Here is a 144179-nt window from a genome sequence, read left to right as displayed (position 1 = left end):
AATATAGCTTTAATTTTTACTAATAATTTATTAGTTTAAGAGGTGTAGAGTAATAATAATAGTTGCAGAAATATTAGGCTGAACAATCTAAGCATATATAGAACGGATTGCACTTACAAAATAATACCCGTAGTCAAGGGGAGTGAACATTCACCGGGATTAATGGTGCAAGATATAGTGGTGGTTCAAATAAGCAGATATCCAGTATAGCGGTTAGAGGCTAAAAGACCCATTATCAGCAAACAAACTGACAACAAAGATTCAATACTGTTGGAAACCAATTATAGTATAATTTACACATGAACGCTCCCCATTTCCATAGTTACAGGTTCTCAATTTGTAGATCCAATAGGTTTCCCTCTGTCTCAACCTATTGAATCTATTGTACAGGTGAGAATGATGAATCATCTCAAGTGGACAAATATTAAATGTATTGGTGATCCTATTGTGTGTATTATTACAATGTCTAGGGACACTATGGTTTTGAAATTTGTTTTTCATGTTTCTTAGATGTTCATTCCATCTATTCCTTACCAGCCTGCAAGTACGACCCACATATTGGATCCCACAAAGATTGCAGGTTAATAAATAAATTACATATGTAGAAGTGCATGTCAAAAATTGATGGATGTTATATGATTTTTTGGTAACGCTAGATGAAAATGTTTTACTCCCAGATAGGCTGTATTTACACATATTGCATTTTTTAAGGGAACACTTCCCTATTCCATTCTTTTTGGTTTGCATATGCGGATTCACTACTCTATTAAGTTTGTGAACTACAACCTTACTAGGTGCTAAAACACTTTTAAGAGTAGGAGCTCGTCTAAAGACACACTTAGGTTCAGGGTCTACTAGCTTTCCTAGAATTGGGTCTTTTTTCACCAAGTCCCAATGTTTCTTGATGATACGTTTTATCTTAGTGTGGTTAACATTAAATTGGGTAATGAATAGTGGGTTGGAATGATTAGCTATTGTAGTGTTACTGTTATTGTTTTTCTTATTACTCTTTGGTTTATATGTGAAATAAGAATCTCTGTTGTCAAGTTTTGCTCTTTCATACCCGATGTCTATTATTTTTTGGGGGTAACCTTTTTCTCTAAATCTGGCTTTTAAAATAATGCCTTGTTGTTCAAAATCCTCGATATGGCTGCAATTTCTGCGTAACCTCTTAAACTGCCCATATGGGATATTATTAAGCCATGTATTATGGTGGTTGCTTCTATAGTGGAGATAACTATAGCAATCCACAGTTTTGAAATGTGTAGTCGTGATAATTTTATTGTCATTTGAAAAGGATAAACATAGGTCCAGGAATACTGCTGATTGATGTTCAATATTACTAGAAAAGGTGAGGCCTATCCTGTTGGAATTTATATGGGTGACAAATGATTAAGCAGACAAGACATTGCCCCTCCATATAAACAGCAGATTGTCTATGTATCTGCCATAGAAGACCAGGTTCGCTTCGTAGGCCGATCTATATATATACCTCTTTTCAAACAACAACCCTATAAAGAGGTTGGCAAAACTCGGAGCGAACCTGGTCCCCATGGCAGTACCTAGTATCTGCAAATAATATTCATCTTGATAAACAAAATAATTGTGTTCCAGAATGAAAGAAATCAGTTGTACAATAAACTCTTTCTGTAATGTGGGAATATAAATATCTTCTGCCAAAAACTCAGAAACAGCTTGGATCCCCAATTTATGTTGTATATTGGTGTATAAGGCATGGACATCACATGAGATCCATATCAATTTCTCATCATATCTGATCTGTTCTAACTTCTTAATTAGATCAGGAGAATCTTTGATATAGGAATCTAATGTGATGACATAGCGTTGGAGATACCAATCAACATATGCAGATACATTATCTGTTAAGTTCCCAATCCCGGCAATGATGGGTCTTCCGGGCGGGCATTGGGTGTCTTTATGTACCTTAGGCAAGTGATAATAAAAAGCACAGTTAGGTTTTATAGGAATTAAAAAATTCCTTTCAGCCATATTTATGATTCCTTCCTGATTCCTTCCTGATATCCAAAGTTAATAATACCTGTTAGAGTTTTAAGATATTTCTCAGTAGGGTCAGTATGTAACTTTCTGTAGTATTTATTATCACTTAGTATCTTATTGGCCTCAAGTAAATAATGTGAAAGGTCCTGTAAATCAATGCCTCCACCCTTATCTGCCTGGCGTATCACGAGACTAGAATTATTTTTAAGGGCTTTCAATCAATGCTTTCATCTGATTAAAACTAAAATTATTATTTTTAAAGTGTAATGTTATAGGAAGTCTCTCTAGGTCTTCCAGTATGTATTCTTTAAACAATTCTAGATGGGTATTAATTTTAAGAATAGGACTGAAGTTAGATTTCCTTTTCAAGTCAGTATGAACATAATCATTAAGAAGATGGTTGGTCAGATTTTCTGGTTCATGATAGATTGTATTATGGGATATTCTGGTCTCCATATTATCTGTTAGTATTGGGCATGTGTTTAATTTAAGTTTTTTCTCAGCAAAATATTTTTGAAGTGACTGACAACTTCCGGATGAACCTGTTTATATCCACATATAGTTTGAACATATTATATTATGTTCGAACTATATGTGGATGTAAACAGGTTCATCCGGAAGTTGTCAGTCACTTCAAAAATATTTTGCTGAGAAAAAACTTAAATGAAACACATGCCCAATACTAACAGATAATATGGAGACCAGAATATCCCATAATATAATCTATCATGAACCAGAAAATCTGACCAACCATCTTCTTAATGATTATGTTCATACTGACTTGAAAAGGAAATCTATCTAACTTCAGTTCTATTCTTAAAAATAATACCCATCTAGAATTGTTTAAAGAATACATACTGGAAGACCTAGAGAGACTTCCTATAACATTACATTTTAAAAATAATAATCTTAATTTTAATGAGATGAAAGCATTGAAAGCCCTCAAAAATAATTCTAGTCTCGTGATACGCCAGGCAGATAAGGGTGGAGGCATTGTTTTACAGGACCTTTCAGATTATTTACTTGAGGCCAATAAGATACTAAGTGATAATAAATACTACAGAAAGTTACATACTGACCCTACTGAGAAATATCTTAAAACTCTAACAGGTATTATTAACTTTGGATATCAGGAAGGAATCATAAATACGGCTGAAAGGAATTTTTTAATTCCTATAAAACCTAACTGTGCTTTTTATTATCACTTGTCAAAGGTACATAAAGACGCCCAATGCCCGCCCGGAAGACCCATCATTGCCGGGATTGGGAGCTTAACAGATAATGTATCTGCATATGTTGATTGGTATCTCCAACGCTATGTCATCACATTAGATTCCTATATCAAAGATTCTCCTGATTTGATTAAGAAGTTAGAACAGATCAGATATGATGAGAAATTGATATGGATCTCATGTGATGTCCATGCCTTATACTTAAATATACAACATAAATTGGGGATCCAAGCTGTTTCTGAGTTTTTGGCAGAAGATATTTATATTCCCACATTACAGAAGGAGTTTATTGTACAACTGATTTCTTTCATTCTGGAACACAATTATTTTGTTTATCAAGATGAATATTATTTGCAGATACTAGGTACTGCCATGGGGACCAGATTCGCTCCGAGTTTTGCCAACCTCTTTATGGGGTTGTTTGAAGAGAGGTATATATATAGATCTGCCTACGGAGTGAACCTGGTCTTCTATGGCAGATACATAGACGATCTGCTGTTTATATGGAGGGGCAATGTCTCGTCTGCTGAATCATTTGTCACCCATATAAATTCCAACAGGATGGGCCTCACCTTTTCTAGTAATATAGAACATCAATCAGTAGTATTCCTGGACCTATGTTTATCCTTTTCCAATGACAATAAAATTATCACGACTACACATTTCAAAACTGTGGATTGCAATAGTTATCTCCACTATAGAAGCAACCACTATAATCCATGGCTTAATAATATCCCATATGGGCAGTTTAAGAGGTTATGCAGAAATTGCAGCCATATCGAGGATTTTGAACAACAAAGCATTATTTTAAAAGCCAGATTTAGAGAAAAAGGTTACCCCCAAAAAATAATAGACATTGGGTATGAAAGAGCAAAACTTGACAACAGTGATTCTTATTTCACATATAAACCAAAGAGTAATAAGAAAAACAATAACAGTAACACTACAATAGCTAATCATTCCAACCGACTATTCATTACCCAATTTAATGTTAACCACACTAAGATAAAACGTATCATCAAGAAACATTGGGACTTGGTGAAAAAAGACCCAATTCTAGGAAAGCTAGTAGACCCTGAACCTAAGTGTGTCTTTAGACGAGCTCCTATTCTTAAAAGTGTTTTAGCACCTAGTAAGGTTGTAGTTCACAAACTTAATAGAGGAGTGAATCCGCATATGCAAACCAAAAAGAATGGAATAGGGAAGTGTTCCCTTAAAAAATGCAATATGTGTAAAAACAGCCTATCTGGGAGTAAAACATTTTCATCTAGCGTTACCAAAAAATCATATAACATCCATCAATTTTTGACATGCACTTCTACATATGTAATTTATTTATTAACCTGCAATCTTTGTGGGATCCAATATGTGGGTCGTACTTGCAGGCTGGTAAGGAATAGATGGAATGAACATCTAAGAAACATTAAAAACAAATTTCAAAACCATAGTGTCCCTAGACTTTGTAATAATACACACAATAGGATCACCAATACATTTAATATTTGTCCACTTGAGATGATTCATCATTCTCACCTGTACAATAGATTCAATAGGTTGAGACAGAGGGAAACCTATTGGATTTACAAATTGAGAACCTTATTTCCCTCTGGTCTCAACCTTAACATGGATCTAGCAGCCTTTTGAACATCCTATATGGGATTTTATACCCCTATGTATATGGTTAGGTGCTCTTACCTGCCTGTTGTGAACAGATTAATTATAGGTATCTTATCACTAGCACTGATGTCACATCAGTTTTTTATATATATATATGTATATATTTCTATATGTATATATCTCTGCCTGGTCCCCTTCTCTCTATATCAATCTATACCCCCCACCTTACATATATGCACTTATCATTGATAGTTGTGTCCGTATATCATAATTCATATTTGCATTTATTTTATCAACCCACTTATCCATCTGCACTAATCCTGCCATTAAGTCATAATTAGATTACTGATTCAGCGGTCACTCGAGCTATATCCGCTATTTCTTATATTATTTCCATATTGGTTTGTATACCAGTCAGTTGCTACTGGTCGGCAATTATGTTTTATCACTTTTTACATTTCTCATATTCCATATATTAACCGCTTATGTGGTAGTTTTTGTTTTCGAGTTACAAACTCCCTTTATTATCTTGTTCCTTTTTTGTATACACTCTACATGCACATAGAGATACCATATATGCAAATGATGGCATGTACTATTAATTTAATACTGCCCGGTGATATCCGGTCCTGTGTAATTACACTGTCACTTTTCACTTAAGATTATAGTTTGTATTGCCATTAACTTATATATTCACATCACTTTAATGTGTATACGTCTCATTAATAATACTATTTCTCCTCTTTCCCCCATGCCTTTTGTTCCCTCCCATCCCCTGGATTGGCTATCGATCTAGTTCCTAGTAGACAAGCATCATCTATTGGCCGACATTCACACTCCCCCTGTTTAGGATTCACGCCCCTTGTTTACACTACACACGCTATATTTATTTTCTAAGGATAATCGGGACCTTCGAATTGACGATATCCGGTCCTGTGTAATTACACCGTCACTTTTCACTTAAGATTATAGTTCCTATTGCCATTAAATTATATATTCACAGGGGGCGGAGCCAACTGCCTAAACGATCGGACGCACTCTATCAGAGCTCCTGCTCTTAAGCCTAATAAATGGGGTAAAACGATGGTTTTGCAAACGAATTTAAAGTATCTTTGAGGACCCTGGTGCATAGTCTCCTATCAACCTAGTCTGGGCACCTGCTCTTTTTATTCCATTTTGTTTTGAACCCTATTTCGCAACTTTGAAGCCGCAAGCTGCAGGTGTGGAGGATCAGAACTAATAGCAACAAGATTAGCAGCTCACGCTACCTGCACAGCGTCTCATTATTTAATCCCAGCTTACTGACCTCTAATACCGGAGTGGCCTTAGCCGATATACTTCCTGTGCAATGGATCTCTCTGAAGGAAAATGGCGGCCGCTGTAGATTGGGAATTGAGAGCGTGGGGCTGCATTGAGGCCTCCTTCCGGCTCCTTGAGACACACCTGCCTAAACTTCTCACTGCAGCTGCCCCTGACTATACCCCACTCGCCCGAGAGGTACAGAGATCTGGAACACACGAGGTGGGAGAGGACCGACCGACCACATCAGCCGATGTATTCAATGCTCAGCCGATTCAGCAGATACAGACCCCACCTGGGGAGGCGGCAGACCAGCGGGAACCCTGTCTTTTACATACCCCTGAGACTCCCTGATTGACTAGTTTATGCTGTGGCCCCGTGTTGCTGGCAGAACTTGGCCTATGGAGCGGCCCCCAGTTGCGGTGTGCTCGCACTTCAAAAATGTTTTCATGCGAGCCCCAGGACACTCGCAGTGATGAAACGGCCTTTCTCCTGATCGCGCACTTAGACTTGTTCAGATGGCTAGTGCAGCGCACCGGACAAGAACGCATGGGCTTATTGATCTGCTGGAAGGCACAGAAACACCTAAAGAAGCCAGCCAAGGCAGGCCAGTTGAAACTATTCCGATTGACCGGACAATTAGGGGATTTCTGTCTGCTTCCTAGATTTGGCATTGGGTAGCTAGTTGCCTATCTACCGAGTTTTTAGTCTTAATGCCAACCCACACTTGGACATGGACACACTAATCTTGTTATAGTTAAATGGTTATACCTAGCATAATAAATTGGGTTTATCAACTTTTCCTTCTGCACAGTTACTTAATGGTTTATGCTTGTTCGACAGGGCTGTCAGAGTAACTCGTGATTTATTCAACTGCTATCTATATCTTTTTTATGCCTTCAATGTACCCCCTACACTTTATGAACCACTTGCTGCTGACTACTCTTGTTCCCCCATGAAGCAGGCTAGAACTACACATGTCTGAGTAACTATGTCAGAACTCCCTTTCATTAAAAATTTTGTATGGCTGTTAGGATGCTTTTTCGTTAGAATGCTAATGGTTATTACCTTATTCTTACTATTTTCCGTTTGTATATATGTAAATGTGTGCATGCTGAAGTGATTTTGACTTTTAAGGTTAATATATGAGTCATAATCCCTTAGAAAAGACTGCATTGAGGTCCTATTTATAGCCTAAAATAAAACTAGTAGGGATCTCGTTTGCGACCATACTCTTTATACAATTGAACAGTCAAAAATCCTCAGGCTATTACTTTAAGCCATTCAATTTGAAGTTTGGATTTGCCCTATGGTTCTGCTGAATAGGGGTTCCTGTCACAGTTTCCTATTCTACTACTCTTGCTGTGCCATCAGCGGCCGAGATGGTGCAGTATGGTTTCTACTGGGGAGCCCCTGGGTGGTAGTAATTATTACGGTAGTGAGATACAGCCAGATTAACCCCCCGACCACCATATGACAGGGAGTTCTTAAATGTGAGCCTAGATATTGTAGACGCAGACCAAGGTGGAAATGTTGGGATATTGGGTTACTAGTAGATACAGTTGAAGCTGAGTTTCAGCTCTTTTATAATTACCCTGACTGCGTTTTCTATTTGTTCTTGAAGCCAATGTATATGGTAATTTCTATGTTTTCACTGCAAGATATAGTGTGCCATCCTATTAACATGATGATGTGGTTACTACTGATATAGGGTGGCATGTAATACTGCAGCATAATATTTGCTATGTTACTAAGGTGGGCTGGACCCACACTGTTCTCTTTTTTTGGTTTCCCTAACATTTCCATTTGCTGTTTATTTTGTTATTATGTTTCCCTAAGTTACTCTTAAACAAATAGCTAAACCCAATAGGTATTAAATATTCACATAGGCCTAGATTTGGAGTTTGGTGGTAGCCGTGAAAACCAGCATTAGAGGCTCCTAACGCTGGTTTTAGGCTACCGCCGGTATTTGGAGTCAGTCAGGAAAGGGTCTAACGCTCACTTTTCAGCCGCGACTTTTCCATACCGCAGATCCCCTTACGTCAATTGCGTATCCTATCTTTTCAATGGGATCTTTCTAACTCCGGTATTTAGAGTCGTGGCTGAAGTGAGCGTTAGAAATCTAACAACAAAACTCCAGCCGCAGAAAAAAGTCAGTAGTTAAGAGCTTTCTGGGCTAACGCCGGTTCATAAAGCTCTTAACTACTGTGCCCTAAAGTACACTAACACCCATAAACTACCTATGTACCCCTAAACCGAGGTCCCCCCACACCACCGCCACTCGATTACATTTTTTTAACCCCTAATCTGCCGACAGCCACCTACGTTATCCTTATGTACCCCTAATCTGCTGCCCCTAACACGGCCGACCCCTATATAATATTTATTAACCCCTAACCTGCCCCCACAACGTCGCCGCCAGCTACCTACACTTATTAACCCCTAATCTGCCGTCCGCACGCCGCCGCCAGCTACATTATAGCTATTTACCCCTAATCTGCTGCCCCTAACACCGCCGACCCCTATATTATATTTATTAACCCCTAATCTGACCCCCTCAACATCGCCTCCACCTGCCTACACTTATTAACCCCTAATCTGCCGACCGGACAGCACCGCTATTATAATAAAGTTATTAACCCCTAATCCGCCTCACTAACCCTATAATAAATAGTATTAACCCCTAATCTGCCCTCCCTAACATCGCTGACACCTAACTTCAAACATTAACCCCTAATCTGCCGACTTGAGCTCACCGCTATTCTAATAAATGTATTAACCCCTAAAGCTAAGTCTAACCCTAACACTAACACCCCCCTAAGTTAAATATAATTTAAATCTAACGAAATAAATTAACTCTTATTAAATAAATTATTCCTATTTAAAGCTAAATACTTACCTGTAAAATAAACCCTAATATAGCTACAATATAAATTATAATTATATTATAGCTATTTTAGGATTAATATTTATTTTACAGGTAACTTTGTATTTATTTTAACCAGGTACAATAGCTATTAAATAGTTAAGAACTATTTAATAGCTAAAATAGTTAAAATAATTACAAAATTACCTGTAAAATAAATCCTAACCTAAGTTACAATTAAACCTAACACTACACTATCAATAAATTAATTAAATAAAATACCTACAATTACCTACAATTAAACCTAACACTACACTATCAATAAATTAATTAAATACAATATCTACAAATAACTACAATGAAATAAACTAACTAAAGTACAAAAAATAAAAAAGAACTAAGTTACAAAAAATAAAAAAATATTTACAAACATAAGAAAAATATTACAACAATTTTAAACTAATTACACCTACTCTAAGCCCCCTAATAAAATAACAAAGCCCCCCAAAATAAAAAAATGCCTTACCCTATTCTAAATTACAAAAGTTCAAAGCTCTTTTACCTTACCAGCCCTGAACAGGGCCCTTTGCGGGGCATGCCCCAAGAAATTCAGCTCTTTTGCCTGTAAAAAAAAACATACAATACCCCCCCCAACATTACAACCCACCACCCACATACCCCTAATCTAACCCAAACCCCCTTTAAATAAACCTAACACTAAGCCCCTGAAGATCTTCCTACCTTGTCTTCACCTCACCGGGTATCACACCGATCCGTCCTGGCTCCGATATCTTCATCCAACCCAAGAGGGGGCTAGACATCCATCATCCGATGGCTGAAGAAGTCCAGAAGAGGGTCCAAAGTCTTCATCCTATCCGGGAAGAAGAATATATCCGGACGGGCAACCATCTTCTTCCAAGCGGCATCTTCTATCTTCATCCGATGAGGACCGGCTCCATCTTGAAGACCTCCACCACGGACCCATCTTCTTCCGATGACGACTTCCCGACGAATGACGGTTCCTTTAAGGGACGTCATCCAAGATGGCGTCCCTCAAATTCCGATTGGCTGATAGGATTCTATCAGCCAATCGGAATTAAGGTAGGGAAATTCTGATTGGCTGATGGAATCAGCCAATCAGAATCAAGTTCAATCCGATTGGCTGATTCAATCAGCCAATCAGACTGAGCTCGCATTCTATTGGCTGATCGGAACAGCCAATAGAATGCGAGCTCAATCTGATTGGCTGATTGAATCAGCCACAGATTGAACTTGATTCTGATTGGCTGATGGAATCAGCCAATCAGAATATTCCTACCTTAATTCTGATTGGCTGATAGAATCCTATCAGCCAATCGGAATTCGAGGGACCCCATCTTGGATGACGTCATTTAAAGGAACTGTCATTCGTCGTCTAGTCGTCGGTTGAAGAGGATGTTCCGCGTCGGCTTGGAAGAAGATGGTTCCGCTCCGCTCCAGAAGAAAGAAGATTGAAGATGCGGCTTGATAGAAGACTTCATCCAGATGATGGACTTCCGACTTCAGCCCGAGGATGGATTTCTTCAGTCGCCGCTTGGATCCAGACTTCAGCCCGAGGATGGACGTCACTCTTCAGCCCCCCGCTTGGGCTTGGATCAACACTTCCGAGGCTTGGATCAAGACTTCCGAGGACGGATCGGTGAACCTGGCAGGGTGAAGATAAGGTAGGAAGATCTTCAGGGGCTGAGTGTTAGGTTTATTTAAGGGGGGTTTGGGTTAGATTAGGGGTATGTGGGTGGTGGGTTGTAATGTTGGGGGGGGTATTGTATATGTTTTTTTACATGCAAAAGAGCTGAATTTCTTGGGGCATGCCCCACAAAGGGCCCTGTTCAGGGCTGGTTAGGTAAAAGAGCTTTGAACTTTTGTAATTTAGAATAGGGTAGGGCATTTTTTTATTTTGGGGGGCTTTGTTATTTTATTAGGGGGCTTAGAGTAGGTGTAATTAGTTTAAAATTGTTGTAATATTTTTCTAATGTTTGTAAATAATTTTTTATTTTTTGTAACTTAGTTCTTTTTTATTTTTTGTACTTTAGTTAGTTTATTTAATTGTATTTATTTGTAGATATTGTATTTAATTAATTTATTGATAGTGTAGTGTTAGGTTTCATTGTAGGTAATTGTAGGTATTTTATTTAATTATTTATTGATAGTGTAATGTTAGGTTTAATTGTAACTTAGGTTAGGATTTATTTTACAGGTAAATTTGTAATTATTTTAACTATTTTAGCTATTAAATAGTTCTTAACTATTTAATAGCTATTGTACCTGGTTAAAATAAATACAAAGTTGCCTGTAAAATACATATAAATCCTAAAATAGCTATAATATAATTATAATTTATATTGTAGCTATATTAGGATTTATTTTACAGGTAAGTATTTAGCTTTAAATAGGAATAATTTATTTAATAAGAGTTAATTAATTTCGTTAGATTTAAATTATATTTAAGTTACGGGGGTGTTAGGGTTAGACTTAGCTTTAGGGGTTAATACATTTATTAGAATAGCGGTGAGCTCCAGTCGGCAGATTAGGGGTTAATGTTTGAAGTTAGGTGTCGGCGATGTTAGGGAGGGCAGATTAGGGGTTAATACTATTTATTATAGGGTAAGTGAGGCGGATTAGGGGTTAATAACTTTATTATAATAGCGGTGCGGTCCGGTCGGCAGATTAGGGGTTAATAAGTGTAGGCAGGTGGAGGCGACGTTTTGGTGGGCAGATTAGGGGTTAATAAATATAATATAGGGGTTGGCGGTGTTAGGGGCAGCAGATTAGGGGGTACATAGGGATAATGTAAGTAGCGGCGGTTTTACGGAGCGGCAGATTAGGGGTTAATAATAATATGCAGGGGTCAGCGATAGCAGGGGCGGCAGATTAGGGGTTAATAAGTGTAAGGTTAGGGGTGTTTAGACTCGGGGTACATGTTAGGGTGTTAGGTGCAGACGTAGGAAGTGTTTCCCCATAGACAACAATGGGGCTGCGTTAGGAGCTGAACGCGGCTTTTTTGCAGGTGTTAGTTTTTTTTTCAGCTCAAACAGCCCCATTGTTTTCTATGGGGGAATCGTGCACGAGCACGTTTTTGAGGCTGGCCGCGTCGGTAAGCAACTCTGGTATCGAGAGTTGAAGTTGCGTTAAATATGCTATACGCTCCTTTTTTGGAGCCTAACGCAGCCATTCTGTGGACTCTCAATACCAGAGTTATTTTAAAGGTGCGGCCAGAAAAAAGCCAGCGTTAGCTACGCGGGTCGTTACCGACAAAACTCTAAATCTAGCCGTTAGGGAATAGTTGATATGACACACATAATATACCAACTGTATTGTGGGAACCTCTATACCAGACCAATTTTTGTCAGCCTTGATATCTATCTAAAGTGTTTAATGAGCCTTTGTATTTATGTAAACCTTGATAAGTTTAAAATATGTTGTTAATATGCCATCTCTTGTCACCTTATACAGCTCCATTAGGTCAGTTGCTGTGTGTGCTAATCCTCTACACTATTTATCTTATTCAGAGTTTTTGAGAGGGTTTACTATGCATGCATCATCCTAAGCATTTAATTGATGTTCCCATAGTAATCATTAATTTTTTAGCTGCCAACACATAGTATATTCCTGATATCTCTTACTTTGCATATATTCACTCTACACAAATAGTTCTTTAACTAATATACTATACTTATATTCTTGAGGCTTGCCTTATCTACCTATGGTTGATACCCTACATTTGAAAATTCAACTTACCCCCCCCCCCCCCCATAATGTGCCTCCTAATTTAGGAGGGCTAACTACACGGCTTATCTTGCCTATGCAGCAACCTAATTATTGTTTTTTTTTTATCAATAACCCTTGGGGTGCTGTATGATCTTGACCTTGTTTATCATACCTAGTGTAGCAGGATTGCTCGGGTTTCTAGTATAATCTACCTATATACTTTACTATATTATTTACATAGCAGAAAGATATTTTTACTATAGTTGTCACTTCAAATACCAACTGCTAAACTACTCTAAGCTTACAAACCCAAATGTGACCATTCAAACTGCTAATCCTAGTTTATGTAAAATAGAGAAAAAGAGGTTCCAGGTTTTTTTTTTTTTAAAAGATTCATTCATACTGAGAATTTTATTCTTCTATATATATGGAAGTCGTCAACCTGAAATGTACTATTTATGTTTGTTTTCATGATATGTTGTTTCATATGAGTTGTATCGCTTTCGCACAACCTCAATAAAAATGTATTTAAAAAAAAAAAAAATTATATATTCACATCACTTTAATGTGTACACGTCTCATTAATAATACTTTTTCTACTCTTTCCCCCACGCCTTTTGTTCCCTCCCATCCCCTGGATTGGCTATCGATCTAGTTCCTAGTAGACAAGCATCATCTATTGGCCGACATTCACACTCCCCCAGTCTAGGATTCACGCCCCTTTGTTTACACTACACACGCTATCTTTATTTTCTAAGGATAATCAGGACCGTGGAATTGACGATCTACACTAGGCACCTCTTCACAGTAACAACCTTTGTAATCACAGACACTTGATTATCAAATTTTACAGCTTTTCATCACATTATGTTAGCCCTTATTTTCTGTGATGGGTCACTCTCACACACAGTGGATTTAGCCATGCCCTTTACACTGACATCATCTAACTCCCTTGAAATCTATATACCACTGTAACTATGGAAATGGGGAGCGTTCATGTGTAAATTATACTATAATTGGTTTCCAACAGTATTGAATCTTTGTTGTCAGTTTGTTTGCTGATAATGGGTCTTTTAGCCTCTAACCGCTATACTGGATATCTGCTTATTTGAACCACCACTATATCTTGCACCATTAATCCCGGTGAATGTTCACTCCCCTTGACTACGGGTATTATTTTGTAAGTGCAATCCGTTCTATATATGCTTAGATTGTTCAGCCTAATATTTCTGCAACTATTATTATTACTCTACACCTCTTAAACTAATAAATTATTAGTAAAAATTAAAGCTATATTATTGAATATAAACGGATTTTGGGCAAAGAAAAGCCTAATCCATTTCTAGTTTGCCTCAGGGTTTTCTGATTACCATATATTAAAACAAAATTAATTAATGCTTCATATTATTTAAATGTGAATGATTTGTTGTTTTTGGAAAATGATTATCTGTACGATCTACATTAATAGGTTTTATAATATTGCACCTTTATTTATGTAAACACACTTTTTAACTTATTGCTTACCCCTACTATATGTATATTGGTATACCCCATTAGGGGTGTGAATTTTTTCTGATCATTGATTGGCTTCTATTTGTTTTAAATATGGCAGCTGAGAGTATGTTTGTATAGCCTGATGAAACAGTGTGGTACACTGAGATACGCGTTGCTGTTGTTTTTACTGTTAATACATTTTTATCCTTTTTAAACTCTCCACACGCTGCCTATCATCATTTTGGCTCTGGCCAAAACATCTATCTTGACACTTTATATAGTGTCCCTGGACCTGCGGTTGGATCTATGTTACACTAATCCGCGTCCTCTACATCATCTATGGTATCCCTGGACTCTCCCTGGTGAGACGAGGACCCCCACTGGCGACATCTTCACACTGTGGTCTACCGGACGACATGTGGTTCCGGACTGCGAGTACTGCCCTTTTGTGCTCTACATTGTGTGAGTAGGATTCTTATGTTCCTATTGCTGCCTTTATCAATTTGTATATGATCTGCACTATGTGGCGCCCTCTATCTATTCCTTCTTAGATCACTATGACATCATCGCATTATACACATTCCACAAATTCATATGGGCATTTACAAACTCCATATGAGCATGCGCAAATTAAAACAACTAATACACATTACACACATACAAATCAAAAAGAAACCACACCTGGACATTGTTTATATTGCAAACTGGTACATCATTAAACATTTACATAGGGTATATAAGCGCCAGTGACATGCACTCATAGGAGGCAGGTGAGGCAGCGCCTCACCTGTCCTATGAGTGTAAATACACGTTTCTAAATAATCTAAAAAAAAATAAAAACATTTTTTTATTTTTTTTTAAATATTTTTATGTATTTATCTCAAGTGACTCCCTCTACCCCCACACCCCCTACCGCTGCCACCGCCAACATGCAATTAATGAATTCCACTTTTTCAATGAAGTCTTCATGCACAACTGCACATCCTTATTGCGCAAGGAAGGAGAGGCTGGGAGTAGTTCAGCTCCCCTCCGTTTGCGTAATATGGATGCTTGTCTTTTAATCAAATTTAATATGGGCCACAGAGACTGTGACCCAGTGGCGCTTACTTAGTCTCTACGCGGCCCATACGGCTCCCAAAGAGGCTGCTCTCTAGCAGCCTCGGGACTCGGATCCCAGCCAATCAGCTAGATGCACATGACGTCATCAAGGTCTGGGCGTCGGACAGGAAGGAGACTGCAGTGCACTGAGGCGTGGATTGAGACACAAGTACTGTAGTTGTACACGTGCAATGAGAGCCAGTGTGAGCTGTGAGGAGGACATCACCACCAGTGGCTGCCAAGGGCTGGATCGGATCCTAATCATTGAGCCGCATTATTCAAGCAGCAGCTGCCTGAGCTGACTGAGGACAGTGACTGAGCTTCTTGGTTAGGTAGGTGAACTTTTACTACTACACAGTCACACTCACACTCAAAGATTTACAGTTCAGCTCTTGTCTACTGACTCATATACGTAATAGGGAAGTGGAACACAACCATTATTCCTAGCTAAGCTTATTTTACAGTTAAACAGCAAAACACTTTTTGTGGGACAACGCCAGTCCACGGCACTAATATTATGACTTTTGTAAATTTAGCAATCTGCACTGCAGCAGTATGTTAGTTTGACTGCCCTAGGCACTGCAAAATCACCTGCCCCTAAACCCCCAGCCCAAACAGCCCATATTTGCTTTATATATTACACCTGAGAGACCAGGGATGCATAAGGGACCATGCACCACCAGCAATAACCAACCAGGGTCATTTAAAAGTTAAATACAGTTTAACTTTCCCTCAAATGTGCAAAGAGGTCTTTAGGAAGAAAAGCCATTTATTAGGGGATTATTTTATCTTTTTGTTATAGTTTAAAAAATATCTCAATTGTTGCACATAAATTTGCTGTTATACTGCTGAAAGGTTAACAAATATAGTCTAAACACCCCTAATCCGCCGTTCCCGCTGACACTAAGTAAAATTATTAACCCCTAAACCGCAGCCCCCGACATCGCTGACACTAAATAAAATGATTAACCCCTAAATCCCACATCGGTACTAATAAACTAAACCTATTAACCCCTAAATCGCCACCCCCCCCCACATCGGTACTAATAAACTAAACCTTTTATCCCCTAAACCGCCACTCCCCGAATGGAGCTTGATGCCCCGATAACGCTCACTTTTTTGCGTTCTTTACGCACCCAGTTTAGCACACAACTTGTAATTTAGATGTTAGTACTGTCTGGAAATCTTAAACAAAATGGGCTAGATTACAAGTGTATCGCTATTTAATGCTACCTCTCGAGTGTTAATTGCACTATAAGTAAGCTTTTTGTGCACAACGAAAAACAGCAGTTATGAAGCAGCGGTCACAAAGACCGCTGCTCCATAACCCTGTCCGCCTGCTCTGAGCAGGCTGACAGACTTTGCCACAATTGAACCCGATCGAGTATGATCGGGTTGATTGACACCCCCCTGCTGGCGGCCGATTGGCCGCGAGTCTGCAGGGGGCGGCGTTGCACCAGCAGCTCTTGTGAGCTGCTGGTGCAATGCTGAATACAGAGAGATTATTGCTCTCCGCATTTAGTGAGGTCTGTCGGACCTGATCCGCACTGTCGGATCATATCCGACAGACTTTGTTAAATAGAGGCCCTAGTCTAAACACCCCTAATCCGCCGTTCCCGCTGACACTAAGTAAAATGATTAACCCCTAAACCGCAGCCCCCGACATCGCTGACACTAAATAAAATGATTAACCCCTAAATCCCACATCGGTACTAATAAACTAAACCTATTAACCCCTAAACCGCCCCCCCCCCAAATCGGTACTAATAAACTAAACCTTTTAACCTCTAAACCGCCACTCCCCCACATCGGTACTAATAAACTAAACCTTTTAACCGCTAAACCACCGGCCCCCCACTTTGCTACTAATAAACTAAACCTATTAACCCCTAAACCACTGGCCACCCACATCAGTACTAAAAAACTAATCCCATTAACCCCTAAACCGCCGGCCCCCTACATTGATACTAAATAAACTAAACCTATTAACCGCTAAACTGCCGCCCCCCCCACTTCGCTACTAATAAACTAAACCTATTAACCCCTAAACCGCCGGACCCTCACATTGCAACACACTAAATTAAACTATTAACCCCTAAACCTAACACCCCTAACTTTAAATTAAACTTACAATGTAACTATCTTTAAATAAATACATAAAAACTTACCTTTGAAATGAAAAAAAAAACTAAGTTTAAACTATAAATTAAACTAACATTACTATTTTAAATAAATGAAAGAAACAAAAAAATAAAAAAACCTAACATTACAAAATTATAAATTCCTAACACTACGATTAAAAATAAAAATCCTAACATTACAATATTATAAAATCCTAACACTACAAATAAAAATAAAAAACCTTAACATTACAAAAAATTATAAACACTAACATTACGAAAAATAAAAAAATTCTAAAATTACAAAAAATAATAAAAATTACACCTAATCTAATAGCCCTATAAAAACAAAAAAAAGTTCCCCCAAAATAAAAACACCCCCTAACCTAACAACAAACTACCAGTAACACTTAAACGGACCATTTGTAGGGCATTGACCTAAGTTAAACAGCTATTTTACCTACAAAATTACTAGGTCCCTCAAAAGTAAAACCCCCCACCCAACCAACCCCCAAAATAAAAAAAACTAATAAAAAAGGGGCATTTGTATGGGCATCACCCTTAAAAGGGCATTCAGCTCTTTTACTGCCCATCCCTAATCTGAAAAAAACTCACCCCAAAAAAACAAACAAAAAAAAACTAACACTAACCCAGGAAATCTACTCATGGTTCCTGAAGCCTGAACATCCATCTTCATCCAGGCGGCAAGAAGTCTTTATCCAGGAGGCGATATCTTGATCCATCTTCTATCTTCATCCCGGTGGCACTGAGCTTTGGAGGCGTGGAGCATCTTTGCATGGAGGTTCCTCTTCATATGATCACCGCTGTACACTGAAGCTTGAATGCAAGGTACCCGTTTAAAAATGGAGTCCCTTGCATTCCTACTGGCTAACATTTTCAAATCAGCCAATAGGATGAGAGCTACTGCATTACAGGCTACAGGATGAGAGCTACAGGTTACAGACTAAAACGCTTGCGGTATAGCTATACCGCCGCGACTTGTAATATGGGAGACCTACCTTTCCACGCGCAATGGCCAATTTTTCAGCAGTATAGCAGTACCGCACCATACCGCAAAACTTGTAATCAAGCTGTATGTGTTCCTACCTACCAAACGAGTTTTAAAAGATCATTAATAAAAGTTATGTTTTTTTTATGATCCACAATAGTGCAATTGTGCACAACAAAAAGTTATTCTTTAATGCAATTATTAAAAGGGAATAATACCCATAGACAATTGCCTTGATAATTTATTTTAATAACTTGTCCTTGAATCTCAGTACATGATAGATAAACAGATGCTGTCATTTTCTGTTCTGTTAATAATGGCACAGAACAAGTTTTATTTCGGAATGTCAGATGTCCGTACAGAATTAATTATTCCCTGACACTAATGGTGTTTATTATGCCCTTGTCTGCGGGAAAATTATTTTTATACGTATCTGGAAAGTACAAACCATTTATGATGACCAAGAAGGCTGTGATTCTAATTTGGCAGTATCCACTGTTTTAGCAGAGCACTGCTATTAATAAAATAGTTGATAGTATTAGAATATGTAATGCGTACAGTTATCAATGTGGCTATATTTAAGTAGTGCAACGTAATAATAATCTACTTGATACAGACACTTATAAAATTCTTTTACTATGAACCTATGTGACAGACCACAAATATGTAACATTTTTTTATGCACTTTACATTGTGTGGTATCTGAAGTAAAAAAGAGAAAAATAAAAAATTCAGGGCCAGATTACGAGTGAAGCACAAACATTTGCGCCCGATCAATAAGGGGTTTATGGCGAGGGTTTGTGCTCATTGGGCTTACCGCTCATATTATGAGATTAAAATAAACATGATTGCTTAAATGCATTTGCGATTTACGCTATAATGATTGCCACTGCTTCAGAGCTCGGATTTACTGTTTCGCAAAATGTGTCACAAAACACATCACAATACAAAGTACAGTTACACTTATAATAACACCAGCTAATAAAAAATATTCAAAAAAAATATTACACACAAAAGTTATAAAGGCTCAAAGATATGAAGTCTCAAGTGTTAGAAACAAAAAAGCAGGCAAGGCGTTTTAACATAAAGATAAATACATATCATGTTCTGGATAGTGTAGAGTTTGCAAATCCAAGTTACACACAGCAACTAATTTACTCACTTTGGGCTAGATGACAGGTGGAGCCCTAAATTATCGTGCACCTGAAAAAATGGGCAAATTTGCCCGTTTGCGGGCCCGCAATAAATAACCAGCCATTACAAGTGGTTAGTGATTAGATCTCTGGTAAATATTCTATAAGTGTCCCAAATGCCCTCAAAATAGAGGGAATTATAGTTTTTTTATAGAAAAAAAACAGCTGCACTAGGCAGTTTTGTGGATTTAGAGTTGGCGGGAGTGATAGAAAAAAAAAACGGCACTGAAAAGTGCCTTTACATTACAGTGTATGGGAACTTTGTGTACTCAGTAAATATATATGTATGTGCTTATATACAGGGAGTGCAGAATTATTAGGCAAGTTGTATTTTTGAGGATTAATTTTATTATTGAACAACAACCATGTTCTCAATGAACCCAAAAAACTCATTAATATCAAAGCTGAATATTTTTTGAAGTAGTTTTTAGTTTGTTTTTAATTTTAGCTATTTTAGGGGGATATCTGTGTGTGCAGGTGACTATTACTGTGCATAATTATTAGGCAACTTAACAAAAAACAAATATATACCCATTTCAATTATTTATTTTTACCAGTGAAACCAATATAACATCTCAACATTCACAAATATACATTTCTGACATTCAAAAACAAAACAAAAACAAATCAGTGACCAATATAGCCACCTTTCTTTGCAAGGACACTCAAAAGCCTGCCATCCATGGATTCTGTCAGTGTTTTGATCTGTTCACCATCAACATTGCGTGCAGCAGCAACCACAGCCTCCCAGACACTGTTCAGAGAGGTGTACTGTTTTCCCTCCTTGTAAATCTCACATTTGATGATGGACCACAGGTTCTCAATGGGGTTCAGATCAGGTGAACAAGGAGGCCATGTCATTAGATTTTCTTCTTTTATACCCTTTCTTGCCAGCCACGCTGTGGAGTACTTGGACGCGTGTGATGGAGCATTGTCCTGCATGAAAATCATGTTTTTCTTGAAGGATGCAGACTTCTTCCTGTACCACCGCTTGAAGAAGGTGTCTTCCAGAAACTGGCAGTAGGACTGGGAGTTGAGCTTGACTCCATCCTCAACCCGAAAAGGCCCCACAAGCTCATCTTTGATGATACCAACCCAAAGCAGTACTCCACCTCCACCTTGCTGGCGTCTGAGTCGGACTGGAGCTCTCTGCCCTTTACCAATCCAGCCACGGGCCCATCCATCTGGCCCATCAAGACTCACTCTCATTTCATCAGTCCATAAAACCTTAGAAAAATCAGTCTTGAGATATTTCTTGGCCCAGTCTTGACGTTTCAGCTTGTGTGTCTTGTTCAGTGGTGGTCGTCTTTCAGCCTTTCTTACCTTGGTCATGTCTCTGAGTATTGCACACCTTGTGCTTTTGGGCACTCCAGTGATGTTGCAGCTCTGAAATATGGCCAAACTGGTAGCAAGTGGCATCTTGGCAGCTGCACGCTTGACTTTTCTCAGTTCATGGGCAGTTATTTTGCGCCTTGGTTTTTGACTATTTGACTATTGACTATTTTGAATGAAACGCTTGACTGTTCGATGATCACGCTTCAGAAGCTTTGCAATTTTAAGAGTGCTGCATCCCTCTGCAAGATATCTCACTATTTTTGACTTTTCTGAGCCTGTCAAGTCCATCTTTTGACCCATTTTGCCAAAGGAAAGGAAGTTGCCTAATAATTATGCACACCTGATATAGGGTGTTGATGTCATTAGACCACACCCCTTTTCATTACAGAGATGCACATCACCTAATATGCTTAATTGGTAGTAGGCTTTCGAGCCTATACAGCTTGGAGTAAGACAACATACATAAAGAGGATGATGTGGTCAAAATACTCATTTGCCTGATAATTCTGCACTCCCTGTACATATATATTTATGTGTTAATATGTGTAATATACACATATTAACACATAAATATATATGTATATAAGAATATATTTTAAAATACTGCAATTGTTGCGCTACTTACCTCCTTCGCTGCGCTTAGGTTCAGATGTGGCATCAAAACGAAGCTCCCATTGCAGCCTTTTGAAGTGCAGTCGTGTTTGCATTGCTGACAACTTGTAATACCAGCACATGTTAGGGTGCGCTGGTATTACTCAGTGGAGCGCTAATATCGCTTTTCCGAAAGCGATATTTAGCGCTCCACTTGTAATCTGGCCCTTTATGTCCTAGTTCTCAACTCTGACAAAACTGTTCCTATCCTTGCCTCTTTGCCACAATTATGTACATTTTCAAATAAGAGCACATACTAGAAAGTGAGCACTTTATTTTATAATATAACCTGCAAACACCATAGATAGCAGGGAATTGTTTCAAGAGAAGACTGGAGAATTAATATTAAGACAAGCAAAGGGACAGTCTTCTTGAACATTTTCATTGTTTAAAAAGAGAGATAATCCCTCTTTTACCCATTCCCCAGTTTTGTATATCCAACACAGTTATATAAATATTATTTTTACCTCTGTTATTACCTTGTATATAAGCTTCTGCAGACTGCTCCTTATCTCAAAGCTTTTTTACAAACTAGAATTTTAGTCAGTTAGTGATGGTTCCTGCATAACTCCAAGGGAGTGAGCACAATGTTATCTATGTGGCACACATGCAATAGCACTGTCTGACTATGAAAAGTTATTAACCCCTTAGTGACCAGACCATTTTTCAATTTTCTTAACATTAGGGACAAGCGATATTTTTAAATTTCTGCTGTGTTTGTGTTTAGCTGTAATTTTCCTCTTACTCATTTACTGTACCCACACATATTACATACCGTTTTTCTCACCATTAAATGGATTTTCTAAAGATACCATTTATTTCCATCATATCATATAATTTACTATAAAAAAATTATAAAATATGATGAAAAAATGGAAAAAACACACTTTTTTTACTTTGATCCCCCAAATCTCTTACGCATCTACAACCCCAAAAAACTCGAATGCTAAATAGTTTCTAAATTTGTCCTGACTTTAGAAATACCCAATGTTTACATTTTATTTGCTTTTTTTGCAAGTTATAGGGCAATAAGTACAAGTAGCACTTTGCTATTTCCATTTTTTTTTTAAATTAGCGATAGTTACATTGTAACACTGATATCTGTCAGGAATCCCGGAATAACCCTTCACATGTATATATATCTTTTTAGGAGACAACCCAAAGTATTGATCTAGGCCAATTTGGTATATTTCATGCCATCATTTCACTGCCAAATGCGATCAAATAAAAAAAATTGTTAACTTTTTCACAAACTTTAGGTTTCTCATTGAAATTATTTACAAACAGCTTGTGCAATTATGACACAAATGGTTGTAAATGCTTCTCTGGAATCCCCTTTGTTCAGAAATAGCAGACATTTATATCTTTGGCATTACTTTTTGGTAATTAGAAGGCCGCTAAATACCGCTGCACACAACACTTGTATTATGCTCAGCAGTAAAGGGGTTAATAAGGTAGCTTGTAGAGAGCTTTTAGTGTTCATTTTAGCTTTAGTGTAGAGATCAGCCACATTCCACCCCCTGATCCCTCCCTGACCCCTCTCAAACAGCTCTCTTCCCTTCCCCACCTTACAATTGTCACCGCCATCTTAAGTACTGGCAGAAAGTCTGCCAGTACTAAAATAAAAGGCATTTTTTTTTATTTATTCTGCAATGTTGGATCCCCCCTTAGCTGCTAACCTCCCCCCCCCCCCAATCAGCTCTCTAACTCTCCCCCTCTACCTATATGCCGCCATCTTGGATACTGGCAGTTGTCTGCCAGTACCCAGTTTGCTTTAAAAAAAGTATTTTTTATTATCTTTTTATCTCAAAAATCATTTTTCTGTAGTGTAGCTGCCCCCCTCAATTCCCTACCCCCTCCCCGATCCCTTTCCCTTTCAACATTTATTCCTCCCTCCCTCTCCCTCCTTCCCATACATTTCAATATAAATGTAGGGTTGTGTGTGCACGCCCCCGTCCCCTTTGGCGCTCCTGCACAATTGCGTGCACTTGAGGGACACAGGAACCAGAACCGACCAGCGATGGGCCGCCCACCCGCCTCCCTGCTATGGCTCCCACCCACCAACAATCGGCACCATCGCTGGGCGATACAGAGAGGGCCACAGAGTGTCTCTCTCTGCATCAGTGGGTAAAAAAGGGTATTGCAGTGATGCCTCAATATCGAGGCATCACTGCAATACCTTGAAATGGAAGCAATCACAATCACTTCCACCACTTGGAATCCCTTGTTCCTTAACTGACACTTTTTGTAGGACGTGCTTGACACATCCTTGGTCGTTAAGGGTTTAAAATGCACTGAGATAAGATGCGGCCTGAAGGGGCTTTGAAACAGACAGAGATTTAGTGGTTATAAAGTATATTAATATAACAATGCTAGTTGTACGAAGCTGAGGCAGTGAAGGTGTTATATATCTTTTTAAACATAAAAAATCAAATAGACTGTCCCTTTAAATACAATTAAAATGTAACTTCACATCATTTTAAAAATGGAATATAATATTCTGTGTAGTGTAACCTTTTAAATGCTTAATTTCTTCTTTAAAGGGACAGTCTAGTCAAAACTAAACTTTCATGATTCAGATAGGGCATGCAATTTTAAAAAACTTAACAATTTACTTTTATCATCAAATTTTCTTTGTTCTCTTGGTATTCTTTGTTGAAAGCTAAACCTAGGTAGGCTCATATGCTAATTTCTAAGCCCTAGAAGGCCGCCTCTTATCTCAGGGCATTTTGACAGTTTTCATAGCTGAAGGGCGTTAGTTCATGTGTGTCTTATAGATAACATTGTGCTCATGAATGTAGAGTTACCTAGGAGTCAGCACTGATTGGCTAAAATGCAAGTCTGTCAAAATAACTAAAATAAAGGGGCAGTTTGCAGTGGCTCTTAGATACAAGGTAATCACAGAGGTAAAAAGTATATTACTATAACCATGTTGGTTATGCAAAACTGGGGAATGGGTAATAAAGGGATTGTCTATCTTTTGAAACAATAAAAATTCTGGAGTAGACTGTCCCTTTAAGGCTGTGATATTTGGACAATAAAGTTACATATTAAAGTACAATGGTTCCTACCTCAAAGAAGAAGCGGGGGGGGGGGCAGCTCATGACTCATGTTCCATATTCTGACGTCAGTAATAGTAGGAAAAGCATTGTGCAAAGTCACTTTAAAAGGGTATCCTATGGCCTTGTTTCTCAACATGTCATACATATACCTCTGGGGGTATCTACTGTTATAGTGAGGGGTACTCCAACACTTGCACTTTCATTATTTTTTGCCCTGAAGTAGCTTAGGTAAACATACAAAGTATCTCAGAAATCAGTGTTTATCAATTCTAACCTAAAACACCTCTAACTGGCCGGATACTAACTCTCTGTTTACAAATTACAAAAAGTAAACAGCTCTATTAACAGCCCTTAAAAGGGCCTTTTGTGGGGCATTGCCCCAAAGTAATCAGCTCTTTTACCTGTGGAAAAAAAAGAACAGCCCCCCATTACAACCCACACACACCTACTCTAAAACCTACCCTATCCCCCCTTAAAAAAAACCTAAGTCTAACCCCCAAGTGGTCCTTACCTGTCCTGAAGACCGGTGGAGAAGGTCCTGTTCCAGGTGGAGAAGTCTTCTTCCAGGAACCATCCGGCGTGAAGCGGAGGAGTTGAAGACCGATGACCGCAGAGCTGAAGACCGTCCTCTCTGGAACTGAAGACCGGCGATGCAGGAACTGAAGATCTGCTGAGCAATGGAGCATGGAGGATCCTCTTCATACGATCGCCGCCGTACACTGAATAGGAATTCAAGGTACGCGATTAAAAATGGCGTCCCTTGAATTCCTATTGGCTGATTTGAGCTTTCAAGTTCAAATCAGCCAATCGGATGAAAGCTACTTTAATTCTATTGGCTGATTTGAATAGCCAATAGAATAAGAGCCCCCACTTGGGGGTTAGACTTAGGTTTTTTTAAGGGGGGATATGGTGGGTTTTAGAGTAGGGGTGTGTGGGTGGTGGGTTGTAATGGGGGGGGGTTGTTCTTTTTTCACAGGTAAAACAGCTGATTACTTTGGGACAATGCCCCACAAAAGTCCCTTTTAAGGGCTGGTAATAGAGCTGATTACTTTTTGTAATTTAGTTTAGGGTAGGGACATTTTTTTATTTTGGGGGGCTTTGTTATTTTATTAGGGGGCTTAGATTAGGTGTAATTATCTTAAAATTCTTGTAATCTTTTTTTATTTTTTGTAATTTAGTGTTTGTTTTTTTTGTAATTTAGTTTAGTGTATTTAATTAAATTTTAGTTTAGATAATTGTAGTTTATTTAATTAATTTATTGATAGTGTAGGTGTAGTTGTAACTTAGGTTAGGATTTATTTTACAGGTAAATTGGTAATTATTTTAACTAGGTAGCTATTAAATAGTTATTAACTATTTAATAGCTATTGTACCTAGTTAAAATAAATACCAAGTTACCTGTAAAATAAATATAAACCCTAAAATAGCTACAATGTAATTATTAATTATATTGTAGCTATCTTAGGGTTTATTTTATAGGTAAGTATTTAGTTTTAAATAGGAATATTTTAGTTAATAATATTATTTAGATTTATTGCAATAATAATTAAGTTAGGGGTGTTAGGGTTAGATAGGGTTAATATAGTTAATATATATAATATAATAACTATATTAACCCTAATATAATTAGGGTTAATATAGTTAATATAGGTGGCGGCGGTGTAGGGGGGTCAGATTTGGGGTTAATATATTTAATATAGGTGGCGGCAGTGTAGGGGGATTAGATTAGGGGTTAATATATTTAATAAAGGTGGCGGCGGTGTAGGGGGGTCAGATTACAGGTAAAAGAGCTGATTACTTTGGGGCAATGCCCTGCAAAAGGCCCTTTTAAGGGCTGGTAATAAAGCTGATTACTTTGGGGCATTGCAGTGTAGGGACACTTTAGTATTTTAGGGGGTAATACATTTATTATAGGTGGTGGCAGTGTAGGGGGATTAGATTAGGGGTTAATACATTTAATATAGGTGGTGTCGGTATAGGGGGATTAGATTAGGGGTTAATGTAGTTAAAATAGGTGGCGGCGGGGTAGGGGGCTCACATTAGGGGGTAATAATTTTAATAGAGGTGGCGGCAGTGTAGAGGGCTCACATTAGGGGGTTAGATATATAATATAGGTGGCGGCGGTGTAGAGGGCTAACATTAGGGGGTAATATAGTTAAAATAGGTGGTGGCGGTGTAGGGGGATCATATTAGGGTGTACTATAGTTAATGTAGCTGGCAGCAGGGTCCGGGAGCGGCAGTTTAGGGGTTAATATATTTATTGTTAGGAGTGAGAGGGGGGATTGCAGATAGAGGGGTATACGTGTCGGGCTATGTTTGGGAGGTGTGTTAGACAGTTACGGGAGATTTTATAATTTAGTCAGTTTTTTTATGCGTCGGCAGTTTCTAAAGTGCCGTAAGTCACTGGCGACTCCATAAATTTGTACTTACGCAGATTTCTGGACATCGCTAGTTTGTCAGACTTACGGCACTTTAGCAACTGCCGGCGCTGTATATAAGATAGCTCGATGTGCGAGCTGAAACTACGGGTGGCGCAGGTTTCCACGCTTGCGCCGAAACCTGCGCCGTATATCAGATCGCGCCCCAGATGTTTTTTTTTTTAATATAAAGTAACATAATTAAAAAAAAAAAACTCTGCATGTTTTGTGTGTGTTTTCTCTATAAGTTGCTTTATGTAATATTGGTTGTGCTAATATTTCCAATGATTAGCTGTATTTTAATTCAGGATAACAGAATATTAAAATAAATTCATGTAAACTGAAAAACATATCTGATACCAGTATGTCACATTGTAGTAATATTTACAGGTTAGGGGCCTTTATGGCAAAAATGTAAGCTTGTAGGGGTACTTGATACAAGAGGTTGAGAAACACTGCTATAGAAATAAGAATGCTACCCCATGAAGTGGACATTGATTATTGCTTGGTATGTAGACAGGATAGGTTTAAAGGCCCAGTAAATATAGTATATTTGCATAATCAACAAATGCATGATTAAAGACAATGCAATAGCATTTAGTATGAACTTCAAATTAGTTTTTTCTTACAAATTTCTGTCTATTTCCTCTTTTCCTGTATCATGTGACAACCCTCAGTCAATCACAAATGCATATACTGTACGTATAGTCTGTGAATTCTTGCACATGCTCAGTAGAAGTTGGTGACTCAAAAAGTTTACACATTTTGTTAATGTAAGTAAATTGGTAAGTTGTTTAAAATAGGATGCTCTATGTGAATCATGAAAGTTTAATTTTGACTTGATGTCCATTTCAGCATTTAGTAAATTCTCATATGTGTATTCCAATGAAGGGTGGTTACAGTACTTATCTGATTTTGTAATACGTGTTTTGAGCATTACACAACGCAATCACTGTCTGAATTAGCGTCTAGTCTAGTGAATAATGTCAGATTCAGACAACAACCGGTTACATCAGACTCCCTGTGCAATTAAGAATTTAAGTTGTTATTATATACTTTTGTGAATCCAATTTAAATTCGATGCTTATTTAACAGTTTGTTCCATTGTTCTTATTGCAGGCAAGCTAAATAATTTTTAGTAATTGTAAGTTCTGGTAAAAGCTACTGGGGTATATTTACCAATGTGCGAGCGGACATTATACAAAGTAGCGTATCATGTCCACTGCACATTGCGGCACATCGATAGATGCCGACAGCATACGTTATCGGCATTTATCATTGCACCAGCAGTTCTTGTGAATGCCGCCCCTTGCAGATTTGCGGCCGCTAGCAGGGGGTGTCAATCAACCTAATCGTATTCGATTTGGTTGATATCTGACCGCCGCCTCATAGCAGGCGGACAAGTTATGGAGCAGCGGTCTTTAGACTGCTGCTTCATAACTTCTGTATCCGGCGAGCCTTCAGGAGCCATATGGAGCTTGATAAATATGCCCCATAAACTGCATTTTGTAGATATACTGTATCTTGATCATTAACCTGACGCACCTCATGTAGATTCTAATTCCTGGATAACGGTTTTGACATTCCATTACAAGAGTGGTTATAACTTGCTTAAATTGTTCTAGTGGGGTTTAGACTTGAAGTACTAATGTGGTTGTTATGGGATACACCATTGAATTTAAAAGACTTCTATGGATTAAGGCTAAATAATTTGTGTACAGGAATTTAACTTGCAAAGCACACGTCTCATGCAAGAGAAGAACTAGCGTGGCCTTTTACCATATCAGTTTAGGAAACTTACATCCTCACAAATAAGCTATTTTATCCTTGTGCAGTGACTTCTGTTTTTATTTGTTAATTCAACAGTACCTAAGCTTTTTTTAGACTCAATACTAATCAATGTCAGTATAAAACTATTAAATGTTATAAGAATAAGTGAAAATCCTTCTAATCCAATTCCTCAGTCTCCCATCAGGTTCTTCACAACTGTTTAAACTTGTTTAGTTTTCCAACCAGAGCCCCAGAATGTTGTTTCCAAAAGTTTAAAAGGTACTTTTGGTGATTTGGGGTTGACCAACAATAAATTCATGTGTGTACTTTAATACATCATATCTGTTTTATTCAGCTGCTACCGGAAGGTCATTTATAAATATTTTTTCAGGACTGTGATCTGAGGGGTGAAGTATCAAGTTCTGATTGGAGCCTATGTTGTCCTGGGGCACATTTTGGATTGCCCAGGCCATGATCTGAGCTGCCTATAGCATATTCCTATCTCTCATATAAGACCATCTAAAGGACACCCCACCTGGCATTCGCCAAATAGGTCTCACCCACATAACATTGTCCAATTAAATTGAGATTACTATTTTATGTAATTTGTATTTAAAATAAATATACAGCAAAGTATATTCAATCATATAAGTGAGAGATCATAAAATAAAGAAATGAAAGACGAGGTTGGAAGGGGAAGAAAAGGAAAAAGGGTCAAATTAAGTGTGACTGTAAAAAATATATACTATATTTAGGACATTAAACTAATATTACTATATTAATATAATGCTGTAATTGTGCAAAATCCTCACTATTTCACCAAATTCAAATTTGTGAAAAGAGAGAAAGAATAAAGGAAAGCCCGTAATACAACCCTTTTCTCCCTCTTCCTCTTCTCCACACAGTGAAACCCACTTTTATATCTATTATCATAACAACATAAAAAAATAGAAACTTTATTAACATCTTTTTTACTCTTGTAGACTACTTTTCATTTCATTGGACTTAGCAAGCCTTCATGCAGGCACAACTGTGCTTTCAAAATGCGTGCACCTGCATTATTATTAAACTTGTTAACTGGAAAGTGCCTTTGTGATCGTGAGTTCAATAATATAAACACAATGTTCCTGTGATGACAGTATTTGGACTGACTGTGTTTTGAATGAAGGATCACCTCATATAAAACCCAGTCATGAAGACTCAATCTTATTTGAATGTCTCCTAGGCAGATACAGTGTTGCAAGGAGAAGGTTCCCATTACAGTTTTATTAATGTTGAAATCCAAAGTAAGAATATAAGCCTTTCAACAGACACCCGTAGTCTTCGTCTGTTAAAAACAATTCTTGAAAATATAGTGATGGAAAAATGGTGCTCAGTCCATCCATCATGTCAATATACAATGGGCATTCAGATGGTATTGCATTGGTGCAGATGGAAACAAATTGCAATAGATTCTTATGGAAGTCACAATTGCATGTTTCTGTTTTTAAACCTGGTTATGAAGACACCTCTACTGTTAGTGACAAACACAACAGTGTGAATGTGGCTTAGAATCAAATACTAACATCAAAAAATAAAAACATGCCATTTTTAGATGTTGGGGTCCTGGTGTGACTATTGAAGAATGCTCATCATGCAAAGATACATATGACATACATATGGTTAATTAGTGCTGTAGATGGATTCTGATTACAATAGGTTAATGTCAGACATGTAAATGAATATTTCCCTTGCGAACAAAGGGGTTACTTGAATAAATCTTTATTTAAACCCTAAGAGGTATGAATAGGTTATTGTATCAGTAAGTTTTGGGTCACTGTCCAGTTCCTATCTGAAAAACAGGTAAAATAAGCCTTTTTGTGAACTTTTCTGTATATGTAAATAAATATGAAAACTTATTAAGTGGGTATCAATCATCCCAATCGGACAAAAGGTGCTTCTTAACTTAGGTTTCTGGTGAGCCAGAAACCTCAGGCGTAGAAAGCAGCATCTGCTGCTTGACAAATCTACCCCAATATGTTATTATTTTACATTATTGCAAAAATCAAATTCTAAAGCAAACCTTTTATTATCTGAGCTTAGGCTATTGCTTGGACGAAAACATAATTTGTATTTTAACATATTTATAACCTATTAACATAGATTTACACTTGTTATATTTTAATTACAGAAATACATTGCTGAATTAACTTTAAATTATTTTCATGATTTGCATCAGGAAGATTCTTTAAACTTGCCAGTTCTAAAACAATATAATAATCACTATGGGCTAGATATTTTTTTAGCATTTTTTTTTTTCGTGATCACGAAAACTCCACTGGAGTTAATCTTTTTGCGCTAGTCAGGTTGTATTTATTTTGTGCAAGCGGTAATCCGAATAGCGCAAAAATCCTAACTTAAATTTGTGCATGCATGTGCATGTATTCCCCCATAGAAATCATTAGAGAAAAAAAAAAGTAGAAAAAAAGCTAACACCCGAATATCACGCATAAACGATCAAATTTTTGCTTTTCCCATAGAAGTCAATGAGGAATAAAAAACTCTATCACTCATCGCGCAAACAACATAGCATATTCGCATTAGCAAATGTGAAATATATACAGTAAATGCATAGTTAAAATCTTTATTAAATATGGGGGGGCGGAGCCAACTGCCGAGACAGCTAGACATGTGTGTGTGTAGCTCCTGGTTCACAGATATTAATAATTGATTTATTTCACATGCACAGAGCCCAAACTTTCCTTAAATGACTCTAGAAGACTAATGCTACCTATAATACCCTGCTAGATGCCCAAGGTAATTCAACCAAGGAGTACAACACTAAAACCCACTCTCACGCTACCCCACGCGGGTATACCAGGCAGAGCCTATAGCTCAAAAACACGGAAGATATGGAAGCCCTTGCAGCATGGGAACAACGTACCCAACAACGCTTAGAGCAACACTTTAGAAGCCTGAAAGATGACCTAATGTCTTTGCTGCTGGACCTTGCACCGCAGATGACCCTTGCGGAGGAGCCTGCAGATCCGGGGCGGCGTGCTGAGGGGTGCATGACAACAGCTGAACATAGCTGGGAAAACCCCTTTGGTAACGACTTACCGCGCTATGAGCTCTGCGAGATGAGACAACCATCAGCTCTTTCCTCACCCCTGCCTATTCAGGAGAAGTCGGAACACGGGGAGACTATGAGCCTGACTGCTGTAAGCACGCTTGCTGTGCCGCCATCTTGGGCCTCACTTACTTACCATCCTCCTCTTGCTCGTACTTGGATCGCAGCCTCTGACCTGAGACATCATTCAAATGGGGCTATGATGATATCGTCTTCTCCGGAGCAGCAGAGTTTGACCAAAACAACGCAGTTAGTGGACACATACTCAGACACCAGCTGCTGCTCCTACCCGAGATGCCTCCAGACTTGCAAAGCAGGAATCGCTCTGTCCCTGAAGCTCACTCTGCGACTCACAGTCAGATCTGGAGTCGGGTAAGATAACAGCTAGCACCGCTGTGGATAGGCCATTTTAAAGGACTTCTTTCATGTGAATGTTCACAGCTGGACTCTGTTTATTTATTGCCAGCCAGCCCACATGGTTACCTACTTGTTACACGGTTACATTGCTATTACAGTTATGGGCACCGGCTGCAGGAAAACTATTGCAGAAGTTCATAATAATTATGCCACATTTAGCCTTTGGACACTTTAATCATTAAGCACAGCATCAGCTTACGCCCACCAACTGAACAGTATCACCACTTATTCCTTTGTCATTCTCTCTAGCTGAAGCCTCTGCAGAGGGATATTTAGTCTGGAGGACACCTATGATGGCTGCAATGCCGGATACACTGTTCCTCCCAGTCTATCTGAGGCTCTCTACAAACGGAGGGACATGTCACAGTGCAAGAGAGACTTTAGCTCCCAATATTTTGAAGTCCCTAACCCTTTACATATAACGTTATGTTTATGCTGTTATGTTTTCCTACCATAAGTTCCTTGTTATATCTTTGGTCTGATGTTTATTATTCTACTTTACATTTAGGCTTTCTTAGCTTCATGATATACCCTATATCTTCATATTTACCTGCTGGAAGCTTAGAAGCGCATTGCTGCCTATACAATCTTACACTAGATTTATGGTCTGGTGACATATCCCCATGTCTCCCATTTTCTTTAATAAGTTAAATCCCTGAGCATCTTGTATTCTTTTATGAAACTACTACTGTATAGATTCATTTTCCCCTAAGACAGTTGAAAAATGCTACATATCTTCTGCAGAGCTTTTAAATATTTCCCAGCTTTACAGACCAACATTAATGTTGATATGACTTACATGTCTGGTGTGATGTTTGTTATGTATACATTATGTTTACCTAAATACTGCCCTCTACTTGTTGCTAGATATTTACTGGGCAAAGGTTGTACTTAAATGCCCGCACTAATCTGATAACTTTATCCTTAATATCTATACCCCTGTCCTCCTGCAGGGAATGCGCATTTAAAAAATAGAAATGTGTCTATATTAGTTGCTTTAGACCTTATTGATACCACTTATGCAACTAAAAACGTGAAATTGGCTATATGTTATCAGTATTACCTTGTGTGGCACATACAAGCTTACTTTATTTAAAAGGAATTGCTAACTGAGAGAACTTATTGAACATGCCATTTAGCAGAAACTAGAAAGTTAACAGGTTTCAGGTATTATATTCCCTAGATACGTGTCTGTTATAATGGTTTTCTAGGACATATTTGCCTATAGCTTTGTTTGTCGTCAATGTTTTTACAATGTATGTATCCCCAGGTTATATTTTTATATCTGTCTGTGGCAGGCTTAGATGTCTACCTTTTTTTTTTTTTTGTTAAAGATCTTTATTTCAAAGAGAACACAAATTACGTTACAATTGTTTAGGAGACGCAGCTCCTGTAATTCACATAATCAAAATAAAGGCATTTTCCAATATTTAACATAATACAGCCAGTTACATTCACTGATATTTCTTATTTAAGAGAAAAAAAAAGAAAGCAAAATACGAGATAACTTCTTATATATTTACTTGTTTTAACTGCCAAGCCATCAGTCACACATTCTATCCATATTAATAACTCAGCTCTTGGTAGAACGCAAATATCTAATCTAAGAGGGTCAATGTGAGACTGATAAAAAGGCAGACAAGTTCCATTACTAAAAAAGGTACACCCAATAACCTTCAAGGCTTCTATCTAACCAGAAGAACCACATATGTGTTTACATAGTTTAACTATAGAGATATCAGTTGTACATCCTGTCCATATGATGACTCAAATCTTAGTATAAACACAACTGTCTGATCTGTAAGCATTCTTGAGAGTCTATACCCTCTTATCTATTCCACGTGTGGCCTCTGTAAGTATGGAAAATATCGATAGATTGCTATTTCCAACAACTAAGATCTATTAGATATTACGAAAGATATATTGGATACTAATCTTATTACCATAGCCTAAACTCCTAAGATTTGGTCTATTTAACCTTGATCTAAGGAGGAAGAGAAGAGAGGGAGGGGGAGGGGCGGTAGGAGGAAAAAAATAAAAATAAAAAAATTATATAATAAACTATATGAGCATTAGATGGGTACTATGAACCTGAGAAAAATTTATATCAAGCTCTTTCAAAAATTAATGATTGAACCATACTCTAGGTAAAAGATCCAGTTCTATTTGGCGCTGGACCCAGACTGAAGGCTTGAATTGATTCACCGCTTGTCTCTGCATCTCTAACGGAAGTGAAGAGATATATCTCTTCCATTTGCTGAAAAATCTGGTGATCATTTTTGGGTTATTAACTTTTACCTGACACTGTTCCATCACCATTTGATGTTGTACTTCTTTTAAAAAGTCTGTAAACTTAGGTGCAATCCGGTTTTTCCATCTTTTTAATATTATATTGCGGGCCGTCAAAATTAACAGATTTAAAAATCTATTGTTGGATATAGCAGACGAAAGTTTACATAGAAACATTATTTGGTGTGGACTAACATTAAATTTTATCCCCATTAATTTACCTATCCAGAAATTTATCTTTTGCCAAAATTGAAATATTTTGGGGCACTCCCAGAAGCAGTGCAAGAAGTCTGCCTGTTCTTTAGAGCATTTGGGGCAATTCTTATTCTCTGGACTCCATTTTGCCAATCTAGTGGGCGTTAAATATGCCCTATTTAAAAGTTTTATGTGGGATTCCTTTCAAGAATGCATACAAGTCGCCCCAGCAACGAGGGTAATACTCTGTATGAGGGTCTCACTCTCAACCTCCATTTTCCCTTTACGCCATTTTAATGATATTTCAGTAATATTTTTCTGACCCAAAAATGTCATAATTACACCATAAGTTATAGAAATAGAATTCACCCCCTCACTGTATAGCGTAATAACGTCCTGTAACTTTTTGCTATCGATCTCCGCCCCAGATTCTTGTCGTAAATTTTCTACCCAATGCCTAGTTTGTAGGTAAGCAAAGAAGCTAGACCTTGGAATACCGAACTGCTGTGTTATGGTTTCAAAAGAGTGGAGCCGCAGATTGCTCCCCTCACATAACTGAATCACGTATTTGACTCCTTGATTGGCCCATAACTTAAATATCGATGCGTCATGAGCTGCTGGGAAGCTAGGATTACCACATAGAGGTAAAAATTCTGATTTTCGAAAATCAGTTCCCAATTCCTTGCATACTTTCTGCCAAGCCTGTACAATATACTTAAAGGTAAAGAGATAGTTAACTGGGTCTGGCAGCTTGCCTGCTGGGTGATGGAGAATCGCCTTAAGATTAAACGGTTTTATCAATATCGACTCCAGGTCGTAAAATGTAACCAGATTTTTTTCGGTAATCCAGTCCAAAGCAAATTTCACAACAGCTGCGTAGTTATAAAACTTTAAGTTGGGACAAGCCATTCCACCAAAAGCTCTAGGCAAAGTTAACTTATGAAGTGATATACGTGGTTTTTTACCTTGCCAGATAAATTGGCTAAAAGATCTGTTAAGGAGAACGCAATCTTTTTTATATAGCAACAGGGGAAGATTCTGTAAAAAATATAAAATTTTAGGGAGTAAGACTACTTTGATTAGCATTATTCGGGCCGTAAGCGAAAGGGGGAGATTGCTCCAACTTCGTAGTTTAAGTAATAATCCCTTGATACATTGTTTGAAATTGAGATCATACCAATGATTAGGGTTCCTAGTTAACCTGATTCCTAGATATGTGATTTGTATCGATTCTCTAAATGGGTGCCGGCTCTGACCTATAGGTTTACGGATCCACATAATCTCTGATTTTCCATAGTTTATTTTATATCCTGAAAAGGAACTAAATAAATTAAATATTTCCAACAGACGGGGAATTGAGTCCTTTGTGTTACTAAGGAAAAGGAGAAGATCATCTGCGTATAACGACAGAACTAACTTATGCTTCCCTAACAGAATACCATGTAGTTCCTCCCTTAGGTACAATGCCAATGGTTCAAGGGACAAGTTAAATAAAAACGGCGAAAGCGGGCATCCTTGCCGCGTACCTCGTCCGAGAGTAACCTTTTCTGTTGCTTCCCCGTTTACTATAATTGTGGAAGTTGGTGCCTTATAAAGCTGTGATATAAATTGTTGGAAATGCCCAGCAATACCGAATTTCCCCAGGGCCGTTATTAAATGATCCCATATAATAGAATCGAACGCTTTCTCAGCGTCGATCGTAAGAATAGCAAGGTCTGGCTTAAGATGCGATCTCTGTCTTTCCACTTTATTCCAAAAGAAATCCAAAACCAGTTGAACTTTCCTCAGGTTCTTGACAGGATTCCTTCCTGTCATAAAACCGGTCTGATCTTGATGCACCAGATAACCTAATGGGGCTTTTAATCTGTTAGCAAGAATGTAAGTAAGAATTTTATAATCTTGATTCAGAAGTGAGATAGGCCTGTAGGAGGCAGGAAGTTCAAGGTCTTTATCTTTCTTTGGAATCAAAACTATGTTAGATGCCGCGAACAAGCACGACTGTGACTTGTTCTGGATATAATAATTATTATAGAGTTGGACCAGCACCTTCGGAACTTGATCCAGAAGTAGTTTGTAGAATTCTGCTGGGAGGGAGTCTGGCCCAGGAGCTTTCCCGATTTTTGACTTTTTAATAGAGTTAATGACTTCTTCCAGCGAAATAGGGTCATTCAGTCTTTGCAGGTCCTCTCTCGTAATTTGAGGTATAGTTAACCCTTGCCAGAATTGTTGTTTCGATGATATATCTATCTGTTTAGCTGCATATAATTCTTGAAAGGTCTGAAAAAAGCTTCCCTAATTCCTGCAGAGTCAGTAATCCTGGTATCCCTAAATTTAATTGCCGTGATAAGATTCTTCTGTTGTCTGATCTTAACTATTCTAGCTAGATATTTAGCTGACGTGCCTTGAGCCCCTGAATATATGGCCTTTAGTTTGAGTTCTTCTGATATCAGATTTTGTTTCAAGAAGAGATCATATAGTGCTTTGCTCTCTTTATATTTGAGCCACTGTTCTGGCAAAGGGTTGCTTAAATATTTCCTATAGTTATTACTTAGGGTGTTCGCGAGTTGCTCCTCCCTTTTCCCCCAAATTGTTCGCATCCTAACCAAATATGCCTTTATCTCCCCCCTGAAAACCGCTTTCGCAGTTTCCCAGAGGATTTCTGGTCTATTTATGTAATCTTTATTCTCGGCCCGAAATTGATACCATCTGTTCTTAAGCCATTTTTTAAAGTGCAGATTATGATATAGGTATTGGGGAAAGTACATCCGGGTATTGTTCAGCCGGCTCTTAACACTTATTCCGATCACTAGTGTGATAATAGCGTGGTCAGAAACCACGATCTCACCAATATCAGCCCGGATTTGCATTCTAGCCATATGCTTAGAAATTAAAAAATAATCTATTCTGGAAAAAGAGGAGTGAGCACATGAAGCATATGTGTATTCGCGACAATCCGGGTTTTGTCCCCGCCACACATCATATAAAGCTAATTTCTTGCTAAACTTTTGTAAGATATCGGCTTCCCTGGCCTTTCTCGGGAAAAATCTGGTCTTAGATCTGTCTAGAATATGCGAGAAAGCCATATTGAAGTCTCCTAAAACCACTAAATTTTTCCCAGTGTGTAAAAATAGTTTTAAACTTAAGTCTTCCCAAAATCCTTTATCAATCAAATTGGGACCATATATATTACAAAAAACGAAGTTAGAACCATTAACTTCAATCTCCAAGATCTGATATCTCCCATTAGAGTCGTTATCTACTGTAATAATTTTACAGTCCAATTGTTTTCGAATTAAAATAGCAAGACCTCTCTTTGCTTTATCATATGGGGTGAATAAGACCTCCCCCACCCATTTAACTCTAAGTTTAACCGCTTCTTTTGGTCTGAGATGAGTCTCCTGGATAAATGCTATATCTGGCTTTTGGAGTCCAAGCTGTTTAATGATCAGTTTTCTTTTGCTGGGGCATGAAATCCCCCCAGCATTCCAGGATACTAATTTCAACTTACCCATCTAACCAAAAAAAAAAAAAAAAAAAAAAAAAAAGGGGAGTACCCCCCACCCCGTTCCCTCTCCTCAAATCTACTGTGTTACTAAACTCTTCTACTTTGCATCCCACCCAATTATTCATTATTAAAATTTGCGTTCTATGATTAAGCATTCTCATGCCTGTATCATACCCCAGCACAACAAGCCTTTTCGTTTCTCCTTGCTTCCTCATTCTCTTCCCTTTCTTTGTGGACCCCTTCACCTAGCTAGATTACTTTGTTATAAGCCTATACTCTGGCAAAATCTTTTAATCTCTTCTGACTTCGTAAAGGTATGAGATTCGCCATCTTTTTCCAAAATCACCTTAGCGGGATATACTAATCTTGCCTTTAAATTAGCTTTTATCATTTTAGAACAATAAGGAGCCATTTCCCTGCGCCTATTTTGAGTTTCTATTGAAAAGTCCTGAAATATTAAGATTTTATGGGAGCCAATCATAAGATTGTTATTTTTACGATATAATCTAAGGATATGAAATTTGTCTTGGTAATTCAGAAATTTGATGATTACTGCTCGTGGTCTTACCTGCGCATCTAAACTCCCTCTGAGAGGGCCTAATCTGTGTGCTCTCTCAATCGGGATTCTTATATTCTCAATATTACTACCAAGTAATTTGGGGAGTTGTGTAGCAGCAAAATTTATTAGATCATGAAACTCTGCCGTTTCCGGGAGCCCAACAACCCTCAGGTTGTTGCGCCGTGCCCTATCCTCTAATTCTTCTAATTTAGTTTGTAAGGAAAGAAGTCTAAGCTCATGTGAGTTAGTCGTCTGATCCTGAGTTACTGCTCTATCTTCTAGATCTGAGACTCTCGATTCAACTTCATTCATACGGGTTGCATACTGCTTTATTTTGTTAGTAATTGTTGCTATTTCTAGTTTTAAAGCATCAAATTGAGGGATGACTAGCTCAGAGATCTGTTGGATTAGCGAAGTGTTTTCTAAAGGGCTCACAGCTATATCATTTGGACTTTGCGTGTCTGAACTGCTTTCACTGGGCTTGACTTTTTTATCTTTAGTTTTAGGTGGCATGCTTGGTGAGGAAAGTTTAGGGTGTGATATATATCTTTCCATATATACAGTGAAAAAGTGAATTGTGATTACTACAAAATCTGGCTGAGAACTTAGTCCTAACCATAATTATTAGTGCTAAGGGTACAAAGGTACCTTTAATTATAGGTGGGTACCTACGATCTCTAAGAAAGCTTAGCAATGTCAGACCAGCTTTCAAACCTGCTGGAATAGATTAGACACAGTAATTATGTTGTGATGTGTCTACATATATATAAACAGTGAATCAAAAAATCAGGGTGTGCATATTTCAATATGGAGCCATCATGAATCATCAGAGCGTCATGTAAAACATGTGTTAAACACCATATCCATGAAAAAGAAAATTTCAAAAAATGCAGTGAAACACAAAAGAAGGGAAAAAAAAAAACACAAAAGGAGAAAAAAAAAACATAAACAAAAAGGTGATCACTTTACAAAAAATAAAAAAAGAGCAAACACGCAAAAAAATAGTGAGCATACCACATAAGAACCATTCATTGTTAACTCAAAAATACTTGTTTCCAGTGCAGCTTAGTCACTTTACAATTCAAATCTGAACCGCTTTATGTATCAATTATAGTAGAATTAAGATATCAAAAAACCTTGCTAACTAACTACCAATTTCCTCTTAATTCCTTTTTATCAGTTACCAATAAGATCTAATATAGTCATGACATACATAAAATCTTTATGTATGTGTTAAAAAAAAGAAAAATAGGTCTATATGAATGCAACAGATAAATTCTCAACTTTCCTTTCTCTTTTTATATTATGAGAGGTAACCTTTACTGCTTTTTCTTCTCCAATCCTCTTTCCCTTTTTTTTTAAAGGGGGATACAAAATTTAAACTGTACTATGGATGGAGGAACCTCAGAAGATATATTTACTATTTGTGTTACCCCATAACTTGACAGTTTACGAGAGGAAGATCTTATATTGAAACCTCTTATTAGCAGCTAAGCCTGCTTGTGATTTGACCAATGTTACTGGCCACACTTAGCTTTATCAGTTACATATATTAACCTTAAATAGATTAAATAATAATGTTGACATATACTAGCATATACAATATATCCTGCTTCAAAATTTTATGCAACACAGAAGTTCTATTCAAGATATCACGACTCCTATAGCAAACAAATAATAAAAGATTGTTCAAGCAAAACCAGGGAATTCCTTTAACAGTTCTGTTTCTTTTAGAGTCTTAGATATATTTTCGATAAAGTAAACAGCTTGAGTATTATGCCCAGATTCTGATTAAGATAGCTTTCCTTAATGTTTTTTTTTTTTTTTTATGCAGAAGATATGTTCCCAAGATTCCTTAAATAGGCACAAACATCGAATTTTCTATGATAGGGGCAAAAAAACTCTTATTTTCAGGAAATCTCCGCTTTATTTCTCAGAGTCCCCAATGAAGTTAGTTTAATAGTTCCGGTTAGGGCCCAACTAGAAGAAAAAGCGGGCCTGTTTTAACTCCAGTTTAGAAAGCAGTTGTGCCCCTTAAGTCCAAAAGACTCCTGACTGTAAGTGTTTAAAGGCAACTTGCAAAAATCTGATTCAAGCTTCTACCAGTAATCTTACTGAACCGGGCAGTACAAACCATGACCCAGCAACCAGGGTCACTCCGGTGTCCTCGATGTCCGCTCGCCGGCGGGTTACAATGACTCCACCGGTGGTTCCGGCATGCAGATGCACACTTCCTGTGCAACGTAACCACCGCAATAGAGCCAACTCAGCTACAGGGTCCACAGGGTAGTTGCCAGACGCGGTAGGATGAAAAGGGCCGCAGCTCCCGGACACCTCCGTGAACTCCGCCTCAGCCACCGCAGACTGGACTCCACTCCTCTCCTGGGCCCACAGATAAGTATGCTACAAATCAGCGTCTTCAGGTTTTAGGGCGTGCTATAGATGTGCTGGTTGCAAGAACGCCTTCCAGGCGTCGTGACTCTGCACCAGAGTTGATCTGCAAGGTACTTTGTCGGCCTCTGCTTTGTGGGTTCCAGGCCAGGTGTGTCTCGCTGGCCAAGGAACAAACGCAGGTGGGGTATGGTCAAATATTGCCCTTCACATCAGAGCACTGTGCTAGCACGCTGCTTGCTGCTAGCTCCTCCCCTTCCGACCGTGAGATGTCTACCTATTTATACCTTAGATTGAGCAGGCCTAGTGCTCACTGCCATCTTACATTTGGGCATATATGCCCTCCACATCCCTCTTGTTTTATCTTGTGCCGTTTTAAGGGAGGCCTAATAGTTGAATAGGTTGCATATGTGCTCTCTGACCTAACTATAATATTGGCACACCTACACCACTCCCATATGCTAATATTGCTATTGGCCATCACTATATATATGTTACCTAAGTTTTTACTTGATGTTTAGTGCTCAGGAGATACTTACCATATATTGTAGACATTAGTGTCTTTGCGACCAGAGTATGTTATTCCCTGGTGGGTTCTATTAATATTAATATCTATAACAATAAGTCTGGTGATATTCTGCTGCAGAGGTAGACCGTAATTTATAAGTTAGAGCAAACTGGGCTTATTATTCATCTAAGGGTGGTCTCATCTCCAGTTACACAATAGGTAACTTTAGCAATCTCCTTCCCTGCGTCTTATTGGTATCATTGTGAGTCGCTTGATTACAGGTTGACCATATCTCTGATGTATAGAATTTAGGTGAGTCTAGAATAACCCTAGGGTGTATTGGAGCTTAAAATCAGGGTATTTTGTTTTTGGGTTTTTTTTGTTGTTGTTTTTTTTTCAAAACTTGGTCATCATACTTTTGTATATATACCCTCTATACTGTTGTGTCTCCCTCGTCACAGCTTTGATTTTAGCTTATTCACTGGGCCTTGAATGTTTAGCAAAGATTTCCTAGTTATAGCATATACTGGCCTATACAGCTACCTACCAATACTTGTGCATAAAGGTACATGAAGGTAATTTTCATATTCCCTAAATGTTTGAAGGTTTCATTTATGTGTCTGGGGCCCACTTTTGCTCACTGTTTTATATGTATAATGCTTATAAAGGTAAATCCCTATAGAGCTTCAATGCTACCCTATGCAAATCTTATAGAGAGGTACCTCTTGTTTTGGCATATAACCTATAGTTACCCCAAATATTTAAACCTATTGTTCATAATTGGTATGTTTGTTTCCAGACGAAAAATACACTACTTAGATGTTTCTAAATAATATCGTTATAATTCTGTTTAATAGCGTACTTACAAGCTCTAAACCCTTAGTTTATTTACCAATTTCACATACTACCTGGCTCCGCCCTCCTTCCCCCCCCTCCCCCCTCCTATTTTATATTGAGCGGCTCTCGCCCGCTGCATCCCCCCTCCCCATAAAACTATAGAGCTATCCCCTCCCTAGCCCTATTCTTATATGAGTAGATACCTTAATCTTCCTCTTATTTAGCTGGGAGAGGTTCACTTTTGTTTTTGTTACTGTTATGATACTCTATGATAAAACCGAAGTCCCTTTATAAGATAGCCCACATTTTATAGTTACGCCTGAAATATTTGAATATATTACTCTGCTAATGGTACTATGTATACATCTATTTGTAAATGTTTTGGGCATACCTTTTATATATTGTATTTGACTACGACTTCAATAAAAAATTGTTTAAAAAAAAAAAATATCTTTATTAAATATAAATATTGCATATATATGTTTTTACATCTTTTCATCTACTTAATGGCAAAGGGCTCTAGTGCACTTATATGTCTACATGTGTGTACATATATATTTATGTGTTTAAATGTGTATATACAGTATTTCTCAAAAGTGAGTACACCCCTCACATTTTTGTAAATATTTTATTATATATTTTTATGTGACAACACTGAAGAAATGAAACTTTGCTACAATGTAAAGTAGTGAGTGTACAGCCTGTATAACAATGTAAATTTGCTGTCCCCTCATAATAACTCAACACACAGCCATTAATGTCTAAAACTGTTGGCAACAAAAGGGAGTACACCCCTAAGAGGAAATGTCCAAATTGGGTACAAAGTGTCAATATTTTGTGTTGCCACCATTATTTTCCAGCACTGCCTTAACCCTCTTGGGCATGCAGTTCACCAGAGCTTCACAGGTTGCCACTTGAGTCCTCTTCCACTCCTCCATGACGACATCATGGAGCTGGTGGATGTTAGAGACCTTGCGCTCCTTCACCTTCCATTTGAAGATGCCCCACAGATGCTCAATAGGGTTTAGGTCTGGAGACATGCTTGGCCAGTCCATCACCTTTACCTTCAGCTTCTTTAGCAAGGCAGTGGTCATCTTGGAGGTGTGTTTGGGTTCGTTATCATGTTGGAATACTGCCTGGCGGCCCCCTTTCTGCAGGGAGGGGATCATGCTCTGCTTCAGTATGTCATAGTACATGTTGGCGTTCATGGTTCCCTCAATGAACTATAGCTCCCCAGTGCCGGTAGCACTCATGCAGGCCCAGACCATGACACTCCCACCACCATGCTTGACTGTAGGCAAGACACCTGGTTGCTGCGACAAATGCTTGACTCCATCTGAACCAAATAAGATTATCTTGGTCTCATCAAACCATAGGACATGGTTCCAGTAATCCATGTCCTTAGTCTGCTTGTCTTCAGCAAACTGTTTGCAGGCTTTCTTGTGCATCATCTTTAGAAGAGGCTTCCTTCTGGGATAACAGCCATGCAGACCAATTTAATGCAGTGTGCGGCGTATGGTATGAGCACTTACAGACTGACCCCCCACCCCTTTAACCTCTGAAGCAATGCTGGCAGCACTAATATGTCTATTTCCCAAAGATAACCTCTGGATATGACGCTGAGCACATGCACTCAACTTCTTTGGTTGACCATAACGAGGCCTGTTCTGAGTGGAACCTGTCCTGTGAAAATGCTGTATGGTCTTGCCCACCGTGCTGCAGCTCAGTTTCAGGGTCTAGGCAATCTTCTTATAGCCTAGGGCATCTTTATGTAAAGCAACAATTCTTATTTTCAGATCCTCAGAGAGTTCTTTGCGATGAGGTGCCATGTTGAACATCCAGTGACCAGTATGAGAGAGTGTGAGGGCGATAACAGCAAATTTAACACAGCTGCTCCCCATTCACACCTGAGACCTTGTAACACTAACGAGTCACATGACACCGGGGAAGGAAAATGGCTAATTTGGCCCAATTTGGACATTTTCACTTAGGGGTGTACTCACTTTTGTTGCAAACGGTTTAGACATTAATGGCTGTGTGTTGAGTTATTTTGAGGGGACAGCAAATTTGCACTCTTTTACAGGCTGTACACTCAATACTTTACATTGTAGCAAATTGTCATTTTTTCAGTGTTGTCACATGAAAAGATATAATAAAATATTTACAAAAATGTCAGGGGTGTACTCACTTTTGTGAGATACTATATGTCTGTCAATGCATATATACACATATAAATACATTAATATATATTTACACATATATAGACATATCTATATACATACAAATACATCTTTAGTAATGTATCTGTATGTATCTCTATGTTAAAGTACTGGTGGCTTTTTATTTCTAACCCCCAAGATCTCATATCTTTGAGCGCTTATAACTTTTGTGTGTAATATTTTATTAAAATAATTTTTATTAGACAGTGCTTAATATGAGTGTAACTGATCTTTGTAATGTATTTCTGAAGTGTTTTGTGCAACTTGTTTGTTTTGGAAAACAGTTAACCACAGCTCTGAGATTGTGCAATCACGATTTCACGCTAGCGCAATCACGATTTCGCTCAACTTGTAATATCAGCGCAATTAAAAAGGCTTGCAAAAACACAAATGGCTTGTACAAAACCGTTTGCGCCTCACTTGTAATCTAGCCCTATGTGATTTATTGTTTAAAAATAGTAAAAATGAACTAGCAGTTTAATAACACATTTATTTTTTACAACTCCTTCATGACAATTTTACTGATACTTTAAACAGTAAAATCTACAAACACTAATTCCTTAAATGGCAGGCTGTTATTGCAGTCTGCATAAGACTAAGTAATAAGCCAAGAGTACTTGATAGTTTATTACAGAAATATTTTGCCAACCCTCCCTTCTCCTTTTCCTGGAAAAAATAATAACAAAGGGCATCTTCCCATAGTACCATAAACACATGAATGGAAAACATATAGGTCCAACCTTGCAATTAAATATCAGCTGGTTATATTGGAATAATAATATTACCATGGACATATGCAAAATCTGCCTGCCCTGACAATAATAATGTGGACAGATGGTAAAAAAAAAATATATATAACTGGATATAAATAGCCAAATTCCAGGGTGGAACATTTGCCCTTTCTGCTCCCTGTGCCAGTGGTTATGGATATAACTTTTACTATAAGTCACATATAACACGTCACAGTATAATGCAGGGCTCAAAAATGATGTTCATAAGTCCACTATATTCTTGGCAGCTATAGTTGAACAGATTATGCTACAGTAAATTCCATCAACTTTTCCCAGAGCAGGAACAAAAAAATTAAATTCATGCTAGTTACTAACGTAATAATTGGCAGTGGAAAGTCAAGATGCATTTTCATTATTATTATTCTTTATTTATAAAGCGCCAACAGATTCTGCAGCGCTGCCCATGGGTACAAGGAATTATGCTACTTAAAGGGATATAATACAGTCTGTTTCATTGTAATAAGATAGCACTAAGCAGTGGTGTATACGTTATATAAATTATTGCAATATGTATTGTTCATTCTTTTATAAGGATTTTCCAATTCATTTTCATTTGTGCAGGATCCATTACTTCCCGTCACAGCCTCACAAGTAGTATTTGGTCTCTACAGGAAGGCAAAATAGTAGTTTTTCCTTTCATACGGCTAGATTTAGAGTTTGGCGGTAGATGGGGTGCGTTAGCTACGCGTGGTTTATTTCTAACGCACGGAGTTTTTTAACGCGGGTATTTAGAGTTGAAAAATAACCATCTAACGATACTCCTAACGCGTGTATTTCACACGCGGAATCCCGCCCGCGTTAGACAGTCTCCCATAGAGATCAATGGAAAAACAAACAAACACGCTTTTTTCATCTAACACTCGATCTCGCGAGAAATACACACAGCTCGGTCATATGACGTATACCACATAATGCACAACAATAACACTCCGCATATGTCACAACAACAATCACAAAACAAAGCACATAAGCATTACACATTCAGAAGCAGGGGGAAATTTAATAAAATAAAATACAGGGAATACGCTTATCATTTAAGATGCAGAAATACGGAAAATAACAACAAGGAAAAATAAATGCACAATCATACACTAGCAAAATACTCGCATTCAATATTACTATATATTAGGACAAACATACATATACAACACTTCACTAATACGACACCATCGCAAATTAACATTTACACATAATAATATGGGACAATGTTATAGAAAACGAGCACTATGACATCATCGCATTCTACACATTCCACAAATACTAACTCGAAATGAGCATGCGCAAATTCACACACCTAATACACATTGCACAAATACTAATTACTAATAAAGCACACCTGAACACAATTTAAAACGCAAACCGGTACATCATTAAACATTTACACAGGATATATAAGCACCACACAAGCATGGCTTCTTTGACTGTGTTGCTGGTGGGGTTTTTTGAGATTGTAGCTTTGAGATTTTGTGCATTATTGTGAGTGAGTTAGTGTGAGAGAGTCAGTTAGTGTTATCGTGAGTGAGTTAGTGGTAGTGTGAGTTAGAGAGTTAGTGGTAGTGTGAGTTAGAGAGTTAGTGGTAGTGTGAGTTACAGAGTTAGTGGTAGTGTGAGTTATTGAGAGTTAGTAGTAGTGTGAGTTAGAGAGTTAGTGGTAGTGTGAGTTATTGAGAGTTAGTGGTAGTGTGAGTTAGAGAGTTAGTGGTAGTGTGAGAGAGTCAGTTAGTGGTAGTGTGCGTTAGTGGTAGTGTGAGTTAGTGAGCGACAGTTGGTTTGGGTGAGTGTGCGAGTGCTTTTTCTGTACACTTTACACATTTACACGCAAACACATTCAATACATACATACACTTATCAATAACACTAAATACACTCCATACCCCATACCCTCTCATACTACACTCCATACCCCATTCCCTGTTTTTTTTTTTAAATATTTATTTGTGCACCAACATTGAATACAAAATAATTCAAAGCGCCACGCAGGGCAGATTGACTTAGTTTACATAATACAGATAAAGAAAATGACAAATAGGAATAGAATAATGTAAAAAACAAAAATACATGTCCTTAGTTCACCTGATAGTACCATGTGTACTCAATGAGGTTATTTTATACTTATAGTCTATGCCAAGACAAAACTACACGAACATTTAAACGCAACTACACCTAAAAAGAACAAGGAAAGGGGAAGAAAAAAAAAAAAAAGAGGGCCTCTCTCTCCCCTCCAATCTAATCTCCCTGCTGAATTCTAACCGAAATTTCCATTGTTAATCAGACTACTCAGATGCCTGTAGCTATTTGTTAAAATTAACTGCTGAAATAAAGTAGAGTCCTGTAAGTGTGATAATACTTGTTTTTTAATGTTCTCAGCTAGTTGGGCAATTACCAGGTTCCACTTTGCGAGAAAAAATTTAATTTGATTATCCTTCAAGATCAATCGATCTTTACTGTCTATTATAAGTTGCGTAACCATATTACCTGAGAACGATGTGAGGCTTGGCGCACTTTTCCCTTTCCAATTAGATAGGATCAACTGTCTAGCAACTAATATGGCAGTATTTATTAAATGTTTATTGGTCCTATCTTTATCGGACACTAGAAAAAAATTGTCCTCTACTTTAAGCTTAATATTGGGTTGTACAAACCTATTAATCCAGTATTCGATTTTGCACCAGTATTGTTTTATCTTAGGACATTCATAGAAGAGATTAATTAAATCTGCCTTCACAGCATTGCATCTAGCGCAGTTACCCGTTTCTTGTCTTTTCCATCTAGAAATCCACCAAGGTGTCAGATAGGCTCTATTTAGTAACTTTATATGAGACTCTCTAAATGATATAACACGAGTATATTCCAAAATAAGAGAAAAGCTACCTTTAAAGCGGTCATATGTTAAGTTACCCAACTCCTTGTTCCATTTAATGTGTAGGCCTGCTATTTTCCCCTGTGCCTCCATAGAATTTAATTTTTGATAGAGGAAAGAAATAGAATATTTCCCTGCTTGATACAACTTAATGCTAGACTCAAGGAGGTCTGAAATATGAGCCCCTGGATCTAATAATTTGTTGGTAACTATGAAATGACGAACTTGCAAATATGCAAAAAAGTGTGCTCTATTAAGATCAAATTCGGTTACTAGGGAATTAAAGGTCTTGACAGTTTTAGATTGTTCATCTATTAATTGTATAATTTTGGTTAATCCTTTCTCATTCCAATCTTTAAAAGCCCGTGTCTCCATTCAACTAATAAACTGAGGGTTGCCCTGTATCGGTAGGTATTTGGACATTCTTGAATCTGAGGCTAGCGATTGACAAATTTTCTTCCAGGCAATTGCGATGTTATGTACTGTATATTTAAAACTATTTTTATCCCTTTGTTTTGCCACTGGAAAGTGGAGAAGCGCCGTTAGGGATAGAGGAAAAATTGCTTTGTCCTCATTACTAGAGTTAGTAAAATATTCATTACCTGTCAACCAGTCTAATGCATTTTTTGCCAGAGCCACCCAATTATAGAATTTCAAATTTGGAAGAGCTAATCCTCCATCCACTCTTGTATGTGATAGGTATTTCCAGGCAATTTGTGCTTTCTCCTTTTTCCATAAGAATTGTATACATTGTGATTTAAACCAGCGCAAATCTTTAACTGGAATGAAAGCAGGGATGTTTTGAATCAGGAAGAGAATTTTTGGAAATAACATCATTTTAATAATTGTTACTTTAGCCGACAGGGATAAGGGCAATTTAGCCCAACTTTTAAATAGATTAGTGCACTTCTGCCAGATAGGTTCAAAATTCAATTTGTACCAATCTGCTGGATTTTTTGAAAGAATTATTCCAAGATACCGAATTTTGGAGGATACCTGTTTAAAAGGGTTTGTCAGTAAGCTATTTCTGTTCTTAATAATCCATAATATTTCCGATTTGTCTAAATTAATTTTATAACCCGAGAAGCTGCTAAAATCCTTAATAATCTCTAGGAGGCAGGGTATATTTTTCTTGGAATTACTTATATAGAATAAGATATCATCTGCATATAATGACATGGTGATTTTTTTGCTCCCTAACATGGTTCCCTCTAGCTCTGCTCTACATCGGATTGCTAAAGGTTCTAAAGAAATATTGAATAAGAGTGGAGAAAGTAGGCAACCCTGCCTCGTTCCTTTCTGTAATGTAAGATTAGGAGATCTTATCCCATTCATCTTAATGTAGGAAAATGGGTTTCGATAGATTAATTTGATATAATTGGCAAGATTTCCCACTATCCCAAACTTCTCCAACGTATTAAATAAGTGGTTCCAAGAGATAGAGTCGAATGCCTTTTTGGCATCGACCGTCAATAGAGCAAAATCCCCCTGTCTGAACCTTTTATCCTTCTGCTTATGCCTCATCGATTCAATAATGAACATTGCTGTCTTAATATTTTTCTGGATCTTTCTCTTCGGCATAAACCCACTCTGATCTGGATGAATTAAATCTCCTAATACTATTTTAAGCCTATCCGCTAAGACACTAGCTATTATCTTATAATCTGCATTTAGCAGAGAGATAGGGCGATATGCATCCATTGCTTCTATATCCTTGTCTTTTTTATAGATCAAAGTGATATTAGCCTCCGTAAAATATCTTGAAGGTGATATATTCCTGATAAAGTAGCTATTGTATAAACGCACTAAGACTTCACTGATATCCTCCTGTAGGATTTTATAAAATTCCATAGGAATCAAATCTGGGCCTAATCTTTGGTACCTCTATTTTATTCAAAAATTTCGTCATTATTTCTGCATCTGATTTACCCTTAGAATAGAGTGTCTCATAAAAGGAATGGAATTTAGCTAGAATGTCTTTTGGTGCAGTATATCTTTCGCCCTTTGATTTAATAGCGCCAATGTAATTGTTATTTTTTTTACTTTTAACAATTTTAGCTAATAGTTTAGCTGTCTGTGGCGTAAACCTACTATATCTAACTTTATTGTTAATATCTCTCTGAAAAATTTGCTGATTTAAAAAGACTTCCGTCTCTGTTTTTGCCTCTTGATATTTTTGCCAATTCACCCTAGAAGCATTTTCTAGGCATTTTATGTAGCTATTTTTTAGCTGATTTGATAGCTGATCCTCTCTTTTCCTTACATTCTTTTTCCTTGCACACATATAAGCTTTGATTTGTCCTCTAAGAAATGCTTTTGCTGTTTCCCAAAAAATTTCAATCTTAGATATATAACTTTCATTAAGGGATACAAACTCTTTCCATTTAGAAAGAAACCAGTTTCTAAATTTAAAATTGGCTATAAGGAAAGAGGGGAAAGAGAAGCGAGTTAGTGGTAGTGTGAGTTAGTGAGCGACAGTTGGTTTGGGTGAGTGTGCGAGTGCTTTTTCTGTACACTTAACACATTTACACGCAAACACATTCAATACATACATACACTTATTAATAACACTACATACACTCCATACCCCATACCCTCTCATACTACACTCCATACCCCATTCCCTGTAGTCCCATTCTCTTTCATCCCATTTACTCTTATCCCATACCCCATCCCCATCCCATCCCCTAGTTACATTTAGTTTACATATCCTCTTTTTAGTCTTCTTCTTCATTTTGTTTATTTAAATACTCCTTACCCTCTTTTATTTATATCCCTTTCACACTTTCAGCACTTTTTTGGTCTTTTTAGTTCTTTATTTTGACCCCCTTTCATTTGATCACACTCACTTTTTGTTTGATTATTTGGGGTTTACTTTAGGGAACAGATGGAGGCCAGGCAGGGGAGAGGTAGAGGGGGGAGGAGAGGGAGGGGGAGAGGAACAGGACAGGAAGGGGGGCAGGAAGGGGGGCAGGAAGCAGGGGTGGAAGCGGTGGGTGGACCCAGCCACTTTGTTCAAGATGAACAAGTGGCTGGGCCCAGTGGCGGACAGAGCAGGGCTTCACAGTCCGGGAAACAGAGGGCATCGTCACAGGGGAAGGCCAAGGCGACTAGGGAGGCGCGGTTTTCTATGGAGGAGAAGGAGGCCCTCGTAGAAGCCTATATGGCCAGGTATAGGAGGCTGCAGCATCAGAAGACCACCCTGACTGAGAAGAGGAGGCTCTGGCAGGAGATAAGGGATTCAGTCAATGCAGTGGGTGGACGGAATAGAGATATGGACTCTATTAAACATCGCTACCGGGACTGCAAGATGGATCTTAAGAAAAAGTTAAGCCGGGAGTCCCAACATGCCGCAGGAACCGGTGGCGGCCCTGCACTGATAATCGATTACTGCCGATGGGAGGAAATGTTGCGTCCCAGCATCTCCGAGGTGGATATAGTCGGTATCGGAGGAATTGATACCAGGAACCTGCCACCCTCATCTGACGGTAAGCTCATTTAAGAATAGATTAACATACGAATGTATTTCAAGGGACACTATATGGAAAAATTTCCTTTCATGATTAAGGTAGAGAATACACTTTTAAACAACATTCCAATTTACTTATATTACCTAATTTGCTTCATTCTTTAGATATACTTTAATGAAGAAATAGCCATGCACACGGTGAACCAATCACAGGAGGCAGCTATGTGCAGCTACCAATCAGCAGCTACTAAGCATATCTAGATATGCTTTTCAGCAAAGAATATCCATAGAATGAAGCAAATTAGATAAGAAAAGTTGATTATAATTGTATGCTCTTTCTAAATCATGAAAGATAAAACATTGGGTTTCATGTCCCTTTAAGGATAAGATTAATGCTATTACGCTGTTTAACACATTATTACGTAAACGCATTCACAATTACTTTGCGGTTACATTAGTATCTAGGCTATAGGTTAGGTGTGCATTTAAACAGACTGAAAACAAACGCTAAAACATTCAGATTGACCAGAGATATCACAAACACGGTTTAGAAAATGCGGAAATCGTATTGATTGTTAGATTTCAAAGTGTATTAATGAGGCTGCATTTGTAATTGTATCGTAAGCTAAATAATTTAAAGCTTTATTTGGAAATATGCTAATATATACATTTCTTTCTTTTTCAAATATACAGAGTCTGGGGAGGAGGCAGCACAGCAACTACAGGCTCCTCCTTTTCCCCGGGATGAGAGTGGTGGGGATGAATCTCCACCTCGGAGGGAAGAGGCCCCCCTTGACGAAGAGGCCCCCCTTGACGAAGAGGCCCCCCTTGATGAAGAGGCCCCGGAAGCAGAGGAAGAGGCCGCAGAAGCAGAGGAAGAGGCCCCTCAAGCACCAGCAGGCCGCCGTGCACCAGCAGGCCGCCGTGCACGGGCACCCCGCCGTGCACAACAAGAGGAAATAGCGGAGGTGCGGGTTCTACTAGACTACATTGACCAGATGCATACCTCCCGGATCCAAAATATAGAAGGCAGAAATAGAATTATTGAAGGCCAAAACAAAATCATTGAAGGCTAAACCCAAATCATACACCTCCTTACTCGAATAGAAGAAGGCCAAAACAGAACCTTTCAACTCCAACAAGAGATGTTTAATTTCTTCCGGGAGGCGCATGCTGGTCTGCCTCCTGCTGGGCCTCCTGCTGGTCTGCCTCCTGCTGGGCCTCCTGCTCCTGGGCTGCCATCTGCTGGGCCTCCTGCTCCTGGGCCGCCATCTGCTGGGCCTCCTGCTCCTGGGCCACCATCTGCTGGGCCTCCTGCTCCTGGGCCGCCATCTGCTGGGCCTCCTGCTCCTGGGCCGCCATCTGCTGGGCCTCCTGCCGGTCCATCTGCTCCTGCCAGGCCATCTGCTCCTGCCGGGCCATCTGCTCCTGCCGGGCCATCTCCTCCTGCCGGGCCATCTCCTCCTGCCAGGCCATCTCCTCCTGCCGGGCCATCTCCTCCTGCCGGGCCATCTCCTCCTGCCGGGCCATCTCCTCGGCCATCTCCTCCTCCTCACCTTGGTCGTCCCAGTACTCTTCCTTCCACTCTTCCCACAACATCTCCAATGAGAACTCGTCGGAGTCAGCAGTTGCCCCTCCCAGAGCCTCAGCCCTGTGGGAAGAGGGGAAGGAAGAGGAAGTAAGTATTTGTTTTCATGTTTACTTATTTTTTATTTAATGTGTAATGGATAGGTATGTGATGATGTGGTTTTCATACACTTGTGGACCACACTCTGTATATAATCTACTTCTATGGGACCGGGTCCATGGAGGCAGATTGTTTGCAGAGTGTGGGTTATAAGTGTGTGAAAACCACATCATCACATACCTATCCTTGTTCATGATATTGATTGGTTTCTGTGATGTGATGTCCAAACTGTTTCCCTAATCGCAAACAAAATTACCATTACAATTATCCATGATGGCATATTACTGTTTGAATACCAATAACACAGCTTAAAGGGACAGTCAGAACATTATTGATTACAAAGAAAACACTGTATTACTCATTATCAAGTTTGAAACAACAAAACATGGAGAAATACGTGTGACTTATGTGCTTACCCTTGTATCTATGCCTATGAAAAATGACCACTTATTTGTTGTTCTGACCTAACAACATTTTAGACAATCAATGATCAATACATGGTAAATATGCTGTATGAGCTCAAGGTTTTATATATACAAATGCTCTCAAAATGCCCTCTAGTGGTCAAATTGCATTCTGATTACATGCACTCTTCAAGCTCTAAGAAATGAGCACACGAACCTCATAGGTTTAGCTAGCAAATAAAAATAAACACAGAAAAATTATTAATTGGTGAGAAACCTTTTATATCATTGATATTACAAAATTGTCTTTTTTAATAATGCAAAACATTATTTGTTTTCTAGACTGTCCCTTTAACAAAATTACATATGCTAACATATAATATTTGGTGATTGTTGGTATATCTACATGTACTTGTTCTAACAAGAAATATTGAAAAAAGATTTATATTGACGTGTTAAATAAAGTCTATTTTCTTAAAGAGACATTATTGTGTGTTTTTTTTTTTTAGAAAGACATTTGTTTTAACAATGAATATGGTTTAAAGTCCTTTTAGGAGTGAAAAAAATAAATATGCTAACAATAATATATTTGGAGATTAACCAATGTGGAACTCATACATGATACAAAAATCCACATTTGCATTAAAGGGACAGTATACAATCTTTTTAACAGAACTGAATGTAATAGACACTACTAGAAACAACAAGATTAACATATACTGATATCAAAATCAATATTAAAAAGCTTTAAACACTTTCAAAGAATATCGGATTATCTCTATTGAAAATATAGATGGAAACCCCATTACAACCGTAAAACAAGACAATACCCCATGATTAACATATGAAAAGACCCTTTACACAAACAGGAGAAAGCTGGAGATGGTACTCACATGAAACTTTGAGGCTTGGCAAGGAGTCTGAAAATTAATTAAATTTTATTTGAACAGAAGCAAAAGTAGATGTGTATTTGGTAAACAATGGACTATATAACTAGAGACAAAATAAAATATTTTGGTTTTTAATGTGAGTGTCTAATGTAAGTGTCTAATGAACCTTTAATAAAATATACGACGAAATTACATTTAGAAGAAGTCGGCATCATATATTTATCATATGATAAAGATAAATGCATATTGATTACTTTATTATAATACAATAGCGCATATTTATGAATTTGTTATTTTTAAAATTAAACACAACAGTTATTTTTCCTAAAAAGGAACATATTGTTGACAAACATTTTAAACAAGATGGATTATAGAGATTTGCACTTGCCTCGAAATATCTTATGCATGAAAACATTTTGCTTTCATTCGTTTATTCAACCAGACATCCAGCAAAAGAGAATGTGGTGGTCTTTATCAGCTATGGGTCAACAATGTAACATGATGCACACAATCCATATTCGCCATGGTTTTAAACTTGTCTTCTCATTCACAAACGTGTGTAATGTGCACAAACAAATATTGCGGGACTACGTAATACAATCAGACGTTTTCTACACCTTTGCACGTGACGTCTTAATTAACATGGCGCTTCCTTGATCACGTAAGAACGCAATCCAATAAAAGGCGCATCCTTGATCGCGTAAAAACGCCATCCAATAAAAGGAGCATTCTTGATCACGTAAAAACGCAATCCAAGAAAAGGCGCATCCTTGATTGCGTAAAAACGTCAGTCAATACAAGGAATCATTGGACAGCCTGGCAGGTGACGTCTTAAGCAACATGGCGCATCCGAGATCGCTGAAAAACTGCAGCCAATACAAGTTGATAGCTTGGCATATCAATAAGAAATGTATTTATATTTTAGTAACTAGTATGTGTCTATATTGCTATCTAGGAATGTCACGATAGATAACGAAATACTGTGATCTATAAAATATAATACATTATCGAAAATCTAAACTATTTAGCAAGCAGCATGTTTTAAGTACAAATTAAATCAATATTGGTTACACGATTATGTACGACATTGCAATTTGAAATATATTGTTACAATAAATGTAAATATTTGGATTATTTCCTGTCTCTTTAAAAGAAAATTAATGCTAGGAGATGCATTAGTAAAATAGGGATGTGTTAGATATTATATGTTAAATGGACAGTCAACCCCATAAATTGAATTTTACAAAATATCGCTAATCCCTTTATTACACATTACTCATTTTTGAACAACAAACACAGTTATATATTAATATACATTTTACTTCTGTTATTATCTTGTATCTAAGCTTCTGATGACTGCCCCATTATTTAGGATCTTTTGACAGACATGCAGTTTAGCCAATCAATGCTCACTCCTAGGTCACTTTACGTGCATGATCTCAATGTTATCTATATGAAACATGTGAACTAATGCCTTATAGTAGTCAATATTTTTAAAGCATTAGAGGCAGTCTTCAAGGTCGAAGAACTTAGCATATGAACCTCCTCTGTTTACCTTTCAAATAACAATAACAAGAGAACAAAGCTAAATGTTGAATAAAAGCTAATTAGGAAGTTGGTTAAACTCGCATGCCCTATTTAAATCATGAATCATCTTTTTTGGAATAACAATAATGACACATGTATTGATTAAACGTGTCATTTATTCAAGTTGAAATATGGTCAGCCTACCTCTAGCCATATATGGGAGGAGAAGTATTTTTTACAAATATTTTGAAAAACATATTCCTCATCTAAAATATGCGCATTACACACAGATATTGATTTGGTTACACTACTACAATAAGATAGAATTGAAATTGAAATACATGTGCTGTCAACATTACAATAAGATTGTTTATTAATAAGATTATATGTCCTTGTTCATGTAAAAAGGACAAAAACGCTTTAGAAATGGAAATCCATTCATTAACAATTGTGGTCATCATCACTTAAAGGGACATGAATTTTTTTTTAAAAAAGAGGATACGATTTCAATAAAATGAACACTTTACAGGGATTATCTAATTGTATCAATCCTCGGATCATTTGTTAAAGGTGCATCAATTCACGCAGAGTTTATAAATAAACACATGTATGTGAAATTTGCAATATACATATATATATATATATATATATATATACAAAAATAACAATCTATATATACATATATAAAATAATTACTATGCTAATCATAATCATGCAATGATAAAGCTTTACGAAAAATATATAAAGACAAATAATAAAATTAAATTGGAGATGTTAATCTTAAAGTCATTTACAATTGTATTACATATATGATTCAGGAAACACCATTATTTTTGCAAAGGTCCCTTTAAGGATTAACCAGATAAACTAGAGATTTCAATCAATGACATGAATAAAGAGGACAAAGAATCGTGGAATGACATGTCTTTTATTATTATGTCAGAAAATATCAACAACGTTTATAAATAATCTTTTAAAGATCCTGAAAATTGGAGCCATATGACAAGGTAAAAGAGTGCATCACAGTCCATGAAGAGAGTTGCCAAGGGCCAGCATAGCCCCATTGGAGCCATATGACAAGGTAACAGAGTGCATCACAGTCCATGAAGAGAGTTGCCAAGGGCCAGCATAGCCCCATTGGAGCCATATGACAAGGTAACAGAGTGCATCACAGTCCATGAAGAGAGTTGCCAAGGGCCAGCATAGCCCCATTGGAGCCATATGACAAGGTAACAGAGTGCATCACAGTCCATGAAGAGAGTTGCCAAGGGCCAGCAAAGCCCCATTGGAGCCATATGACAAGGTAACAGAGTGCATCACAGTCCATGAAGAGAGTTGCCAAGGGCCAGCATAGCCCCATTGGAGCCATATGACAAGGTAACAGAGTGCATCACAGTCCATGAAGAGAGTTGCCAAGGGCCAGCATAGCCCCATTGGAGCCATATGACAAGGTAACAGAGTGCATCACAGTCCATGAAGAGAGTTGCCAAGGGCCAGCATAGCCCCATTGGAGCCATATGATAAGGTAACAGAGTGCATCACAGTCCATGAAGAGAGTTGCCAAGGGCCAGCATAGCCCCATTGGAGCCATATGACAAGGTAACAGAGTGCATCACAGTCCATGAAGAGAGTTGCCAAGGGCCAGCATAGCCCCATTGGAGCCATATGACAAGGTAACAGAGTGCATCACAGTCCATGAAGAGAGTTGCCAAGGGCCAGCATAGCCCCATTGGAGCCATATGACAAGGTAACAGAGTGCATCACAGTCCATGAAGAGAGTTGCCAAGGGCCAGCATAGCCCCATTGGAGCCATTTGACAAGGTAACAGAGTGCATCACATTCCATGAAGAGAGTTGCCAAGGGCCAGCATAGCCCCATTGGAGCCATATGACAAGGTAACAGAGTGCATCACAGTCCATGAAGAGAGTTGCCAAGGGCCAGCATAGCCCCATTGGAGCCATATGACAAGGTAACAGAGTGCATCACAGTCCATGAAGAGAGTTGCCAAGGGCCAGCATAGCCCCATTGGAGCCATATGACAAGGTAACAGAGTGCATCACAGTCCATGAAGAGAGTTGCCAAGGGCCAGCATAGCCCCATTGGAGCCATATTACAAGGTAACAGAGTGCATCACAGTCCATGAAGAGAGTTGCCAAGGGCAAGCATAGCCCCATTGGAGCCATATGACAAGGTAAAAGAGTGCAACAGGCACAACAATAAGAACAAAAAGGCCAAATGGCAACCATAAAAAACAAAACCAAATGTGGACGGAGGATTCTTATCTGCGCCCTTGGAGCATCTCCAGATCCTTCACTTACTGGTCATCCCCTTCATGGTCCTGTGCCTGTGCAGCTACAGATTCAAGCATTGAATTGAACCGCATCATCTGATGCAGAGTCAAATGCTGAACCTGTAGCTGGGCCTGCATGGTGTCGTTCATCCCTCTCAGGAAAGCTGCGTTCCTCAACACGGCCTGCTCTACGCGGGCTATACCTTCTAGCTTGAGCCATGTTGAGTCACAGCCTAAAATAAAGAAGAAATAAAATATTAATGATAATTACACAACAGAAAAAAAATAAGCAAAGATACATTGTCATCATAAAGACAAATCATTCTTTAAATTAAATTTTGGAAATTGATTATTTACACATGAAATATGTTATTCAGACAGACCTAAACCATTAAAGGGACAGTTTACTCCAACATGTTGTCCCCTTTAATTGGTTTTCGATGATCCACTTTTACAGCTTGAGTGTATAAAATCTTGTAAAAGGATTTACATTGTACTTACATTAGCAATTTTAATATTTTAATTATACTGTGGTAGGCACACCTATCCTTAAACATTTTGGCGTTGAGGACAAGCTGTGTAAACATAGCAACCAGAAGAAATTACATTCCCACTGGGTTATACAAGAGATAATGTATGAACATTTGTACATAAATTATTGGATCCAAGTAGTGTTGATTGGTATATGTAGTGATATCAAATTAAAGGGACACTAAACCAAAATATTTTATTTACTGATTCAGATAGAGCATGACATTAAAAAATATTATTAATTTACTCCTATTCTTTAAATGTTAGAATTCTATAGCTATATTTTAAATGCAAGAATGTAAGTTTATAGGGCAGGCCATTTTTGGGTATCAACTTTGGTTGTCCCTGCTGATTGATGGATTCATTCATCCAACAATAAAGAAATGATGTCCAGATTTTGTTTTATTTAAAAATAATTAGAGGCATTTCTTTGTTTCAATAAAGATAGCAAGAGAATGAAGAATAATTGATAAGAGTAGTAAATTATAAATTTGATTAACATTGCGTGCTCTATTTGAATCACAATAGAAACAATTTGCCTTCAGTGTACCTTTAAGTATCTTATAATGTTGATTTTGAATGATACTTACAGCTGTGCCTGGGAAGGACAATCCGACACCCAGGACAATGAAGGTTGAGACAGGGGGGAGGGATGTGATTGGGTTGGGGAGGGATGGGATTGGGTTGGAGAGGGATGGGCTGCTGCTGTGGGGTAGCCCGTACAGCTGGGGAGTGGTGAGTTTGGGGCTGGGGAGCTGGGGTAGCTGTACGGGCCAAAAGACGGGGAGAGCGGCAAAGGGGGACGAAGGGATGTTTTTTCGGAGGGACAGGACAGGAAAAATGGGAAGGGCCGGGAGGGTCTGTGGTCTGTGGAGGGGCAGGGGACTGGGCAGGGGCCTGGGCAGGGGACTTGGCAGGGGTCTGGGCTGGGGACTGGCAGGGGACTGGACAGGGGGCTGGGCAGGGGACTGGGCAGGGGATTGGGCAGGGGTGGAAAACTTATGACCAGAAGAGGAGGATCCATCTGAAATAAATAATAAAAATATATTAACATCTCATACATCATGAAATCAAATCAACGCATTTCAACTTGATTATGTTTGCAATATACTTCTAAGTGTGTTTGAATTTCTCAACAATGATGACATGAGGATATGGTATGCATATAGGCACTATATGCATACCACTATAGCAATGACTGTCTGTACAATTATAAAATTATTATTGTGGTTTGGCCTGGAATATGCATGTGACATCATGATGGCATGAATTAGAAATCCAAAAAATTAAAAAAAAATAATCCAAGCATATTTTCATGCTGCCTGATATAGAAAGGGGGCAGTAGAGTATTTGAACAGGCAAATAATATTCCTTTTTAAAGTGCAAAAGCTGTAGACTTTGAATGTCTTCAATAAAATGATTTCCAATAAGGAAACATGTTGGATACATGTTAGATATATTTCACATACCATCAGACTTCAAGGGAGCCTCTTCCTCCTCCGTCCCACATGTTAAATCAATCTCTGTAAAACATAACATGTTGTGTACACGTTAAGATCAGATATTATAACATATGTTACTGTTGCTCAAAGACACACATCAATGTTGCATTAAAGATATACACACCCAAAGTTATGATTTACATCATTTTGATGGAGCATACAAATGACATTAGATTTGTTATTCTCAATGATTCAGATTTTCGAATTATTGTTTGTATTAATTTAAAAATCATAAAAGCATAGTACATTGAACATTTAAGATTTCTCATGTGTGTATCACTTGATGATTGTTGTCAAAATTGAACATGGAAACAGACATATGCTATACATCTTCTGAATAACAAAGGTGTAGACTAAGAAAATTGTAATTCTTAATCTTTCAATATTAAAATAAAATTGATATATAATCAGAGGAGTAGATTATATGTTTGTTTCAAATGTTATGCTTCATCAGAATCATGCTCATAATATTGATTACCAATACACCTTCAATGACATATAAATGAGTCAATGGACTTACCAGAAGACTGCAAAGGCTGCTCTGTGTCGGTGCTGGATCCCTCTGGGCTCCCCACAACAACTCTCTCTATAAATGATATAGATATATATTAGTGAACACATTTGGGATAGCACTAAATCACATCTGTATCGATTTATAAGAATAATCAACTTGAAAATGTGAAGAATAGAGCAGTCATTAGAATAAAAAATGCTTGATTGAATCAAGTGGATTCTGTAAAAAATGATGTATTTAACATATGTTTAATTTCTGACTATATTAGACATCAAACTCGTCTCATACGATGCTATTGCATATCTAAATATATCCATTGATCAATGTTATTAAAGAATACACACAAACCACATTTTGAATAACAGCTGTTGACAAATATAAACAAAGACATGTGGCACATCGAGCCATTTGTGCAATGTACAGTAATCAACGCATATTGATCACAATACCAAACCAAATTGATTTGTACAAATATGTAATCATGGTGCTGTTAGAGTATGCTTATATCTAGAAAGTAACTCAAACAGTGAATATGTGAATTATATATCAATATTGTTTAATCCAAAAAATGTAAGGATTAATTAATCTATTGTTTATCAAAGGGACACTGACATGATTTATTTCAATCAGTGATTTCACTGTTCAAACTGTTCCAAATTATTTAACATTGACTCCTATTATAATTTTATTTTTGCAACATTTTAATCTTAAAGGCAGATAAGCAATATTGGATTCAATAAATATTGTTTGTTGAAGGTATCCACCAATCATCAATAACAACCCAGGTTGGTCAACCAAAATGGAGCTGCAGATAAACGTACATTTTTTATTTTAAAATACATTTATCAATAGAATATTTAAAATATGATTATAGTATTATATTTAAATGTTGATTAATATTGCATGCTCTATCTGAATGACAACAGTAATAATTGTAGCTCAGTGTCCCTTTAATATAAAAATATATTGATTTGACAATGTCGCTGTTAATGAATTCTCTACTCCATATGTTTATGTAATGAATGGGATGGATCATGCAATTACAATCTAATATGTTAGTTAAGGATATCCTAAAAATTCTTTAATTATCCTCTCTTAAAGGGACATGAAGCTCAAAATGTGTAATTGTATACTTTTTGAAACTATGTACTACTGTTATCTGAACACATGATTTTAAATTTTGAAAAAAGGCCAATTTATGCATAAAAAAACAGCCGGATAATACGAGTAATACATTGTTTAACCTAAACCAAAATCAATATGTTTTTAGAAGAACTAAAACAATAGACTGAACCAATTTATCTAATAAAATGTTTATACAAAACAATAAAATCACGTTTCAAAATCATTCAATGTAAAATTTAGTTGGCATGTCCCTTAAATGACATGATCAATTTAAAAAATTGAATATGTATTTTAAAAATCAAAACACATGCAAAAGTGTGTGAATGTTGTCAACATGTATCCAAATAAGATTAAGCAATACACAGGGGAAGAATATAAATTGGACATTCAAAGAATCTTACATTAAAATGAAGATATCAAGAATAGATGGGATATCTTAAATTCAAAAAAAATTCAGATTAGTATTACAATGTAATCCTATATTTGTTTGTTTTTTATTCTTATTTGTAAATATTTTACAAATCCATTTTGCGGATACATATAAATATTGAAGAATGTGGATTTTGTAGGTAATGTTCTGTCCATGTTTCTAAGACAAATGTCAATTAAAATTAGACATACCATACTGTGACAAGCCCTGGCTTGAGGTTCCAGCACCAACATCACGATCTGTAATATATTAAATGAGGATTGGATATCAATAATACAAATCATGCCATGTTTAAAATCTTTACATTATTACCAAATCAATTAAAAACTATTAATCTTTTGGTAGTCCCATGAGTTAATTGTTTCCTCAATTAAATTCATCATAAATATATCCTGTACTCTTATTTTCAATCAGTTGTGTTGTTTACTGTAGCTTTAATTAATTTTTTGTGTTATTTCATTCTCATCAATTGATGGACATATTTTATTATTTATTTTGATTCTGCTAGTATCTTTTTTATTATGTATAATATTTAAAATAAGAATACTGTATTCTTCACATATATAATAATTCACATTTCATTTTGACCAACATGTGTAAAGCGATGCCACTTACAGCACACCCATGTTCACGTGTGTGCGCAATTCTATTTTTCGGGATCATTGCGCAATGATTCCAAGCGGAATTATGCATCCGTCATTTGACCAACATGTGTAAAGCAATGCCACTTACAGCACACCCATGTTCACGTGTGTGCGCAATTCTATTTTTCGGGATCATTGCGCAATGATTCCAAGCGGAATTACGCATCCGTCATTTGACCAACATGTGTAAAGCAATTCCACTTACAGCACACCCATGTTCACGTGTGTGCGCAATTCTATTTTTCTGGATCATTGCGCAATGATTCCAAGCGGAATTACGCATCCGTCATTTGACCAACATGTGTAAAGCAATGCCACTTACAGCACACCCATGTTCACGTGTGTGCGCAATTCTATTTTTCGGGATCATTGCGCAATGATTCCAAGCGGAATTACGCATCCGTCATTTGACCAACATGTGTAAAGCAATGCCACTTACAGCACACCCATGTTCACGTGTGTGCACAATTCCAAGCGGAATTACGCATCCGTCATTTGACAAACATGTGTAAAGCAATGCCACTTACAGTGATTTAACGGATGTGCAATTCCATTTTCGCTCTGTGACGCATATTCTGTAGAGCGCAAGAAACATCATTCCTATTTCATGTGTCACTAATCGAAAATAAGATATCTAAACATCATCTGTAGCATATGTTGTGAGATCTATATAGGTTTAGTATATGACTATATACACATTTCTTAAAAATCTAATCAAATCTTAATATATTATATGAAGTTGGATAGTTACCTGGTTCAGAATCTCTGTCCGCTCCTCCCAGGCCACCGGACGGAGAAGCAGCTGCCCTGGCCCCCGGGTCAGGACTTTCAGATCCAGCAGCTGGGAGGGAAGAAGAGGAGGCCGAGGATGGAGAGGATCGAAATCTTTTGGGGACCCGGAGAGTGAGGAGCTCGCATAAAGTCATCTCATAAGGGAGTAGGTAGAGTTTCCGCAGGGCCTTTCTTTTGCCCCCTCTTTTACGGGCTTGTACCCACTCCATTATGAGGTCGACTTTTTTTGTCAAGTGCAACCTCATATCTCCGAATCTCCTCATGATCTGATCCTGGCTCCTCTGGACGCCACACACCAATTGAACCGCATTGGTGATAGACTACCAGAGGGCCTTCTTAACAGGCGCATCTGTCGACCTCCTCTTGTTCCCAAACCGCTGGGGATAAAAGTCCTGGGCGGCGTGGACCAGTGCAGCGCTCTCCTGCTTGGTAAACCTGGGAGGTTTCATGCCTGCTAGCCCCAAACAAAATTTTATATATATATAATATATATAGTACGCCTGCAGGCATTAGAGAACTGACAAAGATGGCAACGTGTAATGGACTTTTATATGGTGAAGTAAACATGAGATGCACCATGGGACACGTTTTCTGTACATCTGATTGGATAAAAGTTTGAAATATTGTTAGAATGTCTGTGAGACCATCCTGACTCAAGTTGTGTTTGTGTGATGAACTCTGATTGGCCGTTCCTTAATGTTTCATATCTTAGTAACTTCCTTACACATACCTCCTGGTGGTGCTGTTACTTAATTTTTCATGTAGACTTATTTGTAACTCATGGGCCTGTCATGCGGATATTTGTGACGCAGATTTAATATCCGTTATCCATTAAATATTAATATTTAAATTCTCTTTAAAATCTAATACTGTCACATTATTAAATGTTGTAGACATTTCTCGGTTGAATAACGGTCTGTTTCTTTAATACAAATACGTTGGATTAATACACATTTAATATTTTATGTCTTTATTGTTCATAAAATAAATTGTGACTTATTGTGAACTATTAACATTGCTCTATTAAATGTATTTATAATGCATATTGATTGTGTGCTATTGCGTGACATTAGACTCTAATGTTTAAAGATGCAAATCTGGTGTTTCAAGATCCGTTTCCCACGCCACATTTCTGAATGTTAAATTTCAGGTTAAAATGTCAGTAACTTGGATAATCTGTTTATAGATGTTAAACTACAGGTTTGTTTGTTATTTGTAAATAAACCTTGAGCTTGTATTTGTCTGAACTGCTCATATATGTTATTGTGCAATGGCGTCTATATTTTAAAATAGACATTACAAACAAACAATTGTATCAAATGATCTGTAGAGATCAAGTATGTTTAGACTTTAAAATGCAACTCAATTGATCTTTGTATTTAGATATCCTCAACAACAGAAATTTAAATGCACATGGTCGAGCCAATCACATAAGGCATCTCTGTGCATCCACCAATCTTCATCTACTGAGCCTATCTCGATATTCTTTTAAAGCAAAGTATGTCAAGATAATAAGATAAGAGAAGTAAATGCACTCTTTAAATCTCTTAAAGGGACACTGTACAAACAAATTTAGCGTTCGTGATTCAGATTGAGCATGAAATTTTAAGCAACTTTATAATTTAATCCTATTCTCAAATGTTAATAATTATCTTGGTATCTTTCTTGTCAAATCAAAAATTATATGTTATATTACGGACAACTTTTTGCGAACAACCTGGATTGTCCTTGATGATTGTTGGATAAATTAATCCACCCAAAAAAAATAAAATTCTGTCCAGAGTACTGAAGCTAATAAATTATCAATTTAATGCCTTATTTTTCAAGTAATGATAGCAACATAACGAGGAACATTGATAATATGAGTCAATTATAAAGTTGATTAAAATATAATACTCGTTCAGAATGTATAAATAATTAATTTTTGAACAGTCTCCCTTTAAGTATATTTTGAGTTCATGTCCCTTTAAGGAGACATTTCCCAATAATGTTTGAAATATCATAAACCTAGGCACCTTCCTTTGTAAAAATCTGTATAACATATGACTAAAGTATATTTAGATTAACTTCTGGATTGTTTTACACACTGAATGAAATATATATTGTAATGGCTGTATTTCGCATTCTTCAGCTTAGAGGGACATTAAGCTATATGTTATTTACGCATTTTGGAGAATATAATATTTTAACACCTTAATATTTTTTCATATCATTAGATTTTAATTATATATATTATTGGATTAAATACATATCTACATAGGCTATTTGGATGCTGATTGTTGGTTGCACATAGATGCCTTATGTCATTGTCTAAGACATGTGCATTGATATTTCTTTTTCTAAGTATATTTAAAGACTGAATGTAATTCAATAGTACATTCAAAATATTTGATAGATTATTTTGTATTTTTTAAAATTCAATACACAATATATTTTAGGAATGTCCCTTTAAGGACCAAAACATTCTGAATGTTTATTTAACATTGTATAAATAAACTAAAGGGGAATGAAAATATATATAGATATGTGATGTCTAAGCAAGAGGTAAGATTTTACAAATTACATAATATTAATAACTATAGTGAAATGACCATTTAAATGACTCCACTAGAACATAAAATCAATTAACATGGCATCCAATAACTATCTTGTTCAAAATATGAAGTTAACTGACCTACCATTTTTTTATTTTTAAAGATAAATGTAATAAAATTATGTTTTTAGATACCTAAGGAAGATACAAGATCTTCTAAAAGAAATTTTACATTCAACAACACTGTCACTTTAATGTAAGTGAACCACTTCCCCTTCTTAAAAGTGAACAAAATAAATTTATGTCAAATTATGACTACATATCCGAAAATCTTTTAAAAAATTAACATCTAAAAATTACACAATAAAACCATCAATGGATTTCACTCACCAATTAATTTTAAAAAAGATAGTCGACTTTTATATTCTCTGAATCAGTGGATTTTCTCAAATTAATGCAATACATGATGCCTAATTTGATCTTATGCATGTGCTTGTCAAATAGACAACTACCAGTCATGGGAGTCAAATTGTTTTTATTGACAGATTATATGGATATTTATTATAATCTGTTCAAAAGAGGGTATTTAATAATAAAATGTTGATTACTACCATTTTTTTTTAATATTTTTCTTTTAACAAACAAAAAATTATATCCTGGAAGTCATCAGATGAAAATCTGTAAAATTAAAAAAATTAACAAAATGAATACACACGTAAAATATTCATAAAATACATTTACAATCATCTTGTGTCTATGCTCTAACTTTGTGCAAGATTTTATCAAGATATTTATGAATTTAAATTTTATTTTACAACAAAAATAAAAAACCATTATATTGTGTAATCAAAATTACATTTAAATATCAGCATTTCTAATTATACATAATGTATATCACATTTAAATAATAAAAAATATATATGTATGCTGAACATAAATGTAATATTTCATGTCCATTCAAATACCTCTATATCAACTATAATATGTATTCCTTTGTCTGATTGTGATACATAAATATCGAATTATGAACAAAGTATGGGTAAAATATTTTACATTCTTGTTGTGATTCTTAACTCGCATGCATTGGAAAACCAACCTGGATAATGCATGGTCTTTGAAAGTCAATTCTGGAGAAAACAGTTGATCTTCAATTGGTGTCTTCTTCATCATTTCCAAAATAGAGGACTGTGAAATACCATCTAAAAATTAAAAAATAATCTAAGTGTCTCCAATAGGATGCCTCCACAGCCTTATTCCATCAAATAGTTGGCACTTAACATGTGAACATGTCTTTGTATGGTTTTCAAGGTCAGCAGATTTGAAAGATAATGCCAGACATGATCCCATTGGTATTCTTCAATTTCAATCTTGGCTTTTTCCACTGTCAGTCTGGGAATTCTTCACTGTCAGTCTTCGAATTCTTCACTGTCAGTCTTTAGATGAAGTCATCTCCCTAATGGCAGAAAATGTTTTATTAAAATGATTACTACAAGTGTGTGAAGATCTTGTATCTTCCTTAGGTATCTAAAAACATAATTTTATTACATTTATCTTTAAAAATAAAAAAATGGTAGGTCAGTTAACTTCATATTTTGAACAAGATAGTTATTGGATGCCATGTTAATTGATTTTATGTTCTAGTGGAGTCATTTAAATTGCTTTTTCGATCTGAGCATTTAAGGTAAGACATGCTACATATCTGCATTTAACTAAAACTAGACATTTGCGGAAAGAGACAATGACATGGTTAAATTGAGTTTGCTATCTTCCCATTTCAGCTAAGACATGCTACATATGCGTATTTGGAATAAACCAGACCTTGTGTAAAAGACAAACTAAAAGGTTAAATTGCTTTTTCGATCTGAGCATTTAAGGTAAGACATGCTACATATCTGCATTGAACTAAAACTAGACATTTGCGGAAAGAGACAATGACATGGTTAAATTGAGTTTGCTATCTTCCCATTTCAGCTAAGACATGCTACATATGCGTATTTGGACTAAACCAGACCTTGTGTAAAAGACAAACTAAAAGGTTAAATTGCTTTTTCAATCTGCGCTTTTAAGGTAAGACATGCTACATATCTGCATTGAACTAAAACTAGACATTTGCGGAAAGAGACAATGACATGGTTAAATTGAGTTTGCTATCTTCCCATTTCAGCTAAGACATGCTACATATGCGTAATTGAATTAAACCAGACCTTGTGTTAAAGACAAACTAAAAGGTTAAATTGCTTTTTCGATCTGAGCTTTTAAGGTAAGACATGCTACATATCTGCATTGAACTAAAACTAGACATTTGCGGAAAGAGACAATGACATGGTTAAATTGAGTTTGCTATCTTCCCATTTCAGCTAAGACATGCTACATATGTGTATTTGGCCTAAACCAGACCTTGTGTAAAAGACAAACTAAAAGGTTAAATTGCTTTTTCGATCTGAGCTTTTAAGGTAAGACATGCTACATATCTGTATTGAACTAAAACTAGACATTTGCGGAAAGAGACAAGGACATGGTTAAATTGAGTTTGCTATCTTCCCATTTCAGCTAAGACATGCTACATATGCGTATTTGGACTAAACCAGACCTTGTGTAAAAGACAAACTAAAAGGTTAAATTGCTTTTTCGATCTGAGCTTTTAAGGTAAGACATGCTACATATCTGCATTGAACTAAAACTAGACATTTGCGGAAAGAGACAATGACATGGTTAAATTGCATCCTATAGCTGCACATTACACTAACAGTTTAAGACTACAGTGGCAATTGTATAACTAATTAACCATGTTGTGCACAAATACTCACCAACGAGATACCCAGGGGGCATTTCTCTTTCCTCAAACTGCCGCCACAGGGTGGACAGAGAGAGGATGCGGGCATCATGACAAGCCCCCCCAAAATTCGCACACACTTGCATAATCCTCATCCGTGCGTCATAAACATACTGCACGTTGAGGCTATGAAAATGTTTGTGATTTCTGAAGGGCAAGTCATCAATTGGAGCACGCAGCGCAATGTGGGTACAATCAATGGCTCCCAAGACATTGGGCAATTGAGCAATATCAAAGAATTCCCGCTTCAGGCGCCTCCAATCACCATCATTCGGTGGGAATCCTATGTATTGCTTACTGATACGTACCATGGTGTCCAGGAAGTTATCAAACACCCCAGAGAATGTACCTTGAGCCAGGCCATGCATGTACATCTCTCCTGATTGAAAACTCCCAGAGGCCAGGACGTATAGACAACTTAGCATCTTAGTCATGCCGGGGACAGCAGTCCTTATTGTTATACGTGGCTCCAAATGAGGTTTAAGAAGATCGTAAAGGCCAATGAGCTGTTCGCGATTGAGCCGATACTTATCATAAACCTCGAAGTCGCTCATGTTTTCCAAGGTGGGTCTTACCCTGTATACACGAGGACCTCTAACCAGACGACCCCTTCGTCTCAGTCTGAGCCGCCGAGGCTGCCTTATTCTATCAACCGCTAGTTCGCCAATAGCAGCACCAGCAGTGTCTACCATATCATCATCATCCATATTTCCAAACTGCAGAGCAAGGAGTAACAGGTTATGCGAATTGATATGATGTTGATCACCATGGATGCTTTGGCCATGTTGTTTGGGGGATTTATAGTACAATTAGTCCAATGGTAGTGAGTTTGTAATGATTGCTAATTGTATTCACTTGTTTGTATGTGAGTGGCAAAGTGGGTGTTTTTTAAGGTGTTTGGGGAAATGTTGTTTGCCCCCAATGAATCTCAATACAGTGCATGTTTGTAATGTTTGTTCATATGCGTAATAAATTTATTAAACGCGATCTTATAGTAAAAAGCACACGTCCACGCTAACATGAATGAAAGTGCATAGTTCTGTATAATGTGCATAGAATATGATCGATCAATGTTGCTGCAATATTGTTTGTAAACGATAAAGTAACAACTGTCATCTGTAGTATTGTATATATAAGTAATTAGCGAGATGTCAATATTGTACACGTCCCATTCAAATTGCACTAATACTGAAGAACTTCCGGCTGTCATCTGTAGTATTGTATATACAGGGAGTGCAGAATTATTAGGCAAGTTGTATTTTTGAGGATTAATTTTATTATTGAACAACAACCATGTTCTCAATGAACCCAAAAAACTCATTAATATCAAAGCTGAATATTTTTTGAAGTAGTTTTTAGTTTGTTTTTAGTTTTAGCTATTTTAGGGGGATATCTGTGTGTGCAGGTGACTATTACTGTGCATAATTATTAGGCAACTTAACAAAAACAAATATATACCCATTTCAATTATTTATTTTTACCAGTGAAACCAATATAACATCTCAACATTCACAAATATACATTTCTGACATTCAAAAACAAAACAAAAACAAATCAGTGACCAATATAGCCACCTTTCTTTGCAAGGACACTCAAAAGCCTGCCATCCATGGATTCTGTCAGTGTTTTGATCTGTTCACCATCAACATTGCGTGCAGCAGCAACCACAGCCTCCCAGACACTGTTCAGAGAGGTGTACTGTTTTCCCTCCTTGTAAATCTCACATTTGATGATGGACCACAGGTTCTCAATGGGGTTCAGATCAGGTGAACAAGGAGGCCATGTCATTAGATTTTCTTCTTTTATACCCTTTCTTGCCAGCCACGCTGTGGAGTACTTGGACGCGTGTGATGGAGCATTGTCCTGCATGAAAATCATGTTTTTCTTGAAGGATGCAGACTTCTTCCTGTACCACTGCTTGAAGAAGGTGTCTTCCAGAAACTGGCAGTAGGACTGGGAGTTGAGCTTGACTCCATCCTCAACCCGAAAAGGCCCCACAAGCTCATCTTTGATGATACCAGCCCAAACCAGTACTCCACCTCCACCTTGCTGGCGTCTGAGTCAGACTGGAGCTCTCTGCCCTTTACCAATCCAGCCACGGGCCCATCCATCTGGCCCATCAAGACTCACTCTCATTTCATCAGTCCATAAAACCTTAGAAAAATCAGTCTTGAGATATTTCTTGGCCCAGTCTTGACGTTTCAGCTTGTGTGTCTTGTTCAGTGGTGGTCGTCTTTCAGCCTTTCTTACCTTGGCCATGTCTCTGAGTATTGCACACCTTGTGCTTTTGGGCACTCCAGTGATGTTGCAGCTCTGAAATATGGCCAAACTGGTGGCAAGTGGCATCTTGGCAGCTGCACGCTTGACTTTTCTCAGTTCATGGGCAGTTATTTTGCGCCTTGGTTTTTCCACACGCTTCTTGCGACCCTGTTGACTATTTTGAATGAAACGCTTGATTGTTCGATGATCACGCTTCAGAAGCTTTGCAATTTTAAGAGTGCTGCATCCCTCTGCAAGATATCTCACTATTTTTGACTTTTCTGAGCCTGTCAAGTCCTTCTTTTGACCCATTTTGCCAAAGGAAAGGAAGTTGCCTAATAATTATGCACACCTGATATAGGGTGTTGATGTCATTAGACCACACCCCTTCTCATTACAGAGATGCACATCACCTAATATGCTTAATTGGTAGTAGGCTTTCGAGCCTATACAGCTTGGAGTAAGACAACATGCATAAAGAGGATGATGTGGTCAAAATACTCATTTGCCTAATAATTCTGCACTCCCTGTATAAGTGATTGCTGAGATGTCAATATTGTAGGCGTCCCATTAAAATCGCACTAATACTGAATAACTTCCGGCTGTCATCTGTAGTATTGTATATGTAAGTGATTGCCGAGATGTCAATATTGTAAGCGTCCCATTAAAATCGCACTAATACTGAATAACTTCCGGTTGTCATCTGTAGTATTGTATATATATGTGATTGCCGAGCTGTCAATATTGTATGCGTCCCATTAAAATTGCACTAATACTGAATAACTTCCGGCTGTCATCTGTAGTATTGTATATATGTATATATAAGTGATTTCCGAGCTGTCAATATTGTATGCGTCTCATTAAAATCGCACTAATACTGAATAACTTCCGGCTGTCATCTGTAGTATTGTATATATAAGTGATTGCCGAGATGTCAATATTGTATGCGTCCCATTAAAATCGCCCTAATAATGATGTTCCAAACTGTCTTTTACGCATATGTTGTATTGTAGTATTGAGTGTTAAAGTTCTGAAAGGGGCGGTACAGTCGTAAAGCTGTAATGTGTATGGTTGAATCTTCTAATGACGTCATTATATTATTAACCTGCCTGTGTAGTTCTGAAATCCTCATTGTGTTGTTGTATTTGACTACATTGTTATTGTATGCTGATGAAAATATAAATGTGTGCTTTGTGGTTGCGTGATGGGTGATGCGTGTTATGTACATATACGTATATATTGTGATTGTGTCCCACATATGCTGACTTCTATATAGCGGTCTGGCATTGTTGTTCCTTCCCATAAAGTGACAGCTGTAATATGTTGTAATGATGTTCTTATTGTACGAAATTCCTAATGGTTTATTGTGATGGAATCATGATGTTAAAAGTACAGTAAAATCCCTAATTTCTGTTTCCTGATTCCTAGAGAAAATGAAATGTGTTTTCCCCCCATCATTTGAATGCACATGTATGAGTGAATGATAAAAGTAAAGTATGTGCATCCATGACTGATCATGTGTTAAGCCTATGTAGATATGCTGTTGCTGCAAGCATATGAGTTGAATAAATGAAATGCAATAATAAAGGTAAACGAGAGATGTATCCCATTGTCTACTGTTTGTGAATCGTGAAATGTTTTTTTTTTTTGTGTCCGTTTAAATGTGATGTAATTGTTGTAAATGTTTGTTACTAGTGATGTTGATTTGTAGTTGATGTAATGTAAAAGTATGGAACAATTTAATGTTGTTGTGAATTTGCCATAAGTAAACTCCATAAGTCCACCATAGGGAAATAGGCATTTCTTGATCTATTTGTCATAGCTGGGTCTAATGCAGAAAAGCATGTTTTTTTCAGATTTCTAGCGCTGGTATTTGGAGTTTTTTTGTCTACGCTTTTTGCGTGCGTTAGGGAAATCTGTCTGTCGCGTGCACGAGCACTTCTTCCCCATAGAAGTCAATGGAGGCTCAAAATTTGGGTTAAAAAAAATTCAAACACTGGTTTTCCTCGTAAAGTGAGTGACGTCATGAGCTTGTTTGAAAAAGTAGCTAAATCGTGTTCATTTTGTAATAAATAACTTGTTTGTGTATGTAATGTGGTGTATATTTTTTGTATGCATCGATGAGTGTATGTTTGTGATAATATTATTAGTTAGATGTAGCTATATGAGGGTCTTTTCCCGTGTGTCAATGTAAGTCAATGGCAAAATGGATTGGTGTGGTTTTTTTTCTAACACTCGAGATCTCGCAACTTTGATCCTTTCTATTTTGATGAAAATTTAAAAAAAAAAAAAAAAAAAAATATAGTGTAGTGTTTGTATGAGTGTATCAGGCCCATTTATCAAGCTCCGTACGGAGCTTGAAGGGCCGTGTTTCTGGCGAGTCTTCAGACTCGCCAGAAACACAACTTATGAAGCAGCGGTCTAAAGACCGCTGCTTCATAACCCTGTCCGCCTGCTCTGAGCAGGCGGACAGGAATCGCCGGAAATCAACCCGATCGAATACGATCGGGTTGATTGACAGCTCCCTGCTGGCGGCCGATTGGCCGCAAGTCAGCAGGGGGCGGTGTTGCACCAGCAGCTCTTGTGAGCTGCTGGTGCAATGTTAAATGCTGAGAGCGTATTGCTCTCCGCATTTAGCGAGGTCTTGCGGACCTGATCCGTAGTGTCGGATCAGGTTCGCAAGCCCTTTGATAAATGGGCCCCTAAGTGTACTTTGTGTAATATTTTTTTTTTTGATTCGTGGATGTTTATTTTGTCGGTAGATGTTAACTACTGGGTCTGAGCTGTCGGTAGAGATTTGTGCGTTGGGAGATTTTTGAGTGTCGGTAAGTGAACTCTAAATACCCGAGGGCGGTAAAAACCAGCGTTAGAAGCCCTATACGCTTGTTTTGATGGCTAACGCCAAACTCTAAATCTAGGCCATAGGCTTGTAAGGAAAAAACATCGCTAGCTGAAGTCATTTTATTGCCCATGTCCAGTAGATGACTTTTGCTGCAACAGGTGACAGTAGAACTTAAGTTCTGCAATGTCAAATCTTTTATCAAACTAAAGGAAGTGGCTACACTGAGATTTTGTAAGTGCTCATTTTACAAGAAATCAAGTAAGTTGTTTGCTGTTTTAACACAACCTATTTATTTTTATGTTTACATTTAGTTAACAGATTAATATTATTATTTTTACTAAAAGAGCAGTGTTACATATCCCTTTAATATATTCAGCCATTGCCCCTTTTCTGTTAAGTATAATTAGGAGGTAGGTCTCCTAACCATGACAGTATAGCCCCCATGACTGAGGATCAAAATAATGCCTAGTCAATCAATTTTCAAATAAGTTTGCATTCTCAAGCCTATCCTGGAAATCTTGTGAGTTTTGGTTTCTCACACTTCAAATACATTGTATTATGTTAAATTTTGAACAGTTTAATGTTGTTAAATGTAAAAAAATAAAATTTAATTGCCTCCAAATTTTCAACAATACAGGAACAAAACAGAGAAAATATCAGATATTCAGGTCAAGAACAATAATTATTCACATTAAACCAGAGATGTGCAGTCGCGGGAGGTAGAGCATCACCTGTCATGAAAAGAAAAAACAATCATTTGAAAGTTTAATGAAAATAATAAAAAAAAACTCACCACATTTTCTGAGATTCGCTGCAAATACATTGAGAAAGGCAGCTACGAGCTCTGCCTACCTTGATTGTGCAGCTGCTTAGATGGTGCTGGATGGAGCGTGGACCCACTATCTTACAGGTCAGGTGTCATATGACATAATTAGGCCAATCATGAAAAAGCCCCAGGTGAGACAGCTATTATATCTGTCTCACGAGGGGGCATGTCTTGAGCTAGTGTTAGTTTAAGAGAAGCACTCTGTGGGCGGGAACTACTTAGAAGAGGGAACTCTTGGCAGTAGACTTGCAAGTGTTGCAGGAGGTACTAGCTGATCGAGTCTGCCACTCCCAGTCTCAATGCTGCCTAGCCTGCCTACTACCAGTTTCTCAGGCCCAGGGGGCAATTTTCAGCCTTCACCCAGTCTACTCTACACTGCAGGTAAGGGGTTCTGGCTCTTGGGGACTTCGGCTCTACTCTCCAGACCATTTCCCCATCCTTCACTCCCTATCTCTTCCTCAGGATTAGAAAGTCAGCAATGCTGCGGTATATTTACCCCTGGCCTATGTTCCGGTCCTGGACCAGCAGTGACAGTGAGTGACATGCTTCATGATTCATGAGGCATGTCATTCACTGTCACTGACGGTCCAAGTCTGGAATACAGACCCGGGGAAAATACCATGGCACTGCTGGCCTTTCTAAACCTTAGGGAAAGAGAGGGAATGAGGGCTGATCTCAGCTCTACCGCAAACCTTATTTTGCAACTGGTGACTGACTGTTCCTACTCCCAGGAGGGTCTTCTTGTCATCAGTCTTCTTACTCGCTCTTCGATAATTTTTACTTAGTTGGTGTGGCAATTTTTTTCTGGGAATTCTTTTCTTTTTTACATGGCGCACTGATGCCCGCTACTTATTTTGAACATGAACTTTATTCTTAAAAAGTTAATGTGTTAAATAAATAGTGCACACTAGTATAGACTATTTTTAAAAAAATCCCCCAGTGCCGCTACTTCCCTATAAGATTCAGTGACAGATGAACAAAGGATGTACTCATCACCTCTCACCCGGCCAGCCCAGTGCAAGTGCATTCAATGCTTACATAAAATGCTTACACATGTCCATTTAAACCATGTTGCTATGTTAAACTGCATTGCAAAATGTGCCTAGCACTAATATAAACATTGCTACATGGTAGCAACATGGTTTAAATGGACATTTTTATGTATGTGCATGAGCATTTCATTTTCCATGCTGACCTTAGATAACGATACACTTTCTGCTTTTGATGAAAACTGCAAAAGGACGGTGTAGTAACCAGCAGGTGATCTGTGTAGGTGGGGCTATTTGGGGCAAAGTTGGACAACTCTGATCAGAGTTTTGGGGGTTCCTGGGCAGGTTTTGGGAGGTCCAAGATTTTTTTTTTATATATGGAAACTAGGGCACACTTATGCAAGCAAAAGACAAAGGGTAGACATTAGGCAAGAGCTCCTATTTTAGACTTGCAAAACTTGCAAAACCTCTGTCTCCCACACCTGGTATTATGTGCTGCTTCAGTCAGCCAATAGGCATATAGCACAGTTAGACCAATCAGTGAAGACGGGATGCAGTTGCAGCTTGCACGAGGAACAGTTTTTTAAAATGTTTAAAACACTGAGGGGCTTATTTAACATGCTGCGAGTGCAGCTGTTTCTGCGTGAGCCTTCAGGCTCGCTGGAAACATAAGTTAGAAAGCAGCGGTCATAAGACCACTGCTCCTTAACTCGTCTGCCACCTCTGATCATGACTGCCTGACAGTTAATAAATCTACCCCTTAGTCTGTATGATGTACAGAGGGGGTTGTAAATTTAAGCTAACTCTATAGGGTACATATGTGTGTTTATCTGGTTCTGATAATAGCCAGTGCCTCAACAGCCACTAACCTCACCGCATGTCACTGCAGTAAACTTTAATTGTTAAATTCGAAAACATTTACTGTAGGACTAGATAACAAGCGGTGCACTAACATAAGCGAATATTACAAGTTGAAATTAAAAGCATACCGCCGAGCGTAATCTAATTTTTGTACTTGTCAGGTTAGAGCAACTGAAGACTTGGGGGCATATTTATTGATGCCCCTTGTTTCCGGCAAGCCTTAAGGAAACAGAATTTTCTAAAGACCGCTGCTCCATAACTTGTCCACCTGCTCTGAGGCCGCGGACAGAAATCAACCTGATCGAATACGATTGGGTTGATTGACACCCCTTGTTAGCGGCCGATTGCTATCAGCATTTAAATGCTGTCGGCATTTATCGATGTGCGGTGGACATGATACGCTACTTTGTATCATGTCCACTAGCAAATTGATAAATAAGCCCCTGGGGAGAAGGGTTAGGGCTAAAATTAATTGTGCACCAAACACAACATAAATACATTAAAATAAAGTGTTACATTCATATATACATTTTGTAAAACAAAATATTTAGATAACAAAGAATATGGTACATGACTAGGTGTTTGAATGGAAAGGGCTATATTGTATATCCAAAGTCCTAAAGATAGCGTGCATTGGGTTTTACTTGCACGCATACAATTTACATTTAACTTGTAATAAGGCAGCTAACAAGCATGCATTAAAAGTTTACTTCTGGCGTTGTTTGCGTGTTAACGAAAGCACTAAATAGCGCATCACTTGTAACTCTTAATGTGAAGAGTTTAAAGCTTTCATCCTATTGGCTGATTGGAAAAGCCAATAGAATGAGAGCTCAATCCTATTGGCTGAAACAGCCAATAGCTTTTTTTCCCTTTAATTCCTATTCGCTGATAGAAATCTTTCAGCCAATAGGAATGTAAGGGATGCCATCTTGGATGACGTCACTTAAAGGGAACCTTCATTTTCCAGTGACGACCATAAGAAGAGGATGCGCCGCGCCGGATGTCTTGAAGATGGACCCGCTCAGCGCCAGATGGATGAAGATAGAAGATGCCGTTTGGATGAAGACTTCTTCTCGTTTGGATGAGGACTTCGCCAGATGGATGAAGATCGAAGAGGCCGCCTGGATGAAGACTTCACCGGCTGGAGGAGGATGGATGTCCGGACTTCGATAACTGTAAGTGGATTGTCGGGGGTTAGTGTTAGTTTTTTTAGGGGTTTTTGGGTGTTTTTTTTTTTACCTTAGGGTTTGGGCAATGTAAAAGAGCTAAATGCCCTTTTAAGGGCAATGCCCATCCAAATGTTCTTTTCAGGGCAATGGTAAGATTAGGTTTATTTAGATAAGGTTTTTATTTCAGGGGTTGGTTGGTTGGGTGGTGGGTTTTACTGTTGGGGGTGTTTGTATTTTTTTTTTTTTGCAGTTAAAAGAGCTGATTTCTTTGGGGCAATGCCACACAAAAGGCCATTTTAAGGGCCATTGGCAGTTTAGTGTAGGCTAAGTGGGGGGGGGGTATTTTGGGGGGCTTTTTTATTTTGATAAGGCTATTAGATTAGGAGTAATTCATTTTTATTTTTGATAATTTCGTTTTTTATTTTTTGTAATTAAGTGTTTATTTTTTTTGTAAGTTAGAAAATTTTATTTTAATCATTTAATTTATTTTATTGTAATGTTAGTTTTTAGTGTAATACACGTTAGGTTTTATTTTACAGGTAACTTTGTATTTATTTTAACTAGGTAGTTAGTAAATAGTTAATAACATTTACTAACTAGTCTACCTAGTTAAAATAAATAAAACTTAGCTGTGAAATAAAAAAAAAAACTAAGGCCTAGATTTGGAGTTTGGCGGTAGAAGGGCTGTTAACGCTCCGCGGGCTTTTTTCTGGCCGCACCATAAAATTAACTCTGGTATCGAGAGTTCAAACAAATGCTGCGTTAGGATCCAAAAAAGGAGCGTAGAGCATTTTTACCGCAAATGCAACTCTCGATACCAGAGTTGCTTACGGACGCGGCCAGCCTCAAAAACGTGCTCGTGCACGATATCCCCATAGGAAACAATGGGGCTGTTTGAGCTGAAAAAAAACCTAACACCTGCAAAAAAGCAGCGTTCAGCTCCTAACGCAGCCCCATTGTTTCCTATGGGGAAACACTTCCTACGTCTGCACCTAACACTCTAACATGTACCCCGAGTCTAAACACCCCTAACCTTACACTTATTAACCCCTAATCTGCCGCCCCCGCTATCGCTGACCCCTGCATATTTTTTTTAACCCCTAATCTGCCGCTCCGTAAACCGCCGCAACCTACGTTATCGCTATGTACCCCTAATCTGCTGCCCTAACATCGCCGACCCCTATATTATATTTATTAACCCCTAATTTGCCCCCCTCAACGTCACCGACACCTGCCTACACTTATTAACTCCTAATCTGCCGAGCGGACCTGAGCGCTACTATAATAAAGTTATTAACCCCTAATCCGCCTCACTAACCCTATCATAAATAGTATTAACCCCTAATCTGCCCTCCCTAACATCGCCGACACCTACCTTCAATTATTAACCCCTAATCTTCCGAGCGGAGCTCACCGCTATTCTAATAAATGTATTAACCCCTAACGCTAAGTCTAACCCTAACACTAACACCCCCCTAAGTTAAATATAATTTAAATCTAGCGAAATTAATTAACTCTTATTAAATAAATTATTCCTATTTAAAGCTAAATACTTACCTGTAAAATAAATCCTAATATAGCTACAATATAAATTATAATTACATTGTAGCTATTTTAGGATTAATATTTATTTTACAGGCAACTTTGTAATTATTTTAACCAGGTACAATAGCTATTAAATAGTTAAGAACTATTTAATAGTTACCTAGTTAAAATAATAACAAATTTACCTGTAAAATAAATCCTAACCTAAGATATAATTAAACCTAACACTACCCTATCAATAAAATAATTAAATAAACTACCTACAATTACATACAATTAACCTAACACTACACTATCAATAAATTAATTAAACACAATTGCTACAAATAAATACAATTAAATAAACTAGCTAAAGTACAAAAAATAAAAAAGAACTAAGTTACAAAAAATAAAAAAATATTTACAAACATAAGAAAAATATTACAACAATTTTAAACTAATTACACCTACTCTAAGCCCCCTAATAAAATAACAAAGCCCCCCAAAATAAAAAATTCCCTACCCTATTCTAAATTAAAAAAGTTACAAGCTCTTTTACCTTACCAGCCCTGAACAGGGCCCTTTGCGGGGCATGCCCCAAGAATTTCAGCTCTTTTGCCTTTAAAAGAATAAATACAATACCACCCCCCCAACATTACAACCCACCACCCACATACCCCTAATCTAACCCAAACCCCCCTTAAATAAACCTAACACTAAGCCCCTGAAGATCTTCCTACCTTGTCTTCACCATACCAGGTTCACCGATCCGTCCTGGCTCCAACATCTTCATCCAACCCAAGCGGGGGTTGGCGATCCATCATCCGGTGCTGAAGAGGTCCAGAAGAGGCTCCAAAGTCTTCCTCCTATCTGGCAAGAAGAGGACATCCGGACCGGCAAACATCTTCTCCAAGCGGCATCTTCGATCTTCTTCCATCCGGTGCGGAGCGGGTCCATCTTGAAGCAGGCGACGCGGATCCATCCTCTTCTTCCGTTGTCTCCCGACTAATGACGGTTCCTTTAAGGGACGTCATCCAAGATGGCGTCCCTCGAATTCCGATTGGCTGATAGGATTCTATCAGCCAATCGGAATTAAGGTAGGAATTTTCTGATTGGCTGATGGAATCAGCCAATCAGAATCAAGTTCAATCCGATTGGCTGATCCAATCAGCCAATAAGATTGAGCTCGCATTCTATTGGCTGATCGGAACAGCCAATCGGATTGAACTTGATTCTGATTGGCTGATTCCATCAGCCAATCAGAAAATTCCTACCTTAATTCCGATTGGCTGATAGAATCCTATCAGCCAATCGGAATTCGAGGGACGCCATCTTGGATGACGTCCCTTAAAGGAAACGTCATTAGTCGGGAGACAACGGAAGAAGAGGATGGATCCGCGTCGCCTGCTTCAAGATGGACCCGCTCCGCACCGGATGGAAGAAGATCGAAGATGCCGCTTGGAGAAGATGTTTGCCGGTCCGGATGTCCTCTTCTTGCCGGATAGGAGGAAGACTTTGGAGCCTCTTCTGGACCTCTTCAGCACCGGATGATGGATCGCCAACCCCCGCTTGGGTTGGATGAAGATGTTGGAGCCAGGACGGATCGGTGAACCTGGTATGGTGAAGACAAGGTAGGAAGATCTTCAGGGGCTTAGTGTTAGGTTTATTTAAGGGGGGTTTGGGTTAGATTAGGGGTATGTGGGTGGTGGGTTGTAATGTTGGGGGGGGGTATTGTATTTATTCTTTTACAGGCAAAAGAGCTGAAATTCTTGGGGCATGCCCCGCAAAGGGCCCTGTTCAGGGCTGGTAAGGTAAAAGAGCTTGTAACTTTTTTAATTTAGAATAGGGTAGGGAATTTTTTATTTTGGGGGGCTTTGTTATTTTATTAGGGGGCTTAGAGTAGGTGTAATTAGTTTAAAATTGTTGTAATATTTTTCTTATGTTTGTAAATATTTTTTTATTTTTTGTAACTTAGTTCTTTTTTATTTTTTGTACTTTAGCTAGTTTATTTAATTGTATTTATTTGTAGCAATTGTGTTTAATTAATGTATTGATAGTGTAGTGTTAGGTTAATTGTAGGTAATTGTAGGTAGTTTATTTAATTATTTTATTGATAGGGTAGTGTTAGGTTTAATTATATCTTAGGTTAGGATTTATTTTACAGGTAAATTTGTTATTATTTTAACTAGGTAACTATTAAATAGTTCTTAACTATTTAATAGCTATTGTACCTAGTTAAAATAAATACCAAGTTGCCTGTAAAATAAATATTAATCCTAAAATAGCTATAATATAATTATAATTTATATTGTAGCTATATTAGGATTTATTTTACAGGTAAGTATTTAGCTTTAAATAGGAATAATTTATTTAATAAGAGTTAATTTATTTCGTTAGATGTAAATTATATTTAAGTTAGGGGGGTGTTAGTGTTAGGGTTAGACTTAGCTTTAGGGGTTAATACATTTATTAGAATAGCGGTGAGCTCCGGTCGTCAGATTAGGGGTTAATAATTGAAGTTAGGTGTCGGCGATGTTAGGGAGGGCAGATTAGGGGGTTAATACTATTTATTATAGGGTTAGTGAGGCGGGTTAGGGGTTAATAACTTTATTATAGTAGCGCTCAGGTCCGCTCGGCAGATTAGGGGTTAATAAGTGTAGGCAGGTGTCGGCGACGTTGAGGGGGGCAGATTAGGGGTTAATAAATATAATATAGGGGTCGGCGGTGTTAGGGGTAGCAGATTAGGGGTACATAGGGATAACGTAGGTGGCGGCGCTTTGCGGTCGGAAGATTAGGGGTTAATTATTTTAAGTAGCTGGCGGCGATGTTGTGGGGGGCAGGTTAGGGGTTAATAAATATAATATAGGGGTCGGCGTTGTTAGGGGCAGCAGATTAGGGGTACATAAGTATAACATAGGTGGCGGTCGGCAGATTAGGGGTTAAAAATTTTAATCGAGTGGCGGCGATGTGGGGGGAGCTCGGTTTAGGGGTACATAGGTAGTTTATGGGTGTTAGTGTACTTTAGGGTACAGTAGTTAAGAGCTTTATGAACCGGCGTTAGCCAGAAAGCTCTTAACTCCTGCTATTTTCAGGCGGCTGGAATTTTGTCGTTAGAGCTCTAACGCTCACTTCAGAAACGACTCTAAATACCGGCGTTAGAAAGATCCCATTGAAAAGATAGGATACGCAATTGACGTAAGGGGATCTGCGGTATGGAAAAGTCGCGGCTGAAAAGTGAGCGTTAGACCCTTTAATCACTGACTCCAAATACCAGCGGGCGGCCAAAACCAGCGTTAGGAGCCTCTAACGCTGGTTTTGACGGCTACCGCTGAACTCCAAATCTAGGCCTAAGATAGCTACAATATAACTATTAGTTATTTTGTAGCTAGCTTACGGCTAGATTTAGAGTTTTGTCGGTAACGACCCGCGTAGCTAACGCTGGCTTTTTTCTGGCCGCATCTTTAAAATAACTCTGGTATTGAGAGTCCACAGAATGGCTGCGTTAGGCTCCAAAAAAGGAGCGTAGAGCATATTTAACGCAACTGCAACTCTCGATACCAGAGTTGCTTACGGACGCGGCCAGCCTCAAAACCGTGCTCGTGCACGATTCCCCCATAGGAAACAATGGGGCTGTTTGAGCTGAAAAAAACCTAACACCTGCAAAAAAGCCGCGTTCAGCTCCTAACGCAGCCCCATTGTTTGCTATGGGGAAACACTTCCTACGTCTGCACCTAACACTCTAACATGTACCCCGAGTCTAAACACCCCTAACCTTACACTTATTAACCCCTAATCTGCCGCCCCCGCTATCGCTGACCCCTGCATATTATTATTAACCCCTAATCTGCCGCACCGTAAACCGCCGCTACTTACATTATCCCTATGTACCCCTAATCTGCTGCCCCTAACACTGCCGACCCCTATATTATATTTATTAACCCCTAATCTGCCCCCCACAACATCGCCTCCACCTGCCTACACTTATTAACCCCTAATCTGCCGACCGGACCGCACCGCTATTATAATAAAGTTATTAACCCCTAATCCGCCTCACTAACCCTATAATAAATAGTATTAACCCCTAATCTGCCCTCCCTAACATCGCCGACACCTAACTTCAAACATTAACCAATAAATCTGCCGACTGGGGCTCACCGCTATTCTAATAAATGTATTAACCCCTAAAGCTAAGTCTAACCCTAACACTAACACCCCCCTAACTTAAATATAATTTAAATCTAACGAAATTAATTAACTCTTATTAAATAACTTATTCCTATTTAAAGCTAAATACTTACCTGTAAAATAAATCCTAATATAGCTACAATATAAATTATAATTATATTATAGCTATTTTAGGATTTATATTTATTTTACAGGTAACTTTGTATTTATTTTAACCAGGTACAATAGCTATTAAATAGTTAAGAACTATTTAATAGTTACCTAGTTAAAATAAGTACAAAATTACCTGTAAAATAAATCCTAACCTAAGTTACAATTAAACCTAACACTACACTATCAATACATTAATTAAATACAATACCTACAAATAACTACAATGAAATAAACTAACTAAAGTACAAAAAAATAAAAAAGAACTAAGTTACAAAAAATAAAAAAATATTTACAAACATTAGAAATATATTACAACAATTTTAAACTAATTACACCTACTCTAAGCCCCCTAATAAAATAACAAAGCCCCCCAAAATAAAAAAATGCCCTACCCTATTCTAAATTACTAAAGTTCAAAACTCTTTTACCTTACCAGCCCTGAACAGGGCCCTTTGCGGGGCATGCCCCAAGAAGTTCAGCTCTTTTGCCTGTAAAAAAAAACATACAATACCCCCCCCAAATTACAACCCACCACCCACATACCCCTAATCTAACCCAAACCCCCCTTAAATAAACCTAACACTAAGCCCCTGAAGATCTCCCTACCTTGAGTCGTCTTCACCCAGCCGAGCCAAATTCTTCATCCAAGCGGAGCAAGAAGAGGTCCTCCATCCGGTAGAAGTCTTCATCCAAGCGGGGCAGAAGAGGTCTTCCATCCGATTGAAGTCTTCATCCAAGCGGGATCTTCTATCGTCATCCATCCGGAGCGGAGCGGCAGCATCCTGAAGACCTCCGTCGCGGAACATCTATCCTGGCCGACGACTGAACGACGAATGACGGTTCCTTTAAATGACGTCATCCAAGATGGCGTCCCTCTAATTCCGATTGGCTGATAGGATTCTATCAGCCAATCGGAATTAAGGTAGGAATATTCTGATTGGCTGATGGAATCAGCTAATCAGAATCAAGTTCAATCCGATTGGCTGATCCAATCTTAACTATTTAATAGCTATTGTACCTGGTTAAAATAAATACAAAGTTACCTGTAAAATAAATATAAATCCTAAAATAGCTATAATATAATTATAATTTATATTGTAGCTATATTAGGATTTATTTTACAGGTAAGTATTTAGCTTTAAATTGGAATAAGTTATTTAATAAGAGTTAATTTATTTTGTTAGAATAAAATTATATTTAACTTAAGGGGGTGTTAGGGTTAGGGTTAGAATTAGCTTTAGGGGTTAAAAATTTATTAGAATAGCGGTGAGCTCCGGTCGGCAGATTAGGGGTTAATTATTGTAGGTAGCTGGCTGCGACGTTGTGGGGGGCAGGTTAGGGGTTAATAAATATAATATAGGGGTCGGCGGTGTTAGGGGCAGCAGATTAGGGGTACATAAGTATAACGTAGGTGGCGGTCGGCAGATTAGGGGTTAAAAAAATGTAATCGAGTGGCGGCGATGTGGGGGGACCTCGGTTTAGGGGTACATAGGTAGTTTATGGGTGTTAGTGTACTTTAGAGTACAGTAGTTAAGAGCTTTATGAACCGGCGTTAGCCCAGAAAGCTCTTAACTCCTGACTTTTTTCTGCGGCTGGAGTTTTGTCGTTAGATTTCTAATGCTCACTTCAGCCACGACTCTAAATACCGGAGTTAGAAAGATCCCATTGAAAAGATAGGATACGCAATTGATGTAAGGGGATCTGCGGTATGGAAAAGTCGTGGCTGGAAAGTGAACGTTAGACCCTTTTTTTAATGACTCCAAATACCGGCGGTAGCCTAAAACCAGCGTTAGGAGCCTCTAACGCTGGTTTTCACGGCTACCGCCAAACTCCAAATCTAAGCCTTAGTTTTTTCTTTGCAGGTATGTATTTAGTTTTAAATACAAATTAATTAGGTAATAATTGTAAGGTTTATTTAGATTTATTTTAATTAAATTTAAGTTAGGGGGTGTTAGGGTTAGGGTTACGTAGATTTATCAAGCCCCTACGGCAGCAATTTCTCACAAGAACTTGCTGACCGTGATTTATCAAGCAGCGGTCACCAGACCGCTGCTTCCCTAAAATCTTCGCCACCTCTAAACTGATGAAATTCAATCGACCGAAGAGATTGACAGCTCTTGCCCGCGCGTGACTGGCTGTGCCCGGGCAGGGGGCGGGATTGCACGCGAGCGCAAAATTGTGCTTGTTTGTAATGCCAAATACCTGCGGGTAATTTCGCCCCGCCACAGGCGAGCTGAGGCGTATAGGGGCGCGTATACGCGCCCCTGTATGCCTCAGCATTAATAAATCTAGCCCTTAGGGTTAGGGTTACGTTAGGGATAGGATTAGGGGTTAATATATTTATGTAGAGTTAGTGATGTTGGAGGTCAGAGGTTTAGGGGTTAATAATTTATTTTAGCATATTTTGTTGTGGGGGGCTTGTGGTTTAGTGGTTAATAGGTTTATTATAGTGGTGGTGTGGGCGGGCGGCAGATTAGGGGTTAATATTCTTTAAATAGTGTTTGGGATGGCGGCAGTTTAGGGGTTAATAGGTTTATTATAGTGGTGATGATGTTGGGGAGAGGCGGAATAGGGGTTAATAAATTTTAATAGTGGCAGCGATGTCCGGAGCGGCAGATTAGGGGTTAATAACTGTATTAATGTGTTTGTGATACAAGAGGGCCTCGGTTTAAGGGTTAATAGGTAGTTTATGGGTATTAGTGTACTTTTTAACACTTTAGTTATGAGTTTTATGCTACAGATTTGTAACGTAAAACTCATAACTACTGACTTTAGATGGCGGTACGGATCTTGTCAGTATAGGGTGTACCGCTCACTTTTTGGCCTCCCAGGCAAACTTGTAATACTGGCGCTATGGAAGTCCCATCGAAAAAGGACTTTTTTAAAAGTGCGGTACTGACGTTGCGTGACAGCCAAAAAGGTGTGTGGTACACCTATACCAACAAGACTTGTGATGGTGGCATTAGGGAAAAAGCGCAAAACTCGTATTCTAGCTGTTTGTTAATAAATTTGTAAAGAAGCTATTAGATAAAAAAATAAACATATTTCGATTTGCAATTTTATGTGACAGTTGTACTTACTTCCAAATAAGTTTCAGGAGTAAAGTGATGCGCTTGTCCATATTAGAGGAGGCTGTAAGAAGTCTATTGTGTAATATGGGAACTCAGAACTAAAACAAGTACACATGCGCAAAACGGGAGCGCGCATGGATTCAGAGATGCAGAAATAAATTGTAGAGCATGCACAGAACATCAAGAGAATGCTCCTGGTAAGTAGTATAGGGTTAATTGTAATCCAATACTGTGCAGGAAAACCCTATACTACTTACCAGGAGCATCTTACACATACTGGACTCAATCAAAAAGGCTATATCATCAGCCACTGACTCTATCATTATTTATAATTGTTTTTAACATTATACTGTATTGTATTTTACTCTACACTGCAATTTGCTATCATTTGCAACATGGATCCATGAAAAACTAACAGTGTATATTGTTCTTTTAATGTTTTTTAAAGGGACACTCAATCAAAATTAAACTTTCATTATCCAGATAGAGCATGTCATTTTAAACAAATTTTCAATTTACTTCCATTAACTAAATGTGCACAGTCTTTTTATATTTACACTTTTTGAGTCATCAGCTCCTACTGAGCATGTGCAAGAATAAGTGTGTATGCATTTGTGAATGGCTGATGGCTGTCACATGGTACGTGTATGCATTTGTGTTTGGCTAATAGCTGTCACATGGTACAGGGGGAGTGGAAAAAGACAAATTCTAAAATTGTCAGAAAAAAAATCTACTACTCATTTGAAGTTCAGACTAAGTGCTATTGCATTGTCTTGTTATCTTGCATTTGCTGATTATGCAAATCTACTGTGTTGACTGGTCCTTTAATCATTGTATGGAATAAATATTTTTTAATTTTACATTTTACCAGCTCATTATAGCCTATTTTGGCGTTCCCTACCCTACCCTCAGCCTTCTTTTGGCGCTCACCTCTACTTTGCATATACCTGTAAAATAAATCCTAACCTAAGTTACAATTAAACCTAACACTATACTATCATTAAATAAATTAAATAAATTACCTACAATTACCTAAAATTAAATTAAATTAGGTTAGGATTTATTTTACAGGTAATTTTGTAAGTATTTTAGCTAGGTAGCTATTAAATAGTTATTAACTATTTAATAGCTATTGTACCTAGTTAAAATAAATACAAAGTTGCCTGTAAAATAAAAATAAACCCTAAGCTAGATATAATGTAGCTATTAGTTATATTGTAGCTATCTTCGGGTTTATTTTACAGGTAAGTATTTAGTTTTAAATAGGAATAATTTAGTTAATAATAGTAAGTTTTATTTAGATGTATTAAAATAATATTTAAGTTAGGGGGGTGTTAGTGTTAGTGTTAGACTTAGGTTTAGGGGTTAATAAGTTTAATATAGGTGGCGGAGGGGTCCGGGAGCAGCGGTTTAGGGGTTAAACATTTAATTTAGTTACAGCGGGGTTTGGGAGCGGCAGTTTAGGAGTTAATGAGTTTAATGTAGGTTGCGGGCGGTGTAGTGGGGGGCAGGATAGGGGTTAATAACTTTAATATAGGTGGCGGTGGGCTCCGGTTGCGGCGGTTTAGGGGTTAAACAATTTATTTAGTTGTGGCGGGGTCCGGGATCCACAGGATAGGGGTTAATAACTTGAATATAGGTGGCGGCAGTGTAGTGGGGGGCAGGATAGGGGTTAATAGGTATAATGTAATTGGCGGCGGGGTCCGGGAGCGGCGGTTTAGGGGTTAATACATTTATTTTAGTTGCGGCGGGGTCCAGGAACGGCGGTTTAAGGGGTAATAACTTTATTTAGTTGTGGGGGGCTCCGGGAGAGGCGGTTTAGGGGGTAAAACAGTGTAGTTTAGTGAAGGTGCTTAGTGACAGGCTATAAAAAAAGCTGCGAAGAAGCCGATGAGCAGCGAGATCGATGACTGTCAGTTAACAACAGTCCGCTGCTCATCACTCCGTACTTGGTGCGTGGCTTCTTGACAGATTTTTTGATAACTTTGGCGAACGTATTCAGGTCCGCGGCTGCAATGGTAGGCGAGATTAGGCGAGCGTATTGGGCCGGCGAATGCAGGTAAGTAGACGGCTTCATAACTAGAGGCCACTGTCTAAACAGTTAAAGTTTCATTTTGACTTTACTGTCCCTTTAATACACTGGTTTTCAAACCTGTCCACAGGCTTCCCTAACAGACCAGATTTTCAGGATTACTTTGGGTGTGAGCAGGTAAAATAACCATGTTTACTAATTAGAACACAAGAAAAAAGTATCTGCGTTACAACCCACAGCTGTGCGGTAACTATAAAAAAATTGTCACCTTATTCTAACCACAACGAATAGTACATAAATTTATATATATATATATATATATATATATATATATATATATAAATATAAATATCAAACAGGATCCCACACTCACTGCTATATTCCAACCTCCGGGGTGCTCTTTAAACCATTGATATAGACAAAGAAATAAGAAAGGCACTCTCCGTATTCTTTAGTAAAATAACTTTACTTTGGTGAACGTTTTCGGGGTCACCCCCTTCCTCAGACCTTACAAAACAAACAATACAGTGAACTATTTAAGTGTTTACCTGGTGACGATCCTGTCAGAGTCTGTGGCGTCCTCCTAGCGCAACTGCGCATGCGCAAGAGTAAATACAGAGGCCCTGAAGGTACAAAAAAAGTCACCAAGGCAAAAATGTGAAACCACGAAACAAATGAAAAAAACAACAATGTTAACATAAAAATTAAAAGTACACAGAGCACAAGATCGTAGAAATGGTAGCTGATAGATAAATACTCTGTAAATATGATATGAGTATAAAATGTGTAGGCATAAAAGTATTGGTAAATATGTCCAGTGACTAAAGATGTAATATGTAGCGGTATAAGTGCGGTACAGAAGGTGTATCCAGATTACACATGACACTCTTTATAGGGACCATACATACTCATATTTTGCAGCTAGAGGATTAAACACCAAACGCAACAAGTATGACGACTGTTGCTAGGCAACCATAAACAATGCCAGTAGAATCACACTAATATCAGACCGATCAACCGCGACAAACCTCAGCATACATAGCACTCCTAATACTAAAGCTAGCCACTCATTGACCATACCAACTGATAGATGGAGACCATACTAGAGAAATCATTCTGTCCGCCGCCTACTAGCGAGCCAACTTATAACACATATACACTGGGAAATTGAAGGGTACATGGCAATCCAATTATTAATCATTTTTATAATAATTATAATAATAATTTTTCATACTGGTTCGTTTGAACACAACAACACTGGCCATACAGCGTTAGCTGCAGTCCCATCACTGGCCATGTAGCATAACATGCCCCAAAGTACTCAATCATCAATCATAATGTAAATACTGTATGGTATAATACATCATATCACGAACAAGATGTTTAAATACTCAAAATAGGAGGACCACAAAAAGTATCTCACACAGTAGCATATTATTACACCGTATGTTATATCATGCCAACTATCTAAAGCAGGTATTAATCATCAAACCAACTTATACTGCTATCACTAAACAAAACACAATCAGCACATTCTGTAGTCGTGTTGTCTCAATCATATATGATGGTATCCTCACTGAGCCAGTGGAACAAAACATATAAACCTGAACCAAATAAGAAACCCAAAGGCACCTATACATATAACTCCACCAAATGATACTAAATCAATCAATCATTTAGATATATTTAGGAATAAGACATACCAATATCAAATGTTGCAGACTTTACAAAAAGCACTGCATATCAAAATGGACATTAAGCCCCTTAGGGACCAGAGTGTCAAGTGTGAAAATCCATCGACTTTCCCTCTGTAAGAGCACACTACCTCTGTCACCACCCCTCGCTAGAGGTGGGACATGGTCAATGATAATGAAACGTAAATCAGTGTTCTTGTGTCTCGCCTGCAGAAAGTGTCTGGCTACGGGTTGGTCGGATTTACCATTCTCCAATGCTGCCCTAATGGCCGACCTATGGATGCACCACATGCAGTGGGATGACCCAGAGTAAATTTTTCACACATCCGTGGACCAACAGAAAATTTACAATTAGACACAGGGTTACATGCACTACAAACTACATCATATACATGATCCACTGCCCGTGTGGCAGGTTCTATGTCGGTAAGACACAGGATGATGCCCGCACTAGAATGGCCAACCATAGGTTGGCCATTAGGGCAGCATTGGAGAATGGTAAATCCGACCAACCGGTAGCCAGACACTTTCTGCAGGCGAGACAGAAGAACACTGATTTACGTTTCATTATCATTGACCATGTCCCACCTCTAGCGAGGGGTGGTGACAGAGGCAGGGTGCTCTTACAGAGGGAAAGTCGATGGATTTTCACACTTGACACTCTGGTCCCTAAGGGGCTTAATGTCCATTTTGATATGCAGTGCTTTTTGTAAAGTCTGCAACATTTGATATTGGTATGTCTTATTCCTAAATATATCTAAATGATTGATTGATTTAGTATCATTTGGTGGAGTTATATGTATAGGTGCCTTTGGGTTTCTTATTTGGTTCAGGTTTATATGTTTTGTTCCACTGGCTCAGTGAGGATACCATCATATATGATTGAGACAACACGACTACAGAATGTGCTGATTGTGTTTTGTTTAGTGATAGCAGTATAAGTTGGTTTGATGATTAATACCTGCTTTAGATAGTTGGCATGATATAACATACGGTGTAATAATATGCTACTGTGTGAGATACTTTTTGTGGTCCTCCTATTTTGAGTATTTAAACATCTTGTTCGTGATATGATGTATTATACCATACAGTATTTACATTATGATTGATGATTTAAGTACTTTGGGGCATGTTATGCTACATGGCCAGTGATGGGACTGCAGCTAACGCTGTATGGCCAGTGTTGTTGTGTTCAAACGAACCAGTATGAAAAATTATTATTATAATTATTATAAAAATGATTAATAATTGGATTGCCATGTACCCTTCAATTTCCCAGTGTATATGTGTTATAAGTTGGCTCGCTAGTAGGCGGCGGACAGAATGATTTCTCTAGTATGGTCTCCATCTATCAGTTGGTATGGTCAATGAGTGGCTAGCTTTAGTATTAGGAGTGCTATGTATGCTGAGGTTTGTCGCGGTTGATCGGTCTGATATTAGTGTGATTCTACTGGCATTGTTTATGGTTGCCTAGCAACAGTCGTCATACTTGTTGCGTTGGTGTTTAATCCTCTAGCTGCAAAATATGAGTATGTATGGTCCCTATAAAGAGTGTCATGTGTAATCTGGATACACCTTCTGTACCGCACTTATACCGCTACATATTACATCTTTAGTCACTGGACATATTTACCAATACTTTTATGCCTACACATTTTATACTCATATCATATTTACAGAGTATTTATCTATCAGCTACTATTTCTACGATCTTGTGCTCTGTGTACTTTTAATTTTTATGTTAACATTGTTGTTTTTTTCATTTGTTTCGTGGTTTCACATTTTTGCCTTGGTGACTTTTTTTGTACCTCCAGGGCCTCTGTATTTACTCTTGCGCATGCGCAGTTGTGCTAGGAGGACGCCACAGACTCTGGCAGGATCGACACCAGGTAAACACTTAAATAGTTCACTGTATTGTTTGTTTTGTAAGGTCTGAGGAAGGGGGTGACCCCGAAAACGTTCACCAAAGTAAAGTTATTTTACTAAAGAATATGGAGAGTGCCTTTCTTATTTCTTTGTCTATATATATATATATATATATATATATATATATATATATATATATATATATATATATACACTGTAGCCGGTGGCCTAGCACTCCTTCCACACCTGTGCTGCCAATGCCTGGGTGCTTTCCTCAAATAGACAGTATAGAGCAATTGTGTAGATGGAGGACACTCACAAGACTTAATTCAATAAGTATCCTTTATTTATATTACTAATTACATATATTAGAGAATGTCAACGTTTCGGCCTATCCTGAGGCCTTCTTCAAGACAGTTTCATAATCTAAAAAGCATAAACATAAAAAAACATGCAATAAAAATCATAGCAGAGATAACTTATTATCTATCTGTACACCAGTGTTAGCCCTCCACCAGAGAGAGATTATTATCCCCCTCCACCAAAAGCTCAAAAAAAATTAATTAAAAGCCAGGTTACCAAACAAATGGTAAAGAAAGACAAGGGAAAGTAGATAAACAACAGAGAGAAGAATATAAAGTAAGAAACAAGGAGAACTAAGCATTTATTGAGACCACCAAAATCCACACAGGGAAATAATCTCCATTGTTATCAGCAGTACACCAATACTAATTGAATAGCGGACACGCCTAGAACATAAGCCAGAATTCAATCAGAAAAATAATGTGATCAGCAAATAGATATCACCTACAGGACTAATAGCCGTATATTATTGTCCACCACTCCTGTTCCCATTAACTGTTGAAGGCAGAGTATACCAACATAGACACAAGTAGGCATACTCAGAACCAAATGCTTAAAACAGTAGAACACCAAAGCCAATCACTGGGCCAGGGGGGAGGGGTGGAACGATAAGGAACCAATCTGCATGAAGGTTTAAATATGAACCGCTACCAGAGCCCTAGGTGTATTAACACCAACCCTATACAAACTATAACCGCAGCTCTTTGCAATAGAGGGAGAGATAAATCAGAGCAGTTATTTTTAGAAAAATAGTGAACATCGTATTTAACATTCCCAAGATACTACAATCTTATAGTCCAATCATACAGTGTAGACTAATCACATAATATCAGATAGTAATTTGAAAGAGATGAGCATTTTATAAATAGGCATTAAAGACACAATGCTGTCTATCCATATCGAAGTCTCCAAAATAGTAGACTGTATAGTAGCCAGGTTACAGCAAGCTGCCCAGTATAAAAACCAAAGTACTCAATGCTTAACTTTACTGCACTAGCTATAAGGAAAACTCCAATCCGTGGTGCCCAACCAGAGTAAAGAAAACTCACACACCCCCAAACTTCACCTGGTAGCAACAACTAATAAAAATATATATGACACCACAGGTAGATAACAGGTCACCACCTCCGATACACATCATCACGTAGCACCCAGATACACATTATTTACCACCATCGCTGGATAGTGCCCATATACTGAAAAACGTGCTTGCAAGTGCACAGCAAGTATAACACATATACTGTTGGACCTTAACCTACATCGTACTTGTCATATGCCACATGTAATCAAAGATCTAAGCAGAGTGTTAAAGAGCCAATGAGTATTCCGTAACCTATCACACCTTAATTAGTGCGGACCGCACTCTCAAGACGGACTCCCGATGCTGAAAACAGAGATACTCAGACAGCCGCGCAATTGCCTTTAAATGCCGTGCCTGCCTCCTGCAGGAACCAATCACGGCGCAGATAGCATACACACCCCCATCCGCTAACAGCTTCACACAGCTGAGTGTCGTATTTTAATATAGGCGGCCTCAAACCGGGTATAGTAGACGGCAAGACGATCCCAGCAGGGATGAGATAAACATGTAACGTCATAAGCACTAAGCAAAATCAGTTCACCCCCACTACAAAGTTTACTCTGCTCACTATATAAAACAGGAGGATGCCGAACAAGACTCTAAAACTCATTCACCATAGTCAAAGCCGTGTTACAACGGCACAAAAGAACAAGGCCACAAAGCCAACAATGGTTGTAATCCAGATACCAAAAGACACTAAAAACAGAGCCACATGGTACCACCTCATACATACGTGGAGATTAACCTATCACATCCTTACTTAAAATGCAACTTACTTATGATGAGTGGACTGGCACTTAGAAAGTCAAGCCACAGACATGCCCAAACCAGATAGCTCCCCAGCAATACCATATGTGGCCTCGGCAGCAGATAAATGCCAACCATTATGGTCAGTATCCAGTTCACTAAAATCAATGGCCCTAGCCTCACCACTAACCAGGGTATAATACCAGTCGAGCCCTACTGAGTGTATAGAAGCACAATATGTATGATGTATGTGCCATACGAGAGGGTATCACCCTGGGTACCTGATCAATATGTTAGTGGCTATAACCATAGCCCTGCGCACCCAATACTGCCACAGCCATCACCCAAATATTGAAATCAATCAGTATCGCCTACCACATCGTAGTTGATGGCTCATGCTAAGTGTGATCCCCACAAGGGACCAAACAAGGAGGGAAGTGCAGACATGCAAGATGTAGAAAGAACAACATAGTTCAAAGGATAAATGTTTATAAAAGAGAGAGAACACAAGATAACCACAATATATTAGAAAAACAGAGCATAGTCTATGCTGGCATTTAGGCCATTAGGAGTCAAAGTGTTCAATCTGTATATCCACTTCGCCTCATTCCTGAGGAGTTCTGAATTTCTATCACCTCCTCGCTTCAAGGGGGCAACTCTGTCAATAAGCATAGCCCTAAGAGTGGATATAGGATGCCGTTGTTCAAGGAAATGTCTCGCTACTGGCTGGTCTGAATGGCCATCCTTCAGGGCTGCTCTAATGGCACTCTTGTGGTTTGCTAACCTCTCCCGGAACGGGGTAATAGTCTTACCCACATAGAAAAGTCCACATGGGCAAGGTAACAAGCAAACCACAAAGTCTGAGGTGCAGGTCACCCGGTGTCTTATCACATCATTTTTATTGGTTGCTGGATGGTGGAACCTTTCACCTGTGAGGAGAGAGCTGCACGTCACGCAGCTCCCGCATTTGTAGCATCCATTCTTCACAGGGTGCAACCAGGTCTTTTCCTTTCTCCATGGGTCAGTTTTCATTAATAATGATTTGAGACTTCGACCACTCTTGTGCACAACCCTAGGAGGGGGTTTATCTCTGAATGGTAGTGTTTTGTCTCCACTTATCAGAGGCCAGTTCCTGTGGATCACTTTTCATAGTCTGCTGGTGGCTGGAGTGTATTCTGTCACCAGATTTGTAGGTGCTTCGTCACTGGTAGTTGGAGCCTTTACCGACCCTCTAGTCATTAGAGACATACGCTCCTGCTGTTTCACCTCTTCCAATGTCTGCTGAACCATAGTGGGGTTGTATCCTCTGTTGACTATTGCGAGAAAAGGGTCTATCAATGGCTGTCTGGAAAAAATGCCCCCTTCAGACAAAGACGGAATGAACGCAAACCTAGGGCGCTAGCTAACACCATCGATACAAGTGGGGGAGAATCTACTGAAGCAGAATCATCCACTAGCAACCTGAACACCCAGAAACAACAGACCCAGGTACAGACAAGATCTCAAAGGAAACCTCCACTACCGGCAAAAAACGGCAACCCGCCCGCACAAGACACAGGCCGTACATCAGACGAAGTGGGTGGTGGAAGAAGACAGCAAAAAAGCTGACAAAGTCAGAGAGTGTGGTAATCAACATTAGTAATAGACCCATTGATAATGACGAATTAAGGCTACTCAGTAAGGGATTAAGCTATGTTCCAACACCACGAGTGGATGTTTTTGACAATCTGGTTGACATACATCGCCTACAAAGGACATTGAAAGTTAAGAATCATTTCAAGAACTCGCCACCATTGAGTGAGGAAAGAAGATTTGTGGTAAAGTCTGGGTTTGAACCAAGGAACACGCACCCAACTATCAAAACCTTCACTAATGTATGCTCTCGGGAGATTAGTAATGAAATCAATGATATAGGAACATGCAGAACTAACCTAGAAAAATCAGAGTGGGCAGCTCTACAAAGACTAAAGAAGGATGACTCCATTGTCATCAGACCAGCGGACAAGGGGGGTGCTATTGTGGTGCTCGACTACCAATATTACAGGCAAGAATTACTAGAGTAATTAAATGACACCGCCACGTATAGAAGATTACCAGCCAACCCAACCATGAAGTATAAGAGAAAATTGGAGGATATCTTATCATTTGCTCTGAATAACGGACACATTGAGCAGACACTTTGTGACTTTTTGATGCCAGAGTTCCCCAGACATCCAATCATCTATACGATCACAAAGATCCATAAGGATTCATCTAGACCACCAGGGCGACCAATTGTGTCTGCAGTGGGATCACTATTCCAAAATTTGGCGAAGTACATTGACTTTCACTTACAGGAGGTTGTAAAGAATACTAAGGCTTTCCTCCAAGATTCAATACAGCTGATCAATCTACTTCATGACAGAGACTTTCCTGCAGACTGCTATCTTGTCACTCTTGATGTCAACAGCCTCTACACCATAATTCTGCATGATTTGGGTGTAGAGGCTGTAAGACAAGCTTTGAGCAACTCAGATGAGTACATGGGTCCTCCTATTGAGATACTACTAGACTGGTTAATGATATGCCTTACTCATAACTATTTTAGGTTTGAGGAAAGTTTTTATCTCCAGTTGGTAGGAACAGCCATGGGGTCCAGTCTTGCCCCTTCCTATGCAAATCTATTTATGGTGTGGTTTGAGGACAAATATGTGTTCAGCTTAAATAACCCAAATGTATTGCTATACTGCAGGTATATAGATGACCTGTTGGTCATTTGGGGTGGAACCGCAGAAGAATTGGATGTGTGGATTCAGATTTTCAACAACTCATTGACCCCGGTCAAATTAAAAAATGAGATAAGCTTGAAATCGGTACACTTCTTAGATTTGTGTATCTATAAATCTGAGGCAGCAGGGAAGTGTCGGTTGAAGACAACATTATATTCTAAACCCACTGACAGGAATACTTTACTACAATTTAATAGCTACCACCCGCTACAACTAAAGAGAGGCATTATAAAATCCCAATTATTGCGTGTTATAAGAAATAATTCTGATCAAGACATAATGCTGTCCCAGTTAGAGGAGATGACGATGGAATTTCTCAACAGAGGATACAACCCCACTATGGTTCAGCAGACACTGGAAGAGGTGAAACAGCAGGAGCGTATGTCTCTAATGACTAGAAGGTCGGTAAAGGCTCCAACTACCAGTGACGAAGCACCTACAAATCTGGTGACAGAATACACTCCACCAGCAGACTACGAAAAGTGATCCACAGGAACTGGCCTCTGATAAGTGGAGACAAAACACTACCATTCAGAGACAAACTCCCTCCTAGGGTTGTGCACAAGAGTGGTCGAAGTCTCAAATCATTATTAATGAAAACTGACCCGTGGAGAAAGGAAAAGACCTGGTTGCACCCTGTGAAGAATGCTACAATTACGGGAGCTGCGTGACGTGCAGCTCTCTCCTCACGGGTGAAAGTTTCCACCATCCAGCAACCAATAAAAATTATGTGATAAGACACCGGCTGACCTGCACCTCATACTGTGTTTTACTTGTTATCTTGCCCATGTGGACTCTTCTATGTGGGTAAGACTATTACCCCATTCCGGGAGACATTTCCTTGAACAACGGCATCCTATATCCACTCTTAGGGCTATGCTTATTGACAGAGTTGCCCCCTTGAAGCGAGGAGGTGATAGAAATTCAGAACTCCTCAGGAATGAGGCGAAGTGTATACACAGATTGAACACTTTGACTCCTAATGGCCTAAATGCCAGCATAGACTATGCTCTGTTTTTATAATATATTGTAGTTATCTTGTGTTCTCTCTCTTTTATAAACATTTATCCTTTGAACTATGTTGTTCTTTCTACATCTTGCATGTCTGCACTTCCCTCCTTGTTTGGTCCCTTGTGGGGATCACACTTAGCATGAGCCATCAACTACGATGTGGTAGGCGATACTGATTGATTTCAATATTTGGGTGATGGCTGTGGCGGTATTGGGTGCGCAGGTCTATGGTTATAACCACTAACATATTGATCAGGTACCCAGGGTGGTACCCTCTCGTATGGCACATACATATTGTGCTTCTATACACTCAGTAGGGCTCGACTGCTATTATACCCTGGTTAGTGGTGAGGCTAGGGCCATTGATTTTAGTTAACTGGATACTGACCATAATGGTTGGCATTTATCTGCTGCCCAGGCCACGTATGGTATTGCTGGGGAGCTATCTGGTTTGGGCATGTCTGTGGCTTGACTTTCTAAGTGACAGTCCACTCATCCTACGTAAGTTGCATTTTAAGTAAGGATGTGATAGATTAATCTTCACGTATGTATGAGGTGGTACCATGTGGCTCTGTTTTTAGTGTCTTTTGGTATCTGGATTACAACCATTGTTGGCTTTGTGGCCTTGTTCTTTTGTGCCGTTGTAACACGGCTTTGACTATGGTGACGGAGTGTTAGAGTCTTGTTCGGCATCCTCCTGTTTTATATAGTGAGCAGAGTAAACCTTGTAGTGGGGGTGAACTGATTTTGCTTAGTGCTTATGATGTTACATGTTTATCTCATCCCTGCTGGGATCGTCTTGCCGCCTACTATACCCGGTTTGAGGCCGCCTATATTAAAATACCACACTCAGCTGTGTGGAGCTGTTAGCGGATGGGGGTGTGTATGCTATCTGTGCCGTGATTGGTTCCTGCAGGAGGCAGGCACGGCATTTAAAGGCAATTGCGCGGCTGTCTGAGTATATCTGTTTTCAGCATCGGGAGTCCGTCTTGAGAGTGCGGTCCACACAAATTAAGGTATGATAGGTTACGGAATACTCTGTGGCTTTTTAACACTCTGCTTAGATCTTTTATTACATGTGGCATATGACAAGTACGATGTAGGTTAAGGTCCAACAGTATATGTGTTATACTTGCTGTGCACTTACAAGCACGCTTTTCAGTATATGGGCACTATCCTGCGATGGTGGTAAATAATGTGTATCTGGGAGCTACGTGATGATGTGTATCGGAGGGGGTGATTATCTACCCGTGGAGTCATATATATTTTTATTAGTTGTTGCTACCAGGTGAAGCTTGGGGGTGTGTGAGTTTTTTTTACTCTGGTTGGGCACCACGGATTGGAGTTTTCCTTATAGCTAGCACAGTAAAGTTAAGCATTGAGTACTTTGGTTTTTATACTGGGCAGCTTGCTGTAACCTGGCTACTATACAGTCTACTATATTGGAGGCTTTGATATGGATATACAGCATTGTGTCTTTAATGCCTATTTATAAAATGCTCATATCGTTCAAATTACTATCTGATATTATGTGATTAGTCTACACTGTATGATTGGACTATAAGATTGTAGTATCTTGGGAATGTTAAATACAATGTTCACTATTTTTCTAAAAATAACTGCTCTGATTTATCTCTCCCTCTATTGCAAAGAGCTGCGGTTATAGTTCGTATAGGGTTGGTGTTAATACACCTAAGGCTCTGGTAGCGGTTCATATTTAAACCTTCGTGCAGATTGGTTCCTTATCGTTCCACCCCTCCCCCCTGGCCCAGTGATTGGCTTTGGTGTTCTACTGTTTTAAGCATTTGGTTCTGAGTATGTTTACTTGTGTCTATGTTGGTATACTCTGCCTTCAACAGTTAATGGGAACAGGAGTGGTGGACAATAATATACGGCTATTAGTCCTGTAGGTGATATCTATTTGCTGATCACATTATTCTTATGATTGAATTCTGGCTTATGTTCTAGGCGTGTCCGCTATTCAATTAGTGTTGGTGTACTGCTGATAACAATGGAGATTATTTCCCTTTGTGGATTTTGGTGGTCTCAGTAAATGCTTAGTTCTCCTTGTTTCTTACTTTATATTCTTCTCTCTGCTGTTTATCTACTTTCCCTTGTCTTTCTTTACCATTTGTTTAGTAACCTGGCTTTTAATTAATTTTTTTGAGCTTTTGGTGGAGGGGGATAATAATCTCTCTCTGGTGGAGGGCTAACACTGGTGTACAGATAGATATTAAGTTATCTCTGCTATGATTTTTATTGCATGTTTTTTTATGTTTATGCTTTTTAAATTATGAAACTGTCTTGAAGAAGGCCTCAGGATAGGCCGAAACATTGACATTCTCTAATATATGTAATTAGTAATATAAATAAAGGATACTTATTGAATTAACTCATGTGAGTGCCCTCCATCTACACAATTGCTATATATATATATATATATACAGTATATATATATATAGTATATTTCGTCACAAGTTCATAAAGTATCAATGTAGATAAGGTGGATAGTAATAGTAACAGTAATTTATATATATTACAAAATACAATGTGAATGATCAGTCCTTTCTCCACAAGACAGGAGTTAAAGGTTTTCTGACAAATTCAATAAATGGGAGAGGATAGTACCTCAATGGGCCCAACCAGCCGATGTGGTAATCTATCAGCACAGAAACAAAGTCTTCCCTCATAGTGGATACAATCCTCGAGTTGTTGCTGCTTTGAATCTAAGCTCTCTCCTCTCAACCGTTAAAACATATAGACAAAAACAAAGAACAAAGTGCGCAAGCTTGATTCAAATGAGGTTTAATAACAAACAACAATGTGCATAATAAAAACACACTTGCAAGAGATGTGATTAAAATTAATCCTCTTGATAAAGCCCGGCTGTAGACCAGGAGAAACGCGTTGAGGCTTTGTTCACAATTTGTATGAGAAATCTACTTTTAATCTTCATTCACGAGTGGTATCCTGAGGTCTGGAACCGTAAGTTACCTTGTGGGAAACGCGGTGGTCAGCTTTAGGTGACTGGCAGTTTACATCCCGGACAAGGCTGAGCGGTACACTCGTACTATTGTGCTGATTTTAATCACACATCTTTTGTGTTTTTATTATGCGTACTGCTGTTTGTTATTAAACCTAACTTGAATCGAGCTTGCGCTCTGTGTTCTTTGTTTTTGTCTACATGTTTACTAATTAGCTGATTATTTCACAAGTGCTCCAGTTCAGATATCCTCAAAATCTGGCCTGTTAGTGAGGCTTGATGAAAGGATTGAAAACCAGTGTTTTAATGTAAACAGCTTAATGCAAAAAACCTTAAAGTGATCGTAAAATTTAAGGAATTAAAAGCCAGTATCTAAAAATATTCTTAAAAACAGGGTACTTTAATTCAAGAAACCTTACAAACATGCTTTTTTTTAAAAAAATACCTCTTCATTACGGTAAACAGACTGCCTATCCTGCGCCCTCATCTCCTTCTGTATTTTGCATATCGATGACGAATCCAGCTTCCTCCAATCATTGTGTGCCCCACTAGCTGGATGCCAGTGGAGGCATGCAACGATTGGAGGAAGCCAAGAGTTAAGAAGCAGCAGTAATCCAACCTCTTCTTCTTAAACCACTTCACCACCTGTTATATGGCGTATCTCAATTGTCCCAGACTTTTCTGATTAGGGAGATTGACAGCCCCTGCTCATGCACAATTGGCTGCACGGGAGCATTGGGAGGCATTGCACACTATCTGTAGTGTGCAATGATGAATATGGGGACTCAATGCAAGGCAGACAAGGACGATGATGTATGGACTTTGAAAAATATGGCCATTGGAGGGAGCTTTCAAATGTCAAAATTACAGTCCTAAACTCTACTCTGAAAATACCAAACCTTTTGTTAAAAATAAAAGTCAATATTTTTTTTTTTTATTGCAATAGGTTATCATAAAACTTTAAGAATTGTAAAAAAAATAATGTAATGCAAAAATTATTTTCATTTGCAAAAATATACCCAAACGTTTTTCACTTTCAAAGCTTTTCCTAGAAATTTCATGAGTTTTTGCTTCAAAAACTACATATAAATCTTTAGGCTATGGATACTCAAGTATTAATCATTTGGCTCCAAATGTACTGCAGTACAAGATTTCAACACCACATGCGTAAAATACCTAGAGGCTTTAGTAGGGAGTATAAGGAACTGTCAGTCTCTGAATCCAGTAAGAAGATAATGTACCAGGGTGCTAGGCAGGCACTATATTAGTAGACTGTATTTGAAGCAAGATAATGATACCTGGTTACAGGAGTTGGGCACTATACTGCACCAGATCACAGAACCACAGGAAGGAGAAGCAGCCAACTAAGAACAGGATGTCTAAGCCAAAGGATAATAAGGTAGTAAAAAAGGGCAGACTAAGGCTCAGACCTGGTAAACCAGTGAAGTAACAGGGATGAGTCAAACCAGGAAAGATAACAGTCTAAGTCGGCAACAGCAAGGCAGCAGTAAGGTTTCAGCAGGAATCGAACTTATGTCCAGCAATACCAATTTGAGATAAAAAGAAGCCAGCAAAAAAGTCCCACTGGAAAATGTAGGTAGGTAGGCATATCATTGTCTTATTATAAGGCTACAATCTTGGGGTTGTCATGCTCCTTGTTCAGAGAAGAATTGCCTGGTATTTCGGGGCTGGACTGGCCATGTCGGCGGGATCAGACTGATATACTACAGGAAAGTTTTCCTCTGTGAAAAGCACAATACGGCAGAAAGAAGCTACTCCCAGGTGGCAACCAGGCCATAGAACAAGCTATTGATGCTGCTGTTCATTCCTGGCAGACTTCTTCTCTTTCTGTTTTGCATATGTAAATATGACCCTGGGGATAGTCTCCCTAAGGGTGATGGGGAAACCAGACGTGGACTCCTTGCCCAATGTGCTTAGAGGGATATGGCTGCACCTCACTGACGAGGCCCAAAGGAGGCCAAAATGATCATCTGGGGTTTTCATGTTCTTTGTTCAGAGAAGAATTGTCTGGTATTTCAGGGCTGGACTGATTCTGTTGGCAGAATCAGACTGATATACTACAGGAAAGTTTTCCTCTGTGAAAAGCACAATTGGGCAGAAAAAAGCTACTCCCAGGCGACAACCGGGCCATAGAACAAGCTATTGATGATGCTGTTCATTCCAGGTAGACTGCTTCTCTTTCTTTTTTTGCATATACAATCTAGTAAATACAGAGGGTTTGCCACTAGGTGCAAACCATTGGTAAGGCCAGATTAGACTTTGCAAGAAAACAATTTAAAAAGTCTGCAAATTTAGTGCTGAGCACTAACATGAGAATATTTGCTTATAATGAGAAACACTCTTATTTTACGCTTTTTAAATGAAATAATATGATTGACATAACATTAAACACACCTTAACTGAAGGTTTAATTATTAGAATCACCAAGAAAGGCATGAGAGTCTTTTGGGTAACGTCTTGGAGAGATGTCTCACAGCACCTGTGGAATTTGTCTGTGTTACACTGAATGATGTCTTTCAGAGCTGATGTATTAATATTATCACCTTAGCCGATATCTGAAAGCTGAAGATAAGCAATGTGTTTATAGTTTAATCACTGCCTTGTGTTATTATATTGTAACTACTTAGTTGTGATACCTTATTAAGTTGATTATTGATTTGTGTTATTTCAATAAGTTCACAATAAACATTATTATGATCCTGTATTTTGTGTGATGTTCCCTTTTCCAGTAATATAGTGAGAACTAGAGTGCCCTTCCCATGTGCCAGGACAAGGTGTTTGACTGGAAAGGGTTTCAATGTGTGTGTATATATATATATATATATATATATATATATAGAAACATAGAAACATAGAAACATAGATATTGATGGCAGATAAAAGCCATAGGCCCAGCAAGTCTGCCCGATATTACCTAACAGTAAAAACTTATCTAGTTTGTAGGATAGCCTTATGCTTGTCCCATGCATTTTTAAAGTCCCCCACAGTGTTTGTCACTACGACCTCTTGAGGAAGTTTATTCCATAAATCAATCACTCTTTCTGTAAAGAAGTGCGTCCTCAAATTACTCCTGATTCTACTACCCTTTAGCTTGAGATCATGACCCCTTAATATAAACATATATATATATATATATACACCTAAATGTGTGTATGCAACACATAGAAAGTCTGGCACTCTCTTGCAAGCACACAGCCCCCAGATCCTTTGTATTTTCCCTAAACACATGAAAATGGACTCAACTCTCAAACCAGACTGGGTACACATTATATGACCCTGCAAAACTCACAGCCCTGGGTGCTAACCAGCAATCGCAGCCAGCTGCACAGATTTCAGTGATTCAGTCGGTTAACACTATACAAGCCTGGATGGAAAGCCCATAAGAAAAATTACAAACCAAAATTATTAAAGCAACACATAGAAAGCCTGGCACTTTCTTGCAAGCACAAAGCTAGGTTAAAAGCAAAAGGGAATTTAGTTACAGCATCTGGCCAAATGGTGATAGACCCAGGACCACACCCAAAATAATGATTTAAGCAAAGGTGTGCCACAGAACAGTGATTTGATATGTTATGTGCCAGCAACAAAGAACAGTAAGTTAACTGTGTTTGTGACTGTTACTTGCAGAGCAGTACGTTCAGTTACATATATTTTTTTTCTGTAGGTAGTGGTAATGCCTTGTCTTATCTGCTTTCTTATTTAATTTTTCTGTTACGTTGCAACATCACTCACATCACTGCATCAGATGATTTCTTTATAAATGTGATTTTAGCTATATTGAAAGGCTGCTGTTATACATTTAACGCTGAATATTGCCTCAGCAATATGGGCCTTAATGCCCAGACTTGATACCATAGGCCCTGAAATCCCCCAAACAAAGCCATTGCTCAGTACCTAGCATTCAGCACAACAATGGCTAAATGATTGTCCTGATATTTAATCAAACTAAATGTTATATATCTTTTCTATTGTGAATGATAGGGAGCTTGTTCATATTTCAAACAACAAACTTATAAGAAGATTTGGTTAAGTGCAATCAAACTAATTTAAATGACAGGAAATTTAGCTCTTCACATTCATAATGAAGGAATCTCAGAAAATGTTTCCGCTTTGTCAGCATATAGAGACCTTATCTTTTTAATAGGCACTCAAATATTACAAACATTCAGATTAAAATACATTAGTGCAATCCTCTAATGCTCTAGAACATTTTAGTTTTGCTCTGCTGCTTGTCCCTAAATATGGCCTGAATTACAAGTGGAGCCTTACTTTTATTGAAAATCCTGCAAAGTCACAATATTTTTACACTGCATACATAACTCAGAGCTGCTAATCCAAACAGATACGTGTAATAGTCTGGAATGGTGTTCGGAAACCAAATAATACACTGTTTTATATTTATTTATTTTGTGAAAAGTCCTTTTACATTCTGAATTAGCTATTCCTGTCTTGAAGAAATGGACTAGATGCACAGGGAAATGTAAAGGGAAAATTTCTTCTAGTAATAATCAGGATTTGCACATAGTTTTGCTCATTCCTTAGTGCTGAAAAATCAGTGACATGTTAAGCTTTTCAGAGTCGTGAAATCTGACAGAACTAAAAAGTCTCTCATGGAAGCACGCTCATTTCAAGCACGCTACCTCATTAAGTTCCCAATGATCAAAAGTTTTCCATCAAAAATGCGAAAAAACAAGTTTAGCCTCATAGGGACAGACTTGGTGCAGTTGTCAAAGAAAATGGGCTATCCCTGCGAGTGGTGAGATGTCTCCCATATAAATAATGAGAGCTCTCTGCTATGTGAAAGTTTGTAATGGAGGACATGGGGAGAAACCGACGTATGTTTAAACTTGGATTTTACACTTAAAGGGACATTCTACCATAGAATTGTTATTGTTTTAAAAGATAGATAATCCCTTTATTACCCATTCCCCAGTTCTGAATAACCAACACAGTTATATTAATATACTTTTTACCTCTGTGATTACCTTGTATCTAGGAACCTTCTTCCAACCCCCTGATCACATGGCTGTGACTGTTTATTATCTGTTGTCTTGCAATTAGCATTGTTTTGTGCTAAATCTTAAATAACCCCCTGTGCCTGAACACAGTTTTATCTATATGGCCCATGTGTACTTTCTGTCTCTTTGTGTTGAAAAGAGATTTAAAAAACCTGTGATAAGAGGCAGACCTCAAAGGCTTAGAAATTAGCATATGAGCCTACCTATGTTTAGTTTAAACTAAGAATACCAAGAGAAAAAAGAAAATTTGATGATAAAAGTAAATTGGAAAGTTGATTAAAATTAAAAGTCCTATCTGAATAATGAAAGTTTAATTTATACTTGACTGTCCCTTTAATACAAATCAAAATACGCTGGTTTCCGTGTACCTGAAATTCACTGTTATTTACAGATGCTTAGGTTTTCCTTTCAGAGTAATTATTGTTTTGATCATTTTAATAAAAGATCGGCCAGATTATGAGTTTTGCGTTATGAGTGGCTCGCTACTAACTTGCAAGTTATTTCCACCGCTCACCTTTAATAGCGCTGCTAATACAGGTTTGCAAAAAAACGGCGTTTGTAGGCAATATGGCAGCGTTGAGCTCCATACCGCACACAAATACCAGCGCTGCTTTGAGCTGGTCTTATGTGCTTGTGCACAATTTCCCCATAGACATCAATGGGGAGAGCTGTCTAAAAAAAAGGCCTAACACCTGCAATAATGGAGCTCCGTAAAGCTCTGTTGCGCATCCCCATAGATTCCTATGGGGAAAGAAAATGTATGTTTAAACCTAACACCCTGACATAAACCCCGAGTCTAAACACCCCTAATCTGCCGCCCCCAATGTCGCCGCCACATACCTACACTTATTAACCCTTAATCTGCCACCCCAAACGTCACAGCTGCAACTATACTACAGTTTTAACCCCTAAACCTCTGGCCTCCCACATAACTAACACTAAATAAATATATTAAACCCTAAACCTAACCCTAAGTCTAACCCTAACCCTAACACCCCTAACTTTAATATAATTAAAATAAATCTATATACAAATTACAATTATTACGTAAATAATTCCTATTTAAGACTAAATACTTACCTATAAAATAAAACCTAAGCTAGCTACACTATAACTAATAGTTACATTGTAGCTATCTTAGGTTTTATTTTTATTTCACAGGTAAGTTTGTATTTATTTTAGCTAGGTAGACTAGTTAGTAAATAGTTATTAACTATTTACTAGATACCTAGTTAAAATAAATACAAATTTACCGGTAAAATAAAACCTAACCTGAGTTACACTAACACCTAACATTACACTAAAATTAAATAAATTACATTAATTAAATACAATTAACTAAATTACAAACAAAAAAATACACAAAATAAAAAAGAAATTATCAAATATTTAAACTAATTACACGTGATCTAATAGCCCTATCAAAATTTAAAAGCGCCCCAAATAAAAAAAACCTAGCCTATACTAAACTGCCAATAGCCCTTAAAAGGGCCTTTTGCGGGGCATTGCCCCAAAGAAATCAGCTATTTTACCTGCTGAGAAACACGTCACTTTGGAATAAAAATTACTTCTTCGTTTTTTGTTTTTTTTTAAAATCAGTTTTTATTCAGAGAAAGAGTGAACACATGGGTACAAAACATTTATCCCACAGCAAGACATGTTTCACATATATGGTATTCACATATTACATCAATATAAAAGCTGTACAATAGCGAGACAGAAGCAACAGGATACAGGTAATCAGTGGTAGACTACATCTCAGAACTCTCCAGCTTAACACATGTATACTGTATCCTGTATCAGCAGATACCGGAATGTCCGTAACCCACATGTTGACAACTCCCTCATTTTATAATGTGGGGAGATTAAAACTTCTCCCCTACTCAAATCAATCCCAATTAACCCCCAACCCCCCCCCCAGTATCCCCCTTGAACAGAATTATTTTTATCCTATAGTGCATGCAGTGTTCTCTTATAAGTAGGCAGGTGTTCAATTTTAGATATCTTACTGGACCGGCAACGGAGAGGGCGAGAGGGATAGAGAAAGAAAAAAAAAAAAAAAAAAAAAAAGGGGGGAGTTATAGTGCGAGAGACAGGATGATTAAAAATTGAGATGACTCCACTCTCCTCTCAGGGAGTCTTCTAGAAAAGTAATAGAATTACGAAAGGGGAGGAGGACTTGCCTTTGTATCTCTAATTCAAATGTTAAAATCAGTCTGCGCCACTTCCGTAGAAATGAACTTAGTCGGCTACCCACGTCTACTCTAACGTCTACTTGTTCAATAAATAGTTGTGTTCTTAGCATGTTTTTGAAATAAACCATTGTAGGTGCCCTGTTAGTTGTCCAGTGATTAAGTAAACATTTCCTCGCCAACAGAAGAAGTAAGGTCAACTCTGAGTCAGTCTGTCTCTGCTGTTGCTCCCACTGCATAAACAATACCGCCCCAACTGTAAATTTAAAAGAAGAACCCATTTTTGTCTTAACCCAGAATTGCAGTTTACTCCAAAATTGACTAACTTTCGGACACTCCCATATACAATGCAACAGGCCAGGCGATTCCGCGGAGCACTTAGAACATTTATTGGGCCAGTCCGGTATCCACTTAGCTAGACACTTGGGGGTCATATACGCTTTATGTATGAACCTTATTTGGGTTTCCCGCAAATTCACAGAGAGGGTGGCTTTTTTGACTCTCTCTAGTCCCCTCCGGACCTCATCCCACGTGAGATCCTGAAATCCCTCTTTCTGCCAGCTTTCTACAAAGCTCAAATGTGTGTGCGGCATTCGTCTCTGTAAAAGAGTTTGGTAGATCTCAGATAAAGAGAACTTCCCCATTTTGAATAAGGCCTGTGGCAGACGAAATGGTGAGCCCTCCCAAAAGCCCGGCTCCTCTCTTATTATCTTATTCACGTAGTGGCGTACCTGGAGGTACGCGTAGAAATGGGCTTGTGGAATATTATAATCTCTTTGCAGAGCTGCAAAGGATTTCACAGTTTTCATCAGTGGATCTATCAGCGCATTTATGCTCGTCAGGCCTAGTTGCTCCCATGAGCGAAATGGCTTTGTGTCCATACCTGCCGGAAAATCCGGATTACCACTAAGTGGTAGATATGGCGAGCCCATATTCACCTTACCTAGGTACTTATGAGCTAAGTGCCAGGCCTTCATAGGGTCCTGGTATAGAAGATTCCCAGTCAGCAATTTAGCCGCTCCCGATTTTGATAAGTGCGGCAAGTACGCTAGAGATATACCCTTTAACACAGCTCTCTCCAAATCCGCTCTATAAAAGTGGCCCGTGCCTATCTGCCAGTCGAGTACCAGGCGAATCATGGCCGCCCAATTGTATAGCCTGAAGTCTGGCAGTGCTAGCCCCCCATTGAGATAACTCATGGATAATTTTGTTGCTGAAATACGTGGCCTGCCTCCACGCCACACAAAGTAGCGCATTGCAGAATTTAAAGACTTCACATCATTTTTATTAAGCAGAAGAGGCAGCATGAGCATGGGATATAAAAGACGAGGGAGGATCGCCATTTTAATAAGGCTGACTCGTCCCATTAGCGATATGGGTAGTGACTTCCAGCTCTTCATCTGGGAGCAGAGTTTTGCGCATAAGGGGGCCAAATTAATGGAATATAACTTGTTGGGGTTCACATGGATTTGAATACCTAAATAGGTAATCACCTGGTTCGCCACTGCGAACGGATACTCTTGCGCCGGTCCTTCACCCCTGTGCAGCCATAAGATTTCTGACTTTTGCATGTTGGCTTTATAGCCCGAGAAGGACCCAAAATCCCGCAACGTCTGCACAATAGACGGTACGTGCGCCCTGGGGTCTTGTACAAACAGCAACATATCGTCTGCATAAAGTGCGAGATGTTGGGAGTGCCCCGCTACGTCAATGCCTGGAAAGATTTGACGTAATTTAATTGCTAGTGGCTCCAATGCCAAATTAAACAGCAAGGGAGACAGCGGGCACCCCTATCTTGTACCCCTGTGCAATATTATGTCAGACGAGAACAGATTGTTAACGCATATGTTAGCTACAGGTGAAGTGTATAAATTGGTGATAAAAGAGACAAAGGACCGGGGCGGAGCCTGGCCACGCAGGTGAATGGCCGCTTGTGTGTGAAGCTCCGGCACCGGGACTACTCCTTTTGTGCACTAACTAAGGGTTACAGTCCTCTACTAAAGATTTTTCTTCATGCAAATTGTGGATAAAGATATGCCCAGCAAAGGTGGAGGTGACAGAAAGATCCGACATGGGCACTTGAACAGATCCGTCACAACGCTAAAAGTCGTCACCGACATCTAAGGGCTTCGCCATTTGGTAAGAACTGACACACTGACTACAATCAGCGCTGCTAAAGCTCAAACATCAGGCATACTAATTCTGACGGCCGTCAATCCTTGCGGCAGCTACTTACTAAAACTGATGAAATTAAAGTTTTGCCGCCATTACGGCCTAGCTAAAAGGCGAGACTGAAGTATTTGGAACGGAGGCAGGCTCAATCACAATGGAACGTTCAAGCCTCTTACTAACTGAAACAAGTCCCCCTACACTGAACAACATGTAGAGAAGGCACCCTATAATCCGGTCACAGGACGATGTAGAAAAACCAAGCAGATCTGGGAAATAACTTTGAGGAGAGAGGCCTTATTTTTCTCACTGCCCCTAAGCAGGGCACCCTTCATAAAAATTTGTTCGATTCATAGGAACAGAGAAGATTGAGTCAGTAACGCAAACAGTGAATTAATTCTCATAGTGTTGTAATCATCTCCCACGTGCATACAATTTGCAGAGGCCTCACTATAAATTCAACATGACATCTAAAGCTAAAAATAAAGCTGACAAAGCGGCCAAATCGCACTCACAGCTTTCTTCTTCAGTGAGCAATTTTTTCCAATGCCCCACAAATAATCAAAAAGAGGGAGACACACACAGCCAAGATTCAACAAGTAAAGAATCCTCTGCGAATTCAGCCACAGATATCTCATGGTCTTGCGCCACACAGATTAAAGCAGACATAGCTAACTTACCCACCAAAGCTGACTTTGATGCTCTCAAGGACTTAATAACAAAAGATCTAGCAAACATGAAGCAGAATTTAAATGAAATGGGGCAGAGAATTGAATATGTAGAAGAAACACAAGAGACTATGAATACTTTATTTGATGGCGTAACCACTCAGGTTAATATACACCAAGCTCAGATGGAGACCTTGCAAGATAAGATAGAGGAGCTGGACAATAGGGGGCGCCGTAATAACCTGAGGATCAGGGGCGTCCCTGAAACCGTTTCACATTTAGATATCCCTAATTATCTACAGGGTCTGTTTAAACTTCTCTTGAATGATCAAACAATTCCTGACATAGAACTGGACAGAGCACATAGGGCCCTCAGACCGTCCCCACCTCCAAACGCCCCGCCACGAGATATAATCCTAAGATTCCTACGCTACGCAGAAAAAGAAAAGATTTGGCAGGCAGCCCGTAACACCTCTACTATCCAATATGTGGACCATAAGCTGCAAATTTTCATGGACCTTAGCCCAGCTACTATACAAAGAAGGAGAGAAGTAAGGTTTATTACTAAAGTGTTGCAGGAGCAACGAATACGTTACCGCTGGGGCTATCCGTTCAGTTTAATTGTGACTCACGAAGGGCGCACAATCATATATAAAACAGAAGAGGATCTACCTGCTCTAGCAGAAGATTTGAAACTCTCTTTTCGACGGCCGCATCCCTCAGATGTAGGGAAGGAAGAAACCAGACAACGCATACAGCCTAACCAGGACTCAATTCAGAGATGGACCAAAGTACCACCAAAAAGAAGGAAGGCAAAAGATCTAGAACAACCATCAAGCCCTGAGGTGGAAGTGGACCCTTAAATTCTCAGCTCTGGTGAAAGGACCAAGTAATGGGTGAGATCAATCTAATTTACTCTTCCTTTTCTTCTTTACTAAAAGATTATAAACATTCCCAGATGTAATGTAATGGAGCGTTCACTATAATAGACAATGACTTCCCCGGGCCATGACTTTAGTCGTAGCTCTAAAATGACATTCACCTTCCAGGTGCCCGTTGGAAGAACAATTACACTACTATGCCTACTAAGTGAGCACAGACAACTCACTCAATGAACCTCCCATAATGGACAACAGTCTTGTGACCATGTTTAATGTTTAATGTTTAAAGTTTAAAAATTATCGTTAATATTTATGTTTATATTTTTCTGCCTTTTTTTCACATACCCTTAGGTTGAAAGAAATTCAGAAATTTACATGTTTAAGGAGTGGTCCTGGACACACTCCTCATCTATATTATGGCCCTGAGAGATAGTTCTCTCAAAGGGACAAATATTTTGTTTACTGTTTATTGTTATTTATTTTTATGCTTAAATTTTAGTTTTAACCTTACAGTCAAATGTCATAGAGTGAATCAACTGCAATACAAATATAGCTGCACAAAGTATAAGATGATAGTCAAATGGAACTGGGAATATATTCAATGCTGCACACATACACCTCTTTCTGGGAATGTCATGCCATCACTTAAGAAGCCACCACTTAGCATAGTCACTTTTAAAACCCTGAGAATAGGTGGAGGAAGGAAAACTAGTTAATATGTTAGGCACAAAGAGCAATCTTCACTTCCTGACAACTAACACAAAGGGACTTAACAGCCAGTACAAAAGAAATATAGCACTGAAAGACCTCAAACAGAAAAAGGGAGAGGTGATCTTTTTACAAGAGACACATTTTATTAGAGGTAGGGAACCTAGGACCTTTACATATAAATTTGGAGACTCATATTACGCCTCGAACACTGCTAAAACAAATGGGGTTGCCATCCTAATAAAGAGGGGTATCCCATTCACACTGACTAAGAAAATCGCGGACAAACAGGGGCGATATCTCATTTTAATAGGGAAACTTTTTAACTCAGTGGTCACCCTGGTGAATGTTTATGCCCCTAATTTAAAACAAGATAACTTTTTTAAACAATTATCTAATCTGTTACTGCAACTAGCTAAGGGGGCGGTAGTCATGGGGGGGGATTTTAATATTACAATGAACCCCATACTAGATAACTCTAACCATACCTCTTCTACTCCTCACCGGGTGATTAACTCTGTTAAAGTACAACTGAAAGATCTTGCCCTACATGATGCCTGGAGGGTACTTTATCCCGATAGGAAAGAATATACTTTTTTCTCCAATCCACATCAAAGACACTCACGCATTGACTACATAATGGTAGATGTCACCAATCTAGCTAGAGTCACAAGACTAAAAATACTCCCAAATTCATGGTCTGACCATTCTATAGTTAGCTGTGAGTTTAACTGGCCACATATCCCCCATAGACAATACTCATGGAGATTGGAGGAAGGCATACTGGGAGACCCAACCATTATCCAACGCTTAGAAAAATCAATAACGGAATATTTTACTATCAACACGACCGCGACCCCCAAGACAGACATCAGAATGGTATGGGAGGCACACAAGACTGTAGTAAGGGGGGAGATAATTAGTATTCAATCACACCAAACTAAACAGACAAATAGAGCCCTCAACGAGTTATTACAGCAACTAGAGACTTTAGAAAAACATAGAGAGTCAGACCCTACAGATTTAGATCTGCAGCAAAAAATAACTGAATGTAGGGAGAAAGTTAATTCACTTATGGGAAAGGAATGCAAGAGACAGACATTTAGATTGCGACAAAAATACTATGAAGGAGACAACAAATGTGGCCCAATTCTAGCCAGGAAGTTAAAAAGAAAAATTAATAGGAGTTACATCCTGACACTTAAAAATATCCACAATAAGGAAGTATACACCTCAGATAAAATAGCTGAAGCCTTTAGGACATATTACGAATGCTTATACAACCTGGAAAGCTTACATACTGATAACCCTGGTCATGACAGGTATATTCAGAACTATCTAAGAAATATTCCTTTACCTCAGCTAACGCTAGACCAGAATAATACTCTTAAAGCCCCTGTAACCCCTGAAGAGATAAAGGAAGTTATTTCCCAACTCCCATCAAATAAAGCCCCAGGCCCTGATGGATTTACTAACAACTATTTTAAAAAATTTAGAAATATTCTGATCCCATACATGGTGTCCCTGTTTAATGATATAACAGAGGAGGTCCCATTTCCACAGCTTAATTTAGAAGCATACATTACGGTGCTCCCGAAACCGGGCAAACCACCAGATAGGCCAGAGAACTTCCGCCCAATTTCGCTGTTAAACACGGACTTGAAAATATATTCAAAGATCTTGGCTAACAGATTAGGGTTAGTCCTACCATCCATCATAAGTAATGATCAGGTGGGTTTTATACAGGCCCGAGAGGCAAAAGATAACACAGTACGGGCAATCCATCTTATCAATTATGTACAAAGTAACAAAATACCAACAGTAGTGGTCTCCACTGACGCGGAGAAAGCTTTCGACCGCGTCAGTTGGCTTTTTCTTAGGAGGATTCTTCAGAAATTTGGTATATGCGATAGTTTTATTTCAAAAATAATGGCCCTATATACATCTCCAACAGCTAAAGTTAGGGTGAATGGTATATTCTCAGGGAAACTAGACATCTCCAATGGAACGAGGCAGGGATGCCCTTTGTCGCCCCTGCTGTTCGCGTGCGTTGTAGAAGCATTGGCAGCAAAGATAAGGCTAAATAGGGACATACTAGGCATCACAATAGCAAATAGGGAACATAAGACTTTACTATTCGCAGACGATGTGCTGTTTTTCCTAACCTCCCCAGCCGAGACTATCTCCCACTTGCTGGAAGAGTTAGATAGCTTTCATATGGCATCCAACTTTTTGATTAATAAAAACAAATCTGAAATGCTACCCATTCAATGTGAAGGACATGCACTGGAACGGATTAGGGGATTATGCCCGTTCCGAATCCAGAGAAATAGCCTAAAATACCTAGGGATAATGCTAGCCCCCTCTGAAAAGGAGATGTTTACACTTAACTACAAAACCCTACAAAGGACCCTCATTGCAGACATGTCTTCATGGCGCTCCCAACACATAACGTGGCTAGGTAGAATCCAGGCCACAAAGATGAATGTTCTGCCTCGGATACTATATATACTCCAGACAGTACCAATTACTATCCCTTCTAATTTCTTCGATACCTTACAGAACGTAATATTCGACTATATTTGGGACAGAAGAAAAGCTAGAATAAATAAAAAAATTATGTGCATGCACGTCAGGGATGGAGGCTTGGGAGTTCCTAACTTGACAAAATATAGACAGGCTGTATTCTTGCAAAGGGTGATAGACTGGTATACAAATTACGAACACAAGGCATGGGTGAGGCTAGAACATGATATCACAGAACAGAGACACCTGGGGGCGTTATGTTGGCAGAGACGGACGATCTTTCCAGATAAAATCACACAAAACACACTTATCCTAGAAACGATGAAAGCATGGGACAGGATCCTGATTGAATATCCACACATCTCATCCAGGTTCTCACCCTTGACTCCGCTTACCGATAATATAGACTTTCCCCCGGGGATGGGCCTCCTCAGACAAGCCCCTGATACAGACAACAATAGAGTAATCATGATGGTGCATTTAGGGAATGAACAGCATTTATATACTAGCCCTGAACTGATGGAGTCAGGCCTCCTGGCATTCAGTAATTGGTTCGTCTTGAGACAGTGCCACTCTTATATCTATAAACATAAAGATAGGAATAACTTTCTACGCACACTAACCCCGTTTGAGGCCCTATGCAACTCTAAGGCTCCCATTAGAAGAGCCCTCTCATCAACCTATGCCCTTCTACAGTCCACAACAAATAGCCCATATTATATTGATAGCTGGGAGAAAGAATTGGGGATAGACTTGACCGACACAGACAGAACACTAATATTCTCGACAGTGACTAGAATCTCTGCATCCAGCAGATTGATTGAGATGAATTTAAAAATAATTCAGAGATGGTACCTTACCCCAGCCAGACTTCATAAACTATTCCCTACTAGTAGCGATAGATGTTGGAGATGCGGAGTACACTTAGGTACTATGTCCCATATATGGTGGACATGTCCACAAATAGTGGGTATATGGAGAGAAGTAGCATGTGAGATGTCGGTTATGTTGGGTATTTCTCTGCCTGCGGACCCCCTACTGTGGCTCTTCAACATCATCCCACAAAAGATTTCAAAAGATAGAAGAAATTTACTTTTTATCGGTAGCAATAGTCTCAAAAAATTAATAGCAAAAAATTGGAAAAGCAGAATAGTACCAGATATAACACAATGGTTACACATTTTTAATCAAATTCTTGAGCTAGAGGAGTATTCCTACATGACTAACAAGAACATAGATTCATATGCCCAAATGAAAGTGATATGGGAGGAATATGTGAACTCCAGATCCCAGGTTCCACAGTAAGAAGTTTCTCACGCAGTTTCACGACGAAATTAATCACTCAGACATTGTTGTTTTTTTTTACACAAATATATTTTTCATTATATTGTATGTTTGTTTGTTTGTTTGTTTAAAGCGTTAAACCCTAACTGACAGCATTATTCTTTGTCAACAGTCAGTATACATTGTACTTGATACCATCAATTTGATTTCTTTCTCTAACGTAATGTAACATGCACTGTCTGTACAAACTCTACTAATTTCCTAATAAAGCTGTTTAAAAAAAAAAAAAAAAAAAGAGACAAAGGACCCAGAGAATCCAAACCTGGACAAAGTATGGAACAAGTGTCCCCATTCCACCCTATCGAAGGCCTTCTCTGCGTCCAAGGACAGCAGGAAGGCCTCCGGAGGCTTACCCCCTTCCCCCGATTGTTTCAGACTCCAAAAGTGCTGTATCACCTGCAGGATTCTGCGTACGTTTACTACCGAGGACCTTGCTACCATAAAGCTGGTCTGGTCCTCGTGTATCAAGTCTGGTAGTATAAATTTAAGGCGTTCCGCTAATAACTTAGTTAAGATCTTGTAATCGGAGTTCAACAACGATATGGGTCTGTAAGACTCCGGGAGAAGCGCATCCTTACCCGCCTTAGGGATAAGAGTGATGTGAGCAGCCGTGAAGGTCTTAGTTGGTGTATTAGCTTCCGTGAAATAGTTCTGGAAAAGATCAGTGAGCACCGGGACCACCCTGTTTTTTAGTAATCGGTAAAATTCGATCGGCAGCCCATCTGGGCCTGCTGCTTTGCCCAGATTCAAAGTCATGATCGTTCTATCCACCTCTTCCCTAGAAATAGGTGCATTAAGCTTACTCAATTGGTCCTCCGACACCTGTGGTAACTCGATAGAGTCCCAGAATGTCCGTCTAGTCTCCTCTGCGTCCCCCATGTTGCTAGCATAGAGGTCAGAATAATATGAGGCAAACGCCTCTACTATTCGTTTAGGGTCCTTAGTCAGAGTGTCCCTCGACCTAATGGCCGCTATGAAGCGGGTGGAGGATTTCAGGTTGACCAGGGAGGCCAGCAGTCTGCCCGATTTATCCCCAAAGCGGTAGTATCTACCCCTAGTTCTCAGGAGGGCTTGTGAGGCTTGATACGCCAACAGCGCATCATATTCTTTTTTCGTATCCATATACTTCAGGTGATTAACCAGCGTAGGCGAGGACCTATACAAACGGTACTTATCCGCCAACTGCTCTCTCAGCCTCTCCAGCCTTTCTGTGTGCAGTTTTTTTCTGCGTGACAGGGAGGCCAGAATATCGCCTGTTAGCACTGCTTTGGCTGTATGCCAGAAGAGCTCCGGGTTCGAGCGATGTTGTGCATTATTATTTTGAAAGTCATCCCAAGCCTGTTCCATATAGTGTTGGAATTCCTGGGATGTCAGTAAGTATTGGGGAAATCTAAGAGTCCTGCGCCCCGACGCCCGAGGCAGTGTGTCTATGAAGAGCCCCACAGGGGCATGATCAGAAACCACCACATCCCCTATTTTAGTATCCACCACTTGGGGAATCAAAGGGTTCGAGATCATGAATAGATCTATACGTGACATAGTGGGAGAGGATCTGGAGACACACGTAAAGTCCCTACCATCCGGGTTCAGCTTGAGCCAAATATCCACGATGTCTAGAGCAGATGTCAGAGATTGAAATGTATCCACTTCAAATTTGCAACTGACCTTGGTCTGCAACCCCCTAAGTTGCCTATTCTGATCCCTAAGCCTGTCGCACTGAGGATTGGGGGCGAGGTTGAAGTCACCCCCTAGTATGATAGGAGTATCCAAGAATGGAGTGAGTACCTCAATCAAACCTTCCCAAAATGCTCTGTCTTTCTTGTTGGGTGCATATATATTGCACAACGTGTATCTCTTGCCCGCAATTGTGGTGCAAACCACAATATATCGTCCCTCTGGGTCAGCTACTACCGATACGTCATCTATCTCTAATTTTTTCCCAAACAGGATAGCCACCCCTCTGCTGGCTGATTTATAAGATGCAAATTCGACCCTGCCAACCCAATCCCTTTGTAATTTAGCGTGTTCTATGTCACTAAGATGTGTCTCCTGTAAGAACGCGATGTCTGCGCCCTTCTTTCTAAGTAATGTGAGTATAGTCTTCCGTTTAATTGGGGAGTGTATACCCCCTACATTCCAAGAGTATATACTAAATGTTAATGTTTAATGTGATCCTCAGCGTAAGAGAGAAAAAAAAAAAAAAAAAAAAAAAAAAGGATATTAAAGAAAAAGGGTAGTAAAGAAGGTTCCTCACCCATCTCCGTGCCAGTCCATCGATTCCAAAGGTGTAAGGATACCATTCATCATTATACAGCCTGTGCAAAAGCAATGTTAATAGACAGTATTGGATAATTTTAAGTTTCACCCAACCCTTTTTTTCCAAAAACATACACCTGTCTATATACCAGTAACATTTATACTTGTGAGCCTGCAGGGCTGCACCTTTACACACATTGGTGCCCCCATTATTCATCCTACATGAAAGAAAAAACAAAGAAATATAGAGCAGAGACAACCCTGTAGCGGAATCTCCTGGTGTCCCCACTCCCTTAGCACCTATTCGTCCTGAACCCTTCCACTCCAGAGTATAACAGGAACAACTTCCCAAACCTTTAGCTGAAATATGTCTATCGAACATATCCCCCCCAACTGCATAATGAACCATAACCATAAGAACAAACTCTGGACCTGCGCACAGGTATAACAACTTCTCTTATCTCCTCCTTGCTTTATCTGCATAAGTCATAGATAAAACTAGATAATAAGGACCTCCCCTTGTTCTGTACAGAAAACCCCCTCCCTAACCCTCTCCCCCTCTAGCATATCTAGGACTCCTGGAGCCATTTTCTGCGTCCAAAAACTCCTGTGCTGCCTGCGGAGAGTCAAAAAATTTAGGACCTCTAGGGGTGGCAATTTTTAGCTTAGCCGGATAAAGTAAATAGGCCTGTCTACCCTCTCTGTGTAATCTAGAGCAGATTGTTGAGAACTCTCTGCGCTGTTTCACTAGGTCTGCAGAGTAGTCCTGGAAGAGTAGAATCCTAGAGTTCTCAAAAGACACTTCCCCCATCCTTCGATACGCCCTAAGGACTGCCATTTTAGTCTGAAAATGAAGGAATTTTATCATTACAGGCCTTGCTTGTGCATTGCGATCCATGGCCGGTCTTTCTGGGCCTACCCTGTGTGCTCTTTCTACACTACGCACTAGTGCGTCAGTAGGGATCTCTATCAGAGATGGGAGAGTGGTTTCAACAAATTTCAAGATATCATTTGCTTTGATGGATTCAGGCAGGCCTAGCAGGCGGAGGTTATTCCGCCGTGATCTATTTTCTAGATCATCAATCTTTTGTTGAAGAGCTACAGTGTGTTTCTCCAGTGCTATCAGTTTATTAGTGTTAACATTCTGTGTGTCCTCTAAATCTGACACCCTCCCCTCTACCTCCGATACTCTTGTCGAAAATTGTTTTACTTCCTCCGCAAGAGTGTCAACCCCTTTTTGCAAATTTTCTATCTTGGGTAGAAAAAGGGTGGATATTTGCTTTACTATAGGGTGCGGGTCTAGAGCATGGCTTTCTGGGATATGGTCAAAAGAGGTAGCCTGGGTACCTACATCAGAACCTACTTTAGCTCTGCGGTCTGTATTCTTATTCCTGCTCGCCATTTTGTTTGGTACTAGAAATTTCTCCATACACTATCCACTGTCTATTTGTTAGCTTGGGTATTGGACAAATATGCAGCCCAGAAAATGCCTCCCCCAACCACTCACACAAATCAGACACTTGTTACCCTAAATGAGCAGTCAGTATAGATAATACATCAGTACATGTCAGAGTGTATAATCAGTGTGCCAATAAATGTTATTCAACCTGCAAAGCAAAGAGATGGTTAAAGCAGCATGCAGTACACAACACAGCACAGACTCTCTATCTTCCCCTTATCAGGCAGGTCTATAGTTACACAAAGTGAGCCGGCATCACACAGAATATATCAATACCGTGCAAAACATACAGTCTGTGTGCCCATAACTGCAATTCCACCTGCGAAGCAAAAGATTGATTAAAGCATATGTTGCACACAGCCAAGAGAAAATAATAATAACTTCTTTGCAAGCAGCAATTTACAGGGAAACTCAAGCAACTTGTTGGGGGCTCCTGCAGGTGAAAAGTCCCTTATAAAGTAACTGTTAATGTTCAGACCTTAGTGGGGTCTTAGGCCCATGCAGTGCATCTGGTATCCCGCAATTTTAAATATGAGCAGAAAGGTTAGTGTCTGGGGGCTAAGGCAAAGCAGGATTTTATGCAGTATGTAACTCTTATAGTTCCCAGATCTCTGAGCCGATCCCAGTACAACTCACTGCCCTACAGAGACCTAGGTAGTATCCAGAAAGTCATTAGCGGGTGCCACAATACAATGATCTTCAAATATTATTAAGTAAAGCACCAGGGGGGCCGATGGTCTATGTGTGCAGTCCAGGGAGTTCTATTAATCCCCTTATTCAGAGGTGTCCCATGTGAAAAAGCTCCAAGTCTCTAAGCCTCCACACCGCCACCAGATTGTTAAGAAAATTGGGGCCGTATGTATGCACAGCACGATCTTACCCAATGCGGTCTGGTCTCAGCAGGCTTACCCGGGTCGGGCTGGTACCCTCACTGCTCCGGTGTACTTTAATGGAGGTATGCAGAGCAGATCCAGGAGACCGGGAGCCTGTGTCAAATGCTCCGATGGTTCTGTCACCTGTGGTATGTTGATGGGCTGTTGTAAGACTGCGCCCTCCTTGTTTGGCTCTTCAGGCGCCTCTAGCGCCACGTGGCTGCTCACCGCCTCACCACTCCAGCCTGCGGAGCCCGGTAAAGAGCAGAATACAGCTCCCGATTCGGTCAGCGAGTCACCGGTGCTTCTTTCCACCCGCTCTGGGGTTTGTGAGGGGACCTCACCAGTTAGCTCGCAATTTCAGCTTGTCCTCCTTATTCGTGTTAGGCCAAGATGGCCGCCGCTCTCGTTGCGCCGTCTGCCTGGCTTCCCTTTGGACAGTTAGAAGACGGACTTCAGTGGGGGCAGATGTATATTGCCTGCCTCTCCAGGGCCCAGACACGATCCCTGTCTAGGGCAAATAGGCTCGGGCTATAAAATTTAGAGGGAATTCTCACTTTATCCTTATAGTTGGCACGGAGCTCTGCACCAGAGCTGTTACCTCTAAGCCCGCCCACCGGAAGTCCCTACTTCTTCGTTTTTAAATAAAATTGTTATTGAGACAAACATGAATGTAACAGAAACTGCATCAGCAAACATTACATAGAGAATTTGTCAATAATTATCAAAAAGAGTAGATGTAAGATTGTTAAGGGGAGGAGGAGGAGGAGGAGGAAATAAACAGATCTACTCACATGTGGGGAGACGAGGTATAGGAAGATGCTAAAATAAGGGTCTCTTTTATGTGGGTGAATTAGAAAGGAAGCGTATCATGTGGCTATATCTACTGTTAATGAGTTGATAATATGAGGAGTGACGGGGTTTTTGCTGGGGGGTACGGATATAAAAAAAAAAAAAAGAAGAAGAAGAAGAAGTAGAAGAGGGTTCTAAGAAGAAGATTTGGGGTTTATGTCCCAGTTTGGGAATTTTGCGAGCCAAGGGTACCAGATCTCATGGATACATCAACTCTATCCAGCTCTTTCCAAGCTCTAGCAAGAGCCAATTTTGTGGCCATGAAAATATATATTAAAAGGGCTTCATTGGCTGGAGTAATATTGGGTATCTGCATGTGTAGAAGAGACACTTCTGGGGTAAAGGGAGGAGTGAATCCTATTGCTTGAAGGAGTGTATACACTTTCCTCCATAATGGCTGAATTACTGGACAGGCCCACCAAATGTGTAGGGCTGTGCCATTGGCTCTACAGTTCCTCCAGCACTCAGGGGATTGTGATGGGAAAAAAAATTACTTTTATTATACACTTGCTTCATCATCACTTTATATTGGTCTGTATGGTGTTTAACACTAATACATCACTGGATCTTAGCCTTTTTGGAACAAGTCTGTAAACTGTCTGCTGTTTACTGGTGTTTTCAGTCAGCTGGGCGGCTGCGAAGTCCCAGTCTGTTGTTACTGCACCTGGAGGTGCTTCCTTCTTGTAAGTGCAACCAACACATTTCCTCTTGCCCTTGTCTCCATGTTACTGGGCTATGGTTGTCTGCTTTTTGTGTTCTCATAGGTGTTAGGAAGGCTTCTCCAAGGGATTTCTGACTGGACATCATTGCTGGTTCTATACAGTGAGCTGGACCACTGCGAAGTTCCAGTCTGCCCCATTAGCACCATTGGGTGCTTCACCTTTGTGAGTACTATTTGACATCTTGCTAGTTTGTTTTTAGAGATAATTAGTACACAAAATATACCTCTAAACCACCAACCCCCACATCGCTAAATAATAAAGAAATTAACCCCTAACCTGCAAATTAAACAACGCAAATAACATAATTAAAATATTAACCCTTAAAGGGACACTGAACCCATAATTTTTCTTTTGTGATTCAGATAGAGCATGCATTTTTAGCAACTTTCTAATTTACTCCTATTATCAATTTTTCTTTGTTCTCTTGCTATCTTTATTTGAAAAAGAAGACATCTAAGCATTGGACAGCACTTGTTTATTTGTGGGTCAATTTATTCACCAATCAGCAAGAACAACCCAGGTTGTTCAACAAAAATGGGCCGGCATCTAAGCGTAAATTTTTGCATTTCAAATAAAGATACCAAGAGAATGAAAATTTGATAATAGAAGTAAATTAGAAAGTTGCTTAAAATTGCAAGCTTTATCTGAATCACGAAATATTTTTTTTTGGGGTTCAGTGTCCCTTTAAACTGCCAAAACCCACAACACAAACTACCTAATTACACTATTAACCCCTACACAGCAAAAAACCTCCACAACGCCAACTACCTAATTACAATATTAACCCCTACACTGCCAACCCCCGCAACACTATAAAATGAATTTTTAATCACATAGGCCTAGATTTGGAGTTCGGCGGTAAAAGGGCTGTTAACGCTCCGCGGGTTTTTTTCTGGCCGCACCATAAATTTAACTCTGGTATCGAGAGTTCAAACAAATGCTGCGTTAGGCTCCAAAAAAGGAGCGTAGAGCATATTTACCGCAAATGCAACTCTCGATACCAGAGTTGCTTACGGACGCGGCCGGCATCAAAAACGTGCTCGTGCACGATTCTCCCATAGGAAACAATGGGGCTGTTTGAGCTGAAAAAAAACCTAACACCTGCAAAAAAGCAGCGTTCAGCTCCTAACGCAGCCCCATTGTTTCCTATGGGGAAACACTTCCTACGTCTGCACCTAACACCCTAACATGTACCCCGAGTCTAAACACCCCTACCCTTACACTTATTAACCCCTAATCTGCCGCCCCCGCTATCGCTGACCCCTGCATTACACTTTTAACCCCTAATCTGCCGCTCCGTAAACCGCCGCCACCTACGTTATCCCTATGTACCCCTAATCTGCTGCCCTAACATCGCCGACCCCTATGTTATATTTATTAACCCCTAATCTGCCCCCCACAACGTCGCCGACACCTGCCTACACTTATTAACCCCTAATCTGCCGAGCGGACCTGAGCGCTACTATAATAAAGTTATTAACCCCTAATCCGCCTCACTAACCCTATCATAAATAGTATTAACCCCTAATCTGCCCTCCCTAACATCGCCGACACCTACCTTCAATTATTAACCCCTAATCTGCCGACCGGAGCTCACCGCTATTCTAATAAATGTATTAACCCCTAAAGCTAAGTCTAACCCTAACACTAACACCCCCCTAAGTTAAATATAATTTTTATCTAACGAAATAAATTAACTCTTATTAAATAAATGATTCCTATTTAAAGCTAAATACTTACCTGTAAAATAAATCCTAATATAGCTACAATATAAATTATAATTATATTATAGCTATTTTAGGATTAATATTTATTTTACAGGCAACTTTGTAATTATTTTAACCAGGTACAATAGCTATTAAATAGTTAAGAACTATTTAATAGTTACCTAGTTAAAATAATAACAAATTTACCTGTAAAATAAATCCTAACCTAAGATATAATTAAACCTAACACTACCCTATCAATAAAATAATTAAATAAACTACCTACAATTACCTACAATTAACCTAACACTACACTATCAATAAATTAATTAAACACAATTGCTACAAATAAATAAAATTAAATAAACTATCTAAAGTACAAAAAATAAAAAAGAACTAAGTTACAGAAAATAATAAAATATTTACAAACATAAGAAAAATATTACAACAATTTTAAACTAATTACACCTACTCTAAGCCCCCTAATAAAATAACAAAGCCCCCCAAAATAAAAAATTCCCTACCCTATTCTAAAATACAAATATTACAAGCTCTTTTACCTTACCAGCCCTGAACAGGGCCCTTTGCGGGGCATGCCCCAAGAATTTCAGCTCTTTTGCCTGTAAAAAAAAACATACAATACCCCCCCCCCCAACATTACAACCCACCACCCACATACCCCTAATCTAACCCAAACCCCCCTTAAATAAACCTAACACTACCCCCCTGATGATCTTCCTACCTTGTCTTCACCATGCCAGGTTCACCGATCCGTCCTGGCTCCAAGATCTTCATCCAACCCAAGCGGGGGCTAGACATCCACTGAAGAAGTCCAGAAGAGGGTCCAAAGTCTTCCTCCTATCCGGCAAGAAGAGGACATCCGGACCGGCAAACATCTTCTCCAAGCGGCATCTTCTATCTTCTTCCATCCGATGACGACCGGCTCCATCTTGAAGACCTCCAGCGCGGATCCATCCTCTTCTTCCGACGACTAGACGACGAATGACGGTTCCTTTAAGGGACGTCATCCAAGATGGCGTCCCTCGAATTCCGATTGGCTGATAGGATTCTATCAGCCAATCGGAATTAAGGTAGGAATTTTCTGATTGGCTGATGGAATCAGCCAATCAGAATATAGTTCAATCCGATTGGCTGATCCAATCAGCCAATCAGATTGAGCTCGCATTCTATTGGCTGATCGGAACAGCCAATAGAATGCGAGCTCAATCTGATTGGCTGATTGGATCAGCCAATCGGATTGAACTATATTCTGATTGGCTGATTCCATCAGCCAATCAGAAAATTCCTACCTTAATTCCGATTGGCTGATAGAATCCTATCAGCCAATCGGAATTCGAGGGACGCCATCTTGGATGACGTCCCTTAAAGGAACCGTCATTCGTCGTCTAGTCGTCGGAAGAAGAGGATGGATCCGCGCTGGAGGTCTTCAAGATGGAGCCGGTCGTCATCGGATGGAAGAAGATAGAAGATGCCGCTTGGAGAAGATGTTTGCCGGTCCGGATGTCCTCTTCTTGCCGGATAGGAGGAAGACTTTGGACCCTCTTCTGGACTTCTTCAGTGGATGTCTAGCCCCCGCTTGGGTTGGATGAAGATCTTGGAGCCAGGACGGATCGGTGAACCTGGCATGGTGAAGACAAGGTAGGAAGATCATCAGGGGGTAGTGTTAGGTTTATTTAAGGGGGGTTTGGGTTAGATTAGGGGTATGTGGGTGGTGGGTTGTAATGTTGGGGGGGGGGGTATTGTATGTTTTTTTTTACAGGCAAAAGAGCTGAAATTCTTGGGGCATGCCCCGCAAAGGGCCCTGTTCAGGGCTGGTAAGGTAAAAGAGCTTGTAATATTTGTATTTTAGAATAGGGTAGGGAATTTTTTATTTTGGGGGGCTTTGTTATTTTATTAGGGGGCTTAGAGTAGGTGTAATTAGTTTAAAATTGTTGTAATATTTTTCTTATCTTTGTAAATATTTTATTATTTTCTGTAACTTAGTTCTTTTTTATTTTTTGTACTTTAGCTAGTTTATTTAATTGTATTTATTTGTAGCAATTGTGTTTAATTAATTTATTGATAGTGTAGTGTTAGGTTAATTGTAGGTAATTGTAGGTAGTTTATTTAATTATTTTATTGATAGGGTAGTGTTAGGTTTAATTATATCTTAGGTTAGGATTTATTTTACAGGTAAATTTGTTATTATTTTAACTAGGTAACTATTAAATAGTTCTTAACTATTTAATAGCTATTGTACCTGGTTAAAATAATTACAAAGTTGCCTGTAAAATAAATATTAATCCTAAAATAGCTATAATATAATTATAATTTATATTGTAGCTATATTAGGATGTATTTTACAGGTAAGTATTTAGCTTTAAATAGGAATTATTTATTTAATAAGAGTTAATTTATTTAGTTAGATAAAAATTATATTTAACTTAGGGGGGTGTTAGTGTTAGGGTTAGACTTAGCTTTAGGGGTTAATACATTTATTAGAATAGCGGTGAGCTCCGGTCGGCAGATTAGGGGTTAATAATTGAAGGTAGGTGTCGGCGATGTTAGGGAGGGCAGATTAGGGGTTAATACTATTTATGATAGGGTTAGTGAGGCGGATTAGGGGTTAATAACTTTATTATAGTAGCGCTCAGGTCCGCTCGGCAGATTAGGGGTTAATAAGTGTAGGTAGGTGTCGGCGACGTTGAGGGGGGCAGATTAGGGGTTAATAAATATAACATAGGGGTCGGCGATGTTAGGGGTAGCAGATTAGGGGTACATAGGGATAACGTAGGTGGCGGCGATTTGCGGTCGGAAGATTAGGGGTTAATTATTTTAAGTAGCTTGCGGCGACGTTGTGGGGGGCAAGTTAGGGGTTAATAGATATAATACAGGGGTCGGCGGTGTTAGGGGCAGCAGATTAGGGGTACATAAGTATAACGTAGGTGGCGGTCGGCAGATTAGGGGTTAAAATATTTAATCGAGTGGCGGCGATGTGGGGGGAGCTCGGTTTAGGGGTACATAGGTAGTTTATGGGTGTTAGTGTACTTTAGGGTACAGTAGTTAAGAGCTTTATAAACCGGCGTTAGCCAGAAAGCTCTTAACTCCTGCTATTTTCAGGCGGCTGGAATCTTGTCGTTAGAGCTCTAACGCTCACTGCAGAAACGACTCTAAATACCGGCGTTAGGAAGATCCCATTGAAAAGATAGGCTACGCAAATGGCGTAGGGGGATCTGCGGTATGGAAAAGTCGCGGCTGTAAAGTGAGCGTTAGACCCTTTAATCACTGACTCCAAATACCAGCGGGCGGCCAAAACCAGCGTTAGGAGCCTCTAACGCTGGTTTTGACGGCTACCGCCGAACTCTAAATCTAGGCCTAAGACCCCTAACCTAAAACCCCAAAAATGAACCCCAATTATATAAAATAAAAAAACAAGATTTAAAGGGCCATAATACCCAAATGTTTAAACACTTGAAAGTGATGCAGCATAGCTGTAAAAAGCTGACTAGAAAATATCACCTGAACATCTCTATGTAAAAAAGAAAGATATTTTACCTCAAAAGTTTCTCAGTAGCCACCTCCCATTATAAAGGATTTATAAGCAGCATATTAGTATGTCTGTCCTGGGACATCTTAGGGGATGAGCCTCGTGCACTCTCATATTATTTCCCTATTCAGCTTACTATGAAATCTCATGAGAGTTAAGTGAAATCCCATGAAATCACAGTAAAAGAGTTCATGACCTCAGCACTGCTGATGCTGATTGGCTGCTGTTCATTTCTTATTTTTTTTTTTTTTTTACCTGCAGCTGGGAGCAGCTGAGCATAACTTTTTACAAAGAACTTACTCTGCTGAGCTGAGGAGATTGTGAGGTAAAATATCTTCCTTCTTTACATAGAGATGCTCAGGTAATATTTTCCTGTCAGCTTTTTACAGTTATGCTGCATCAGTTTCAAATGATTTAGCATATGAGTATTATGTCCCTTTAAGATGAAATTAAAAAAAAATAATATTACAAAAATTTAAAAAATCTAACATTACAAAAAAACACTAAAATTACAAAAGATAAAAAACTATAACCCCTATATATCTAATACCCCTATATAAAAGCCCCCCCAAATAAAAACACTCCCTTATATAACACTAAACTACCGATAGCCCTTAAAATGGCCTTTTGTAGGGCATTGCACTAAGTTTAACAGCTCTTTTACCTAAAACAATTACAAAGTACCCCCTAACAGTTAAACCCCCCACCCAACCAACCCCCCAAAATAAAAAAACCTAAGTCTAAAAAAAACTAAAATACCCATTGCCCCTAAAGGGGCGTTTGTATGGGCATTCCCCTTAAAAGGGCAATCAGCTCTTTTTGCTGCCCATTAAAATAAAAAAGCCATAATCTAAAAAAAACTAAACACTAACACTAAACTACCAATAGCCCTTAAAAGGGCCTTTTGTAGGGCATTGCCCTAAAGCAATCAGCTCTTTTACCTAAATAAAATACCAATTACCCCCAAAAAGTAATCCCCCCCACCCACACAATGCCCCAAAATAAAAAACTTAATCTAAAAAAATCTAAGCTACCCATTACCCTTAACAGGGCATTTGTATGGGCATTGTCCTTAATAGAGCAAACTGTTTCTTTGCTGCCCATTAAAAAATAATAATATCCAAATCTAAAAAAAAAAAACACCCAAAAAAAACTAGGAGGTGACCGTGGAGCAGGACCGGCGATCACGGAGCAGGACCAGTGGCCATGGAGCAGGACCGGCGTGGAAGTTCCTCTTCATGTGGTCACTGCCGCATACTGAAGATTGAATGCATTCCTATTGGCTTATTTTATAGTGTTAAATTCAAATCAGCCATTAGGAGGCGAGCTTCTGAAATCCTATTGGCTGTGCAAAACAGCCAATAGGATGAGAGCTACTGAACTTCTATTGGATGATTTGAACAGCCAATAGAATTTTAGTAGCTCTCATCCTATTGGCTGATTTAAACAGCCAATAGGATTTCAGAAGCTTGCCTCCTATTGGCATATTTGAAATTAACACTCAAATCAGCCAATGCAAGGGACCTCCTCTTGAATTGCGTCCCTTGCATTGAAGATTCAGTTTACTGCGGCAACCGTAAGAAGAGGAGCTTCGCATCGGATGGCTTCAGGATGGACCCGCTCCGTGCCGCTTGGATGAAGATAGAAGATGCCGCTTGGATGAAGACTTCTGCCACCTGGATGGATGAAGACATTGCCACCTGGATGAAGACTTCTCCGCCTGGATGTCGGACTTCAGAAATGTAAGTGGATCTTCGGGGGTTGGGGTTAGGATTTTTTAAAATTTTTTGGATTTTTTTTTTATAGATTAGGGTTTTGAGCTTTAGGTAAAAGAGCTGAATGCCCTTTTAGGGGCAATGTCCATTAATGATGTCGCAAACAGTTCGCCGGAGAACAGTTCCCAGCGAACATAGCTTGTTCGCGTTCGCCGCTGCTGGCGAACATATGCAATGTTCGATCCGCCCCCTATTCGTCATCATTGAGGAAATTTTGACCCTGTATCTCACAGCCTTCTGACACATTTGAGCCAATCAGCAGCAGACACTCCCTCACAGACCCACCCAGCTCCTGGGCAGCAGCCATTTTAGATTCATTACGATCTTGCTTTCTTAGTGAGAGGAGCTTTAGTGTTGCTGCTGCTGACATTATAGGGAAATAGATAGCTAGGCTAGTGTATTTAGTGTCCACTACAGTCCTGAAGGACTCATCTAATCTCTGCTGTAAGGACAGCACCCCAAAAAGCCCTTTGTAGGGCTAGAACTTCAGTCGTTTTTTTTTATTATTATTTGTAATTTTATTTGCATTTGCCTGGCTTTCAGCCTGTGTGTGAGGCTCACAGCATATACTGTGATTAGTGCCACCACTGATATCTGCTTAACATTAGTGTAAATTTAAACAACAAAACTTTTAAATCATTTTGCTAGTGTAATCTAATTTCATTTTCTATCAGGCCTGTGTGTCAGGTTTACACAGCATATACTGTGGTTAATTGCTGTGCCAGCCACCACTCATATCTGCTTAACATTATTGTAAATGTAAAAAAAACCTTTTAAATCATTTTGCTAGTGTAATGTAATTTAATTTTCTATCAGGCCTGTGTCTCAGGCTCACACAGCATATACTGTGGTTAATTGCTCTGTGCCAGCCAGGCAGCCACCACTCATATCTGCTTAACATTATTGCAAATTTTTAAAAAAACACTTTTAAATAATTTTGCTAGTGTAATCTAATTTCATTTTCTATCAGGCCTGTGTCTCAGGCTCACACAGCATATACTGTGGTTAATTGCTCTGTGCCAGCCAGGCAGCCACCACTCATATCTGCTTAACATTAGTGTAAATTTAAACAACAAAACTTTTAAATCATTTTGCTAGTGTAATCTAATTTAATTTTCTATCAGGCCTGTGTGTCAGGCTTACACAGCATATACTGTGGTTAATTGATGTGCCAGCAGCCACCACTCATATCTGCTTAACATTATTGTAAATTTAAAAAAAACAACTTTTAAATCATTTTGCTAGTGTAATCTATTTTCATTTTCTATCAGGCCTGTGTCTCAGGCTCACACAGCATATACTGTGGTTAATTGCTCTGTACCAGCCACCACTCATATCTGCTTAACATTAGTGTAAATTTAAACAACAAAACTTTTAAATCATTTTGCTAGTGTAATCTAATTTAATTTTCTATCAGGCCTGTGTGTCAGGCTTACACAGCATATACTGTGGTTAATTGATGTGCCAGCAGCCACCACTCATATCTGCTTAACATTATTGTAAATTTAAAAAAAACAACTTTTAAATCATTTTGCTAGTGTAATCTATTTTCATTTTCTATCAGGCCTGTGTCTCAGGCTCACACAGCATATACTGTGGTTAATTGCTCTGTACCAGCCACCACTCATATCTGCTTAACATTAGTGTAAATTTAAACAACAAAACTTTTAAATCATTTTGCTAGTGTAATCTAATTTCATTTTCTATCAGGCCTGTGTGTTAGGCTTACACAGCATATACTGTGGCTAATTGCTGTGCCAGCAGCCACCACTCATATCTGCTTAACATTATTGTAAATTTAAACAAAAAAACTTTTAAATCATTTTGCTAGTGTAATCTAATTTCATTTTCTATCAGGCCTGTGTGTCAGGCTCACACAGCATAGACTGTGGTTAATTGCTCTGTGCCACCACTGATATCTGCTTAACAATCATTAGTGTAAATTTTTTTTTAAAAAACTTTAAAATCCTTTTGCTAGTGTAATCTAATTTAATTTTCTATCAGGCCTGTGTGTCAGTCTCACACAGCATATACTGTGGTTAATTGCTCTGTGCCAGCCACCACTCATATCTGCTTAACATTATTGTAAATTTAAGCAACAAAACTTTTAAATCATTTTGCTAGTGTAATCTAATTTCATTTTCTATCAGGTCTGTGTGTCAGGCTTACACAGCATATACTGTGGTTAATTGCTGTGCCAGCAGCCACCACTCATATCTGCTTAACATTATTGTAAATTAAAAAAAAAAAAAAACGTTTAAATCATTTTGCTAGTGTAATCTAATTTCATTTTCTATCAGGCCTGTGTCTCAGGCTCACACAGCATATACTGTGGTTAATTTCTATGTGCCAGCCAGGCAGCCACCACTCATATCTGCTTAACATTAGTGTAAATTTAAACAACAAAACTTTTAAATCATTTTGCTAGTGTAATCTAATTTAATTTTCTATCAGGCCTGTGTGTCAGGCTTACACAGTATATACTGTGGTTAATTGCTGTGCCAGCAGCCACCACTCATATCTGCTTAACATTATTGTAAATTTAAACAAAAAAACTTTTAAATAATTTTGCTAGTGTAATCTAATTTAATTTTCTATCAGGCCTGTGTGTCAGGCTCACACAGCATAGACTGTGGTTAATTGCTCTGTGCCACCACTGATATCTGCTTAACAATCATTAGTGTAAATTTTTTTAAAAAAAACTTTAAAATCCTTTTGCTAGTGTAATCTAATTTAATTTTCTATCAGGCCTGTGTGTCAGTCTCACACAGCATATACTGTGGTTAATTGCTCTGTGCCAGCCACCACTCATATCTGCTTAACATTATTGTAAATTTAAACAACAAAACTTTTAAATAATTTTGCTAGTGTAATCTAATTTCATTTTCTATCAGGCCTCTGTGTCAGGCTTACACAGCATATACTGTGGTTAATTGCTGTGCCAGCAGCCACCACTCATATCTGCTTAACATTATTGTAAATTTAAAAAAAAAAAAATTTTAAATCATTTTGCTAGTGTAATCTAATTTCATTTTCTATCAGGCCTGTGTCTCAGGCTCACACAGCATATACTGTGGTTAATTGTTCTGTGCCAGCCACCACTCATATCTGCTAAACATTAGTGTAAATTTAAACAACAAAACTTTTAAATCATTTTGCTAGTGTAATCTAATTTAATTTTCTATCAGGCATGTGTGCCAGGCTTGCACAGCATATACTGTGGTTAATTGCTGTGCCAGCCACCACTCATATCTGCTTAACATTATTGTAAATTTAAAAAACAACAACTTTTAAATCATTTTGCGAGTGTAATCTAATTTCATTTTCTATCAGGCCTGTGTCTCAGGCTCACACAGCATATACTGTGGTTAATTGCTCTGTGCCAGCCACCACTCATATCTGCTTAACATTAGTGTAAATTTAAACAACAAAACTTTTAAATCATTTTGCTAGTGTAATCTAATTTCATTTTCTATCAGGCCTGTGTGTCAGGCTTACACAGCATATACTGTGGTTAATTGATGTGCCAGCAGCCACCACTCATATCTGCTTAAAATTATTGTAAATTTAAACAAAAAAAACTTTTAAATCATTTTGCTAGTGTAATCTAATTTCATTTTCTATCAGGCCTGTGTGTCAGGCTCACACAGCATAGACTGTGGTTAATTGCTTTGTGCCACCACTGATATCTGCTTAACAATCATTAGTGTAATTTAAAAAAAAAAAAAAACTTTAAAATCCTTTTGCTAGTGTAATCTAATTTCATTTTCTATCAGGCCTGTGTGTCAGTCTCACACAGCATATACTGTGGTTAATTGCTGTGCCAGCCACCACTCATATCTGCTTAACATTATTGTAAATTTAAAAAAAAAAACTTTTAAATAATTTTGCTAGTGTAATCTAATTTCATTTTCCATCAGGCTTGTGTGTCAGGCCTCTTCTAGTGTTATTTAATTTTAGTTGCCAGGCCAGTCTGGCTGCCATTAGTGCCAGCCTGTGTTAGCAGAGTTATTTGCACCCACTTGCAAATGGATGATTAACCCCTTAATACCAAAAACGGAATAACAAATGAAAAAAAAAGTTTTTAAAAACAGTCACAACAACTGCCACAGCTCTACTGTGGCTGTTACCTTCCTCAAACACGACTTTTGAAGCCTTTTGAGCCCTTCAGAGATGTCCTGTATCATGCAGAGGGAAGCTGAATGTCTCTGTCTGTAATTTTAGCTGTGCAAAAAAGCGCTAAAATAGGCCCCTCCCACTCATATTACAACAGTGGAAAGCCTCAGGAAACTGTTTCTAGGCAAAAATCAAGCCAGCCATGTGGAAAAAAACTAGGCCCCAATAAATTTTATCACCAAGCATATATAAAAACGATTAAAAATGCCAGCAAACGTTTTATATTGCACTTTTATAAGAGTATGTATCTCTGTTAATAAGCCTGATACCAGTCGCTATTAAATCACTGTATTTAGGCTTAACTTACATTAATCCGGTATCAGCAGCATTTTCTAGCAAATTCCATCCTTAGAAAAATGTTAACTGCACATACCTTTTTGCAGGATAACCTGCACGCCATTCCCCCTCTGAAGTTACCTCACTCCTCAGACATATGTGAGAACGGCAGTGGATCTTAGTTACTTCTGCTAAGATCATAGAAAACGCAGGCAGATTCTTCTTCTAAATGCTGCCTGAGAGAAAATAGTACCCTCCGGTACCATTTAAAAATAATAAACTTTTGATTGAAGAAAGAAAACTAACTATAATACACCACTCTCCTCTTACTACCTCCATCTTTGTTGAGAGTTGCAAGAGAATGACTAGATATGGCAGTGAGGGGAGGCGCTATATAGCAGCTCTGCTGTAGGCGATCCTCTTGCAACTTCCTGTTGGGAAGGAGAATATCAAACAAGTAATGGATGATCCGTGGACTGGATACACTTAACAAGAGAAATACTTTTTCCCTTAATGTGTTTACAATTGCTTTTTTAGCATATGCAGAGTAAAACATTAATGAAAATTAGCTTTTTAAGGTTTATTTGTGTATATTAAAGCTCTGATTTTGTGTTTTGAAGATACAACCTAATAAAATGGGTTGAGCTTGTAGGTATAATCAGATCTCAATACTGTATCACATTGTGTACATATACCTGTTTTTTTATCTTATATCTGTCCATAAAACAATCACCAGTACTTGGAGAGAACAATTGAAAATCAACATTTTATTACCTTATCTCTGCTATATCCCACTGGGAGAGTAATTTCTTCTGCTGGCTGTGTTAACAAAGCTTATCTATAGCTTGGACCTGAGGCCACAAACTTTCAGAATAGGTGTGGATACCACATGCTAAATCAACTATTTCAAATGCCAATATAAGGGTAAATGAGCTACTTGTAAACAATTTAATACACTCCAGCAAGTAAAGTGGATCATTGGGAACAAACTAAAGGGGAGAAAAGTTTTGAGTAAACTGTCCCTTTAACAAAAGAACACATTGTCATATGCATAAACACTTAAAGGAAGAACGAAATTACCATTTTGTCTGTCTCATAGAAAATACATCCCATACTGATGAATATACAAAAGTGATCAACCAACTATAAAATGAAAGAATTCATACAAACATATAGTTAATACTAATACATATAAATGCATAGGAACACAAAATTTACAGGATAATAATAACAGTAATTATTAAAAGATTGCAAATATGATTGCAAATATGATTGCAGGTACGGGTAGGGACTACAAATTGGGTAGGGTCTACAAATTGGGTTTTGAACTAGAATAATTCAACTTTGTACATGATTAATACAGATATATATATATATATATATATATATATATATATATATATATATATATATATAGATAGATAGATAGATAGATAGATAGATATAGTACAGTCTTACCTTTATGATGACTTATAACATCTAGATAGATCAAAATTTATCAAAAAAATGTGTATAGAAATAAAGATATCTTACAAAAACCTCTAATAGAAAAACGTATACAGTATATGTAAGTAAAAGCAAGATCAGGGATTTAATCAAAAGCAAAATTTATAGATCATAAAGGAGTTAAATAAAAATTAGAAATAAATTTACATAAATAGCATAAATTAGTTAGTTAATTTTCTTAATGATTCATGAAATCATATACTGAATTGGAACCCTTATGGTGCCTGGATTTTAATTTGAAAATCCAAAAGGTCTCTCTACGATATAGCTCCCTAATACTATTACCTCCTCTCTTAGGGCGATACACCATTTCGATAGCTTTCCATCTGAAAGACTCCACTGATTGGTTGTGGTAATGAATAAAATGGGTTGCTAGGGCTGAACACTCTTTTTTGCAATTTATGTTACTTAGATGTTCACGTATACGGAACCTCACTTCCCTAGTAGTGAGGCCCATGTATTGAAGTTTACAATTGACACAAGAGATAAGATAAATTATGTATCCCATACTACAGTTAATACATTGAGATGTTTCATATCTATTCCCTTTAACATAGGACTCAAAGTGTGATGATTGCTCAATATAGTCACAGGCTTTACACCTTGAGTTCCCACATTTGAAGGTACCTTTGTGTGTTAGCCAACTACTTTTTACACCTGCTTTCGGTAGTACAGTGGGTGAAAGAATGTTACCTAAGGTCACACTACGTCTGTAGGAAAATTTACATACTCTCTCCACAATATCTTTTAACTTATTATCTGCCAATAGAATAGGAAGATGTTTTTAAATGATATTGCAAATTTGCTGATACTGGTCACTGTGACCAGTTACAAACGTAACAATAGGGTGATGATTACATGATCGAGTTTTTTCATCCTTATCACTTTTTTCCAAAAGTTTAAGTATAGATATATTGCTGACTTCTTTCATTGCATTGTTTATTATATGTTTACCATAACCCCTTTCACTGAGGTTCTCACTTAATCTCCTGCACTCTTCCTTGTAATCCTCTGCCCGTGAACAATTTATTTTCATACGAATAAATTGCCCTTTTGCAATTGCTCTTGAGATGTTCTTATGGTGATTACTTGTAGAGTGCAGCAAATTGTTCTTTGCTATTGGTTTTCTATATGTTTTGGTCTCAATCTTGTTTGGAGTTTTGTCCAACATTAAAGTAACAGTTGTTTTATGCCACTCCATTGTGAACTTGATACCCATGTCATTGGAATTAAGACATTCCAAAAAGAAGTAAGCTTCTTCCACTGAACCTCTCCAGACCATAATAAGGTCATCAATAAATCTTCTGTAAAAGACCACAGAAGACCGATAGGGATTCTTATCTCCAAAGATGTGGAACAATTCCCACCAACCTAAAAATAGGTTGGTGTAAGATGGGGCAAATTTAGCACCCATCACAGTCCCACACTTTAGAGATAAAAATTATCCTCAAACTCAAAAAAAGTTATGTTCAAGCAAATATTGCACAACAGAAACAAAGAAGGTAATCTGCTCATGATCAAAGTCTGTAGCAGTGGTCAAAAAATATTTAACAGCACAAAGACCCCAATGATGAGGTATTGAAGAATTTAAAGATACAATATCTATGGTTACCCAACTGTAATGCTCTTCCCAAATTAAATCATGTATTAGATTTAAAAGATGGGTAGCATCTCTTAGATAACTCCACAGCTGGGCAACCATACGCCTAGATTTAGAGTTTTGTCGGTAAAGACCCGCGGTGCTAACAAGCCTTTTTTTCCAGCGCACCCTTAAGACAATGCTGGTATTACGAGTTGTCTGAATGGCTGCGTTAGCCTCAGAAAAGGAATGTTGAGCATAATTTAGCTCCACTTCAACCCTCAATACCAACGTTGCTTATGGTAGCGGTAAGCTGGAAAAACGTGCTCCTCGTGCACGATATCCCCATAGGAAACAATGGGGCTGAGCTGGCTGCAAAAAAACCTAACACCTGCAAAAAAGCAGCGTTCAGCTCGTAACGCAGCCCCATTGTTTCCTATGGGGAAACACCCTCTAAGTCTACACCTAACACCCTAACATGAACCCCGAGTCTAAACACCCCTAATCTTACACTTATTAACCCCTAATCTGTTCCCCCTGCTATCGCTGACACCTACATTATATTATTAACCCCTAATCTGCCGCTCCGTACACCGCCACTACCTACATTTTAGCTATGAACCCCTAATCGGCTGTCCCTAACATCGCCGACACCTATATTATATTTATTACCCCCTAATCTGCCCCCCCCCCAATGTCGCCGCCACCTACCTACACTTATTGACCCCTAATTTGCCAACTGGACATCGCCGCCACTATAATAAATTTATTAACCCCTAAACCGCCGCACTCCCACCTCGCAAACACTATAATAAATTTTATTAACCCCTAATCTGCCCTCCCTAACATCGCCGCCACCTACCTACAATTATTAACCCTGCTACTATTATAAAGTTATTAACCCCTAAACCTAAGTCTAACCCTAACCCTAACACCCCCTAACTTAAATATAATTTAAATTAAACAAACTAAATTTACTATAATTAAATAAATTATTCCTATTTAAAACTAAATACTTACCTATAAAATAAACCCTAATATAGCTACAATATAAATAATAATTACATTGTAGCTATTTTAGGATTTATATTTATTTTACAGGCAACTTTGTATTTATTTTAACTAGGTACAATAGCTATTAAATAGCTAATAACTATTTAATAGCTACCTAGTTAAAATACTTACAAAATTACCTGTAAAATAAATCCTAACCTTACAAATACACCTAACACTACACTATCATTAAACTAATTAAATAAATTACCTACAATTATGTAAACTAAAATACAATTAAATAAACTAAACTATAATACAAAAAAAACAAACACTAAATTAAAGAAAAAAAATAATTACAATAAGTTTAAACTAATTACACCTAATCTAAGCCCCCTAATAAAATAAAAAAGCCCCCCAAAATAATAAAATGCCATACCCTATCCTAAATTACAAAGTAATCAGCTCTTTTACCAGCCCTTAAAAGGGCTTTTTGCGGGGCATTGCCCCAAAGTAATCAGCTCTTTTACCTGCCCTTAAAAGGGCTTTTTGCGGGGCATTGCCCCAAAGTAATCAGCTCTTTTACCTGTAAATAAAAATTCAATACCCCCCAACATTATAACCCACCACCCACATACCCCTACTCTAAAACCCACCTGACCCCCCCTTAAAAAAACCTAACACTACCCCCCTGAAGATCACCCTACCTGGAGCCGTGTTCACCCAGCCGGGTACCGATGGGCCAGAAGCGGACATCCAGAGCGGCAGAAGTCTTCATCCGATCGGAGCAGAAGAGGTCCTCCAAGCGGCAGATGTCTTCATCCAAGCGGCATCTTCAATCTTCAATCAACTGGAGTGGAGCCATCTTGAATCCATCCGACGCGGAGCCATCCTCTTCTTACGATATCCTAGGGCCGAATGAAGGTTCCTTTAAATGACGTCATCCAAGATGGCATCCCTCGAATTCTGATTGGCTGATAGAATTCTATCAGCCAATCGGAATTAAGGTAGGAAAAATCTGATTGGCTGATGCAATCAGCCAATCAGATTGAAGTTCAATCCGATTGGCTGATTGGATCAGCCAATCAGATTGACCTCGCATTCTATTGGCTGTTCCGATCAGCCATTAGAATGTTAGGTCAATCCGATTGGCTGATAGGATCAGCCAATCGGATTGAACTTAAATCTGATTGGCTGATTGCATCAGCCAATCAGATTTTTCCTACCTTAATTCCGATTGGCTGATAGAATCCTATCTTCTGTGTCCATTTCCAATATTCAGCCACTTATGCAAACAATGACAAATAAGTCCTGGTTTTATCCAATTCAAAGTAGAGGCAATGTTTTGGAAATGTTTCATAAAAGTGTGGAAAGTGAACTAAGTTACATGAATCAGACAAGGGTCATAGGCATAACTTAACTAAAATTCAAAGAGAAAGGGTAGATGAACTAAAAAACAATAAAGGAAATCTGATAAGGGAGGAAGTACGGTGGTTCATTTAAGGAAAGACTATATAACAGAAGACCACCGACAACTAAATGATACAAAAACTTACCCCCTTATTCCCAGAAATCCTACACAACTGATACAAGATCAGATTAGGTCCTTTATTGTTGATGGCAAAGAACAGGGTTATATTGATACTAAAACTGCAGAATTTTTATGTGTTCAATATCAAACAGAGAAACCTAACAACAGAACTCAGCCACACCGGGCTGAAATAAATATAAGGACCAATGCAGAGTCTCCGGTAGTGATTATGAATTTCCTATAACACTTGCAAAGTTAAGTCACTCACCCCACCATGGCCTGTCCGGTTAAACACTTGACAGCGTCGCTGCCTGATATGCAGCCGCCTCTGTGCCGCATCCGAAGATCCAGGCGCTTCAATTCAGCGGCTCACAGGGCCTCCGCTGTGTTCCATGTACTCGTCGGCTTGTGTGTGGGTGTTGGCTATACGTCATTAGTGATCCTCCAATAGCGGGAGTTCTTTTCCGGAGGCACTGCAAACTTGGATCCGCTCCAGACTAGGGCATCAGCTGATGGGTCGGCAAGGACTGGAGTAATCAAATTCAGAAAGAAGAAGAAACACCGACATCCATCTTTATAGGTAAAATCTTGAAACTTTATTCGGCAAGGTTATATTGATACTAAAACTGCAGCATTTTTATGTGTTCAATATCCCAAAACCCCAGCATTTCACCTGTTTCTGAAGGTCAATAAATCCCTGGATAACATCCAGGGGAAAAATATTGTGTCTGGTATTGACTCAGTGCTGGAGCCATTATCTGAATGGTTGCCCCACTGTGGAGTTATCTAAGAGATACTACCCATCTTTTAAATCTAATACATGATTTCGTTCGGGAAGAGCATTACAGTTGGGTAACCATAGATGTTGTATGTATCTTTATATTCTTCAATACCTCATCATTGGGGTCTTTGTGGTGTTAAATATTTTTTTGACCACTGCTACAGACTTTTATTATGAGCAGATTACCTTCTTTGTTTCTGTTGTGCAATATTTGCTTGAACATAACTTTTTTGAGCTTGAGGATAATTTTTATCTCCAAAGGTGTGGGACTGCGATGGGTGCTAAATTTGCCCCATCTTATGCCAACCTATTTTTAGGGTGGTGGGAATCTCCCCACATCTTTGGAGATAAGAATCCCTATCGGTCTTCTGTGTTCTTTTACAGAAGATTTATTGATGACCTTATTTTGGTCTGGAGAGGTTCAGTGGAAGAAGCTTACTCCTTTTTGGAATGTCTTAATTCCAATGAAATGGGTATCAAGTTCACAATGGAGTGGCATAAAACAACTGTAAATTATCTTGATGTTACTTTAATGTCGGAAAAAACTCCAAACAAGATTGACACCAAAGCATATAGAAAACAAATAGCAAAGAACAATTTGCTGCACTCTACAAGTAATCAACCTAAGAACATCTCAAGAGCAATTGTAAAATGGCAATTTATTCATATGAAAATAAATTTTTCATGGGCAGAGGATTACAAGGCAGAGTGCAGGAGATTAAGTGAGAACCTCAGTGAAAGGGGTTATGGTAAATGTATAATAAACAATGCAATGAAAGAAGTCAGCAATATATCTATACTTAAACTTTTGGAAAAAAGTGATAAGGATGAAAAAACTCGATCAAGTAATCATCACCCTATTGTTACGTTTGTAACTGGTCACAGTGACTAGTATCAACAAATTTGCAATATCATTAAAAAACATCTTCCTATTCTACTGTATTGGCAGATAAGTTAAAAGATATTTTGGAGAGGGGATGTAGATTTTCCTTCAGACCTAGTGTGACCTTAGGTAACATTCTTTCACCGACTGTACTACCAAAAGCAGGTGTAAAAAGTAGTTGGCTAACACACAAAGGTACCTTCAAATGTGGGAACTCAAGGTGTAAAGCCTGTGACTATATTGAGCAATCATCACACTTAGAGTCCTATGTTAAAGGGAATAGATATGAAACATCTCAATGTATTAACTGTAGTACACATTTTTTGATCATTTTTGATCTATCTATTCTAGATGTTATAAGTCATCATATATGTAAGACCGTACTATATATATATATATATATATATATATATACATGTACAAAGTTGAATTATTCTAGTTCGAAACCCAATTTTTAGTCCCTACCCAATTTGTAGTCCCTACCCGTACCGACAAACATATTTGCAATCATATTTGCAATCTTTGAATAATTACTTACTGTTATTATTATCCTGTAAATGTTGTGCTCCTATGCATTTATATGTATTAGTATTAACTATATGTTTGCATGAATTTTTTCATTTTATAGTTGGTTGATCACTTTTGTATATTCATCAGTATGGGATGTATTTTCCATGAGACTGACAAAATGGTAATTTCTTTCTTCCTTTAAGTGTTTATACATATGACAATGTGTTCTTTTGTTAAGTAATTTGATATGTATTGACATATTTTCAGTATACATGGTATTTACACGATATATGCTATCACTTTAAAATTGTTTAAAATTGTTTATAATTGTTTAAGAAATTCTGGTGTTTATTGATCAGGTGTTGCCTTTATAAGCCCAATCAGCTTTCTAATTATTTTGTTTTTTATTGAGGTAATCATGTATCATATCATGTACATACAGTGTAAAAAAAAATACAAAAAGGCAACAAAAACCTGTTGCTAACTATTACAATTGCAGTATCATCTTCTTGGAGGTGACTCTAGTCGCAGTTACACAATTCCAATTGATATAATATTTCTGCTATTAAATAACATATAAACCTTGTTTTTCCAACTTATATTCATATATATTATATAAGTATTTAACACAATATGTTCCATATATATTAATGTAGTCTTTACTCTCATTTTCCCCCCCTCCCTTATCTATCTTTTAACCTTCTTCCTTCCTTCCTTCCCCTCTCTCTCTTCTTTTGGCTCATTGTATTGTCAAATCGTACATGCACCTTACTAATTCTAAGGCGATAGACCAATTAAAAATAAAATCATACAAACAAACAAACAAGCAGACAACAAAAAAAAAAAAAAAAAAAAAAAGGGGGGGGGGGAAGTTCCTTCCTTTCTCCTCCTCCTTTTTATGTATAATACTGATTTTGACCTTAAACCTCTCACGCTCCGTCCCGCTCCAGCCCTACACTCTCCAGCTCCCCCTAAGTTGTTCCTCTTGAATATATATTGAATTTTCAAATGGTTTAATAATTAT

This window comes from Bombina bombina, chromosome 1 (genome assembly GCF_027579735.1).
Source record: "Bombina bombina isolate aBomBom1 chromosome 1, aBomBom1.pri, whole genome shotgun sequence".
In the NCBI taxonomy this organism is placed as follows: domain Eukaryota; kingdom Metazoa; phylum Chordata; class Amphibia; order Anura; family Bombinatoridae; genus Bombina; species Bombina bombina.
This window is presented reverse-complemented; position numbering follows the sequence as displayed.